We start from the raw sequence: 144179 nt of genomic DNA, 5'->3' as shown, positions 1-144179 counted from the left end.
TTTTTTTTTTTTTTTTTTTTTTTTTTTTTTTTTTTTTTTTTTTTTTTTTTTTTTTTTTTTTTTTTTTTTTTTTTTTTTTTTTTTTTTTTTTTTTTTTTTTTTTTTTTTTTTTTTTTTTTTTTTTTTTTTTTTTTTTTTTTTTTTTTTTTTTTTTTTTTTTTTTTTTTTTTTTTTTTTTTTTTTTTTTTTTTTTTTTTTTTTTTTTTTTTTTTTTTTTTTTTTTTTTTTTTTTTTTTTTTTTTTTTTTTTTTTTTTTTTTTTTTTTTTTTTTTTTTTTTTTTTTTTTTTTTTTTTTTTTTTTTTTTTTTTTTTTTTTTTTTTTTTTTTTTTTTTTTTTTTTTTTTTTTTTTTTTTTTTTTTTTTTTTTTTTTTTTTTTTTTTTTTTTTTTTTTTTTTTTTTTTTTTTTTTTTTTTTTTTTTTTTTTTTTTTTCGAATTGGCGTTGTAACACAATTGTATGTGTACTGCTATAGTGACTACAAACTGTGTTCAAAGTAGAACTGACATAATATAAAGAACCATAATTCTGGTAGATGCTCTTATCCAGAGCCACTTTTATTATCATATTATCTCATTTATATAAAGCAGGCGATGGTTAACGGCTTTGCTCAAGGGCCCAACAGTGGCACGCGGTGGTGCTGGGATTTGAACTCACGACCTTCTGATAAGAAGTACAACATCTTACCCAATGAAATATCATTACCACTTAACAACAATAATTATTCTAATAAAAACAATCATCACTATTGTGTTTACTTTCTACTAATAACTTTATGGAAAATGAACAAATGCTGGAGCTTTTTAAACTGTTACATTCCAATCAGTGCAGAAGCGTATATATGAAAATAAAATATAATCATTTTAATCTGGAAAACTAGATAATTCGTTAATAAAAAAATAAATACCACCCTTTAATACAAACTTTCCACAGATAACATGAAGGAAAGTCCAATTCATTTTGAGGCAGATGTATTTCTTTTATTAATACAAATGAACAACACACACAAACATTACTTGTAGCACATTTTAGTGGTCTCACACACCGAAATCATACCAGAAAGGCTTGGATTTTAAGACCAAATATAGATATATATATATATATATATATATATATATATATATATATATATATATATATATATATATATATATATATATATATATATATATATATATATATATATATATATATATATATATATATATATATATATATATATATATATATATATATATATATATATATATATATATATATATATATATATATATATATATATATATATATATATATATATATATATATATATATATATATATATATATATATATATATATATATATATATATATATATATATATATATATATATATATATATATATATATATATATATATATATATATATATATATATATATATATATATATATATATATATATATATATATATATATATATATATATATATATATATATATATATATATATATATATATATATATATATATATATATATATATATATATATATATATATATATATATATATATATATATATATATATATATATATATATATATATATATATATATATATATATATATATATATATATATATATATATATATATATATATATATATATATATATATATATATATATATATATATATATATATATATATATATATATATATATATATATATATATATATATATATATATATATATATATATATATATATATATATATATATATATATATATATATATATATATATATATATATATATATATATATATATATATATATATATATATATATATATATATATATATATATATATATATATATATATATATATATATATATATATATATATATATATATATATATATATATATATATATATATTTTTTTTTTTTATTTTTGATGACAGTAGTGGAGACGAACCCGTGATGACACTCAATCATCCGAAATATGACTCGTATTCAATTTCTGACGCCTCTGAAGCTTGTCATGCTTTATTCAAGCAGGAACACAAAACCCAGGACATGACTTTCCTATGACTTTCAAATATATATTATGGGTTTTTGTCCTTGAGGTATCCTTTTGAAAAACTCGGAGTGGCCTTTGTAGGAAATTTCTTTTAGGCAGCATTTTACATATCAACAATAGACAGAACGAATATACAGAACATATACAGAACAGTGAAATGCTTTCTTTTCATACCCCAGTGATGTTAGAAAGCTGGGGTCAAAGAGCAGAGTTAGCCATGATACAGCGCCAGTTGAGCACAGAGGGTTAAGGGCCTTGCTCAGGGGCCCCAAGGGTGGCAGCTTGGTGATACCAGTGCTTGAACACCTCACCTTCCAATCAGTAACTCAGAGCCTTAAATCACTGAGCTACCACCTTTCCACCTTCCTAGGAAGTAATAGATAGAGAAAAAGCGAGAGAGAAGGAAAAATGCCTGTGTGGGGAAGCTGAATCCACTTGGTAATGCTTTCCTGAACAGTCCCAATATCAATGAAGAGCTTTAACAAAACAAACAAACAAACAAAAAGCCAAAAGACTACGGTTCTGCCGATCAGAAATGATTGCCAAGTGGCCGAAGGTATGATAAACAAGCATAATTGACTTACAAAACTTAAATATATGTTAAGATAAATTTTGCCTCGATCTATTGTATCTACTCACACACAGGCAAAAGGGCCTAATGTTTGGTTGTTAACAGTGTCGGACTACAAATTACAAAGTATACATAATTCTTCATATTTCTGTAGACCCTTTTTGGGCTCTTATTGATCATTGGATTCTCCCCTATCCACCTTACATCCCCCCCACCCCACCTCCCCAAAACAAACACGTTGCCTTTTATTTTAACGTGCTCCGACGAAGGCCCCCTGTGCTGCCGAGGCGGTGGCGTTCACGGCCGCTTGGCGCACGGCTTCGTTAGAAAGCACTCCGGTGGTAAACTCTGCCTGGGCCTTCTGGAAGCTGGCACCGGTCTGCCTGTAGAGAGAGTGGACCTGGACGAGGGAGATAAAAACGATCTTAGTGATGGAATTACCATCTTATCTACAAGCAGAGAAGCAATGCAAATGAGCGGCCTTTCAATCTTGGCGTCCGACGATTAAAGCGGATAGGGAAACGAGACAAGCTTGCCGAATGTTACACTACTTTGCATGAATCAAGGCGGCATGCCTAATCGTTTGCTTGCTGCTTTTCCTAACTGGACATGACATCAGGGGCGCACAGCACGGCTCTGTTTCAGATGGGCTCGCGGCTCGTCGCACGCCGAGATTATACGCGCGTTACAACTCGCTGGATCTCAAATGTATCATTTTGTTTTTAAAATACATTTGTATATATAGAATATTTCATTAATTTTTTTATTGATATCCCACTTATATTTATTTTTGTTTCTTGCAGCAGTTGCTGGAAAAAGGAATTTCCTTCAGGATTAATAACGTGCTATTTTAGATATCCAGTTGCAAATATCGGGAATGAAACCTGAAAACGTGCTCGGTCATCTCATTTTTACATTTGATCGCGAACCAAATCATCTGGATCGCAATAAATTTGGACTTGCTGTTCCAATACTTTTGGAGAAGAGAGATTTTTTTTTATGCCTTTCACATGTCCTTGTCAAATTCTTACTTCGGACATGATACACTGCCCCTGGAGCAAAGAGGGTCCCCCAAAACTGGCAGCTTGGCAATACCAGGGCTCGAACCCCCGACCTGGCAATCAGTAACCCAGAGCCTTAACCACTGAGCTACCACTTCCCATAGCAGATATCAGGATATCAGATTTCCACTGGGTCAAAATTTGACATACATTAGTACATGCTGTTTTTTTTATTATATTCAATACTGATTGTATCCTTCCACAAGCTACATTGTACAAGTCAGGTTTGTAAATTTTACATTTCAGGCCACACATTTTCTATGGAATTCATATCAGGGCTTGAGATCCACTCAACACATTCTGTATGTACTATATCTGACCCTAGCAGCTCTGTGGTACCTTAAGTTATTCTGTAATAGTTTTTAATAAGGAACAGGATGAGTGAAAGTCCACAATTAGATTCCTGAGGTCTTGGCTAAATTCGAGGAATTTTCTAATGGTATCAGGAGGCAAAAATGTAGCGCTAAAGCTACGCCCTTAAAAACAGACACAAGTACATTCCCAATTAACTTCTATTTATACCACTGGCCAATCAATATCTTCTAAAAGGTCAGTTAGATCAATTTCTAGAATCTTCCAGACTGTTTAAGACAGTCAATTTGGTGTAGGTAAACTTTTGACCTTTAGTTCTGATGAAGTGAATTAAATCAGAAACAGAAATAAATCTCGAATTACTTCACCTGTTATTTAACAAAGATACCAGAACAGAGATCGAACAGGAAATGCACGTTAATGTGAAATGTGAAGTTTGGGGTCTACATACAGTATCTATAGCACAGGGGAAATAATAAATGTTTAGTCTCAATCATATAAGCGTTATTTTATGATAAACAGCCTGCTTCAAAAAACAAAAACAACAACAAAAAAAACACACACACACAAGCACACTCGCACGCACACTCGCACGCAGCTCTTGACTTTTTCCACATTTTTTATGTTACAGCCTTATTACTACAACGTGAAAGAAGTTTGTTTGAAATCTTTGCAAATGTATTAAAAATGAAAAACAATAAAAAAATCATGTTATTTAGTAAAAGCATGTACATAAGTAATCACAGCACTTTGTTGAAGCTCCTTTAGCACCAATTACAGCCTCAAGTCTTTTCGAGTTTGAGGCTACAAGCTTGACATCTATTTTTTAGGCAATTTCTCCCAGTCTTCTTTGCAGAACCTCTCAAACTCAATCAGGTTGGATGAGGAGCATCACTGCACAGCCATTTTCAGATCGATCCACCATGCTTCACTGTATGGATGGTACTGGCCAGGTGATGATCGGTGCCTCGTTTCCTCCAGACACGACGCTTGGTTGTTCTGCTTATCGTGGTCTGAGAGTCCTTCAGGTACCTTTTGGTAAACTTCAGGCAGGTTGTCATGTGCCTTTTTTTTTTAGCCTTTTTGGCTTCTGTCTGGCCACTCTACCATACAGGCCTGATAGGTGGAATGCTGCAAAAATTGTTGTTCATCTGGAAGGTTCTCCTCTCCACAGAGAAACGCTGGAGCTCTTTCAAAGAGGCCATCGGGTTCTTGTTCACCACCCTGACTAAAGCCCTTCTCCTTGGATCGCTTGGAAGCATCTTGGTGGTTCCATACTGCTTCAATTTACAGATGATAAGATCTGTGCCTTAGTACAATCCTGTCTCAGAAGTCTTTGGACTCGGTTTGTGCTCTGATATGCACTGTTAACTGTGGGACCTCATATAGACAGGTGTGTGCCTTTCCAAATCGTGTCCAATCAACAGAATTTACTACAGGTGAACTCCAATCAAGTTGTAGCAACATCTCAATAATGATCAGTGGAAAGTGCACCTGAGCTTAATTTCGAGTGTCAATAACAAAGTCTGTGAATACTTATGTACATTCCTTTCGTTTTTTATTTTTAATAAATTTGCAAATATATATATATATATATATATATATATATATATATATATATATATATATATATATATATATATATATATACACACACACACACACACACACTCTAGACTGCTTTATTAATGTATATTAGAAATGCTATTATAGTACTATATAGTCTTGATATGGTCACATCTTTTTTTTTTTTACCCAGCAGGCATCACAAACATCGTTTTCCCCCCCTCTATTCCTATAGCAAAGGTGTGTACGTTTATGTGCAAGATGTTTAAGAGTGAGAGATCATTTTCAGGTTACCTTCTTTAGCAGAACCACACCCATGGCAGCCTGAGCAGTGAAGACCACGGCATTCAAGAGCATGATAATCCCAACTCCACTATTTTTACTCAATGCAGCAAGTCCCACTATCCATCCACTACATAATCAGAGAATGAGACGAAGGCAGAGAAAACAGCAAGTGAGCAACAGAAGAGTGGCTGGTGCACAAACATTCAGGACTGTAATACGTTATTCGCGTCACCTGAAGCCCCAGCCGGGAATGCCGATAGTCATTAGGACGTACAGCACCACTTGGACGAAGAAGATGAAGAAGAACACAAAGTAATTGAAGGAACTATCGCTCCTGTTGAGACAGAGAGAGATTCAGCGTCCTGAATTAATTACAAGAAATATAGAGCAATTTCCGTGCATCAAATCAACTCTTTACAGTGGTTTGCACCAGAGCTAATTAAAATAAATGGGAAAAATCTTTGCACTATTGTTTTTTGTTAATAAATACAAAATTAGTATTTCTCACCAGATTTTTTAACACATTTGTACTGCAAACTATTGCACAAACCAGTGTTACATACCTGAAAGCTTTATACACAGGCCTGTACCAACAGACAAAGGAGCAGGGGGTGAAGAGCAGAAGCCAGAGGATCGCTAGGCCAAAGCCAACACCATTACTCGTGTCCACACAAAACAGTGCGAGGCAGGAGAGGAAGTTGAAGGCCAGAGTGCATGCTGAAACTTTATGTAGGAGCATGTAGAAAAAAACATTTAAATGACAACAGGAAAACACAGAAAAATCTGTTAATCAATATTAAGTAAAAACAAGACAAATTGTGTATTAACTATTAAAGCCAACTATGAATTTTGGACCTCTAGTGGTTGAAACAGAATACTGCAAGCTTGGACTTTAAAACCTCATAATGCATGTATTATTATTATTATTATTATTATTATTATTATTATTATTATTATTATTATAACTATTAGATAATATAAATATGCAATAGTATAAAATGTATAAATAAACTCCACGAAAAATTTAACAACTAACTGACTTGGTTCAATATTTAAATCCATATTCAATCAACTGATGCTAAAGACTCAGCAAATTAAAATAATGAAATAAGTTAACAGCAAAAATAAATAAATAAACGGCATAATTAAATACATTTGCATAATTATTCGAACTGTGTACCATCACACCAGATTTAACTCATTATCTCTTACTTTGTGAGAAAAAAATAATCACTAAAATGCATCTTACACATCCAGAAGTAGTACAGGGTGGTGACGATGCGCTGAAAGCCCTGGCTGATCTCCACGTTAATGTCGTGGTAGAAGCACGGACCCACCGGACAGAAAGACGGCAACGGAGGCCAATTCTTTTGAGAGGCTGAAACAAACACAGTTATGCCACTCAACCACATAACGCACGTACATTCCAAATGTGGACATACAGGAAGAGCTAAAAATAGTGTCAGAGCCGGTTCATTGGGAGGAAAAAAGGGTGCAGATGATTGTGATGAGATGTTCCAGTTTATTGCAAAGGTGTTCAGGGGAGGTTAGAAATCAGGGCTCTGTGCAGGACACTCGAGTTCTAAGAAATTCTGCGGGCTTTGGGTTTTCTTAGAAACTATTGTGTGCTTAAGACTTTGTGGGTACACGAAGAGAAGGCCACCTACTGTGGCAGATGCATTGTGAAATATGATGAACTGGAATATCTGATAAATAAAGCTAATAAATATTGAAGGTGGTAGCTTAGTGTTTAAGGCAGTGGAGTTTGGACGAAGGTCGTGAGGTTAAATCCCAGCCACACCAAACTGCCACTCTTGGGCCCCTGAGCAAGGCCCTTAGCTGCTCGACTGTATGAATGAGATAAACGTAAGTCACTCTGGATAAGGGTGGTAGCTCAGTCGTTAAGGCATTAGACTCTGATAGGAAGGTCATGAGTTCAAATCCCAGCACCACCAAGCTGAAACTGCTGGGCCTTGGAACAAGATCCTTAACTGTTTGGTTGTAAGTAGCTCTGGATAAAGGCATCTGCCAAATGCCATAAAAGTCGATCAGGGGGGCGTTTACTTTTGGCCAAAAAGCATAGTTATTAGTTAGCAAACCCATATCAAAACTAAAAGAATACTCAAATCTGAGAGCGCATTCCATCAAATGTCTGATCGATCAAAGAACACTCTTTCGAAATACGAAAAACAGTCTGATATACAAATCAAACCATCATCAAGACAAGGATTGTGCTTGAATCATGTACTCATCATTCATGACTCGTATACTCACACGCTCCACCGGTGCTACGGCTTTGGGAGTCCAGCTCTCTCTCCCTCCTCTCCAGCTCCCTTGCTTTCCTCTCCAACTCTTCCTGCTGTTTCAGCAGGTCAGCCGTCGTGTTGTTTACTGCAGACTGCTTTACAGAGAGAGAGCGAGATTAGAAAGGCCACTTTACTGATTGCAAAAAAAAAACAATACTGCTAAATACACCATCATATTACACTGTGTCCATGTAGTGCCAGAATGCGGTTTATCTCTTTTCCCTGATCATTTTGGAATCCAGGATGCTTCTATTAAAGATTGGTTGAGCTACTCAGGTTACACTTGAATTGAACTTTGGATCTGAAGGTTCCGAGTTCAAATCCCAGCCACACCAAACTACCACTCCTGGGTTCCTGAGCAAAGCCCTTAACCCTATAGCTGTTTAGATGTACGAATGAGATAAATGTGAGGGATAAGGCCGTTTGTCAAACGCCATAAATGTGTTTGGACAAAAGTATTGGGACACCTGACTTTTCCAAACATATGCGCTTCTTCTCCAAACCGATGGAGACACACAATGCTATAGGTTTTTTTTTTTTTTGGGTAGCAGTAGCATTGAATGTTCCCTTCACTTGAACTAATAGATCTGAACCTGTTCCAGCATGACACAAAGTGCACAAAGCCAGTTTCATGAAGCTCAAATAGAAGATTAGCTGCTATGAAGCTCTGATCTCAACCTTACTGAACACCTTTGGGTTGATTTGGAACACCGAGTGCACCCCAGGCCTCCTCAGTACCTGACTGTAGAAACACTCTTGTGGATGAATGAGCAGAAATCTCCACAAGCCCACTCCAAAATCTAATGGAGCATCTTCCCAGAAGAGTGGAGGCTATTATAGAGCACATAGGGGCTAAATGTGGAATGGGATGATTACAAAGCACACAAATCTTATGGGTAGGTGTCCACAAACTTTTGTCCATACAGTGTATATAAATAAATATAGATAGATTTTAGATTGGGGAAAATATTACGCTTTTAACCTTAGTAACCATGGTAACAAATCACTGATCAGGAAATTAAACAAATATTGGAGTAGCTTATTATGGGATAGCTTTTCCCCTTTTGGTTTGTTTGAATATGTCTGGTTTTTATGTAGAGGTTGAAGATACTACTGTATTCACTGTGCTGTGAGCGGCCATGTTGATTTAATTTTACTTTCTGAACTCGGGTTTGAAAAGACCATCCTGAGCTGAAGTGGCTCTACATTTGGTTTTTTTGGTTTTCTCAGCCAGAGGTTGAAAACGGAAAGTGAAAAGAAAGAAAAGCACCTGAGTGCTGTAGGATCCATAATTCCTGGGTTCCGTGGGAGTCGTCCTGCTAGGCAGGTTCTGAGACGGGATGGTCGGTGGTGCGGCTGGTGGATTGGCATCGTAAGGAGGTGGAGGCTAGAATATGGGGGAGAAGGACAAAATGCACTGAAGTAATCGAATCTAGACTTCTGCTTAACTCGGATAAGACGGAAGTATTTTTACTAGGACCGTATGCAGCTAGAAGTAAACTTTCTGAATAGGAAGCATCTCTGAATGGTGTTTATGTCTCAGTGTGTACAGCGGTCAAAGATCTTGGTGTGATTATTGACTGTAGCCTTTCCTTACCAGGATCGCCTTTTGTCACCTTAGAAATATTGCTAAAATTAGAAATACGATGTCGTTACAGGATGCAGAAAAACTAGTTCATGCTTTTGTTACAAAGAGATTAGACTACTGTGACGCTTTACTGTCTGCGTGTTCGAGTGCATAAATAAGCTTCAGTTAGTTCAGAATGCAGCAGCAAATGTCTTTACCAGATCTAGAAAATATGACCACATAACCCCTGTTTTAATCTACACTGGCTCCCAATCAAATCTTGCATTGATTATAAAATACTACTACTGACGTATAAAGCATTAAAAAGTCTCGTGCCGCAGTATCTGAGTGAACTTCTGTACCATTATGACCATGTACCATTATTTGTTGGTACCTCAAATAATGCAGACTACAGCAGGGGGCAGATCTTCTCTCTTAAACCTCTCAGTTATGGAACAACCTTCTAGTCAGTGTTCGGGACTCTGACACAGTCTCAGTGTTCAAGTTGAGGCTGAAAACATATTTATTTATTCAAGTCTTTTATCAGTAGATTTTTTCTTAGGTAAAGGCGCAGATCTGGAGTGATCATGGGTATAGAGTGTTTGGTGAACTGGTATATATGTATGCTGTCGTCCCCTCACTTTCACACGTTCACTCAGGTTCGTTGACGGTGGTGTGGTGGGTCGTCTCTTATCCCAGAGATCCCTCATGTCTGTGTTACCTTCTGGTTCTCCCTTTTAGCTATGCTGCCATAGCGAGACTTGCCGGAGTCCCACTTGCACAGTGATGTTAACTTTCATACAACAATAAGAACACATAATAATCCATAACCTTCTCTTCCTGTTACCCCTCCTCTCTCTCTCTCTAGTTAAACATGCTCCTGAGGTACCAGTGACCACTGTTCCTGCCGCTCTCCACTTCCCGGATCTGCCCGACTCGTCCCAGCCTGCCTCTGAATGGTGTTCTCTATGATTGGAGGCCACTCTGTGCAGCTGGGGATGGTTTCAATAAATTACGGAGTAAGAACAGGAGCTTTGAGGATGGATTTGGACATTAGTTAATGTCAACAGTCTGCTACACTACACTCAGGACTACAGTTTGCTTCTGATCACCATCACTGCACCCCGCAACATCGTTTAACTGTAATAATTGGACATTTGGTGCAACCCAGATGAGGATTGGTTCCCTCTTGAGTCTGGTTCCTCTCAATCTCCTCACCACCGGCTCGGCAAACTTACACTTTTAAAGAACATATTATTCATTCTTTATCACCAAATTATCTGTGTAAAGCTGCTTTGAGACAATGTCCATTATTAAAAGCGCTATACAATTCAAATAAATTGAATTGATTATTAGTGTAAATGACACTAAACCGCATCAATTATTAAAACATAGCTCTCTTTTAGATCAGTGCTATTGCTAGAGTGTGTATCCTGTCCCTCACCCTCGTCCACACTCACTATCCTTTTTATTAAGACACATCTCCCCTGATAGTCCAACCTATTCGTTGTGTAGTACAGAAGATCTTTTTTTTCCTGCACCGCTTTCCCAAGAGCAGAATATATTTTTCATACACATTCCTGTGATAATTAAAGATATTATCAGAAGTAATATTGTAGTATTGCACTGTCTCGGTCTATCAAACGGACAGATATTGCTTTTATGGCAATTCCGCAGTAATTACGTCCTATTCCTGAAGATTTCTCGTCACTGTTTATCTTGTGGGCTGCAAAGCATTTAGGCAGCATCATCGTTAATATGATGGGGTCACCATGGAGACTGACATGAAAATTGATCACATGTTTAGGATCAATGTAGTGTCCATGATGGTGTAGCTGCAGAGTTGCTTTTCAGGTGATAGACACTACTGTGGAAATGATCCATTAATGATGATAGATAGATCGATAGGTCGATAGATCAATCGATCCAGTGACTATAATAATAATAATAGTAATAATAATAATTGTGTGTCTAGGCCTGCATGTATATGATTATAATGAAAGATCCTGAATGCTGAATTGCTTATTAAGCCCTATATATACACCTATATGATGTATGAGAAGGTGAAGAAGAATAAGCAGTGATCTTTCTCCTTTACCCCAGCGGTCCTGTTGTCGAAGGGATTGTACAGATCCAGTGTGGGATAGTCTGTGCTGTTGCTGTGTTGTGTCACTGAAGGATCCTGTGAACATTTCACACAAATCACAAACACAAAATTAGTGGATCAACCTTATTTAAAAAAATATATATATAATAATAATAAAATAAATCCAGTAGATCATCCAAAATTCACCTGAAATGGATTTTGATCCTCGCTGGGAGCAGGGAAACTCGTGTACTTTGACATCTCTGCTGAAGTTGGAGAACACAATGATCTTATTTTCCTGCCAAACGCCTAGAAAGATCTCTGGATCATCATCTGTTCCGGGTTTTCTCTCAGAGCAGATCCTTGGGAAGGAGACTATTAAATCTTACAGATCTCCAAGTCTCGGCGATGGGATGAATCGTATGACGGTGTGCCGTTAAATTTGACGATCGCTACATTTGCTTTCTTGTGCCGTCACGCAAAAAGGAAAGGAATAAGGAAGTAAACTGTCATGTGACTGCAGCGATAAGAACACGTGAGCAGTGAGAACACAACTAGGCGTGTCCGAGCTTTTTGACGGCACGGCTGGAAGCTCGATTCTGATTGGTCAGGATGGTACAATCGCTCTGGCTCGGAAACTAGTTCCGGTTGTAATAGGTACAGGGTTAATATCAATGCGCTCGTTTAACGTTGAGGACGAGCAGAAAACTTAAAAGCGGGACTCATCCGCTGAAAATAAGGTCCTACACTGTGGGTCAGATGTCTGGTCTGGTGTTACTGACTTTCAATTCGTTTTGTTTCATAACATGTCGTTATTAATGCTGCTGCAAATTAATTTCACTGTTTAGAAAGGAACCCGTTTGTGGTGTGATGTTCAAGCATCCTCAAGTACTATGTAATTGATCACTTCTATTCTATTCTATTCTATTCTATTCTATTCTATTACTTCTGTAAAAATAGAAAATATGCTACTCTGTCCAAGTCAAAGAAAGGAAGTAAGAAAGAAAGAAAGAAAGAAAGAAAGAAAGGAAGGAAGAAAAGTTGCTTTACATTTGTACTTTACAAAACAGTGAAATTCTTATTCTGCTATGTTATGAAGCTAGGGTCAGCCATGAGGGTCTTGCACAATGGTGTCAAGAGCAGTAGCTTGGCAGTACTATGGCTTGATCCCCCAACCTGCCAATCAGTAACCCAGAGCTTTAACCGCTGAGCTACCACCAGGTTGTTACAAATATCTTGGAGAACTAACCAGAGATGTTCTGTGGATATGGGTTTCCTCAACTCCTCCTCCTGTCTCGTCATTAAATCCCAGGTGACCATCTTGATGACGAATCCTGATCTCAATGACGTTGAGATCAGGACACTGTGGGGCCCAAAATTATTACTTCCAGGAGGTTGTTCTTCTCTACCCTACATCAAGTGAAGGAAACAACTGGGGAGATTTCTGGAAGTACCAAAATTGAGTTAAGAACTGTTTAACGCATCAAAATATAGAAGTAAAGTGGTGAAGGACCATCTTCGAGGAAAAAAACGTGGTCTAAAAAAAATCTTGAATGATTGTGATGGGAGATCACTTAAACATTTAATAACCCAAATTATGAAGAAAAAAAACAACAGCAGAACTCAAGGCTATGTTTAATAGTGAAAGTAGGAACATGCTTAGAGAAGCTGTGTTGCCTTTAAAACGCTTATCAATGCGGCTAATTGGGAAAAAATGGCTTTGATTAGCTAGGGGGCATAAACATTGGAGCAATGGAAAAAAAATATTTGGTCTGATGAGTCCAGATTTACCCTGCTTCAAACTGATCTGCCTAGAACCTACTGTACAAGCCAGTGATCTGGCATTGCTTCAGTTGGTTCTGCTGCTTCATAAGTAAATGGACAAGCATCCTCACCTCCCATGTAAATGATCACTTCAGGAAATTATTAAGATGTTATTCTATAGCAGTGAACAGTTGATAACCTCAGCAACAATTGAAATATAATTAATAGATGATTGGTGTTACTCAGATGAGGATGAAATCCCTTTTAAATCTGGTTCCTCTCAAGGTTTCATCCACTTACCATCTTGAAAAGTTTTTTACTTGCCTCTGTTATCTTGGACAGGGTATGTAGGTCTTTAAAGAGCATGTTTTAAAAACTGACACTTATAGACACGGTTACCTAGAGGCAATGTTGCTAATACACCTACTAGCATGTTTTTATGAAGTTTGATTTACTTTTATATTGTGGAAAATGGTGTTTAACCTTTTTTTTAACATTAAACATTTGTTTTACTGATACGCCAAGTCTCAAATCCAGTACCAAAATCCTCCGTGATGCACATGTCCAGCAATTAAAACCGTCCGTGTGGAAACATAGCAAAAGTTCTGTTTGGTGTCTTGATGATTTACGCAATTTAAAACACCATAATTTAAAACATCTACAAGACTATTTTAATGAGCTGCCCTGTCACCTGAAAATGTGAACAGGCTTGTGTAAGTAAATTGCTCAGTGCAAAGAAAGAGAAGTGATGTAAACCTGGTATTTCTATATTCTTGTTTTCATGTCTCGAATAGAGATGAACAAGTTCTTTGAAAACTCTTCTATGACCTTTGAAACTTGTCTATTTTTCATGCTCTATGTTGAGTTTGGTTTCACTAATAACAAACATTAATTTGCATAAAGCATCCATATTTGTCCATGCCCATGTTGATTAGATTCTTAAAAAAACTTGAAAAGTATTAATTTAAGGTACATTTAGCACAAATAAAATTGTGTAATTAAATATTTTAATTAAATTAAAATTTATATTCTCCCAGGTGGTCTAGCGGTTAGGATGCGGCGCTCACCGCAAGTGCCTGGGTTCGATCCCCAGTCAGGAACCAACCCCAGCCACTCTTAGTGTCGGTCCCAAGCTCGGATAAATGGGTAGGGTTGCGTTAGGAAGGGCATCCAGCGTAAAACATGTGCCAAATCAAACATGTGGATAATCCGCTGTGGCGACCCCTAATGGGAGAAGCCCAAATATATAAATATAAAATATTTTTTACAAATATATTCAATACATTGATTATGTAATAACATGATGAATATCAGCTATAATATTTAATATATATTTTGCTATATTGGTCTATAAGATCTAGAAAAACAAGCATGATGGGAAAAAAGCCCTTGTAATTTTTTGCTTTACAGTGTTTTCGCCCTCAGGTCTTTAAAAAAAGAAAAAAAACATTCCTTAGCCAATTGAGCTGTACATGGCCCCATGACATCACCGTCTCAGGAATGAGGCCGAGTTGCTGTGGCAACAGGCAGTAGATGGAAGCATATTCCTGTCGGGTTGTGGGTTTTGTACCCTGTATCCAGTCTGTATGGTTTGGATTAGTGGGGGAAGAAAACAGGGCCTTAATCAAACCAAAACCAGCAGGAAAGGGCTTCCACAGAACGGAGTCAACGACCCGCTGTAATACAACACGATGATTAATGTCGCCCCTGTTGAATCGTCAGGGCAGTTAACACCAGAGCAGAACATTTTCCAAGGCAAAAGAATGTGTTTGTGTTTATTTAATGTTTCTTTTATTGTGATTTTGCCTTGTTTAATGCCCTTTTCATTTTTTTTTGCAAGAGTGTGTGTGTAGCCGTGTTTAGTTTACTGAAATAAAATTGGACTCGGATTTGTTTTGTCTCTCTCATACAATTCTTATGAGTCAGAAAGTATGTGAAGAGCTTGTTCGACTTGCAATCTGAATAGGATCCAATAAAGAGCTTTTTTTTTTTTTTCATTTGTCATGCTCCAGCTACAGAGAGAGAAGAAGAAAAAGAAAGCTTGCGATGTTCTCAAATGGGATGAACTGATGAGCAAATAAATTGGTCAGATATTCATAATAAAAAGGTCTATGATCATAACATTCCTTCACTGAATTACTTCCAAAAAAAATGTGTTCATGAGAATTTCATGAGTTTTTACACACGGTCCGACGTGAAAAACGATCACGGAATGAGGGGAAGCAAATGCTTAATGTGTTCCTTGGGATTAAAAAAGAAATCATCAGGAAAAAAGCTTGGAAAACTTGTCAAATCTTAATGTGAATTTTATCTTTTGTTCACTGAAATTCGAGATAAATAGATATAATTATTATTGTTTGGAAAATATCTGTATATGATTTTATCACAGGTTTTGCTTTATTATTATAAAATAGGTGTCCAACCATGGGTTTTGCTCACATTTAAACACTTAGCACACATCATGACCCTCTATAATGGCAGAAATTATTTTATTAATTATTAGACGATGCAGATTTTCTGTTAATAACTGGCCAAATTACAGATCTTAAAGTACACACACTCTCACACACGTTGAACACACATACTATCTCTCTCATGCACAGTGCTTTTTTTATATTTGTCACACTGAATGGCTTCAGGCTTCATAAATTGTAATACAAAACATGACATAACACAGTTACTTAAAGGGAAAATCTATTCACACCTACTGTACATCACCACATTTGAAAAGGTTATTGCCCACAGCCCCACATTTAATAACTGGTTGCCACATTTAGCAGTAACTATGGTTTAAATGTCAAAGAAATAGAATATATCAGCCTCAATAAAGGATTTTCAAGCTCAAAATTTTCATTTAAGGTCTCAAAGGAGGTTCAGGATTAAGCCAATTTGAAAGCCTTCATTTATGTCTCTTTTATGAGATTCAGAGAAGGACTTGCTCTTGTTTTGCTGCATAAGACAGTTCCATTTGAGCTTCAGATCTGATAAGAGGATATGTTTTATATGCAGATACGAAAATCCCTGCATAATCTCCCTTGCAGAGAGCAAAATGGTCCATGGTTCTGTCAATTGTAAGATAATGGCAAGTCCTCCAAAGTATACATCAAAGAATCCCCATGTGATCACACCACCACCACATTTTAGTGTTGGTTTTGATTATGGAATGCTGTGTTTTGTTTAAGCCAGATGTAACAGAAACCATTTCCATAAAGGTCATTTTAACATTAACATGAAAAACTTGGTTGTTTATTTATTTATTTATTTATTTATTTTTTCTCAGCCTTTATGTTCCTCTTGATTTCTTGTGGTTTTTCACTCTGTAACTCGCCCATGGATACCATTTTCATTAATAATAACCTTATTTTAAGAATGTGAGACCTATAGTTTTTTTTAGATATTTATCTGGGTTCTGATGTAACTTTTCTGATGAGACATTGATGTCCTGTCAGGAGAATTTGAATAGACCAGGCTCTTCTGGCAGTATTCAACAATGTTTTTGGAATCTTTAACACAGTTTCTGGGAAGCTTCAACACAGATTCTGGGAAGCTTCAAAACTGTTTCTGGACTCTTCAACACAGTTTCTGGGAAACTTTAACACAGGTTTTGGAATCTTTATCACAGTTTCTAGAATCTTTATCACAGTTTCTGGAATCTTCAACACAGTTTCTGGGCAGCTTTAACACGGTTTCTGGAATCTTCAGCACAGTTTCTGGAATCTTCAAAACGGTTTCTGGAATCTTCAACACAGTTTCTGGAATCTTCAACACAGTTTCTTGAAGCTTCAACACGGTTTCTGAAATCTACAGCACAGTTTCTGGAATCTTCAAAACGGTTTCTGAAATCTTCAACACAGTTTCTGGAATCTTTAGCACAGTTTCTGGAATCTTCAACACAGTTTCTGGAAAGCTTCAACAAGGTTTCTGGGAAGCTTCAAAACTGTTTTTAGAATCTTTAGCACAGTTTCTGGAATCTTCAACACCATTTCTGGAATCTTCAACACGGTTTCTGGAATCTTCAACACAGTTTCTGCAAGCTTCAAAATGGTTTCTGGAATCTTCAACACAGTTTCTGGAATCTTCAACACAGTTTCTTGGAAGCTTCAACACGGCTTCTGGAATCTTCAGCACAGTTTCTGGGAAGCTTCAACACAGTTTCTGGGATCTTTAGCACAGTTTCTGGGAAGCTTTAGCACAGTTTTTGGAATCTTCCACACCGTTTCTGGAATCTTCCACACCGTTTCTGGGAAGCTTCAACACAGTTTCTGGTAGTGACTCTGTAGTAAAATGGCCCTGTAACCCTTTCCCAGACTGATAAATTCCAATAACGTTCGTTCTCTTTGTCTGGCTCAACTTGTTAATTGAGACTTTTTAAAATGTACTTCATGTTTCATTTAAGTAACATATAGATTCCTTAGATTTTATTTAAATGAAAATACAAAAAAAATAAGTGAAACAAACATGCAAAGATAGAAAACATCTGGAAGGGGCAAATAGTTTTTCATGGTGCTGTACATACAGTAAAATAGGAGCATGTATCAAACGATTATCAGAGCAGTCAATAGTAGATAGCAAACTTTAAAGACAGACACTTGTACCACAGAATACATGATTAGAGGGTGGGTTGAAGGAGGCCAAAAACGTGAGAGCCCTCATTCTCGCTCATAGACACGAGTACAGACAACATCTCCAGCACTCATAGTCTGAAACGAAAAAAGCAATCAATCAGTATAGTATCAAATAATTGAACTACTGAGGTTTCAGTAAATAGGATATTGAATTCAGTATTCCAATGTAGACCTGCCTTCATGCACCAGATGTTGCTCTACTGTCTTTTAAAATGACCTAAACTGCACAATACGGCCAAACATATATGCACGTTTGACCATCACAACTGTATGTGATTCTTCCCCAAACAAAGTTGAAGCACACAACTGTATACAGTAAAACCCTATTGTACAAGCAAATAATAGTACAGTAAAATTTGACCCTATTTTGCAAGCAAATTTCTAAGGCACAAGCAAACCCATGCTGCCGGTTCACCGCTTTTGGCCGAGGGTAGCATTCGTCACTTAGTTGATGATGTGTCGTTTGGTCGCTCTCGTTGTTCAGTGCAGCAAAAACTTAATTTTTTTTTAGTGGTATATTTTTATTTCACTAGAAATCTTGAAAAATGTCTCCCAAGAAAATCAGTGATGGTGCTGGGAAAAAGAAAGTAAATAGAATTACCATTGAAACCAAGAAGGTTACGAGCGTGGTACGCGTCTCACACTACCACATGGGTAAGTGTTAAATTATGTTTACATTACGGTAATTTGTGGTGTATTTATTTGTTAAAATAGGCTACAAATACTTTTTAAGTGCAGAAATAAGCGATCGAATGAGATCTCGGAACGGATTAAATTGCTTTTACATTCATTCTTATGGGGAAAATTTGTTCGAACGTACGAGCAAATAGACCTACGAGCAATTTTCACAAACGAATTATGCTCGTCCAACAGGGTTTTACTGTAGAATGTCTGTGTATCCTGTAGCAATACAATTTCCTTTCACGGGAACTAGGATCAGTTCCTAAGAAGCCTGTCAGTGCAGTCAGTGTTCCAATTCACCCTAAAGGTGTTAAGTGCGGTTAAGGTCAATGTTCTCTAGCAGGCCACTACACCTCCACTACAACCCATTTAAATTATATCTTCATGGAGCTGGCATTGTGCACAGGGGCATTGTCATGCTGGCACATGTCTTAGTTTAAGTGAAGGAGAAATTTAATGCTACTGCTTCCAAAGACATCCTATACAATTGTGGGCCTCCAACACCTAATCATCTGAGTTAGAAACAGCACTGGAGAGAGCACATTAACATAAAAGCCTAAATAAAATCTTAATAGAACTAGCAGACCAGTAGAAGTAGTATTTATAAGTTTGTCCTAGTTACTCTGTATGTCTGTCCATTTTTTACAATAAATAAACCTGAAATATCACATGTACATAAATATTTAGACCCTTTAATCAGTACATTTAGTTGAAGCACCTTTGGCTTGTTATATGGGTTATAAAGGTTTCTGTCATGTACCTTCAACCAAGATTGAGGTTCTGAGTGCTGTGGAACAGGTTTGAATTTAATACATCTTTTTACTTAGCTCCATTCAGCTTTCTCTCAACACTGACCAGTTGCCCACCTGCTGCTGAAAAACACTTCCACCGCATGCTGCTGCAACCATCATGCTTCACTGTTGGGATGCTTTTGGGCAGAAAATGAGCGGTTCCTGATGTCCTCCAGACATTATATTTAAACAGTTCAATTTCATCAGACAAAAGAATCTTGTTCCAAAGAGTCTGAGAGTCCTTCACGTGACTGTTGGCGAACTCCAAACAGGCTTCCATGGGTTTTGCATTGAGGAGAGGCATCCATCTACCCACTCTGCCATAAAGCCCATATTGGTGGTGGGCTGCAGTGATGGTTGTCCACACAGGATCCATAGAACTCAATTAGAGTGACCTTCGGGTTCTCTTACTAAGGCCCTTCTCACCTGATTGCTCAGTTTAGGCAAGCGACTAGCTCCTGGAAGTGTCCTGGTTGTGCCACACTTCTAACATAATAAAAGATAAAACTTCTGAAAACAAAACTTCTGAAATAAAAAATAATGAAGGCCACTTTGCTCTTGGGAATCTTCAGTCCAGCAGCAATTTTTTTGTAGTACAAAAAAGATTTTTGTAGTCCAGATCTGTGCTTTACAACTATCCTGTCTCTGAGCTCTGCAGACAGTTCCATGGCTTGGCCTTTGCTCTGATATGTATTGTCAGTTGTAAGGCCTTCTATAGGGATGTTTGTTTTCAAATCATGTCCAAGCAATAAACTTTTTCACAGGTGGACCCTAATCAATGGGTAGAGACATCTCAGCAACACTTAAGAGAATTGGAAGGGGTCAGAATGAATTTGTTTGTTGCAAAGGTCTGAATATTTATATACATTTTTTTTAATTTACAGACATTTCTAGAATTCTGTTTGCATTTTGTCATTATGGAGCACTGAGTGTAGATTAATGGGGAAAAAGAATATGAATGATTGTAGTACCAGGCTGCAACATAAAAACTAAATTTAATGTCTCTCTCTCTCTCTCTCTCTCTCTCTCTCTCTCTCTCTCTCTTTCTCTAAATATATATATATATATATATATATATATATATATATATATATATATATATATATATATATATCTCACAATAGACCAAATAACTTATAGGGAATTGTTTTTATGGAGTTTTATATTGAGATAAAGTAATTAATTCATAGAAATATAACTATTAATCATGAAATGAAGTCAAATGTGGAGCGTAACCACCACAATAAACAGGGGATTACTAAATACAGTATATATAGTATCTCACAAAGGTTATTTAGAAAATAATGGCTGTATGTTGAATTATTTTTAGAGGACATGTAAATCTGTACTGCTATACAAGCTGCACATTGACTATTCTAAAATGTATCCAAGTTTTATTACTATAGTATTTTCCTTTGAGATGATATACTAAAATGGTTACTGAAATATGAGGGGTGTACTCAATTTTGTGAGATACTGTGTATAGCAACTGGTATCTTTATGGCAAATATAGCTATTGCCTTACAAGAATGAGTTCCCCATTGTCAGTCAGCTCACGAGTCCAGGATGTCTTTGGTCCCTCGCCTTTCAGCAGTGTCTGCTCACAGGTGATCTTTCTGTTTGTGTCCCATTTTGGAAAACTCTTAAGTGGAAAGACAAGCACAAGAAAAGGTGTGTTGTTATAGCTGAACATCTAACTGAATGCTCTCAATTAGTTTTGTCACTTGTAAATTACACATTCCAGTCAGCCAATGCAGTGGCAGCAGTACACTGTGTAAATTTAGGCCTCTGCAGCTCAGGAGCTTTAGTTAACAAAAAAACCTTTCTTTAACAAAAAAGTTATCTCAGCTCGGTGGCATGGCTGCTGGTGTCAGATTGGCAGGTTTGAGTATTTCAGAAACTCTGGATCTCTGGAGATTTTTTTTTACACAAAAACAACAAGAAAAAAAGCATCAATAGTGTGGGACAGTAAGACACCCAGTATACACCATTTTGGAGGGGTTTTTTTTGGTGGTGTTCTGGATTGTGTTATGATTTTTATATTAGTTTTATGTAGAAATGTGTATTTTTTATTTTTTGTAGAATGCAACATTCATGCTATTAAAGCACGGTTGAACTACACTGAACTGAAATGAGAAGTGATTCTGTGGGTGAAAACATAAAAAGAAGGAGAAAGGTAACAGTGACTCAAATAATACTTTAGTGTTAAGTGTACAGAAAAAACATATCATGATAAACTTTAAGATAGATGTGATACAACTGCATAAGATCAGGTTGGACTGAGTCTACAGTAGGCCAAAATGCCAAAGAACTACATTTACCGTGCAAGGTCGTCCATCTACTGTGGTCTCATTGAAGACCTGACCCACGGTGAAGGACACTTGAGTCGTGCGTACGCTGGTTGATGTCTGTATCGACAGAGTCTCTCCTTGCTGCTCGATCTCCACCAAGGGCCTGGACGCTGCTGCTACTGCGATTTTCCTCAAAAAGACATTTACGCCTGCAAACACGCACCGAATAAGGAATGAGAGCGTCGCTGGAGCAAAACACTGCTTCTTGTGGTTACCTGGTTTCCTGACTGAATGCATTAAATGGAATGGAATGCATTTCCTGTAAGTAATTAAAATCAGATACACCAAACCTTACTTCCCTCAGCTTGGCCAAGGAAAGAGTGAATCATGAATAAATTTTTATCCTTGTGTGGCGTATTCTGTTCAGAATGTTTTTTTTTCCACTTAATCTGAAAGCAATGGCAAAAGAATTTAATGTAAATAAGCAAGACCCTAGCAGAGCCCATGACAGTGTGTTTGGTCAGACACTCAATGTTCATTACTTATTTATGACAGTCAGAGTGTTTGTATGTCAAAAACATCACCATACAGAACGTGAATATATTGAACAAGCAGAAATCCAACAAAACATAGCAAAGAAAATAATCATTTGCAGATGTGGAAAAGACACAGAATATTTACTTAAGTATTAAATACAAATATTTGTTCAAATTGTACTTAATATAATTACAAGCAGAAGCATGGAGACAAAAATCTACTCAAGTAAAGTCAGTGTGTACATTTCTTTATTATGTAAAATATTGTCATCTGGCATCCTGTTCAAACATACAAATTGGTTTGCTGATGAACTAATGTTTAATTTTTATAATTTATATCTAATGCAAGAACAAATCTGATTGGCAAAGCATCTGGCCAAAAAGAAAACGAAATGAGCAGCATTACACTTTTTAGTATTTTGTACTAAAAGTACATTGATGGTTCAAATAAAAAAAGTACTAAGAACACAAATACAGATTGAATTGAGTACAAATGATAAACTTTTAAAAATCCTTAAGTGAAAATTGCTTGACAGAATAATACGACTTCATTGACGTGACATTCATGTATAAGGCGATGTGTTCATCATTAAAATGGAAAAAGGAGACCCCACCCTTGCAACCAGAAGAAAATTTAAAAAACACACACATACCTGGCCAATCAGGCTTATTTTTAGCAATGTTATACATTTCCGTTACTAATTTATTGGGTAATTCAATCATTTATAACACGGCTTGATTATTTTGAGAGCAGACAAAAAAATACAATAGGTAGAGCAGGGAAAAGTAAAGAGATATATGCCATGGATGCATGAAACAGCAAAATATAGTTGTGGTGTGTTTAAGAAACAGGGGAACTGGATGTAATGTAAATTTACTTAGTACCCTGAATTAAGATGTAGATGCATTCCAATGACCCATCATAACTTGAAAATATCACAAGTTGAGACATGGCCTAGTCTACCCAGGAGTCTTAAAGAATAGAGATCAGAATGGGGTAGTATCCTGTAATTTGCTAATAATTTAACCCAACTTTTTTTCATTCAATTTATAATCATTTCCTGACCCATGATTTGATATTAAAAACTTTCTTTCGGCTTCTCCCGTGAGGGGTCGCCACAGCGGATCCTCCGCACGTTTGATTTGGACATGTTTTACGCTGAATGCCCTTCCTAACGCAACCCTCCCCAATTTATCCGGGCTTGGGACCGGCACTAAGAGTTTTGATATTAAACCCATTAAAAGCTTAATATTTTCCCCAAAATAATATCTATCTATATTTATTTATATGCACTGTATGGACAAAGGTTTGTGGACACCTGATCATTAGGTTGTGCGTTTTGAACTTCCCATTCCACATTTAGACCCCATTATAATAACATCCACTCTTCTGGGAAGATGTTCCACTAGATTTACATTTTAAATTCAAATTCCATTTGTCACATACACATTCATACCTTCATATGCAGTGAAATACTTTTTACAACTGTCCAACATGTAAACATGAAAAATAGAAATAGAATATACAAACAAAAGAATCAATACAAAATATAAAAATTAAAACAAATAAAGTATAAAAGTATAAAAAGTATATTAAGTGTATAAGTATAACTATAATGTATAAAAAACGTTAAGAATAATATAATGATTTGTGATCATTCAGCCACAAGGGTGATAGCAAAATCAGGTACTGATGTAGGTGAGGAGGCCTGGGGTGCAGTCAGCATTCCAATTCATCCCAAAGGTGTTCAGTAGGGTTGAGGTCAAAGCTCTAGCAGGCCAACCAAGTTCCACTCCAGCCCATACATAATTAATTTTCATAGAACTCACGTTGTGTATTTTAGGTCATGCTGGTACAGATTTAAAGGAAAATTTCAGGCTAACGCATCCAAAGACATCCTATGCAAAGGTGTACCTACAAATTTGTGGGAACAGTTTGGGATAGAAGCAGATATGACTGGAAAAGGCAGATGTCCCAATACTTTTTTCCATAGTGTACTTATAAATCCAACAATTGTGTATCCACTAGCCATGTTCAATGAATATTTCCCATAAATACATAGACTTCATACATTTCCACTATCATTATCATAAGCAAGAAGCATCAATATTTTGTTACTTCATGTCAAAAAATTGGTTTAAAAAAATTGCCCTTCTTCTGCACAATGGAAATGGGAAAGGAACTTCCTTTTAGAACCCGTAGAGGTGATATTTATTCCCAAACCCGCCTGTATATGCTCCTTGAAACCGTTTAATGACTTGGTGAACTGTGTTATAAAGGTACAGTGAAAAGGATACAGCCGCATGCTGCTCACACAACACAATGACATCAATAATATCTCCAGTTCAGACCAATATTTACTCAAAAGTAGCATCCAGATCCTCTGCATTTATCATTTTCAAAGTACCAGAAGTAAAACTTTGCATTTTTTATTATGATTCTTTTTATGAAATCATCATTAAAATATATAATTATAATAATAAAAACTCACCCAGTGCTTTAAGCAGCTCCTCAAAGTTTTCTGAGCTTTTCATTCTCCAGGTTCCAGAGAAATTGGCCACTTGGTCTTCCATGTTCATTTATTCTCTCCAAACGGCTCCTTCATGCGAGTTCACCGCTAAAATTTCCAAGGTGCCCCCTCCACTCTCACTCTCTCTCTCTCTCTCTCTCTCTCTCTCCATCTCTCTCACTCTCTCTCCATCTCTCTCCCCCCTCTCTTTTCCCTTTTACCCTTTTCCTTTTTCCCTCTCCTCTCTCTCATTTCCCCCTTTCTCTCCATCTCTCTCTCCCCTCCTCCACTCTTACTTTTTTCTTCTTTCCCTCTCTATTTTTCCCCTTTCTATCTCTCCTCTCTTTGTCTTTAACTCTCTTAACCTCTCCACTTCTCCCTCTCTCTTGATATTATGATAAGATGATAAATAACCCTATAATAATGGGCAGAAATATATATAAGATATAAATCCAAGTTTACCTGTAGGTGTAAACACCATTTTCTTCTCTCTTTTTAAGAATTTTGTTTAAAAAAATGTTTTCCTTCCTTATCCTCAGTTAACACAATCTTGAGTTTTGTTAAGATCATTCAGAAATTCAGGTGAATTAACTAAAAAGAAATTCAGAGTCTAAATACTTATGTACATGTGATATTTCAAGAATTTTTTTCTTATTTTGTCATTATGGGCTCATATTGTAGATTCATGAGAAATAAACATCAATTTGAATGACTGCATCAGATTGTGAATCATAGCCACACCAAGATACCACTCCTGGGCCCCTGAGGAAGGCCCTCAACCCTATAGCTGCTCACTTGTATGAATGAGATAAGTGTAATACGCTCTGGATAAGGGCATCTGCCAAATGCCATGAATGTAAATGATTGTAGTATCAGGCTGCAACAGCTTATGTACTCATAAACAACGTAATATTACACTGTTACACAAGCAATGGAACACAGTAATGTCATTTCTCTTAATCAAGGCATGAGCCCAAGCATATATGAGCTATCAGAGCATCTGATATAACAAAAGATTTAGATTATATCTTTTTTAGTGATCTTGCAATAACAAAAGATTATTCTTTTTTTATCCTGAGATTACATGTTCTCCTTTCGAAGATCACAACGTAATTGTAAAAAGCATGATTATGCCTTTCCTTTAATTGGTGAATAACGAAAGGGGAACTATCTGTATGTGATGGATAAATTCATGTTATGGACACTAAGTCGGCCCTGAACAGTTGATTGGTTTCATTGGCAGCAGCATTGGATGTTGGGACATCTTCGTGGTCACTGTATAATGTTGGAAAGATGCTGCCAAATTGCGGCTTGCAAAAGAAATGGTGAAGAAAATATTTCGAAATGGATTGTAATTCCTGCAGAATTGCCTTAATGTTCAACTCAATTCAATTTCATTTGTGTTACGATTTGAACACTAGACACTGTCCCAAATTTTACAGTGATAAATAATCTGTAAATTCCATTGGCGACAGTGGGAAACTTTGGGAGGAACCAGACTCAGAAGAGAACCTGTTTACATCAGGTTGACATCGAATGTCCATTCATTATCGTTCCATCATTTTCGAGGTTATCAGCCAATCACTGAAAGACGATTGAACGCAAAACTATTCCTGGCAATATATGATAGTGTTTGATAGTCTTTGACTTCTGCTTACTTTATTTAATTCTCTTTTTTGCAAGGTTCATAACATATAAGCTTTTAAACATTTGCTAAATCCGTAAACAAATGATGGAAACCCATTATATCCACTGTGTACATAATTCAATTTTTCATATATACAGTAAAATTAGTAACTGTTCTATTGACAATGGAAAATGTTGTCTGGCTCAAGCCTCTGGAAGAGAGCTCCAGATCAGCATTCTGTAGGTAATGGAAAGAACATGTGGCCAGTCCTGTTAGATTTAACATCCTCCCGTGAGGCCTGAAAAAACTTTTGCGTGCTGAGCTATCAGAGCTTCAGCCAGAGAAAATAAGTTCTCATCAGCACTGTACACTAGGCAGCTCTGACTGTTTGATGAAAGAAGTCACTCCCGCTGCTTTCGCCACACTGCGATTGATGCACTGCACAAACGCGTGCTAATGAGGAAAGCGGAAGGAGATTCATTCAGCAGGACACTGAGAACTGGGGACAACAGACATTCCTAATTTGTTATCCTGCTTATCCCTATTGTCATCTGAGGCCTGTTCCCACATGCAATAAAAGAAACTACATAAAAAATAAAAATAAATAAATAAATAATATAGATATATTAGTATATGTTATGTAGTTTATTTTATTGCATTTATTCATTATATAATCAGTAGAATAAAATCATTTATTTATTTATATATATGCTTTTATATATATATATTTCATTTTTTTTTTTTTTTTACACCTAGTTTATAATTTTTCCAAAACAATGTGCAAATGTAACCTCTGCTTGATTCCAAACGATGCCTTTGTAGATTTGGCCATCGGGTTTAGCACTCGATCGTGACTCTAGCTGAGCTAAATAAACAATTTACCCTCAAACTTCTATTCATAAAATAAAAAACCACAAAAAATGCACATTTAACAGTTCATTTATCATCCAAACTTTCCAAAGCAGACGGATTGTTACCACTTAATCTGCTAGCGGATCTTCAGTCCGTGATTTTGCTAGAAATGGCAAGCATATTGCATGAAGCTTACTAATGTCAGCAATGAATTTTTCTAGTTTCAGATTCTTTTTTCCGCAGTGCTTTTCGCAGACTTTTTAATGTGTGAGAACGTATATGATGATATATGATAATTGGCTGGCAGATGGTTTATCTGTAGGTTTGGAGCAAAACCTGGACCAGAAACATTTATATGTGATGTGAGATGCTGATTGTGTTAAGGCAGAAAATAGATAACAGGTTACAGCCCCATCTATTCACATTACAGCAGACTAACTCCACCCACTCACATTACCACAGATTAGACCCACCTTTCACATTACTAATCTAGCTGCTAATCTATAGCTAGCTGTACAAACTTTTGTCTATCTTTAATGGATTCAAAACAAATTGTGAAAGGTACACCTCAGAAATGCGGTGTGTGCATGACAAAGGGTCAGACTTTCATTAAAAGGGAACAAAGAGGTCGAGAGAGAAAAGAAGCGAGTGAAGAGAGAGTGAGTAGATAAGCGAGGTCGTGTAAACCGAGACCAGATCCCCTCGCTCCAAACGTCCTGGGGTAATTACCAAGTTCTCCTTTTCCCACTCTTCCCATTCTCACCTCCCTTTCTCTTTCCAACATTCCCCCCTCCCTCAAGCCCATTTCAAAAGCTTTATTTCAGCATGTCTGCATAAACGATACCCCTGGAAAAAAAATGAACAGAGAGAAACAGAGACGGAGAGAGTGAATGAGGAGAATGGAAAGGGAAGATGGAAAAAAGTGGGGGCTGAATTTTTTAACTCCACATCAAGTCCGTGGCAGAAGTTCAGTCAGGGGTAGAACTCTTTCTCAATGCATTTCTCAATGCTTCATTAAAATGAAATTTACTGGCCTATGTTTTGGAACTGACAAAATCAATAGCAATCATTTGAACTGGAGAAACATAACATTCCAGCTCTTATAATTACTTAGCACTGGCTTGTTCTCCTGCAGATAAAGAAAGTATTTATAAAACAGTAGTGATGTTGAAATTTTTTGTTGAAACTGTTACCACTTTTCACTGGATCTGTACATGTACCTTGTACAATGACAATAAAGTTGAATCTTATCTAATCTAATCTAATCTAATCTAAAAGCAGCGGCCTGAACCCTAACAATTTAGACATAAATTAAGTGGAGAGTGTCATCACCAGAGCACTATAAAACTACCATGTTAGACTAAAGATAATGGGCTTTTAATGCATAGTTCATACTATTCCAATTTACAACATTTTTGGGTAGGGTGTGGTGGGTTGGAATTCATGCTACATCTACACTAATCCGGATAAATTTGACTTTCGTTTTTCAATTGTTTCCCAGAAGTTGCTCATCCATGCTGAAAAGTCTAAAAACGAATACGTCCCCGTACTAGACATGAGCAAAACATAACATGCTTAATTTCTGTTTGCTTTAATTTACTTTCTGTCTCTTTGAAATATTGTGCCAATGACTAAAAATCCACCGTTTTCCAAAAGGCTCCATTTTCACAGTCCACGCTTCAACACGAAAACAGCTTTTTTTAGATTCGTTGCCTGAAAATGCTGTTGCAGTGTGTTTGGAAGGCCAAACTGGAGAGAAAATATGTGTTTTCAATCAAAAACGTATTAGTGCTTACATGACCTCAGTGTGTGAACATTCGTAATAATGTTTGTGACCATTTTCAGACTTAGAGAAATCATTTCAATAGAAATTACCATGAAAATTATTATGTTTACCATTTGTTTTTCATGGTCCCTGCAGTGGACCTATTTCTTAACAGTAGGATGGCACCATGTCCTCCTTTCTTCTTTGCTCCCTCCCCAATCTCTCAACAATCATCCGAAATAAGTGCCCATATGGCCAAAATTATATATATATATATATATATATATATATATATATATATATATATATATATATATATATATATATATATATATATATATGTTCATTTTAATTATTAATTTTTAAAACTTCATTGCTCCACTCCCTAACCACCTTTGACTGTGTGCCTTTGAATAACTCCAAATTCATCACCAAGCAAGCAGATGATACCATGGAGGTAGGTCGCTTCCACCAACCGAGAGGAAATCCAAAGTCTAGCAGTATGGACTTCCATCTACAATCTTACCTTCAAAGCTGAGAAGACTTAGAAGGAAAAAGCTAACTGTGGATTTTTATGTGAATTTTATCTCCAGGTTAAACATTACTAGGTGTCCACATCTCTAAAGGATTCGTCCTGGCTCCTTAACACTTCAGCATCTTTATTTTATGAAGAGTGTATCAAGTGTATCTCTCTTCCCAGATGGATCAAAGCACCTTCAATTCTACTTGGCCATCATTGAGTCTGTCCTGTGTAGATCTATAAATGTCTGGTTTAGTTCAGCTAAAAAATCAGACATCAAGAGGCTACAGCGGAGAGTCAAGACTGCTGAGATGATTATTGGTGCCCCACTGCCCAATCTTCAAGATCTTTACTCATCCAGAGTGAAGAAAAGGGCTAAGAAAATCACCTTGGACCCCACACACCCAACCCACTCTCTCTTCGAACTGTTACCTTCTGGTCGGCACTACATAGCACCGTCCACCAGAACAGCCAGGCACAAAAACAGTTTTTTTTCCCGCAGGCTATACTCAGCATAAACAATTCAAATATTTATAACTTCACATTGTCCATCATAAATGACATGGAATCCATACAATCCAAATGGTCCATTTGTAAACTGAACACTTGTAAATAACATCTGTACTTTTATTTAAAATCATTTTTACTCTGTATACACTGGCGATCAAAATTAGAGAACAATTTATAAACAATTGAACAATTCTGAAATAATGTCATCTTCACTGCTCAACAGTTGAAGGAGTTTTTGTCCTGTCTATACCATGCTACCAGAACACCTTTTCCAAAAATAACTAAGGCATTTGAAAAAAAAACATTATTTTGCAGAAAACACACTGATCAAAATTAGAGAACACTTTCAGATACCTCACAGTTATTGGTGTTAATCTGGTACCTGGTGCTAATTTCCTTGATTATCTGTCAACCCCTATTTAACTGGCAGCCTAACTTCCAGTTTCACTGACTCTGCAAGATGGTGGGCCGTTCTAAAGTGACTGAAAGCCTCCGGCAGCAGGTTGTCCAGATGAAGGCCAAAGGGATGACCCTATCAGCCATAGCAAGACAAGTTGGTCGTTCCAAATCTGTGATTTCAAGAATATTGAATCTTTACAACATCACAAACTCATTCAAGTCCGCCAAGAAGGCTGGTCATCCACGGAAGACAAATACAAGAGAGGACAGGATACTGCGGAGGATCTCAATGGGCAATCGTTTCCACACTGCAGCTGGAATTGCTCACCAGTTCAGCACTGAACAGGGTAAGGATCTGTCTCGTCATACAGTGTCTCGACGTTTAAGAGCATTTGGACTGAAAGCCCACTCTGCAGTGACCAAAACTCTCATTACCAGAAAGAATCAAAAGGATAGACTAAGCTTTGCTGAGGAGCATGTTGTGTGGACAGAGGAGAACTGGTCCAAAGTTCACTTCAGTGATGAAAGCAAGTTTAATTTATTTGCGTCCGATGGGAAACATTATGTTCGGCGACAAGCTGGAGAAAGACTGAACCCAAAGTGTGTAAAGAAGTCAGTGAAAAGTGGAGGAGGAAGTGTCATGGTTTGGGGCATGTTTTCTGCAGGAGGAGTTGGGCCTCTTATACAGCTACATGGCAGAGTGAATGCAAATGTTTATCAGAACCTTCTTCAACAACATATGGTTACTTCCATGTGTTCATCACCCAATCAGCCCGCAGTGTTCATACAAGACAACGCTCCATGTCACACAGCAAAACGGGTAAAGCAGTTCCTTGAAACTGAAAACATTGAAATAATGACATGGCCTGCCCAGAGTCCTGATCTCAACCCAATAGAGAACCTCTGGAAAATCCTTGGCGACAAAGTTATGGCCAAGAAACCCACTACAGTCACCGAACTGTGAAGGAGACTGGAAGAAGAGTGCACCAAAATCACACCAGGGCAGTGTGAGAGACTAGTGCTGTCCTGTGGCCGCAGATGTGCTGAAGTCATTCAGAGCAGAGGCCTGTACACTTCCTACTAATTGCTGACTGTTGTAACCTTCAGAAATGTTTGTTGTAATCTTTTTCCATGCTACAGTCATTGTTGTTCTCTAATTTTGATCAGTGTGTTTTCTGCAAAATAATGTTTTATTTTTTTAAATGCCTTAGTTAATTTGTGGAAAAAGTGTTCTGGTAGCATGGTATAGACAGGACAAAAACTCCTTCAACTGTTGAGCAGTGAAGATGACATTATTTCAGAATTGTTTATAAATTGTTCTCTAATTTTGATTGCTAGTGTATATTGCATTATTTAACTGTCTGGTTTACTATTCTGTTACATTATGTCTGTACTTCTCCTGCACTGGAAGCTCCTGACACCAAGTCAAATTCCTTGTGTGTGTAAGCATACTTGGTAATAAAGCTATTTCTGATAAAGTTCTGATTTCTGATTCTGCACAGCTTCACTACTGCTTCGTGATCTACACACACTACTGGTAAGTGTAGCAGTGCTGACACCTAGTGGTTACTTTTAGTACTGGCAAATACGCATACAATCTATAACTACACTGTTTCCACATGATATTCCCCTTATACACAAACCATTAGACACAGTTTGACGAGTTTAATGTGAGGGAACTCCAGCGCCAGTAAAGAGCCCTGACCTTAACCTTAATAAACACCTTTGGGATTTAAAAAAAGGGGGATGTCGACTGTTACACAGGCCTTCTCTTTCAACCTGATCAATGTTCTTTAAAACGAATGAGCGCATATTTTTACACATATATATGCCTTGTATTCGGTTGTCTTCACAGTGTCGGCTATCTAAAGTCTGTTTCGCTAGCTTTGTATGACCTTCATATGACTTTTGCTCAAACGCACAGTAGGGGTGAATCGGAACGAAATGATACGCGCTCGTCGTTTCCGGCCGAGCAGCGTTAACTGGTGCACCAGCGCAAAATGGCGAACCACCTTCGCTTCGTTGCCCGAACAGTGATGGTTCAGGGGGGAAACGTGGATGCTGCATATAAAGCCCTTAATAGGTATTTTATAATTTTTTTATTATGTAAAGTTAATGTAGTCATAAGTGTTAATGCATGTGAAATGTTATATATCTCCAGTTAGCGTGTAGTCGGTGCTACGAGCTGCTGTGTAAAGAAAATGTCTTATATAAATATAAATAAAGATCTAATACTCTGCATAATACTTATTATATAACTATATACACTTAATGGCATGTGACATTTCTATTGTAGGGTTATATGTTTACATTATATTATTATATTGTAGGGTTATATGTTTACGTTATATTATATATTATATTGATGGCTTATATACAGGAATTTCCTCTTGAAAGCCATACAGAACTCCTCACTTCCATTTGTCTGGTGTCTGTTTCTGTCTGTTGGCAAAAAAGAAGCCAAAAGAACATTCAGTAATGCACTTTATCATCAGTTCTGGTAGAGAAAAACCGACACTTTATGGCCCAAACTATGTCTGACCATCAATCCCACCTATATTATATTTTATACTATATATACTATATTTTATTATCACTCTGTGCTTTTTTATAGCTCTTTTAACAATAGACATTTTTTCTTGATATCTAATTTCTTTCACAGGACTTTATTTCAGACATTTACTGTCTGATTCCTTTGGGTTTTTTTTTTTTGTTTGTTTTTTTTACTTTTTAACTAGTTTGTTGCATATAACAAAAGAAACATGCAGGTGTCTTAAAAAACATAAAAGACTAGGTATTTCTAAACTTTTGACAGACAATGTGTATAAATGTGTGTGTGTTAGAGTCTCACCTTTGGTTTGAGCAGTTTAAAGTGTTATTTGTCCTTTGATGGTAATAATGATACTTGTGTAATCAAACACTATTAGTACTTTAGGAAGATATATACACTGTTTATTCCAGTTTGCTCACTAGATAGCATTTTTATTGAGTTTTTCTAAAATAATTGAATAGTTATCAGGACGTATTGTTTAATTTATAAAGAAATATGTAATCTGTTAATTCCAGTAAACTCATGCTGAGAACATGTTATTCAGGCTTGTGCCCAAGGAAGTCAGCACTGTATAAGGACATGGTCATAGAATGTTGTATTTGAACATGTTTTAAAGTCTTAATAGGATGGACCAAAGTATTGCTTAAACAGTTGGCTTTGGTTTAATTAATAGTAGTTTTTGACTACTATAATTTGCATGAAGCTAATGAAGTTAAGCCCGGATGTTTCCATACCATACCATAATTTTTGGGACGATACCAGAATGTAATACCTCGGTATCGATACTAAATCAATACCATAAGTGACAAATAACCAGCCTCAAAAGATAAGTAAATTGAAAAGAATATAAAAAAAAATAGGTTCATAACTTAATACTTTTGTATCAAACTGTAACAAAAAACCTACAGAAAACATATAATTTTTTCCATCAAAATATATCACTGAAGTAATACAATATAAATATATTCAAATCTTATCTTTTCAGTGCAAACAAAATGTATCAAAATGTAACCAAAAACCTACCAAACAAAATGCAACTGAAGTAACAATTAATGCATGTGAATATCTTTTCACTCTTTTAACGATTTCTCACCAATTTGAGAAGCACTGCCGCCTACAGGTGAATTTTGGAATAGCAGCGTATGAAATACCGAATTCAGCAAAATTATGCTACCGTACTGTTTGAAATATGATCTATACGGGTATTTTTCCAGTACCGGTATACCGCACATCCTTAGTTATTTGGTTGTGTGAATGCAGGGTAATCCTGTTTCAAAAATAATTCACATTAAAAATAAAATGGTAAGTTCAGTAAACGGTTATGTTCCACAGATGCTGGATTACTTGGATTACTAGTATTAGGCCTGCACAGAGTATAATTCCTTAGCCATAATCTCTATGTTGACCTTAGTTATGAAGATTGCTGTGACTGTGAGCGATTACGGATGTTCAAGTTTCATGTAACTGTGTTTCCTTTCAGAGTCTTATCGCTGGATGGAGTCATAGAAACGGTAAAGCGTGGACGCTACTACGAGAAGCCATGCAGACGGAGACAGAGGGAGAACTATGAGAACTGCAAGAGGATCTACAACATGGAGATGGCGCGCAAGCTCTCGTTCGTCTCCAGGACCAATCGACAAGATCCGTGGTTGGGGTGTTGATCAGCACCAAAAATGAACAGCACATATATAGAGTGGACACGACCCGAAAATGTGTATGAAATGTTATTCCTTATCACAGTGTGGACTTTACTCACAATCTGGAAAGAATATATAACCTTCAAGCTTTTTCCATAGCTATTAAATGTCTCTGTGAATCGATGTTGCATTTGACTTGTTTTAAAAACAAAAATATGTAATTACTTCAGTTTTAACCATTATGTTTTTGAGCTACAAAAATATAAAAAAGTGTCATGGAACCTCTTCTTAAAAAAAAAAAAAAAAACATTGGGAGTCTTGATGTGGGAACGTAGGCTTTAATTAATGAAAAGACATGTGGACATGTGCATCGGGTCATTGTCTTGTTGTACAGTGAAGTCAGTTCTAATTAGCCGCAGTCCAGCTGGAATTGCATGGTGTTGAAGTATGGAATGGTGGCCATGCAATTCCATCTGAACTGCGGCTAATTAGAACTGATTTCAATGTACAACAAGACAATGACCCGATGCACATGTCCAAGCTCTGTAAGTGTTATTTAGAGAGCAGTCGCTGGAGTGTTCTCTTTAATGGTATGGCCTCTCCAGTCAGCGCACTGCACTGCATATGATCATCATGATTTAAGAATCAGCCTGTCAGATCTACACGTTGCTAAAGGTGTTCACTTGGTCCCAAACTGTATCCACTTGATTTACCATGTCATTGACAGAATGCAAAACATTATCATTAGAGATCAGCGGGGACCATTAGAGATTTTGTTAAAACCAGCAGGGAATGTCCTGTACTTGGAATCGACTTTAATAGCAAAAGCAAAAGTACAGCTCTATGAGAACTCTATATTCAACCTTTAAATGCATATATGTCCCACAATGCCATATATGAGAAGAAATGCAAAAAGTGGAGGTGGTTGGAGGAGGTGGGAGGTGGCAGCTTACTGGTTAAGGCATTGGATTTTGGATCCAAAAGTCATGATTTCAAATCCAAGCCATGCCAAGCTGCCACTTCTGGGACCATGAGCAAGGCCTTCACCACCACAGCTGATCAGCTGCATGAATAGGTTTAAATTAAACACACTCTGGAGGCCACATGCCATAAATCTAAAATAAAGGGGAAAAATGCCAATTTCTAATTTACCATAACGTTGTTTTTAAAACTTTAAAATTAGAAAACTTAAGAAATTAAAACGTATTACAACTTACAAGCAGATTACTGCTTTATTTTTGTGTGTATTTATTTATTCATAGAATAGCCTTTATTTGTCACATATACATTACAGCACAGTGTAATTCTTTCTTCACATATCCCAGCTTGCTCGGAAGCCCTGGAGCACAGAGAGTTAAGGGCCTCGCTCAAGGCCCCAAGGGTGGCACCTTGGCAATACCGGGACTTGAACCTTTGACTTTCCGATCAGTAACCCATCACCTTAATCAATGAAATACCACCTCCCCATTCATAAATATTATGTAATTATAAATGAGGGAAACAATGACAATTTTAACTGTGATTGTTGTTGTATGTAGGACCAGGGTTCAGGAGAAACATTGTTACATTTCACTGTGTAATGCGTCAGCTATATATGATTGAAATGTCAATAAAAGCTTCTTACTTGACTTTGACTTGACTAATATAATATACTTTGGTATACAGCAACATTTACTCTTGGCCCCTGGCCCTCAATCTTGCAAGAACTTACTCTTGTGGTCTTGAGGAACGTTTCATTTCACTGTGTACTGCATCAGCTATATATGGTTAAAATGACAATGAACTTCTTGAACTTGAACTAGTGATAGGTTCCTCTTTTTGACTGAAATGTAGTGAAGTAAAGAGAAATATTACAAATGGAAATTGTCAATTAAAAAATAATAAATAAAAATTATACTTTGATAATGCATTGATACTTATAAAATATTTTTATTTTTAAATGTTAAGGGTACTTCAGGTACTGGAACATGACTGTGTGTGATTTGCACTTCAGGTACTTGAAGCTAAATAAAAGGTAAAGTGAAAGGTACATCAGGTACCTGATACTGACTGTGTGCTTCAGCAACCTCAGACTGGAAACTGACTGCAGTGATGGAATTTTATTCAATTTTTAAATATATATATATATTTGAATGTAGTAAATAGAAGGTAAAATATTACACATTAAAATAAAGTGAAGTATTTTTTTTCCCCAAAATGAAAATACTCTGATAAATAAAGTTGCTTATTTAAAAAAAAAAATCTTTAATTTTCAGCGCTGATTAAAACCAATGAAATTCCCATTAAAAATATTATTGCATTATAGATCTTCTGAGGGTTTTTCCAGTTTTTTTCCATGTATTATCATGTGTTTCTATCGTGTATTCTTGTAATAGGCAGGCAAAATATATATTCAAAGCAAGTGAATGTGTGTTAGAATCAGCATATCTGAAGCACAAGTGAACACAATGTGCTTTATTTCTATTTTCTGAATGTGTGGTGTGTTAAAAGAATAGATCATCAGGGCTTAAGGTGTTTTCTATGATAGAGGGTCATGAACAGGCCAAAGCCTAGACCACGAATAGATCACGTTACCTTTTAAAAAATAGAGATGGATGGGTTCATCGTTATTTTATTAGAATACATTAGTGGCAGATCAGGTAAAAGTGCAGAAGAGGGTATGGAACTGCCTGACTTTATTTCTACTAAATAAAATCTTTTTTTAATTGATTTCTTCAGAAAGCTGAGGAAGATCCAGCTCCCACCACACATCCTCAGAACGTTCTACAGAGGGACCATTAAGAACATCCTGAGCAGCTGCATCACTGCTTGGTTTGGGAATTGCATTGTTTTAGATCGCAAGACCCCACATTGGATAATGAGGATGTCTGAGAAAATCATCAGGGTCTTTTTATTCTCCATCGTGGAGATTTGCAGTACATGGTGCATCTACACAGCCAGCAGCATAGTGGCCACACACACACACACACACACACACACACACACACTTTCACTCTCTCTTTCTCTCTCTCTCTCTTTATTCTATTGCTGTCTGGGAAAAGAAATCAAAGTATTCCTCACATCCATACTGTGTAAGAGTTTCTTTTCACAGACATATGAAAACTGACACACACACACACACACACACACACACTCTCTCTCTCTCTCTCTCTCTCTTTCTCTCTCTCTTTATTGTATTGCTGTCTGGGAAAAGAAATCAAAGTATTCCTTACATCCATACTGTGTAAGAGTTTCTTTTCACAGACATATGAAAACTGACACTATTTGCAGTGTTCCTTCGTCTTCCGTCTCACTGTCTTGTGTCTCACACACACATGCACTTTTTGTCATGTCCTGGGGAATTTTGTGTTACTTGTTCATTAATGTTGTCTTATGGATCATTGTGGTCCTGGGGGAATGTTTACATGGCTGGAATGACAGTGAATTGACTTAACTCTGGACTTGGACTTAGTCTGGTTCATTTGCTTGGTGTTTTAACTTTTGTTTCTTTCTTTCTTATTTACTTTTTTATATTATTTGGCCATGAAAGTATTAAATCCTGTTTCCCAGTGACCTGTTCCTTTAAGTGTTTCCTGCATGTCCCCTGCTCATGTTCAGGCTGTAGGATGGGAGTTAAAGCCCGGAGGCGGAAAGGAGATTCATTCTGACCCTCACACTCACACTGCTGCTGATACAAAATGGCGGCTGGTAGTGAAACTGTAAGCGGCAATAGCCGCGGGTCCGGCGCGGTCCTCGAGTCGTCTTTAGACCGGCGGTTTCAAGGCGTCTCGAACACAATGGAGTCCATTCAGGGATTATCCACCTGGTGCATCGAGAACAAGAAATATCACAGTGTCATCGTGCGCTCCTGGCTGAAGTGGCTGCGCAAATGTGAGTAGCGTTTGGGCTAACTATGCTAAAGCTAAGAGAGCTAGCTTAGGGATTAATGAACATGGAGGGAATGAGTTAGCAAGTAGCGTGTTAGCACGGCTACTTAATTACAGTAAGGTTTACAATAACATTAACCTAGCCGTGGTACAGTTCAGTGTAAAGCTAGTGTGTAGCGGGTGGTTTAATGGCGGTGAAGCTAACAGGCTAATACATTTCTTTTACTCTGCGCGTGCTTGCAACTTTAACCAGCTCACCGCTCAAGCTACATGTATGGAGTTAGGGTCAGGTACCAGAGGTACACTTCGGTGCTGTTAGTTTCAATAGCAAGTACCTTAAGTACTACTTTGCAGTTGCGGGTAACCAAGGTACCGTTTACTGTTGTTAGTTTCTGGTACCTGAAGTACCATTTTGCTCGGTCTGTTTCAAGTACCAGAAGTACCCTTTGCTTAGTCTCTCAGGTACCTGAACTACACCTTTTCTTGGTCACTCTCAGGTACATAAAGTTTACTTTAATTCAGTCAGGTGAGACTCGGGTATCTAAAGTACTCTTCATTGCAGTCGGTTGAGACTCTGGTACCTATAGTACCCTCCATCGTAGTCGGTTTAGAGACTCAGGTAACTATAGTACCCTCCATTGTATTTGGTTGAAACTCGGGTACCTATAGTACCCCTCATTGCAGTCGGTCTAGAGACTCAGGTACACTTCTCCACTGTTAGTTTAAGGTACCCAAGGAAACTTCTCAGGTACATGAAGTACTCTTTACTGCAGTCAGTCTCAGGTGCATAAAGTAAAATTTTCACAATTCTGCATATCAAGGAGTGAATGAATGAATGAAGGATGGAAGGAATGAAGACATTTGTTAAAGTAAACTCAGTTCTGTAATTAGAGAAGACTAAGCTTCCTATGAACGTGTCCTGCTGTCGTCTTGATTGTTGTCATGCGCTATAACTCTCAAATCGAGAACTCTGTCGTTGCTCTGTAAAGTTTTTACAAATCAAGAAAACTCAGAAGGCAAATACTTGAGTCGAGTTGAAACCGAGCTTTAAGTAGGTTTAAAGTCTGCGGATCGGAGTTTCTTAACGGAGTAGTGTGATGGTTTTAATGCTCAGTAACCATCTATAGGGTTAAAAAACTCAACCCTTGTTTCTTTGGTAGAGGAAAATGATTTTGTTTTACTTCAGGAACAATTAAAATAATTAGGATGCAGTCTTTACTTTTTCTGATTTGTAAAATAAATCAGTAAAAAAAAAAAACACTTACTCCATGATGCTATTTGTCAATCACATGAAACAATTAATTACTGTAGGCTTCTAAGTAGATTGTGAGATTTGCTAAAGAAACCGCAACGGCGATTTTCCTTAGCAATATGATCGTTTCGATTAATCACAAGATGTCTTGAGGGGGCGTGTCCAATAATGACATCACTATGTCGATTTTATTTATATAATACAATATATTTAAAAATCCTATATTCATATAAAAAAAAATACCCAGCGATCACGTTGCGTGCGGAATGTTGTGATGTTTTTAGTTATTTCGACTGCTAACATTAATAGAAACGTGTTAAAGCTAACATGTTAAAGATTATATCCGGACATATTTTTTGTGTAATAAAATATATATTCTTTATTTGTTTATTTTATATATATATATTATATTATATATATATATTTTTTTTTTCCCTCTATATATTTTTCTCTATTTATATTTGTAATATATATGTAAAAATTATATATAAAATATATTTTTTCTCTTTCAGCTGTAAAAGTTTTGGAATGTCATTCAACATACTGTAGAATGGTTTAAAAAAAAAAAAATTATAAAATATTTATATAATCACACACTTGTAAAAAGTTGTTCAAGTCAAAAATTAATTTATAGACTTTTCATGATTGACAGAAAATGAGACATGGGTGAGTCTCGGGTAACACTGCTTTCAGTTTGTACATCATTGGCGAGGCAATACATTTTTTCCCATTTTCTTTTAAAGCTGCAAAGCAATAGGAAGAGGAACTTTCTGCCACTCTGGGATAATTACCATATTATCTGGCCTGTTTATGAAAATATTTTTGATAACTCCTGATTAAAAATGAAGACTGAGTCATGTATAAGCCAGTTGTTCACTCTGCTGATCTCTATAACGAAAAATACTTGCGGTCTACAAAAGCTGCTGTTGGTCTCGCTACATGTGTAACTTCATTCTGAATCTGTATAAAAGAAGGGCCCAGGTGGTGTTCGAACAGCCCGCACACCAGAGAATATCGAGGCTGTTCAAACTGCCACGGTGAGGAGCCTTCGCCGTTGCGTTCCACAATGCACATCATCGCTGTGTTCAGCTGTTTCTTCGAAATTACGCATCCATGCTGTAATTGCATGCGCAGATGGAAGACAATCTTCACGTCTTAAATGTTAGACACCAAAAAACAATTAATGACTATATTAGCTGTAAAAATGCATTGTGACAGAAGCAAACGCCCGACTTTTGGCATACATTTTATAGAGCTTTCTCGACAATGGGTTTTCTTAATAATAAATCTTAAGAATTAATTTTGGTATTCTCTTCTGCTGGGTACCTGGATACTCAGGAATCTCTGGAATTGAGCAAGCAGACAATGCTGCCAAAAAAGCTCTATCTTCAGAACCTTTTACAGATCTGAGACCATTAGTAAATACGTACATCAAAAATAAATGGCAACTGGAACGGAATCAGTGCCTAAATAACAAACTACGTAAAATTAATCCTGATGTTGGGGGTGGGGACATATTTCTCATTAACAATCGCTGGGATGAAGTTATTTACACACGATGCCGAATAGGACACTCAAGATGAACACACATATTTTTACTAACGAGAGAAAATCCCCCGAAAATGCCAAACCGGTCGAATCCTGATGTCCATTAAGCATGTTTTGATGGACTCTAATACTTGAATTGTTCTACTCTGTTGACACTCTTTAAAGAAAAGGTTTTTAAGCAAATTAACCCAAACGAAGTATTAAATGTTTTTAGTGAAATTAATCTTAAACATTTTATCAAAACATTTCTATCGAATCGTATAACAAAACTAAGCTTTCGGCATGAGCAAAACCATAGAAGTTGACATGGCCCTAAGGAAAGAAAGAAAGAATGTAAAATTGCAGTAATCTGTGTTAATTATGTGATTGGAAGTTGAGGTTTTGAAAATGTACACATTCAGGACAGCGATTATTGACATGAAGGATTTATTTATTTATTTCCCCTAAAAACGTTTAGGATTTTCATGAACGTAAAAATAGCCTGTGCGTGACTCAGGCCTTGGTTCTCAAATGCCGTACCTTGACTCTGACTTCAACCCCACTGAACATCCTTTGTAATGAATAGAAACGCTGACTTGACCCCAGGCCTCCTCACCTTAACTGTCCACAAACATTTGTCCACATGGTGTAAATGTGAGGAGGAAAATGTATTTATAAGGGATGACTAACTCGTTAAGAGAGGAGTGAAGCATGTAATACGACTCGGAGGATCGAGTCTGAAAGTGGTTTGTAAAAATAGATGCGTCGGGTATTACATCAAACCTGATGAAACATTTGATTAAACTCTGATACACTGCTCTGCTTCCTTTGTGACGCTTTGTTTCCTTTTCCTGATTGAGAAGTTTCAGAAAGTTTGATGTATGATTGTTAAAGGAAAGTCATATAAAGTAATTGATTATGATAATTAGTATTACCTTGTTATATCTGAGCTCAGCAAAGCGATCATTCAGCTTACGAGAACGACATGGAACCCCTACAGGACGTGTAATGCTTCAGTAACACACTTTAACAAAGTGTCTGGTTTAGTAAATGTGAGCTCTTTCAAGGCCATGAATAAATAAATGAATACCCGAGTTTAGGTGAACATACGCCCTGGTCTGAATAAACAGGATTTATGAGTAAACTGATTTTACTTTTAAACAGTAAACATGAGCATGATGTACCGTAATAGTGGGTTAATGGAACCAAAAATATGATTCTTTGTGACAGTTCTACATTGTTTCATGACATATGCGGCTTCATCATGTTGAGTTCTGGTGTGGATGGAGTGTATCGGGGTGGGGGTTTGTATGTGGAGATAGCAGATTAGACCTTTTATAAAGTCTTGAAGCAAAGAACGGTTGCCTCTTTTGATACTTTGCTTCAAACTGAAATAAGAGCCAGAGTTTCCTCATGTTGTGATGGAGTGTGATCATATGATTTTCTTTTATTATTATTTTTTTTAAGAAAAATAGAAATACAGGTTGCTAGAAGCTGGTGCCCCCTGTAGGAATTGATCTGTTTTCTGTAGGCTGTGATGGACCTAATAACCTCTCAGCTTGTATTTCATAAACCCACTGCTAAATTCAAATGTTAATGATAAAATGGCCCAGCACTTTTTCTACATTCAGGTGGTTGATGTGAACCCAAACACAAATTACCCAAAGTTGCAGGTCCACATGCACTGCTGCCAAACGATTGGCCGATGAGGTGTGCAGATGTTCCACTGAATATATCTTTTACTTATAATTTTGGAGTACACATGAAGACATTCATAGTCATGTAAATGTTGTTCCGTTCAGGTGTTATTGTCTCCTATATGTTTGACAATCCTAACTTTCGAACCTTTGTGGTAAATTAAACTTCCCGTGGGTATGTGAAACCTGGCCCTCACCACGGAACAGTTCCCTAAAAGGTTTCATTTTGTTGTTTGTTTAACAACTTGATGTTAAGTATGTTTGGAGGAGTTTGTTTATAACGTTCAGTGCCAGATCCGATTACTTCTGTCAACGTCTAAGATCTGTGTACTGAGGACCACTACAGTGAAGTAGAAGCAGCAGCAGCTGCAAAAAAAAAACTAAAGCAAAACTAAACAATTTAGGTAAATACAGTAAAACCCCGTCGTACGAGCAACCTATAGTACGAGCAAACGGAGATACGAGCAAAATTTGACCCTGTTTCAAGAACAAATTATGCTCATAGAATGGGGTTTCACCGTACAACAGTTAATGTTTATGATTCTTTTATAGATCAGTAAACCTAATCATTGTGTGCGTCCCAAATTATTACATTACAAGACATATCTCCACATCTTGTGCCAGCCGGATTGAGTGTGTGAATGAAATTAAAGCCTCGTTCCCAGATTGTGGGAATGCGATAGTTTTGTTTAATATTTGATGCATAGCGTGACTCCTCCTGTACACCTTAAAAACGTGCCATTCTCTAGTTGATATTACAGAACTTAAACATGTCTTGAGTCCCAGACACATGGTGGCAACAAACCTTGCGTTTTAAGACTTTATGAAGGACACCTGTTTTTTTCCAGCCATACACCCCACAAAAAAAAAAAAGTTACCAAAAAATCTGGAGGCACACAATTCTATAGGATGTCTTTTGGATGTGATCGCATGAAATTTCTCCTACACTTGAACTAGGAAACCCAAACCTGTTCCAGAATGACCCTGTGCACAAAGTAAGCCCCATGAAGATATTGTTTCCAAGTTTTGGAAACCTTTGAACACTGTTGGGATGAATTGAAATGCTGACTGCACTCCAGGCCTCCTCACCTCAAATATGTCAGTACCTATTACTCCAAGATTCTGGTGAAACATCTTCCCAGAAGAGTGGAGGTTATTATAACAGCAAATGGGACTAAATGTGGAATGCTATGTTAAAAAAGGAGATGTGAATCTCATGCTCGGGTGTCCCACAAACTTTTAGCCTTAGGCCATCTTTCAGTCACAAATAATAACAGCCTTATTTTTATTTATTTATTATTTTCTGTGAATGTGTTTTTTGTCAGCGTTTCTTTTTAATTGTATTCTGCGGACTCCTATAAATAGCCATTGACTTTTGGTAATAAAAATAAAACCTCCCAAAAAAAAGACCAATTTTTGCTCTGAGAAGTTGCTGATGTGCATGAACTCCAGATTTTGGCTGCACTTTCTTTAGCCTGGTATTTATAGTTTGCATCCTGGCTCCTCACACAAGTCCACATTTGATTTCCAGGCAGACTGACTTCACGTCATCCTAATGAGCAAGTTTCCGTAGATAGCATCATCTACAGTACATGTGCTGCTTGTCACAGATCTGAAATGCGGTGAGGTGGTCATTTCCGAGTCTATTTAAAAAAAAAAAAAAAAAGATATTTAATTATTTCTGGTATGACCAATAGATGTGACAGATGTTAAAAACAGTTATATAACTTTATTTATGCTGTCCTTCCTCATATGCATCATTTATCTTCATCAATGACTGCAAATATGATTGTAATTTAACATTTCCATCAATATTGATATCATTTTCTAAAATTGGTATAGTTTTGTTTTTCTCCCAGTTCATTAAAATGTCTTTAACTCACAATGTATTTCAAAAGATAAACAAGTTGAATATTCTCTATAAAAGAGCTAGCTTATTAAGAGGAAATGTGGATCTGTGTTTTCAGAATGGGTGCAAGTCATACAGGCCAACCAAAAACAGGATGTTGGCCGAGTCTAGGTTTAATTCTAAACGTACGCTTTGATGCCCTAATAATAATAACCACAACCCTCTTATAATAACTCAAAACAACCAATAGATGCTGAAATGTTTGCGGTTTTGTTTATCGGTTCCATTGAAGTGATAGTCACGAGCAGTTCCTCAGTAGAGCCCTAAACGATGGAGTGGCATCGCCCACACACTCATACCTGCATAATTTATATTGAAATTTGAAATTGAAAAAAAACTGCGAAATTGACTAGACGACGCACCAGACCCAAAACAATACTGTACGTCAGGTTTTTGAATCTATGAACCCCGCTTTGTGCTGTGGTCGTGATTGTCCTCTCAGATTTATAACCGAACGTGGACAGCCTAAAGATCCACGAACCTACTGAGCAATTTAAGAACTATGATCAAGGAAATCGATATAAACAGTCTACTAAAGTAGACAAACGCTCAGGACAGTTGCGTGAACAGTATATTTAAGCACCACATCAACAATGATAAAAAGATTATGATCAGTGCCTCCTCTACAAGGTTCCCATTTTTAGTCTGGTTGCTCTCAACTTTCTCCCTCATACCAGCTCAGGGAGTTTTTCCTTACCACTGTCTCCACTGGCTCGCTCTTTAGGGAGAAACTTGCAGGCACAAAACTTCATATATCACAACTCTGCTACCTCTGTAAAGCTGCTTCAGGATAATGTCTATTGGTAAGCCTGATACAAATAAAAGTGAATTGAGTTGACCTTCCATTCCGAGATATTTACTACTGATATTTATCTTCAAGTTCCAGAAGACTGTTCTGGAGCATTCCCCAGCTTTATACACTACATGCGATGTTTTACATAAAGGTAATACAGAAACCGGTTGGTGTTATTAAATGATAGTGCTAAATAGTTGTGCTTTTTAAGACACAGCTTTTTATTGTGTTTAGTCACAGCAAAAAATGGTGCTATATTTTCCCATACTTTATATTGTGTAGACATCATTTCTCCAGAAGTTAGCGCTCCTGCTTTAGCATGTATAATTCAGTCTTGTTAGCAATGTGAGCCACCCAGATGAGGATGGGTTTCTTTTCGAGTCTGGTCTCTTTTAAAGTTTCTTCCTAATACAGTCACAGGGAGTTTTTCCCTGCCACAGTCTTGATCATTATGGACAAACTTATAAGAAAGAAACTAAGCACTAAACTTGTACATTCCAATTTCATAATCTCTTTGTCTCTGTAAAGCTGCTTCGGTGAAATGTCCATTGTAAAAAGCGCTATACAAATAAAACTGAATTGAATTAAAGCCTTTTACAGACTACGATTTCAGCAATCTTATTAAATTTACAGAACACACCGTGTCTCTAATAAACGTGGGTACATGTATGTAACCTGTAATACTAGGACATTTATTGAACCTTTGGCCATAACACACACAGTACAGAAGAAAAGTAATCAGCATGCAGTAGTGGTAAATAAATCAAGCAAGATGAATCGTGCTTTCACTATTTTGATTGTTTTTTAAAAAAAATAAAAAAAAGACAGAGGAGAAAATAGTCCTTGCCATGGCTATGGAAAAGAGGCTGATGTCAGTTTTGCCACAGGAGCTTAAAAGGGCACGTCGTACAAGCAAGACCTCTGTTGCCACCAAGAGTTTACAATAATTTTCTTATTAGAATCTCACATACTGGGATTACTTTTGTGCATCCATGTTATGAAGGTTTTAGAGCCGTGTCACGAGCGATACGCCATTTCATGTTGCATTTTTATTGGCTAGTCAGTAGCTGTAGGTCACGGCAGCAAACGCACTGAGATGGCCATCTTAAATTTCTGACACATTCGTTATAGTTCTCAACATTGTTTCACATCTTTAGTTGCAAGACCATGACAACAGACGTCTTTGAACCTCTGTTATGGAGCAGGTCTAGAGCAAAGAGCAGAACCATAGATCAGATCTATGGTTGTCAACCATTTACTGAATGATTTGTTGTTTATATGAGCAAGTCAAAATTTATTTGGCTTGATGCTTTATTTAGTCCATTTAACTACACATTGAGCACTGTGTTTCTCCTCGGACCATTATTACTGATGCACCACTCGCTAAACTCTGGAGCGCTCTGGACGGGTAAACGCAGAAGACGCTGCAGAATGGAAAATAAAGGAATGGGAAGGAGACCCGTCTTATTTTATCTTGATTACTCGAAGACTTGATCACTAAAATAATTGATAGCTGCAACACTTATTCTGACTGACAACTGTTTATTTTTGCTATTAATACTCTAATAATATATATACTGAAGTGACTCGAACAGGAGTGTCTCACATCTGTCCTTCATGCCTGCACATATACACAAGTACATCTTCTAAACTAGCTTTTTTCCCCTGTTTTTCAGCGGACGCTTCTCAAAGGCTCAATCTCTTCTACCTGGCCAATGATGTGATTCAGAATTGCAAGAGGAGAAATGCCATTGTTTATCGTACAACCTTCACTGATGTTTTGCCTGAGGCTATTAAGCTCATCAGGTGAGACCCTTCCCTCCCCTGTGCATTCCCAAACTTTAACCGAACCATTGATATGTTCCCGATTAAATCTGTCAATTTTCTGGCATTAGGCATTATTCTCTTTCTCATTGTACATCTCTCTCTCTCTCTCTCTCTCTCTCTCTCTCTCTCTCTCTCTCTCACACTCACTAGTAACGTGAAAGACTCCAAGGTGCGGAGGTCAGTGGACAGGATCCTGTCTATCTGGGAAGAGAGAAATGTTTACTCAGAAGAACTTATTAACCAGCTTAAAGGTGGCCTCGCCCAGCTAGAAGAACCACCAGGTACCACATGAATCGTGGCAAAAAAAATATTTTTATACCCTTTCTCAGCCCAAACAACAGGAAAATGCTATTTTGAAAAAGTGTTTATACAAAACCTTTGCCTCAGTGTGGACGAAGGCAAAAATAGAAAAAAAAAAAAGTAAGACATGCGATGCACTCTAGCGGCCCATTAAACTTAAAACTTGTCATATTTGGTGGTGGAACACTTAAATGAGATGGGGGGGGTGTTTATGTGTAGATTAGAGTGCTGTTTATCCTGACCATGTTTGCAGTTTTTCAGTTTTATCTATATTAATGTGGACGTTTTCTTAAATCCCAGCTGTACAAAGTCAGTCCTTTGACAGTTTACAATATAGTTTTAATCAATAATTGATTTTGGTAAATGGTTTATTAAAGCGAATGATGGCATTAGTGTGAATGTGAAACCAAAATGTCTACCTGCCCCTCCAAACACAGTGAGGAAAGTTTTTTTTTTTTTTTTTTTTTTTTTTTTGGTATTCGATGTTTAAAGTTGCTCATTGTACTGGTATTATAACCAGCAGATTAACATGAGTGAGTAAAGTGATTTGCGTTCGTTGTCTTATCTTCATTTCATTATAATTCATTGATCATTTGACCGTGGCAAACACTCAACATTGGTTTAAATGTTTAGCCAGTCACTCCTTTAAAACAAACACTTTTAGAAAAAGTGCTTGCTACCAACAGAATGGATGGTGTGAGAGGAGGCTCCAATGTTTTATCGAACCTTTTTACTGTGCAGGCTCGTGCTCCAATTTTCTCAACATGGAACCTCCAACTTTGACCAAAAAATATTCGAAACCACACCATGACAGTAGATGGCGCCACATTCTCCAATCATATACAGTCACTGATATAAACAGTATTTCAGAATGCTTTATGCTTTATTACAGTTAAACATGTTTATGTATCTGAATGTATTCAGCAGAATAATATATCTGAATTCACTTTCAGCTCCTGCCAACCCCAAAGCTGCGTTAAGATCCAAGATTGTTGCTGAGTTTTTGGTGAGACTCTATTAGAATGTCATCTTTGTGACTGAATAAAATAGTGATTAAATTGTTTCTGTAAGAAGTTCTCCTTGTGTGTTTACTTTTGTCTGATCTTTTTTTTGCCAGCCCTCAGCATTTATCGAGCATCTCACCAAGTACAGGAACTCGGTGGATGAGATTGAGTTGAAAGAGAAGCAGCTAGCTGCGATGAGAGTGGATGTCTGTAGCACAGTAGCCCTGAAGAAACTTAAAGGTCACTGCTAATAACAAATCTGTACTTAATCAATGCAGTCGTGTTAATTTGTGTTTATTTTGTAATTATCTTTTTGGACCAGCTTTATGCTCTGCAGTACATTTGTGGTACTTTATTTTGGGTCAGCATGCTTTTATGTGAAGGTAAATATTTATATTCCCTTTTTCTCCATTTTTCTAGATAAAGCCGGTGGCAAACGTTTTTCCAAAGATTTTGAAGATGGCAGTGCAAAACTGCAGGACTTTGTAGCCTTTTTGGATGGAGAGGTAAAAAAAGGACCTGCTCTGATTGAAGTTCTGGAAAATGCTGACATTTTCTATGAGATGCAGTACAAAGAAGTCAAGATTGTTACCAATGTAAGTCATGTTGTCTTTTGGGTGATTCTGGGGTGTCTTAAGTTTAAAGTTTAATTTAATTAAAATTTTTAAGCCCTGAAAAGTCTTAAATTAACTCTTCTATGTCTTAAATAATTTTAAACAGATATTTATTTATACTACTTCTAATGCTCATTAAAAAAACTGCGTTTCCTCAGGCCTATCAGACTTTTGCCAACCGAGTGTTGCATCTCAAGAAGAAACTGGATGCAATCAAAGAGTCTTTACCTGACCCTGATGACTCTCCAATCCCGTCCCCCTCTGAGGACGCTCCATCACCCACGGGCTCCGAGTCACCCTTCCATGGCTTAACACGAATTGCTACCCCAGACCCAGAGCTGGACGGTCAGGCATTGGAGGAGGACCTGATTGCAATAGGCGATGCTCCGAGTCCACTGTCTTCCCCAGGGGACAAAGATAATCGTGATGTCGAGGACATGGATCTCTCTGATGTTGAGGAGTTGGCGGAACCAGCAATTATAGGTAAGAGAATGTGTTGTATTGAATAGTGTGCATTCTGAGGATTTGCTAAACAAATGTGACAAGTAGAGACTGATAACCGATTAATCAACCAATAAACCGACAATCATAACACGAGCACTGCTTTCTTTAACCCGCTCGTGCTGAATTTCTGACCAGTACCGGCCGCTCATGTGATTTTTGTGTCCACTCCCAGATTGTGTAAAAATGTACACAAATATTAGGGCTATGATTAACTTGCAGAATAATAACAGACATTAACCATATAACTGATAGTAAGATAATAGTAAGATTTTTATTTTTTGTTTTGTTAAAGTTCAGTACTATTATACATAGAAATTAACTTTAACAAAAAAAAACAGTGCTGAATCATGAAAATGTGCTACATGAAATAAACATGAATATATTAACTCATAAAATTATATAAATAATGAATTGTAAATAATAAATATACAGTAATGTAGGGCCCACCGTACGCTCTCAATAAGTGATTCGCCCCTAGAGGCCGCTCTCGTAATGACAACGGACCGGAAGCCAGGAAAAACTATCGTTATGGATTTTGGCCAATAGTTCTGGCAATCAACTGCCAGTGCCGACTAATCGACTTCTAGTGACAAGCTTTCTCTTTTTTTTTCTTTTTTTTTTCTTTCTAACTTTACAGTAGAACAAAGAACAGAGCCGCCTGTCCCTGCCAGCGTGTCCAGCTTTAGTGCTAATGAACCATCTCAAACCAGTCAAGCTGCCCCAGAGTACGAAACCCCTGCAGCAACCACACCCCCAACAACGACATCCCTTCCCATGAACCTGGCTGGTGTTGATTTGGGCAAAATCAGCTCCATTATTAGCACCCTTACAAATGCAATGAAGAACACTGGTAAGCCCATTACAGATATAGAAGTGTGAAAAATAATGTCTATTTTAACAGTGACAACTCAAACCATGCTATTAAACAAGCAAGAGCTTTATCATCAGCTTTGCATTTTTATTTAATTTTTTTCTCCCCACTCCTCCCAGCTACAGGAGCAAACCCAGGATTTCGCTAACCGCTAGTACTTCAAGCACACTTTCATCCACAAGTTCAACATTGAAGAGCCCTACAGTCTCTTCCTCACCAGCTGTTCCTGCATCTAACTCACTGGCCAAAATACTCTCTAGGGTGGATATCAACCCTGGAACCCTTCTAAATGTCCTGTCTAAGACCCAAACACAAGGAATTGGCCTTCAAGGTAAAAAAAAAAAAAAATAAAGTATTTACCAAAGAGATCTATTTGAGGTGCAAATGAAAACTCCTTTGTGGTGATTGGTAGCGCTGTATTCCAAAACCTTCAAAACAAGGCCTACTTTTGCACAGTCAGTGCAAATTTATTTGATTTGAAAGTTGGGCTCATCTTATGAGGTACCCAAATCAGATTTGCCTGTCAGTTAAGCTGCTTTGACTTTATTTATTAATGCCCTTGTTTCTTTATCCTTTTCTCATTCAGGACTATCTTCTTTCCTGAACAGTCAGACCACAGTAAACTTAACTCCTTCAGCTTCACATTTGGAGCCATCCCCAGAGCCCACTCACAAAGCCCATGCCTCTCCTATTACCAATCCAGTGCCACCTGCTCCAACCGTGGTGAGCAATTCTACCCTCGAAAGTGCTGGGAATCTTCAGTCTTCTCAATCTTCCAACACTATTCAAAACAGGGATCTACAGAAGAAAGCTGAGGAAGACAATGTTAAACCAGTTATTTCTGTTAGCTCACTGGATTCCAAAATTGATGGTTTCCTTCAGGGGAATCCAGGTTTGAGAGGCTTGAATATGGGTTTCCCACCTGTTCTTCCTTGGACCAAAGCTGTTGATGTTCCTTCAACAAGCACAGAAAACCTAGGGGGAACTCCTGTCAGGGATGAGTCTGGTGCAACACCAACTCAGGATGAGGTTATGGATGAGCCTGTAGTGCAGCCATTCTCATATCAAGGAGGGCCTGTGCAAACCACTTCAACAACAGCTCCTTCTACACCCGCAGTGGTCAGTGGACTGCCCATGTCCACGTATTCTAAAGATTCCTGGCAAGAACAGAACAGACATGTTTTGCAGTATAGTTCTGGGTCACAGCATAGCGGAGATCACTACCAGAGGGACTTTCAAAGATCAGGGCTACCTCTTAATGAAACAGGGCATCATCAGCGTGTTGAATCTTTGTTGCCGTCATCGATGGCAGACACAAATCAGAACTCGAATAAAATCAATGATTCTTCAGAGCGAATTAGCCTGGCACCACGGTTCTCCAATACCGGAGCAGACACTGCTCGATCGGCAAATGATGGCTGGTATAGTGGACACGGTCAAGAACAGCGTACTAGTCTCAACTCTGATTCATACGAAGTAAAGCAGCACCAGTCTGAAGAACATCGACATGATCCGAAGCCTTTACATTTCTTTAACACCCCATTACCCCCCCTTCCACCAATCCCCAAGCTTCCACCACCTCCTCAAGACTTTGTCCCTCCAGTGGTTGGTGGAGTCAAAGATCCAACAGAGCTGACAAATATCTCAGACAGTGTACGTTCTGCTGGCAATGTCCCAGCGTATCTCTCAACCAATCCAGTTTCTCACGATGATTATGATGAGCGTCTCCATGCTAATCAGATCCCTGCCAAAGAGACTTTCCATCCCCGTCTTAACGCACCCGGGCCACGCCATTGTGCAGTCACGCCACATCCTGTTCGTCTGGGCCCACAAAACGGCCCCATGGACTTTAACCATCGTCCCAGAGTCCCAGTACACAATCAACACCCCACTGGAATGCCCCGTCTAGGTCCCCCATCTGCTGTACGAGGGTACCACGAGGCTAATCCCTCACTTGCTCTATCTGAAGATCCTTATTTGGATTCACACTGTGATGAGCCCCCTCACAGCCCTTCTCCCCCTCCGTACAATGTTGAGCACCCAGTCTCGCCTCAAACACGCCCTTTTTACCCCGACGGCAGAGCTGCCCCAAGGCACCACCTAGAGCCTAGGTTATGTCCTCGCCCCGAGCACAGACCTCCTCCTCCTCAACATCACTATCGTCCTCCACGGCCTGGGCACTTTCCACCACAGAGACCTCTCCGCCGTCCTCCTCCACCACACATACCTCACCCCAGTGAGCCACCATTCCAGAGAGGGAAGAGACACGGCCCTCCTTTTGGAGGCCCCCCAAGACCCGCGGGTCCATTTTACCCTCCGAAAAGACCTTTCCTGCCGCCACGGTACTGAACTGGTAGCACATCCGAATGCTAGAGTTGTAGGATTTACATACTGACAACCACGCAACGATGATCTTCTACTAGCCTTCATTAAATCACACCCTGAAAAATCAGTGTGAAAAATCAGTGGTCTCTTGCAGCTCGCTGAATCTGTGCCCTGTTTTGTAAATTACGGAACGAGCTTCAATCTCTATAACGGGCCGCAAAGGGGAGTGACTGTGTCGTCATGTAACGGGAACCAAGTCGGCAATAGAACGGGGGAGAAAAAAACGATGACTAAAGTAGAAGAATGAACGAGAATCACCACAGGAATCCTGGAGAGGAGACCGAACAAGCGAGCGGAGCAGCCATGAAATTGCAAGAGAAAGAGAAAATGAGGTGGTTATACTTTTTTATTTGATTGTTCTTTGCTATTTTATTTTTATTCACAGTTCTAAGGCAACTGTCAGAATGATTTGATTGTAGGCATCCTTCCTTACTTCCTCAAAGTGTGTGTGTGTGTGTGTGTGTGTGTGTGTGTGTGTGTGTGTGTGTGTGTGTGTGTGTGTGTGTGTGTGTGTGTGTGAGAGAGAAAGAGAGAATGTATTCCTGTCTTTGGGCCTGTGTTTGAACAGGTGTATTTGTCGGTATAAACCAGAGGTGCACAGCTTCAGGTCCTGGAGAGCAGGTTGCTCTTTTAACTACACTATTAAAGCCATCAGTTATTTACTGGGCACTAATTCACCAGATAAATTATATTAAACTGTACTTATTTTTCAGATCTCCAGGCTGGAAAACATGCACCGCTGGTTAAAACGAAAAAAAAAAAAGCGATTCCCTGGTCAAATTCGCTTTACTAGCTCGTTTATTTAAACCGGATCTACAGTTGCCTTAAGTAGATCCATTTTCTACTTGGGTACCAAGCGAACTGTAATTCAACGGGTCTTAAGCGAAACCTTTTCGTGATCTGACACGCGGTTTTCATCCGAGTGCATCGCTTTCGTTCATGTTTTGAGATCGCGTTTCATGTTCGGGAAAAACTAAGCAAGCCAGGAATGTATTAGTGTTTGTGTGTGTGTGTGTGTGTGTGTGTGTGTGTGTGTGTGTGTGTGTGTGTGTGTGTGTGCGGTGGGGGTAGAGTGGGTGTGGGATTCGTAAAAGGGAAGTTTGAAGGAATTCGCCAGTTTTCTTCACCGGATGAAGACGCAGAAGAAAAGAAAGTTATTCTGTCCTGGTGCCTGAACCAACATTTTCACCTCCCCAAATTCTCACCCCCACGTTCCTTGAGTCATCACTGTACTGGCTTAAATAAAAGTGTTTGGGGAAAAAAAAACCCTCCATGGGCGAGTGCACTGTTTCTCAACCATGGTGTGTCTGAGTCATTTCATCATCGCGCTACATCAGAGACTGCTTTCTCCGGTTTATTTACACTTTGGTACTGATTTCAGACTTGCTTTAGACCATAAAATTATACATTGTATGTGCATCTTTAAAAATGTAATGAAATAAATGTTAATTATGCAATTAAAATTAATAAAAATAATAACAAAAAAAAGGATAGATACATAAATACTTTGTTTATCCCAATGGGAAATGTACAACTTTCAGCACTACCCACAAACATAGACCATAAGGCATGCAATAAATATTAAAAAATTTAAATCTTTAATTTACATCCAAAAAACCTTAATATTTGGGAGCACAAGAGGCAAAGTTTAGAAAATTATTTAATTCAGGAGCTCTGTTTTTCTAGGTTTCAGCTTAGTTATTTTTCTTGCTTGGGCACTTTTCACGCCGATAATCTCAAGCTAATTCTAGAAGTTGAACGAATTGAAGAAAAAAATAAAATAAAATCATGTCTGTCAGTCTGCTCTTTTGTTCATTTATCACAGAAATAAATATCCACAATTTGAAGCAGAGTTATGCATAATTATAAAAAATAATAAAATTCAAAAACAGCTATTCCAATGAACTCCTAGAACAGTGATTATATTTAATGCAGTCCTGAGATCCACAGATGCGAACGTGTATAAATGGCAGCTTTATATTTGTTAAACAAAATGGTTGAGTACGTTATAAAATGTCATCGAGACTGACTAGCATAAACCAAGCACGTGCAAAGTCACGTCATTACGTAGCATCACTAAGTACAACTCGTTTAATTAAGACTTTTTTTTGTTTTGTTTTTTTGCAAACTTGGGAGTCTTAAAGGTTACTTTAGGGCTCAAATACTATATCAAGTAGTGAAACATAACTTACAGTTCGTTATCAGGGTATTTTGTACTGTGCATTTTCTAGGTTTACACATGGCTTTAAAATAAATCCCACTTTATGTACAGTTTTTGTAGCAGTTCTGATTAATTGTGAATGGTTTTAATCACATTTGAGCCGACTTTGAAATATGGCTAATAGCGAATAAATCATAAAGTACTCTTTATCAGCTGTGGACAGTAACTAAGTAAATGTAATTCATTACTGTATTTAAGTAGCTTTTTCGTGTATCTGAACTTTACAGTATTTCTGTTTGGGGAGACTTTAAACTTCTACATTTCAAGGTCAAATATCTTACTTTGAACATTTTGTGAAATCGGTAGTTCCTTTTATTTATGAGTGGATAAAAACTTAAACAAGCACCCAGCAGTCCACCAATCAGGTTCGAGCGTGTGCTCTGTTTTGAACTTATTTTGATCAGGGCTTGGTGGCATCTTTTTATCGCCAACATACAGTTCAGTGTCATTTCAACAGCAAGCTAAATATTTCGAGAGAAAAGAAACTCCAGACATGAACTCGCCACACAAAACCTGTGGTCTTGTTTGTTTTTTAGTAGTAGTAGTAGTTGAAAATGTTAATAATTTTTTGGATATCAGTGTTTGCCTTAGCGCACCAGTCTATTAATCTCAAGAGTAACAGTCTTTTTACATAAACTGAGGCGATCAAGCAAAAATGATAATAGGAACATTATAGCCATAAAACCTAGTACTTTGGATACTTCAGTTCATTTGAAGGAAAATACTTTTGTACTTCCACAACTGTATATTGTATATTATAAAATGCTGATAAATTCATGACTGTAAATATCATCATTAGAGATCCATTTCGAAGTTGATTTCTGAATTAGATGCTCTTTAATAACACCATCGCTTCACAGGCAATGGCTTCAAATCATGATTTCTTTGAAATTTTCGAAATAAAAATAACGTGACTTGGCAGTAAGAACGCAGGTGCGAAAATGCACATGTAGCACATGTTGTAAATTAAAAACGCAAAACTCTAAAAGGATCGAGGTTTTATTTTAAACTCGTTCGCTCGTACCCGTTGCTTTTTTAGGCGTCCTGTAGAAATAAAGGCGCCGAGAGGAAAAAAAACGTTCAACTTGCTTGGTCTGTTCAGCTTTCAGATTTTAAAATCCGTTACGAAATTCTTTATGAATTTATGTTGCTTCTCAATGACATCCAAATAGACTTTGCAGTTTATATGAACTCCTAAATTGAAGGCTACATTTACAAAGAAAAACCTTTTTGGTTAGTTATCTATTGGAATAAACGCAGACATTCCAAGGATCCGAGTCGCTCAGTTTACAAATGGAGCCATTAAAGAAATCTATTTCGATGGTGTTTATCGTTTGTGTATAAATATTACAAATATCACTCTTATTGAAAGGACAATTTAAAAAGGAGCATTTTAAAAGTGCATCTCTGAGTTATGTTACTACACACCGGGGCATACGTGCTGCTTATGTTTTATCTGTAATCCTCAGTTCATCAATAGTAGCAAACTCAATTTTACACAGTGATGCTAAAAAAGAGAAACAGAACCGCAGTTGATTTTTTGGGGGGTATTTGTTTCGAGTCTGTTTATTTTTAGGCCGAATATAGTCGACTTGTTTTTCAAGGGGATTTTTACTGTGTGCTTGGAGGGGTCATGTGTAGTTAGGACAGGTGAGAAAATGGTGCATCAATTTTAAAAGAAAAAAATGGTAATTGTGGTTTCTCTGACTATTCGGATTCCTCAATTTATTGGACGTGTGGAGAGCGGGACTGGTTTAGAATAATCTGGCGGTTATGTAAGGTGGTGTTTTTTTTTTGGGGGGATTGCACTGTTCAAGGGTTGAAAAGTAGGCAAACTGTGCCAATTATAACTTATTCTCCCGCAACAAGTTCCCTGAATCGATGCTAATTGCTAAACTGATGCTAATCGATCAGCTAATTTCTATTAGAAATGTTCTAGATTTGGGCTTTGAAAACTGCTCAGAGGTTATAGATGGGGTTTTTTTTTGGAGCTTAAATAATTATGGGCAGAACTACTTGTCAAAAACAATTATTCAAATAGTTGGTGCAATATATTTAGAAACCTTTGACTGAACAATATGTGCAATTTTGCTCTTTTTCGGATCGTTTTTAATTTTTGTTTCTCTTTTTATTTTTTAAATAATTCAATCCTTATCCGTTCCATTTTCCTCCCTGGCGTTCTAAATATACTCTTCCGTTGGCTTTATGTGAAACCAGACTTCCAGACACGTCAAGGTCATGTGCAATGACGTTTGCCCCCTAAAAATGAAACCACGAAATGAAACCCCAACAGCTTTGCTTGTAAAACTTGCGGAGGGTATTATGGGTCTTTCAACAGCTCCGAAAGAGTGACATCTGTGATACATTGTGGTTCAATTAGTTGACGAGCTACAAATACAATACAATTAACAGTGAAATAGAAGCGCATAGTACCTTAAAATGTGCTGTTTTCAATGTGTGTTAGAGCAGCTGTTGAAGGCCTGAGGACCAACGTGACACAATGCCGAGGTCAAAACTATGCGGCAGAATATTTTTGCGAACTTGTTCAATGGGACTAAACATTTCTTTTAGTAACAGTTGCTTTACTCCATTTTCATTCTACCCAAAGTGAGTGGGAAAACCTTGATAACTGTCGTCACTAAACGGTCCTCATACAAAGTACTGGGACATCTGACCATTCTAGATGTATGTGGTTCTTCTTTGAACGGTTGCCACAAATTAAAAGACACAATATAAATATATGGGTTGCAGTGAAAGATCTTGGGTGGTCTGCTATAAAGCTTTCACCTCAATCTTACTGAACACATTTTGAATGAATTGTAACGCTGACTGCACCCCAGGCCTCCTCACATCACCTACATTAGTACCTGATTTTACTAACGCTCGTATGGCAAACGCACACATCTCCACAAGCACGCTCTGATATCTAATGGCACATCTGCCCTGAAGAGTGGCGGTTATTCCAACAGCAAATGGGGCTTAAAGGTGTTGAGCAAGCGTATACAAATCGAAAGGTCGGGTGTCCACAAACTTTTGCTCATATAGTGTATTGTTTTACCGTTGCGTTAATTGATCTCTGATGCGTACACAGCAGTTTGACGTTTTTCATCAAACACTGTTCTTTATAACAGTGTTCTGACCTATGCAATAGATGGGAAGGGTGTTCTCGCATGTCAATCAAAGCAACACTTGTGAGTTCATGTATGTGGAAAAGGTGGATAGAGCTTTTTAGGCGTTGTTCCACCCTGTGATGCAGCAGGTTAATATACAAGAGACTTTAGTTAGTTTTTTTAACATTTCTAGTTGGTGGTTTTTGTGTGACAGAATAAGAGAGAAAAATGGGAAGAAATTATAATTTTTTTTTTTTTTTTTACGTTAAGCCCAAAGTTTAAATGAAATTTAGAAATTTCAAAATGGAAAATGTGGGATGTCCAGGATGGATTTATTTGTAAATGTCTATGTTAGAATAATTAAAATCATGATGAAACAGCAACAAAACACGGCGTGAATTGTATTCCAGTTATCATACATATATCAAGGTCCGTTGTTACAAGTAAATTCAATAAATTGAATATTTTTTTATGCCATTCGGCAGAGGCCCACATCCAGCACAGTTTGCAATTATCTAATTTATACAACAGAGCAGTTGAGGTATAAGGGCCTTTCTCAAGGGCCCTTAAGAGGTAACTTGCTGGTGCTGAGATTTGATCAGAAAATCAGCATCTTACACACTGAACTACCTTTTCAACTTGCACGTGTATAGTTACCTAAACTATATAACAGTCCTCTGTGCAAATGTGTATTGAAATTCTTTTGGATTGAAGCATGTGAATAAAAAAACAAATCTCTCTCTCTCTTTTTTTTTTTTTTTTTGGTCCAGGATCACCTGCTGCCCTTTGGAACGCATGACCCATTTGCACGCACACGGGTACACAGAATTGACCTGAGACACGAGCCGACTTCTGATTTCTTGCCACCTCTCGTAGCGATGAGTCTTCACATCCAGTCTAAGTGGTGTTGGGACATAAGCGGGTGAAGAAAAGTGCACACAAACAGCACTTTTTCCTACCACGCTGTGGAAAGAGGATGATGTAATGACGATGAGGGTTTCGTGTTGTAGCACCACCGAAAAACAAACACAATCAACGGGACGAGGCGTAGCGTAAATACAGAGACATTGGCTGAACCACCCTGTGTGTTAGATCTTACAGGTGATGGCATTTATTTTCTCTGTGTGTTGGAGTCTTTGCTGGAGTTTTTTGTTTTGAAGGATTACAAAACCTAGAAAATGTGAAAAAAGTGTGTGCTAAGTGTTACCTGTTTTTATACTGGTGTGGTAAATAAGATTTTTATATATTATTATTTGTACAAAATATGATGTATTTATTTTACATTTGTTTTGTAAATTATATCTCTATTAAATAAATTGTATTTAAACTTATTTCATGTGTTGCGTTATCGTCATTATTTCAAGCAACTGTAGGACAAAAGCATGGCTTCAGGAGTAATCAGTAATCATTAGGGGTGTAACGTACACACATTCATACCAAAACTTTTCAGTACAGGGCTTTCAGTTTGGTGCACATGTCTACCAAATGTGTACCGAGTTCCCAGATAGGCAGATATATGCCACATCTGCATATCAAGGGAGTGAACTGATGAATGAAGGATGGAAGGAATGAATTTGTTTATGAATAAATAAATTGAATGAATGAATAACTGTGTAGAGTTCTTTTCAGAGGACAGTAAATCTGCACATTGACTACTCTAAAATCGATCTAATTTTTATTTCTATAGTATTGTCCCTTCTGAAGTAATACTACAATGGTTGCTGAAATTTGAGGGGTGCACTCACTTTTGTGAGATGCTGTTTATTTAGAATATTGAATGTATAAAACACACAATTCCATACAAATCTGTCTAACCCAAATAGGGTCTAATTAATGTAAACAATTTTTCCATTTGTTACATTTGACTTAATAGAATTTTTGCTTGTTTAATACATTACTAAATTGAATCAATATGATAAAGTGTAAATGTGTTTGTAAATGTTAATAATAAACAAACACAAAAAAACCCATAAAGCAATTTTGCCTAATTTGAACTGAACCGTGACTAAAAACCCGAAGTACGTACTGAACCGTGAATTTTGTAATAATAATGCATTGGTAATAAGCCGGTTTGCTGTAACGATTGTTTATACTAGTAGCAGCTCGGACGTCAGAGATGTTTACACCACAGAGCTATCAAATTCTTGATTCTGATTGGTCAGAAGGTGTTGCCTGATTTTAGAGCTTAAAATAGACAGGCTGGAGAAGGAATGATTGTGTATACATTATATTGATGAAAGTATGATCACCTTATCATAATATTTGTATGTGTGTTTTAAGCATCCTATTTCACAGTCCGTATTAGCTTTTATAATAACCTCCACTCTTCTGGGAAGATGTTCAACTAGATTTTTGCTTTTGCCACAATGGTTCAATTCATCGCAATAGATTTGAGGTGTGAGCTCGAGAGCAGGCCACTGAAGATCTTTCCCTCAAAACCATTTAAATCATATCTTCATAAAGCTGACTTCTTGCACTTTGTCAGATAGATGTCTAGAACAGGGTTGTGTCTCGTAGCTCACATAAAAGAAAATTGAATGCTGCTGCCGCCAAAGACCTCCTTCCAACTTTGTAGTGACAAGTTGGGGAAGAACCACATATGGCTGGAAAAGTCAGGTGTCCCAATATTGTGTAATGACTGTTGTGTGTCGTGGACAATATCAATTTAAATAGTTGTGATTAAGAGTTTTATATGTTAATCAAATAACGATCCTCCCACCAATGTTTCACTGTGGTATAAGAGGAATAAAGCACTTTAGTAGTAGTGTAGGAAACAAATCCACATTTAAGTGGTAACCAAGCAACACACCATCACATAGTGGATTTGTTTTACTATAACGGTTCAAGGTTTTTTGGTTTATTTATATCAAGTGTGGATATTTTCATCGTTTAGTCGAAGATGGTTTGTAAGGTTCCCTGGTGGTCTAGTGGTTAGGATGCGGCGCTCTCACCGCTGTGGCCCGGGTTTGATCCCCGGGCAGGGAACAACCCCAGCCATTAGGGTTGCACAAGCCTTATTGCCGGTCCCAAGCCTGGATAAATGGGGAGGGTTGCGTTAGGAAGGGCATCCAGCGTAAAAACATGTGCCAAATCAAACATGCGGATGGTCCGCTGTGGCGACCCCTAATGGGAGAAGCCGAAAGAAAAGTCGAAGATGGTTTGTGTTTAAAAAAAATTTGAGCTCTTTGTTTTTTTCCCCCAGTTTTTTATCGTAACCTCGCCTTCCTATATTCAGCTGTGAGCGAGTTTAGATTTTTTGCACCCCACTCCAACAGATACAAAATATGGGCACACGTACACCGATAAGGCATAACTTTATGGTTACCTGCCCAATATTGTGTTGGTCCCCTTTTTTTTTTTGCAAAAACAGTTTTGTACATCATTAACGTCAGCAGTTTGAGCTACAGGAGCTCATCTGTTGGATCGGACCACACGGACCAGCCCCCCATGTGCATAAATAAGCCAGTGTCCCTGTCACGGTTCACCACTGTTCCTTCCTTGGACCACTTTTGATAGATCTGACCACTACAGACCAGGAAATCCCACAATAGCTGCAGTTTTGGAGATGATCTGACCCAGATGCCAGACATCACAATTTGACAAACTCGTTTAAATCCCATTTTTCCTGCTTTTAACACGTCAACTTTGAGGACAAAATGTTCACTTGCTGCCTAATAAATCCCACCCACTAACAGATGCCACAATATATATATATATATATATATATATATATATATATATATATATATATATATATATATATATATATATTCAATGTTACTCATAATGTTAGAATGTAATAATATATATATATATATATATATATATATATATATATTCAATGTTACTCATAATGTTAGAATGTAATAATGTTATGCCTGATCGTGTCATGCTATAGTATAGTATAATATAGTATAGTAAAGTCTTTGTATGCTAGAGCATTACAATTTCCCTTGACTGCAACCAAGACACCTGAAACTGTTCCAGCATGTCAATGCCCCATGCACAAAGTGACCTTTATGAAGACTCTGTGTGTTACGGTTGGAATAAAAAAAAATTTATATCTTACACAAAGCCTTGACCTTAACCCTATAAAACATCTTTAGGACGACCTTGAACACCGACTGCACCCCAAACCTAGTTTCCCTACATCAGCATATGATCTAAATAATGCTCTTGTTGCTGATTGCTCACAAATAGCCCCAGTCGCATTATAAAAGCCTTGAATTGTGGAGCATATTATAACAAAGCCTTGTATGGGGTATTTAACAAGGACATGAGTAGAGTAGGTGTCCACATACTTTTGGCACTGTGTATCTGATCAGGAGTAAGCATTTACTGTTGATGAATGAATAAACACTGCACAACGCACCTTACTTAATATTCTTTCAAGCTTTTTTTGTAGTCTGAGCTTCTTGGCATGAGAATGAAACCCACCCTGTGTGTGTGTGTGTGTGTGTGTGTGTGTGTGTGTGTGTGTGTGTGTGTGTGTGTGTGTGTGTGTGTATAGACACACATTTTGCTAAGATTCTCCCAACATGATTTATTCCTTTCCCACATTTTTTTAAATTAGCACCTGTGATTGGCCAGAGGAAGTCTGGGTTAAACCAATCACTGTCTAGGAGCCGTGCCTTCCCACTGATCATTGGATAGTATGCAAATCCTAAGAGCAGAGATGTTGCAGAGCAAAAGAATCAAATTTGATGAAATGGACAGATCAGTTTATGTTTTTAAGAATAGAACAGGATGTGTGACTGAAAAGAAAAAGGAAAAGGAAAAATCACAGTCCTTTCTTATGTTGTAATAAATATGTATTAAATATTGTGTAATAAACAGCGCAATACACTCATAATGGAACCTTTTTTTTCTCTCTAGGAATATTAGGGTTGCTTTGTTAATGCTTATTAAAAAATAAGTAGTTCATAATAGAGACTTAATCTCAAAGGGTTTTTTTTTATTTATGAAATACGCCCAATGTGTTCCAAATATTCAGTGATCTACGTAACTTATTTTTTTTCTCTCCTCTTATTCTTTTCTCTACCAATTCCAGCTGTGCCAATGGACGCTCCCTATGAAGAAGAACTCGGTCTGCCTGGCAACAGAGCAGCTTCCAGGCCACTCATTGTTCAGCTACTTGTAATGCAAGGTGACCTGTGCATTTACTAAATGGCCAGAGAAAAAGGGCCACGCCCAGGACAAAATATTAATCTTTTACTGCTTTTAACAACAAATCATTGATCTGGAAATGAGCCGGAATGAAATGGATTATTCATTTGTTATTTTGATGGCTTTTCCCTTTGAATTCATGAAATGTTTCAACTTTGCAGGTAAACATACAGAAAGAGGAGTCAGTGTTGCTCCATTCAATGCTGTTGAGCTTCACAAAGATGATGAATAGCTGAAGATTGTTGTGAACCCAGATGTGTACATCATTTGAATCAGTTTTACCTTTCCATGCAAGAACACGGAATTGAATTTCCTCGTTTCTAGCTTTTCCCCCCAAAAAACTATTTGCAACTAAAGAAAATGAGAGAGAATTATGATGTAGGACGTCCCTGGAGTGTATTAGTTCCATTCTTACGTACAGAATTTGGTAGCCGCCCTTATCTAAATCGACTTACAATTATCTCATAAATACAACTAAGCAGTTGAGGATTGAGGACCTTGCTCAAGGGCCCAGCACTGGCAGCTTAATGGTGGTGGGATTCGAACTCATGAATTTCTAATCAGAAGTCCAACATCTTAACCACTGAGCCACCACTTTGCTTTTCTTTTGTATTTGTCTGACCAATAATTTGTCCATTATAAACAATTCAAAATACATATTTTATGCTGGTCTTATTTTGCTTAGGTTTGTTAAATCTCTCTCTCTCTCTCTCTCTCTCTCTCTCTCTCTCTCTCTCTCTCTCTCTGTCATGTCCATTAGCCTGCATTGACACACCACCATCTAATCAAGTTTGTTTTTTATGAAGGATTAAAAAGTGGTTACTATTTGAATGTGGCTCTGGCGAGGAACAAAATGCAACAAGGACCTTCTATTACTCTATAAGGATAAAAGTATTGGGACACCTGAACTTTCCAGCCAGACCTTTCTCCCCAAACCCCTCCCTCAAATCTGGAGACACACAATTATATACAAAGTCTTTGGATGTGGCAGGATAAAACATTTTCTTCACTTGAACTAGGAGACCCAGACCTGTTCCAGCATGACAGTACCCCTGTGCACAAAGCCAGCTCCATAAAGATATAATTTGCATGGGTTGGAGTAGAAGATCTGCTCTAGAGCTCTGACCTTAACCCTTTGAACACCTTTGAGATGGATTGGAATGTAGGCCTCCTCACCTCACCTATATCAGTATCTGACTTTACCAACACCCTCGTGGATGAATTGACACAAATCTCCACAAGCTCACTCCAAAATCTAGTGGAACATCTACCCAGAATTAATGGAGATCATTCTTAACAGTAAATGAGGACTAAATGTGGATTGTGAAGTTCAAAATCTCAGGTGTCCACAAACTTTTGTCGATATAGTGTATATAACATATATTAACTTATTTTATTTGAAGGCATATATCTGATATATAGGAGATATAAAGAGACTCGGCTCTGTAGTTATTTGTAATTACCTGTTTGTGTGTGTGTGGTGTGTGTATGTTTTTACTACACATGGGTCAAATGTCTCTTCTCTGATCGGAAAACATGCAAATTTTTCAATGTCACGCAGTCATTTCAGTGGACCATTCAAAGAAACCGTGTTCATTTTGCTTAACCAACACGCTACCATTGTTTTTGCTTGTTAAACAATTGTCCATTTTGGTTTATTGGCATTAAAGAAATATTAAGGGTTAGGTGTTGGTGTTTCGAGGAATCCGAGAGTTTGAATGATGGATTTATTGTGTGTGTTACTGATACGCCATCTCGAAGTATCTAGATTTACACCATACACAAGTGCTTTTCAGTATGCTTTTACTGTATCAGTCTTCTCAACTCATTTGTCTTCATTTTATTCTGTTTTTTTTTCATTATTCTTTGTCTGTGACTTAAGTGGCCACTAGGTGTCGTTATTCATGACTCCAATTTATTTCCTGGGCCCAATAAAGCTTGCTTTCATTGTCTATTGACCGAATCCTGTGTTTTCTATCTATCTTTTTTCCTTTTTTTTGGATGTGTGAGGATTAAACGCTCAGCTCAGAAGGCGAGGAAGCTTCAGTATGCACACAGAGACATGTAGATGGTGTTTTAGGTGCATGAAGCAGATGGTCAGATGAATATATTCCTCTAAAACCACGGTGTTCATCTGTTTATTTTTATTTTTTTTGTCTAAGCAGGAGATGGAGAAGCTGATTGTCTGAGGTTCTTGATGATGATGTTCATTTAGAGTATTTGTAGACTGTTGTTTTTTTCCCCTTTTTTATAGCTGAAAAGCCAAAAGACTGAAAACACACCCACACACACACACGTCGCGGAAATCGTGATCGCGGCGGAGTTTCAGCACCGCGGCCAGATCCCTGCGAGAACAAAAGGCGGATTAACGTCCTGAAGTCAGGCACCGTCGCTCAATTACTTTCACTTTCAAAACGAACATTACCAGTGATCCTAATTTTTCTCTGAGAATGTCAGTTGAACTAGCACAAATAACTCATCTAGTCCAATATATTTGGGCAATGTCAACCTTAAACCTTAACTTCAACCATAATATTATACAATCTGGTCAATATTAACCTAAAACGTCTGAGTATACAAAAAAAAAAAATGGGAGTGAAAGTGTGTTTAACAAACTAGTATGCATATATAGCTAAGAAATTTCTTCTTTTTATTTCTTATATCACAGAAAAGATATAATTTGCTATCCGTGGTGTACTGCATTTAGCTTTCAGTGGTCTTAATGACCAATAATTGGAGAAAATAAGCAAGAACGAAATAAATGACATTTTGCTATTGGAGGCTTTTTTTTTTTTTTTTTTGGCTTGGCCTAGTGGTTAAAATCTTATTTCAGTCATTAACAGGGTTAATCTAAAATGCTAGTTGAATAAGACTATAGTTATATTTTTCTAGTTATGTTTTTAATACTACATGTATGAATTAGGTTCACGCTGCAGAATTTGATCTAGGAATTAGAAACGAATTAGAAACTGAATAAGCATGAATAAAATAGGTGTTATTTAATGTCTAGCAAATGTGGTCCCCAACTTTTTTTGCCACACAGACTAAGGGAATTATATGATGATAATATGACATATATAAATGAATAATTCGTTATTAATAATTAATAATGAAAATGTAACTGAACTTACCATAAAACAGAATCAGTGGGAGTTTTATATATTGATAAATAGAACAAAAAAACGTGGTTATACAACGTCAATAAAATGGAAATAAAAAGTTTATTTTAGTCTATTAATACTATTAATATATATATATATATATATATATATATATATATATATATATATATATATATATATATATATACTATTAATATATTATATAATATGGAGAGAGAGAGAGAGAGATAGATAGATAGATACATAGATTAATATATATATATATATATATATATATATATATATATATATATATATATATATATATATATATATATATATTACTTTTATAAAAATTATAGATATATATTTTACAAAAATAATTAAACAAATAAATAAAATATCTATCTATCTATCTATCTATCTATCTATCTATCTATCTATCTATCTATCTATCTATCTATCTATCTATCTATCTACACAAATATTTATATTTATATACATATTCAGAGTAAATGTCTGACACGACCCATGTTTTTTTGGCTTGTTGTTTTGCGGTTGATAAAATGTCGACGCTCCCTTGACAAGTCATCCAGCTTTTCTACACCCAGGGGGAGGTCTGGATGTGGACAGGGGGAGACACCGGCTTACGACGTCAAAGCAAAGGACTACACAGCTTCAGAGCCCAGACAGTGTGTAGCCTCCGATCTGTCCATATTCTTCTCCATTACGGGTTTGGATTTGCTTCGGGTTTTTTTTTATTTTTTTTTTTACATTTCTTAATTTTTTGAGTCTTAGGGATCAGGATATTGAGCATCACAGTGTGGGCGGATTATCATACTGAACAAAAAGCCTTCTCCAAGGACTGAAAGTGTAAAAAGACGCGATCAGGACGGACTAGAGGTGACTGATGCACAGATTTCTTTTTAACGTCTAGATTTTTCTTGTCTATGTGTCAATTTTGTATGCGCGTGCGAGTAAGGAAAAAAGGAAGGAAGCATGCATGCAAACAAAAACAAACAAACATTTGATCTGAGACAGAGAGAGAGATATACATATATAACGGTGCGTTTGTACTTTCTGTCCATCAAAACGATGAGCAATGAAGAGGACAGCAGGTTGTCCATCAGTGCACCACCTCCTAGAAGCTTGTTTTTGTGTGTGTGTTTTTTTTTTTTATAGGGACGTGTTGCGTTACTGTGTTTCAGGTCTGAACATTTGATGCGTGCTCTCGCGCTCATGACAAAGAACAACACACACACACACACACACACTTACACACACGCCTATATGCATGTATGGCGGATTAAACAAAGAAGCGTCTCAGAGGACAGCCCTTGCCCTACATTTCTCATCAATTTCCTGCACAATAATAAGCCATTACATCAGCAGAGCATTCTGATGAGGACATTTATATCCAGATTGTGACTGAGATCTTTTTTTTTTTCCTCTCTGACTTTGTATAACCCGTGTTCTTGTCTTATCTCGTTCATCCCCTTTCACAGGTTTTTCAGAGGGAGTCTCACAGTCGCCGCTGTCCCCAATGAAGGAGCCGGACGCCATCAAGCTCTTCATCGGCCAGATCCCTCGCAATCTGGAGGAGAAGGACCTGAAGCCCATCTTCGAGCAGTTCGGCAAGATCTACGAACTGACCGTGATCAAGGACAAGTACACGGGCATGCACAAAGGTAATTCAGTTTGACGGGACACCGGCGTATACAAGGGGGACACGGGACACATATAAGCGAGAGCTTCGGTTTAGGATGGAGTGATGTGTCCAGACAGTAGTTCTGAATTTGAATAACAGTCTTTTGTTTTAACAACCAATCAATTTACTGTTTGGAAATCAATCAGGTTTTGGGGGTTCACTGTTATTCTTTTTATTATTATTTACTTTTAGCACCAAATCAATATTTCTATGAATTATATATTTATATCCTCAATGAAGGAAGAAAATAGGTGTATGGTTTTATTATGTATTGAAAATCTGTATTTCACATATGTAAAGATCCTCTGATGTTCTTCAAGTCCCCGCTCTGTTTATCCTAGCATTTCACTTAATGGCCATAATGATGTGCAATCAATTCAGCTTTTTTTTTTCTCTCCCCTCTCCTTGCCCCCTGACAGGATGCGCGTTCTTGACGTACTGTGCCAGAGAGTCTGCCCTGAAAGCCCAAAATGCATTACATGAGCAGAAGACATTGCCAGGGGTGAGTATTCGCTCATAATGTGTGTCACAAGCCGGACAGTGAACTGCTTATACAGTCCTAAATCTGCTCAAGCTGTGTTTTTTTTATCAGTGGTTACATTATGAGTGCGCACCATTTGCAAGGATGGTGCTTTGTGCTGTGGGGCAAATTAAGAGATGTAGGAGGGGCGTAATCCTTGAGAAGCATCCACGATTATGGTCCTCTCTTTCTCTGAAGTTGTTGAATAGCTAACTTGCTCTAGCCATCTGCTCGATCCTGCGCGGTAACGAGCAAACTGCGAGCCTTCGAACTGGCTTTGCCCCCCTGAAGAATTCGATCTTCCCAGCCTTATGCTGTGTCTCACATCAATCCTTCCAGCTTCCTTCTCGTTTCGTACAACCGAGCGTAGACTTGCGACAGGAATAAGCTTTCCCATGCCGTTCAAATTCCATTAAAAAGGTCATCGAGGGTTCATCACATTTATAACAAGGCATTATTAGGCCCACAATCTCCTGTCTACCATCAGCCAGCCAATCTAGTGGGTTATAAGGCAGGCAGTAAAGATCAGGAGGCCTCGTCTCCTTCCTATCTAATTGGATTTGGGACAATGTAATTGTCACAAAAGGGGGACGCGGAGAACGTCCGGATGTCACGAGCGAGACATAAAGGAGGCACGACGTGCCGGCGATTCAGCTCCAGGACGCGATTTATACACTACTAGCAGATGCTTGGAGCCGAGTTTGATTCGGGGTGTGTGTGGTCAGGGAAGCAGAACAGAAAAAGGCTGCAGGGGGGATTACAGATGAAACCCGACTGTTGGGATGTAGGTCGTGATTCGTAGCTTCTTAATGAGGCTGCTCATGATTTGGATACAGTTCTAGGGCAGGAGAGGGTTTTTATTTATTTCCCGGATCAATTCGACACAATTTGATTGAACCAGGATTGAAATAAAGTGCATTCTACCTCTGGTTTTTGTTCTCAGGGATTATTTTTAGTGCATTGGATAATCAATATTATATATATATATATATATATATATATATATATATATATATATATATATATATATATAGGATGGGGGTTAGGCACGCACCCCTGTAGAGTCCTTTCCCAAATCCTGTTATTAGCATGACAGTAGCCTGACCTCTATGACCTTTCAAAGATGAGCCCAGGGGGTGCCCTTTTACCCCTCCTTTTAATTCCTCCCCTTCTACTCAATCCCTCCATCCTCATCACCTAAGCCTCCAAACCTGACCGCCCCACACACACACACACACACACTTCTTTTAGCAATACAATGAAAAGCACATTAAACAACAGCAGCCTCTCTATTTCTCTCTCTCTCTTTCCCCTCACATACACACACACACACACACACACACACACACACACACACACACACACACACAGACAGCACCTGCCTTGGGAGGAAAGCCACACCCCCTCTCTCCTCTGTCAGTCATATAGAATTGCCATTACAATGTGCCTTTATCAATGTGTGTGTGCGTGTGTGTGACTCAGATAAGGACAGAAAGGTGGATACAAAAAAAGGAGAGAGCATGAGTCATCTTTTTTAACCTCCAGCCATTTTTATCTTTTTTTTTCCTCTCTCTTTTTTCTATTAAACGTTTTGTGTTTGTCTTGGGTCTCGCATACATTGAACGGTTTAGCCGGGTGCCGAGGGACCGTTTAGTGAAGAGCCCTAGGAATGGTGGAAAGGGAGGAATGAGCGAACGTAAAAGAGGGAGGGAGTGAGGGAGGGAGAGTATAGGGAGGTATAGGGAAGCAAGGAAAGGTGGAGGGAGGGATAGAGGGAGGTAGGGGTATGGGCAGCACGGGGTGGAACAGATGGTATAGTCGCAGTGGCACCTGGCCCTATGTTTAATTTCAGGTGAGAGGCACACAGACTATGGAGCGAACGAGGTGATGGAACAGACAAAGAAAGAGGAAAGGGGTGTGTGTGTCTGTGTGTGTGTGTGTGTGTGTGTGTGTGTGTGTGTGTGTGTGTGTGTTTGTTGGGAATGAAGGGGGGCGGTGGTAGTCTGTCTTTTCTACCCAGACTCTCCTTTCGTCTTTTCATCTCCCCCACCTATCTCTCGCTATCTCTCGTTCCCTGTATCCAGTTGCCATCCCAACGCGTTGTTTGCTTAAACACGGCTCGTCACGCACTCGGGCACAACAAAGCTCCGGGCACACGCAGGCGCACACAAGCATAATGGCATCCTTATGTAAATCTGTCGTGGCTCTCAGACCCTGGGCTGGGGGCTCTTATCTATTGCTTATATATATATATTAGTGATTTAAAATGAAACCCATGACTCCATAAAGACATTAAAAGCATATTTATAATTATTTTCCATCTGATGAAATAGCATTGTGTGACAAATGACAAATGAGCATAAGGGCTGGTAATGGACAAGGCCTGGGAAATATGATCTATAATATAGTATCGATCTCACGATAGTGTCTTTTTAGTTCATCGGTGACATCTTTTTGAATTTGTATTAATTGTAATTAGAAACCAGACAGAGCTGACTGAAAACGTTTGATTTGTCATAACTGCTGTTACAATAAAAAAATAGTGTATTATATATAAAATAAAAAAAAGCCAAAAATTAAAGGCAAGTATTGACATATACGATTTCTTCTTAAAATACAACCAGGAAAATGAGGCTCTATTTTAGGAGCTCCTGTTCCTTCATTTCAATCTGGAAAATAGATATGAATGGATGTTTTTCAATGTGCACCAGTCTGTGATTAGGTATAGATGTTGTAGTTGTGCGTCCTGTGCCTGGGCTGAGCTCGTCTTGTTTCTGGCCTGAGAGAGACAACAAAAGCACGTCCATAAGCGGAGCCATTATGTTGCTGTGTTAAATTTGGCCTGGGATCTGTTACCGCTGCTGCGTTCTTATTTTGAGAGCATTTTCCCCGAGGCAGGACGGACGGAGCCCTGCTTCGTCTGTAGATGCGAATCTTATTTGTGTGCTCTGGTGGAGCCATGGTTCTCATCAGCGTGTGTAGAATTAACCCTGACTTAATTAACATTTAATGGCATTAGCATGCTTCGTGCTTGGTCTGCTCGAGGACAGCTCTGCTTGGAAAAATGGCAGGGAAGGTCATGTGGAGCAGTTGTATTTGTGTGTATGTGTGTGTGTGTGTGTGTGTGTGAGGGAGAAAGAGAGCACTAGGGTGTGTATGTGGTTTGGGGAGAATGTGATGTGCTGGTGTTGTGGGTGATGGGAGGGCAGGTGTTGTGGCTGAATGTGAGGGGGTTTGCTCTGAGTGTGTGTGTTGAGTGTGTGTGTGTGTGTGTGTGTGTTGGTAGGCCTAATCTCTTAGATTTGATATTTAAAACTAGGCAAATAAATCAATTTTTCACTTTATAGACACCAAAACCAAATTCACTCATTTTTAGAATGACGTACACGTGTTTTCAGTGAATGACTGCATACACGTGAACATTTTTTTTTATACTCCAATAATACGAAGGGCACGTTAGTGTCAGTTTCTGTACGTTAGCTGGAGATAAGATGGATTCATTGTGTAGATGAATGAGGGGGTGAAGGGCTGGAGTGATGGGAACAAGGAGCAAGGCAACGAGGTGAAAAGAGGGGTAATTAAAAAGAAATTGGAGGCATAAATGAAGGCGAGAGGGGGAAGGGGAGAAATGAATGAATGAAAATTTGACATAATGAGCTACGAGTGCTGAAGAGGGGGGGTGGAGTGTGTGTGTGTGTGTTGGGGGCAGTATCTATCAGCTTAAACTCAGACATCTGTTAGGGTTTGTGTGTGTGGCCTTTGGTGATTAAATCCAGATCTGATAGACGTGATCTGTTCCCACTGTATTAACACCAAGAAAAAAAGAAAAGAAAAAAAAAAGTCAGCGTTCACCCAAAACATTAAAATAACATGAAAATAACTATCAGATTATTTTCTTTCACATGAACTTCACAAAGCAAATTCTCATCTGTTACTGCCTCTGTTTTTTCCTCACGATGTTATGATGAGGTTTTTTCCTACATTTTTTTATCATATTGTATCTCGTATTTAAAGATGTACCTTGTTCTATATTCTTTTATGAATTTTTCAGAAATAAAGCACTAAACGGAATTACAGTAACATCAACGATGCCTTCTGTCAGGCGGATAAATGGCACGCGTTTCGGCACGTGATGAGGTTATAAATCACAGCCCTCTGGAGGTCGTGCGGTGCGTCCGTGCTGTTTGATTGATACTTCAGTCGGAGTATATTTATTTTCTCGAGCGGATCACCGGCGGCAACAATCCGTCCCGCTCTAATTCTTCACGCGAGGTGTGCTTCTGTTCATAATCGATGTCGTAATAACACGCAATATGGGGTGAATGATGAAGCGTCTGTACAGCGTTCGAAATTACGTTTAGAAAAAACAACAACAAAAAAGACCCCAATTGTTGTTTTTTTGTCCAGCTTTGAACAAAGACCCTGGGGATTGTACTTTGAAGTTTGTATTTTTATTTATTTGATTTTTTTTATTTTTTACTTTTACAAATAATTCCTGAAGAGTATGTAGACCATGAGAAAAAAAAAAAACATGAACGAATTTTATGGCATTTAAGAAAAAAATTAGATTTTTGGTCCCCGGATTCCCGATTCAGCTCTGCACAGCTTTTCTCCCCTGCTCTTTTTGCATCTGCCTTGGATCCTATAACCTGAACTTTCTGACAAATATATTGTAGATCCCAGAGGCGGATCATCGTGAACCATCATTCAAATGTGGAATCCACTCGCCTACCTGTCATTTTTGAAAAAAATATTTATCGCACTTTTGGAATTTGTGCATGAAGTGACGTCTTACTGTAGTAAATCAGAATCAAGAATCTTGAATGGGTGACGAATTCTGAAGGAATACGTCGTGCGGTCAAAAGTTTGAGATTCGTATGTGGACATCCTATTCCACATTTAGTTTCCATTTGCTCTTATAAGAACCTTCACTCTTCTGGGAAGATGTTCCTCTAGATTTTGTAGTGCGCTTGTGGAGATTTGTGTTGAGTCAGACACAAGGGTGTTGGTAAAGGCAGGTACTGATGTCGGTGATGTGATGAGGCCTGGGGGTGCATTCAGCGTTCACATTCATCCCAAAGGTGTTCAATAAGGTTGGGGGGGTCAGAGCTCTATACAGCAGACCACTCGAGATCTTTCAGTCTGATTCATGTAAACTATATTTTCATAGTGTTTGCTTTGTGCACAGGAACATTGCCATGCGGTTTCAAGAAGAACTACATATGGCGGGAAACGGCAGGTGCCCCAATAATTTTGTCTTCACAGAGTATATTTAATGAATTATGCAAAAGAATAGTAAATTTTCTACATTGATATATTATATATTTTGCGTATCGCTAGCAGCAGCTCTTTCCCGGCGGTTAACTCCCGGTCGAGTGAGCTGTGATGGGTAATTGGCGTTAACGGCGTGGACGTATCGGAGAGTAACCGCATGTTTTTGCTTTTCAAGCTATTGATTATCGGTGAAGCGCACCTTCTGAGAACAGTTAATTGATTCGTCGTTATCGATCGGTTCAAACAATGAAGGATTTGTGTCAGGGACAGCGAGGACATCAACCAGTGACGTCATCACACTATATTGTGTAATAGTTTCAACTTGTATATTTTTATATTTGTATATATTATATCGCTTTCGGTATATCATCACATGTGGGGTGTGTTTGTTCACGGCATGGTTCATAATAGTGTTTAATCTGGCATTATTGTGTAATTCCTTTGTGTGTGTGTGTGTGTGTGAGTGTGATTTTGGATGGCATAATATTCACTAGGCACAGATTGGACATTTCGTGCATCTGTTCATGGCTTTATGTGTGCGCGCGCGCGCGCGTGTTTTCACCATTTCATTTTCCAGTATTGTGTCGAGAATCAAAGAGAAATGAACGACGCTCCGTCAGAGTGTCAGGGTTTTTTTTTCCTTCTTCTCCCATCTTTGTTTGTGACACGGCAGGAGAACGAAGCACATGGGAAAAAACGGGGGGATTGGAGAAAAGGAGAAGGAGGAGGACGAGGACTAGTGTGTATCATTGGGGGTGGGGGAGCAGGTTGATTACGGTCGCAGGGCCTGTTGCTGGGAGACGGCTGGAACGAGGGATGCTGGGTTGCTAGGGAACGGGAGTGATGCGATGACCAGCGCTGCTTGTTGATTGGATGAAGGGGGAATTAGGCGTTTGTGTTGTGGCGCACACACAAGCACACACGCACTCACACATACACACTTATTCTTTGAGATTTACACACACAGGCCATGGAAACACGTATATTTGTGTGTGTGTGTGTGTGTGTGTGTGTGTGCTTTCTGAGTGATTGCTCTTTCGACTAGCTGAGTGCTCATGCTCACTGCATGCCCAAATTGAGAGGAATGAGATGCCAGGAAGTTTCCATTACATGGTGTGTGTGTGTGTGTGTGTGTGTGTGTGTGTGTGTGTGTGTGTGTGTGTGTGTGTGATTAATGGTGAGTTCTAGAAAGGTGTGGGTTTAGTCATTGAAGGGGCGTTGTGCAGTACATGTCCTTTCTGCGTGTCATGGAGTGTGTTTCACTTTTCAACGAGTGTGTGTGTGTGTGTGTGTGTGTGTGTGCGCAGATAAAGCTTAGGGACTAGGCAGAGTAATGCGATTTGATTGAATCGTCTATAGATTTATTATTCTAAATCCCAGTAAAATCTTTAGCCGCGGGACATAAGAGAGATTACATGGTCGTGTGTGTGTGTGTGTGTGTGTGTGTGTGTGTGTGTGTGTGTGTTTACGTTAACAGGTGTGTTCTAAGTTCTAGTTAGCTTCTTGTACTCAGGCAGTGAGATCAGAGCACATGCTACTCCATTTTCCCATATATTTGTTTTATTATTTGTTTCATTTCGTTGTCCTTATCTTTATCACTCGTTCCCTCTCTCCGTTCCTCCCTCTGTTGTCCACGCCAACCCTGTTTACCTGCTGCTGAGCCCAGGTCCCAGTTGTCATGGCGACAGCCTTTTGGTTGCCAGGCCGACCTGAAGTGGCAGTGCTATGACGCTCGTTTGCTCTCTCTCTCTCTCTCTCTCTCTCTCTCTCTCTCTCTCTCTCTCTCTCTCTCTCTCTCTCTCTCCCTCATCTTGTTGCTTCTCCCCCTCTCCATCTCATTCTCTCCTCATCAGATTTGTTTCGAAGAGGTTGGAGCTGAAATAAAACGACTCATATTTCATGTGTTTCCTCACAAACAAACATGGCGGCTGAATATTGGAATGAGGAACTGAAGCTTTAATTACTGATTGATTTTTCCACACAAATTTTTCACACGTGTCTCTTCACAGGTCTCTCTGTCTTTCATGTCTCTTTGTGTCTCTCTGGTGTCCCCCCCCCCCTCTCTCTCTTTCTCCATGTGTAAAAACAATTCATTCATAAATAGAGAAAAGATAAAAAAAAATAGAGCAACTGGTTATCACACAAATACATCTGGATGTTGTATTTTAATTTATTTCAGTCATTTCTTTACATTCATTATAGATCTTCTCTTCTCTTCTCTTCTCTTCTCTTCTTCTCTTCTCTTCTCTTCTCTTCTCTTCTCTTTTTTCATTTCTTCTCTTTTAATCTATTTCTTCTCTTCTCTTTTAATTTATTTCTTCTCGTCTCGTCTCGTCTCGTCTCTTCTCTTCTCTTCTCTTCTCGTCTCTTCTGTTCTCTTCTCTTCTTATCTTTTCTCTTTTATGTGTCTTCTATTTGTCTTTTTTCTCTATTTTCTCTTCTCTGTCATTTTTCTTCTTTTTCTTCTCTTCTTTTCTTCTCTTTTTCATTTTATCTTCTTTCTCTTCTTACATGTCTTCTTTTTGTCTGTTATGTTCTCTTTTTCCTATTTTTACTTCTCTTCTCTTCTCTTCTCTTCTCTTCTCTTCTCTTCTCTTTTTCATCTCTTCTCTTTTAATCTATTTCTTCTCTTTTCTTCTCTTCTCTTTCTTCTCTTCTCTTCTCTTCTCTTTTTCATCTCTTCTCTTTTAATCTATTTATTTTCTTTTCTTTTCTTCTCTTTTCTTCTCTTCTCTTCTCTTCTCTTCTCTTCTCTTCTCTTCTCTTCTCTTCTTTTCTTCTCTTCTCTTCTCTTTTAATCTATTTCTTCTCTTTTCTTCTCTTCTCTTTTCTTCTTTCTCTTCTCTTCTCTTTTTCATCTCTTCTCTTTTAATCTATTTATTTTCTTTTCTTTTCTTCTCTTTTCTTCTCTTCTCTTCTCTTCTCTTCTCTTCTCTTCTCTTCTCTTCTCTTCTTCTCTTCTCTTTTAATCAATTTCTTCTCTTCTCTTCTCTTCTCTTCTCTTCTCTTCTCTTCTCTTCTCTTCTCTTCTCTTCTCTTCTCTTCTAGCGAATTGAAAGCATTATAACCAGATTGGATGGAATGACCATGATTTCAGATCCTGTGCAGTTGTAATTCTGTGCAGTTGGCACAGGATATTTCTAAAAAAAAAAAAAAACTCCTATAGTCGACTAGTCCATGTGTGTATATGAAGGTTGCCGGTGTAGTTTTGTTTCATCATGTAATAAAATATCATCTGCTGGATCAAGTTTGTGCATGTGAAAGTGTGGAAGCCATTTTGTAAAATTCTGCCACATTTGAAGAAAAGATTTCATTTAGTACATATTCACATGTATACAGATTATATCACGATTTAGCCGATATGGACAAAAGTATTGGGACGCCTGACTTTTCCAGCCATATGTGTTTCTTCCTCAAACTGTTACCACAAAGTTGGAGGTACACAATTGTACAGGACGTCTTTGGATGCTGCAGCATTCAATTTTCCCTTCACTGGAACTAGGAGATGCAAACCTGTTCCAGCATGGCACAGAGTACACAAAGCCAGCTCCATGAAGATATGGTTTACATGGGCTGGAGTGGAAGATCTCCTGTTATAGAGCTCTGACCTCAACCCTATTGAACACCTTTGGGATGAACTTGAACGCTGACTGCACCCCAGACCTCCTCACTACACCTACATATCTTGAGGTTTAATGGGCACAAATACACACTCCAAAACCTAGTGGAACATCTGCCCTGAAGAATAAAGGTTGTTATAACAGCGAATAGGGACTAAATGTGAATTGTTCAAGAAGCACATAGGGATCTTATGGTCAGGTGTCCACAAAATTGTCTATATAGTGTATATACCTAAAACCCCCCCAAAAAAAACAACTAAGATGCTTAAGGTTTTAATTTGGGATTTTGTGTTGGTCTGTACAGAGACACGCTACAGAAATGAAGATGATGATGAAGTGAGATGATGATGATTATATTTAAATATATTGCCTTAGATTTCTATCCTGAGAATAGTTACAAGTGTACAGCTGTGTGTATTAAACACTGGGGATGGCGTCTGTGATTACAACAATGGAGCAGTGGTGTACGTGCATGTGTGTGCGTTCGTGTGTGTGTGTGTGTGTGTGTGTGTGTGTGTGTGTGTGTGTGTGTGTGTGTGTGTGTGTGATCAGAGCAGTTTGTGGTTGAGCGATCAAGTGACTGATTCAAAAATAGATCCAAGGTTCTGCAAGATCTGCTACGCCATTACATAATCTAATCTTCTCTTCTCTTCTCTTCTCTTCTCTTCTCTTCTCTTCTCTTCTCTTCTCTTCTCTTCTCTTCTCTTCTCCATCAGCTGTGATCTAAATCACTGCTCAGATGAAGGAGGTATAATAATGGGATGATTTGGAAACCTGTTTGCTCCCTGGACATTTTCACTACTCTTGTTTTTCTCACCACTAGTTTGGGTCTTCTTTCAATCCCTCTGCTTTCGTTTCCACTGCACTCCTCTCTCCAAATCCCTCAGCCTTTTAATCTGGCCTAGACTTAAATCCTGATTAGTGTATGAGTCTGCTTAATCTCAGCACTCTCCTAAATCTCCGGGGGTTGGAGGTGTGTGTGTGAAAGAGCGAGAGAGAGAGAAGGAGGAGGAGAGGAAAGCAAGTAGATAGAGGGGGACTAAAGAAGGAGGGAAGAGGAGGAATAAGGAGAGAGAAAATGAAAAAGAGAGAGAAGGAGAGAAGAATAGATAGAAGGAGAGAGAGAGGGAAAAAAGAGAGGGAGGAAGAAAAAAATGGAGAATAAGAGAGTGAGGTAAAGTAGGGAGAGAGAGAGAGAGAGAGAGAGAGAGAGAGAGAGAGAGAGAGAGAAACTTTCTTGTGATAGATCTGCCATTTTACTCAGTTTATCTTTTATGAATCGTGCCTTCATGTGGTTCTTCATTTAAATAGAAAACTTGTTTTTAATCTTTTTTATATATTTTATTTACTATTTATTTATTTACTATTTATTTATTTATTTATTTATTTATTTATTTATTTATTTATTTATTTATTTATTAATCTCCTGAAAATATTTGCATTTCTTGCCTTTGCAATTTGGCAGTGCAACTGTGCAATTATTTTTCATGCCAGTTAAAACGCATAAAAACGGAGTGATAAGGAAGGAGAGATCAAGAGAAAGAAGGAGAGAGAGATAAGAGAGAAAGGGAGACAGAGGGAGAGATGGAAAAGACAGGGAACCAGTGAGAGGTGGAGAGATAGGGGAAGGAGATAGATGGAGACAAAGAGAGAAAGCAGTAAAGAATGAGAGAGAGAGGAAGGAGAGAGATGGAGAGAAAGAGAGAAAGAGGAGAGATCGAAAGAGAGAGAGAAGCGGGAAGAGATAGAGAGAAAAGAGGGAAAATAGAGAGGACAGAGACGGAAGGAGGAAGAGATGGAGAGAGAGAGAGGAAAGAGGAGCGATGGAAAAGAGAGAAAATCAGGAAGAGATGGATAGAGAGAGAGAAGGAGTGAGAGATCAAGAGAGAGACAGAGGAGAGATAGAAAAGAAAAATAAGCAGGAAGTGTTGGAGAGAAGGAACAGGAGTGAAAGATCAAAGAGAGAGACAGTAGGAGAGATAAGAGAGAGGAGAAAAGGAGAGATGGAGGAAATATGGAGAAAGGTAGGGAGGAAGAAATGGAGAGAGAGAGAGAGAGAGGAGAGGGAGAGAGAGAGAGATGGAAGGAGGGAGAGATGAAGAGACAGTAAAGGAAGGAGTGTGATTAAGTGGGTGAGAAACAGATACGCATTTGGGTAAAAAGATTATTTTAAGCAAAGTGATGGAAAAACACACACACACACACACACACACACACACACACACACACACACACACACACACACACACACACACACACACACGTTTAAAATAAGGTTTTTGACGTGAAGTTTGTGTGTTTGTTTCAGATGAATCGACCCATTCAGGTGAAGCCAGCAGACAGCGAGGGCCGTGGAGGTGAGACACACACACACACACACACACACACACACACACACACACACACACACATACACACACCACACATTTTTTTCTTTTCTCTCTTTTGTTTCTCTCTTTTTGCAGTTAATTTATTCTTCTCTTCTCACTTCCTCTCCTTTCCTTCTCTTCTGTTATTTTCCTCCTTTCATTTTTATTTCCTTCTCTCTTTTTCCTCACATTTTTCTACATTACTCTTTTCTCTTTTCGTTTATGCGTCACTACTTTATTCTCTCTCTTTTATTTAATTGCTCCATTTATAATTTATATTATTTAATTATCTCATCTCTTTTCTCTCATCTCTTTTTCCTCTGGTATCTCATTTATTTTTTCCTTCTCTAATTTCCTTTTCTTTTCTCATCTTCTCTATCTTCTATCTCCCTCGTTTCTCTTTTCTCTTATCTCTTTTTCTTTTCTCTATCTAGTCAAATTTTTATCTTCTCTCCTTTTTATCTTCTATTTCATTTTTTCTTTTTATAATTTTCTTTATTGATCCTGTCTTTTATCTCTTCTGTGATTTCTTTACCTACAATCTATCTCATGTCTTTTTCTTTTAATCTCTTTTTCCTCTTCTATCTCATCTTTTCTCTCTCTCATTTATATTATTCTTTTCCTGTCCACATTAATTTCTCTACAGTACTCCTATCTCCTCTTGGTAATTCTTCCCTTCTTCACATTATTCTATTTTTTGCTTTTATTTATATACATCTTTGTTTTAATTCATCTCTTCTTCTCTCATCCCATTTTTAATTTTGTTTCTTCTGATGAATCCTCTCCTCCTCTCTCTCCTCTCCTCTCCTCTCCTCTCCTCTCCTCTCCTCTCTTCTCCTCTCCTCTCTCTCCTCTCTCCTCTCCTCTCCTCCTCTCTCCTCTCCTCTCACCATTCCTCTCCTCTTCTCTCCTCCCATCTCCATTTCTCTCCTCTCCTCTCTTTTCATCTCCTCTCCTCCTCCTCTCCTCTCCTCTCTCTCCTCTCTCCTCTCCTCTCCTCTCCTCTCCCTCTCCTCTCTTCTCCTCTCTCCTCTCTTTTCCTTTCTCTCCTCTCCTCTTCTCTCCTCTCCTCTCCTCTCTTTGCCTCTCCTCTCTTCTCCTCTCCTTCTGTTTGTTTTGAAACGATTTCCAGACAGAAAAGGTTGTATTCATTTAAATTGGTATTAAATGAATGAAAACAAGTCCAGCTGAATGTCACCCACAAGGTCAAGGATTCCTCTCGCTCTTAGGAACACGTGTATCCCTCTGAGATATCAAAACATGACCACACATACACTCATGTTCACACACGTACACAATTACACCACTGCCTTCACCCGAATATTTCATTTATTTTAGCATATGTGAGGATCCTGGATATAAGCTGTAAACGGATATAAAAAACAAACAAATCATGTTTACGTGAGATCTCAAGAAACAAGTCCCTGAGCAATCTCTAATTAATGCTGCTCTACTGACTGTCAGTGACATCACGGAAAACCATGTTTCCTCTTCCCCAGCAGAATCAGGGATGTTTCCATTTGCACATAAACACATAGACTGGCGTAGACAGCAGGCGCCCTCTTGTGGACGATATCAGCAGTTCAACTCATTCTTAATCATTTCAATTCAAATTAAATGAATTTTATTTTATTTTATTTTATATTTATTAAAAGTATATCCCTAACCTAATAATAAGAGGATTTACTATATAGCCAAATGTTTGTTTAGATTGGGATGTGTGTTTTGAACAACCATTCCATATTTAGTTATGTTTTAATAACCTCCACTATTCTGGGAAGATGTTCTACTAGATTTTTGTTGTGAAGATTTTTGTGCTCATTCAGCTAGCAAGGGTGTAAAGTCAGCGTTCTGATGCATCCCAAAGGTGTTCAGTAGGGTTGAGATCAGAGCTCTATAGAAGGCAACACAAGATCTTCTATTTCAAACCATATCTTTATAGAGCTTGCTTGTGCACTCTTTGTCATACTGGAACAGGTTTGGGTCTCCTAGTTCAAGTAAAGGGAAATTAATAAGCTATATTTAGAGAAGAACCATATATAGCTGGAAAAGTCAGGTGTCCCAATACTTGTGTGAATAAATTGCGTTTGTAATACTCATAATGACGTACCTCGGTGCTTCCAGACAGGAAGTTGTTTGTGGGAATGCTGGGGAAGCAGCAGTCCGACGCAGACGTGAGGAAGATGTTTGAGCCGTTCGGCAGTATAGAGGAGTGCACTGTGCTCCGAGGACCAGACGGAGCCAGCAAAGGTGAGCATCGTCATGCTCGTGTACATTTCAAAAATTCGAGAGATGCTACGTAGAAACATATACTTCACACTAAACAGCAAGCATGAATAAATAAACCAATTGAACTGAATACAGCCCAGATTGGACAACTGTAGGGCGTGGCCTAATATTCGAATGAGCTTAATTTGACATCTGTATTGTGTAATATGTTCCTCTTAGTGCACCAGTCTATGAATAGAATGATATTAATAAATCAAACACTGATTGATATCTATTTAAATTATCATGAGCTCAATACCTTCTTTTTCAACTAAAGAAAATGTTACCACGAGTGTTGTGGTGTGATTTCTTCCATCATTTATTCTCTCTAAATCTTCTGCTTGCTGTTGAACTGACGCTGAACTGTATGTTGGCGATCAGAAGATACACCAAGCTCCAATCAGAACAGAGAGCGCTCTTATGATTTCGAGATATTTGACTTTGAAATGTAGTGAAGTTCAAGTAAAAGTCTCCCCAAATGGAAACACTTCAGTAAAGTACAGATACACAAAAAAGCTACTTAAGTACAGTAACGGATTACATTTACTTCCTTACTGTCCACCGCTGAATATATCTGTCTGATTATTGATATGAAGCGAATCTCGTTTTCTGTTCGTGTTGGAATTTCGTGCCGATTTCCGTCACTTTCTGAACTCAGGGTCGAGTAGGCCGTCTCTGGTTTACAAGTAGCTGAAGGGGTGTTTCTCTTTCTTCTTTCCCCCTAATCAGAGGATTTAATTTACGAGTTACGATCTATAGACGAATGCGGCGTTAGAACAAAGACTTCTAAAACCCGGGAGTGATTTAGTGGTTGGTTAAACACCGGCATATATTGTGTGTATTGTTTGCTTTATTAGCCTTGTCAATCCAGTGCTAAGCTAAAATAAAAAAACCTGCACTTTTAATTGGTTCATTTTCATTGTCTGATCAATCCCCCTGACCTCTGACCCGGTTATACTCTTTGCTTCGTCTCAATTTACTGAATAGACTCTTGGGCTTAGCTTAGCTGTGCAGTATCCTGTTTTTGATTATTTATTTATTATTTATTTATAAGTGCTTAAAAGTGGCATGCTGTACGTTGAAATGAAATTTCAACTTTAAATGGTAAGAAAAACATTATTGCTATGCAAAATAATTGTGTATTGCAGAAGCCGTTATGTTGTGCAGCACTATATTTATATTAGGTGTATACGGTGAATATATTCGATTTATTTTTACCAGTAGATCCACTTCAGCATTAGAGCAGACATCAGTTGTACAATGACGTCCAGACGAGGTTGAATTGAGTTTTTTTCAAGTCTGAAAATAAATAAATAAATAAATAAATAAAATACATGAGTCACATTAACCAAATATATAAACCATTTATACAGTGGAGTAATTGAGGTTCTTGCTCAAAGGACCAGCAGCTTTGTAGTGATGGGATTTAAACTCACCACCTTCCAATCAGTCCAATCTCCTGACCTGCCACTTCCCTTAATAGACTTCTGAAAGACACTTCGAGGTCTATTTGTTGTCTTAAACTCGCGTGTTAAAAACAACCACTATATTATATAAGTAATATCTTCCATTGAGTGGATAATGACAAAATGCGCGCACTGTATTTGAACAAGTTCTGGATATTACAGGGGTTTTTACACATGCGATAACCAGGAAAAGAGGAAAATATAAGAATATTCAGGTTATGATGTCAGTAGCATGTAAGAATATCATTCCATTTCCTGTTCCAGTATTATAGAGTGTGTTTTTTTTTTTGCATCATACTAGAGGTTTTGTCTGGGGAGGTGGTAGTTTAGTGGTTTAGGCATTCGACTTCAGCTCCGAAGGTCATGAGTTTACACCGAGTTGCCACTTCAGGGCCCCTGAGCAAGGCCCTTAACCCCATATATGTTTCTTTGTATAAATGTGATAATTGTAAGTCGCTCTGAATAAGGTCATCTGCCAAATGCCGTAAATGTAAATGTCTGTTTGCAGGTTGCGCTTTTGTGAAATACCAGAGCAATGCCGAGGCTCAAGCGGCCATTAATGCTCTTCACGGCAGCCGCACTCTACCGGTCAGTGTCACCATCTTCCACTCTTTTTCTTTTTTTTTTCTTACTCTCTCACACACACACACACACACACACACACACACACACACACACACACACACACATACAGAGACAAACCTGGACACAGACAGCTATTAAATCTACTTTATTTAACTTTATAAATATAGAAACCAAAATGTTATACAGGCACATCTCAATAAATAAGTGGATTAATTTTAGTAATTTAATACAAAAAATGGAACTCGTATATTATATAGACTCATCACACACAGACTGATATATTTCAAGAGTTCATTAGATTTAGATGATTATGGGAGACTCGTGGTGTCACACTCTAATCTGTCTGACTTGTCAACTGTCATCTGTCAACTGTCTGACTTGACAGTTGTCCAGAATATGGTCGTTGACACCCTGCACATGGAGGGTAAGACACAAGAGTTCACAGATTGCTGTATTACATTAATAGAAAGTTGAATGAAGGAAAAAAATGTGGGAGAAAAAGGTGAAATTAAGCCCTTTTAAGCATTTGGGGAGATTCACAATAAGTGGATGCAGCTGGAATCAGTGTTTCAAGAGCCTCCACACACAGACGTATCCATGGGCTGCAACTGATGCTTTATTTGTGTCAAGCCACTCCTAAACCAGAGACAACGTCAGAGGTGTCTCACCTGGGCAAAGGACAAAAATCCATCCCACCTCAGCAGTGCCACAGACTGATCACCTCCATGCCACGCCGAATTGAGGCAGTAATTAAAGCAAAAGGAGCCTCTACAAAGTATTGAGTACAAATACAGTAAATGAACATACTTTCCAGAAGGCCAACAATTCACTAAAAATGTTTTTTTGATCGGTCTTATGAAGTATTCTAATTTTTTTGAGAATTTGTGGATTTTTGTATATTGTGAGCCAAAATCATCAAAATTTATTTTAACAAAAATAAAAGAAATAAACACTTGACATATATCAGTCTGTGTGTGACGAATCTATATAATATACAAGTTTCACTTTTTGTATTGAATTACTAAAGAAAATAAACTTTTGAATGATATTCTAATTTATTGAGATGCACCTGTACAAGGAAACACTTATTGGGGACAATAAAACAGAATAAAAACAAACAAAAAAAAAAAAGAAAGAGTAAAACAGGATGCCGTATACAATCATGTTGCAATTGTAAATATGACAAAAAACAGTGTTTCTTGTATAAGGTTTGTTAAATTGATGTCAAAGACACAGAGATGTTTGGTATGTTCAGGATTCCTCCCAGTGAAACCTACTGTTCCACCTCAACAAACTACAGAAGACCATTGTGAGAACAGGCTTTAAGACACTGTAGAATGAACTCATTGTTTTTGCTTCACACCCTTTCTATTTTCTTCTGAGCACAGCTGTCTCGATGCGCACACAAGTGTTTTTTTTGTATCGTTCATAACGCTTCATAATTCAATGCTTGGTGTACAATAAAAAAAAAATATTTATTTCGTAAATGAAATCGTACGAAAGCAGTTTGGGTATAAAGCGGAATATATTACAGTAATGGTTACGGGAATTGTGGAGCTGTGTCATATTTTATCATTTGTGTCTCGTGCATATAGACATCCTGTGTTCCTAAATTTACTGATGCAACTTCCTCTCGGAGCAGAACGTGCTGATGATTTCCTTTTCTATCTTTCTGTCTCTCCAGGGAGCCTCTTCCAGTCTGGTGGTGAAGTTTGCAGATACGGAGAAGGAGCGAGGAATCAGACGCATGCAGCAGGTTGCATCTCAGCTGGGCGTCATCAGCCCCATGAGCCTCCATCTGGGGGCTTACAACGCTTACACACAGGCAGTGAGTACTAACCTACTACTGCACTAAACCCTAAACCCTTACAATGTTAACACAGGCAGTGAGTACTAACCTACTAATGTTCTAAAACCTAAACCCTTACACTGCTCACACAGGCAGTGAGTACTAACCTACTACTGCACTAAACCCTAAACCCTTACACTGCTCACAAAGGCAGTGAGTACTAACCTACTACTGCACTAAACCCTAAACCCTTACTCTGCTCACACACAGGTAGTGAGTACTAACCTATTAATGTTCTAAAACCTAAACCCTTACAATGCTCACACAGGCAGTGAGTTCTAACCTACTACTGCACTAAACCCTAAACCTTACACTGCTCACACACAGGTAGTGAGTACTCAGATGACTGGAGTAATGAACCCATGTTTTAATTTCTTCAGCTGGTCCAGCAGCAGGCTTTGGTAGCTCAGTCTGCCTACCTGTCTCCTGTGGCAACGGTTGCTGCGGTGCAGATGCAACAGTTGGCTGCTCTTAATCCAAGCAGCATCATAGCGACACCCATTGCGTCAATCACCCCATCCTCAGGTGACTATACCTATTTAACACCTCAGAATCATGTCTACCAAAGCCCTGATGAGGATATCATCAGCATAAAAAGTGTGGGTTATTTTTATGATAAAGGTGCGAGCACTCCCCCAGCTATTGCTGCCACACCAGTGCCTACTCTGCCTCCACCAATTGCAGTCAACAGTTACTCGGCTTTGCCTGCCCCACCCAGCGGGCAATCAGCCTCTGAAGCACTGTACACCAACGGTGTCCATCAGTATCAAGGTGAAGCACCACTTACTGTCTCAGGCAGATCTTTGTTTTTGTTGCTATTCTGAGCTCTCCCTAAATCTCTCCTAATTCACTTTTTCCTTTTGGTTTCTTCTTGTTTTTGTTTTTTTGTATCTCTTGCAGCTCAGAGTCCTGCACTGGATCCTCTTCAGCAGGCTTACACTGGAATGCAGCATTACACTGGTAAGGCATCCTGGCTTTGTACACTTTCCTTCATTTTGTATGGTCTCAATTAGGGTTGAAAATTCTGGGAATTTTCAGGACTAGAAACTTTCCATAGGAATTAACAGGAATATATAGGAATAAACGGGAATATATGGGAATAAACTGGGAATTTACTAAATTGAAGGTTAGCCCATAATAAGGAGCTTAAATGTGGTTGAAATTCCTAAAACAACCAGATTTAATGGAATTTCAGTTAAATTTCTTCCCTGCAATTTCATCAGTCACACACACTTACTGCACGGCTACTGAGGCCACGCCCCCTACATGCACTGTGCATTCCTTCTTAACATAACACACATCAGGTCTTGAATCCTGCACACGAAATAATGTTTAAAAAAATGTCCATCTTGTATTCATCTTGAATTTGTGTAAATTGCATAAATATTACATGCATTTATGGTTAAAAGTTCCTTGTGCTGTGTGTAAGCTATTGTGTAACAAAATTATACTAAATCAAAAAGGTTGTTTTTAAAATCAGTATTAGTTTGCATGCATGTCAGCGTATGACCAAACAAAATGTTATATTTATATATGTGTATGATACGGTTTATATAAACTTCCCAACATTTCTAATACATTTTCATAAATTCCAAATAAGTTTCCAACTATTAAAAACATTCCCCAGATAAAGTTTCTGAAAAATTACAGTCAATTTTTCTCCCCTTCGCAACCCTTGTCTAAGTATGTTTTATATAAATCATGATAAAAGGCAAACCTTAAAAAGACGTATGATTCTGCCTGATGTTTCCAATTATGGCTCTGCCAACAATTATTTTCCTAAACGTTTCATGTATTCTTAGAATATTTTCACAGATCAGCCATAACATAAATACCACCTGTGAAATATTGTATTGGTCTTCATTATGCAACCAAAACAGCTATGATTCATTAAAACATGGACTCTACAAGAAAGTGTGCTGGAGGAGCTGGCATCAAGATGTTTGGAGCAGATCCTTTAAGTCTTTGAGATCTAGGAAATTTGGAATCTAAGTCAACAGCTTAAAACCCTTAAACACTCTTGTACCTGAAACTATTTTTACAGTGTAGCAGGGGGCATTAAAGTGCTGAAAGAGGCCACTGTCATTAGGGAGTACTGCTACCATTAATGCTTGAATTTGGTCTATAGTACGGTGTTAGTAGGTGTCAAAGTAACATCCACTTGAATGTCAGGACCATGGTTTTCCAGCAGAACATTGCCCAGAGCTTCTCTTTGCATCTGCCAGCTTGCCTTCTTCCTATAGTGGCTCTTGGTACTCACTATCCACATGATAGAAAATATGATTCATCAGACCACCTTCTTCCATTGCTCCATTCTCCAGTTTAATACTTGTGTTTTCATTGTAGCAGCTTCTGAAGGTATACAGGGGTCAGCAATGGCTTGCATTCGATTCCTATTCACATCAGTGAGCCATTGAAGCCCATTGCCCTTTTGGTGCTTTAGTGGCTGGTTGACGCTTTTTGGATGTTCTTTGGTAGGTACTAGATACTGCATACCAGGAAAACCCCATTAAACCTGCAGTTTTGGGGATGCTCTGACCCAGTCTTTCAGCCATCATTGTCAAAAATCACTCAAACTCTTACACTTGCCCATTTTTCCTGCTTTCCACACATCAACATTAAGATCCAACTGTTTGCTTGATGTATAATATATCCACCCACTTGGCAGGAACCAATATAATACAAAAATAGCATGTGAGTCACCTGTGAGTGGTTTGAATGTTATGGCTGATCAGTGTGTTCACCTTCAATTAGCTGGGATTTTGAAAGCCAATGTTTTCGACTCCACAATTACTCCATATTAATATCTAATGCTTCCTGTCCACAGCCACATATCCTGCTGCTTACAGTTTGGTTGGTCAGCCATTTCCCCATCAGCCAACGCTAGTTGCTCAGCAAACCCAACAGCCTCAGCAGCTGCAGCAGCGAGAAGGTAATAATTACTTTCTGTTCCATTATCCATCGAGACCACAAACCTTTTCTCACAGAAAGGAGCATTTTCTCATCCATGACATGGAATTGAAATTATATTTGGAGAACGTTCATGTTAATAATCACTTCAATATCAAATCTGTTCCTTTTTCCCCTTCGTGTTTTCCTCTTCAGGTCCAGAGGGATGTAATATCTTTATTTATCACCTGCCACAGGAGTTCACCGACTCCGAGATGCTGCAAATGTTTCTGCCGTTCGGCAACGTCATCTCAGCCAAGGTTTTCGTCGACCGAGCAACCAATCAGAGCAAATGCTTTGGTAGGTCGAGAGGAAAATAAAGAGGGAGTATCTTTAGAAGGAATAACAAACACTCTTCAAAACAGTGGGCGGTGCAGACATAATGGAGCTCCTGTGTGTTTAAGAGGATTGTATAGGATTTGTGTTCTCCGGCTCATGCCTTTTGTGCTGCACTTGTTTTGTTGGTTTCAGGTTTTGTAAGCTTCGACAACCCCGCCAGCGCCCAGACTGCCATCCAGGCCATGAATGGATTTCAAATTGGCATGAAAAGACTGAAAGTGCAGCTGAAAAGGCCCAAAGATGCCAACCGCCCATACTAACATGGCCAGGTGAGAGAAAGAGAGAGAAAAAAGAAAGGGAATAGAAAGAACAAAGGCAGTTAATATGATTATAGATCAGAAATAGTTTAACTTAATGAAAGAGTGGTACATTGAATATGCATACGGTGTAAAGCCGGCTCGTGGCCTAAATGATGAGTTAATTTCAACTTAAACGTATAACAATGAGGAACAGGTTCACAAAGCAGTCCTAGATTGATGATTAGATGATGATCTGTTTGAAGAATGTATTAAGAACTATATATAATGTGTTCTAGACATGTTTGAAGAAATGCTATGAAGTGAACAAGAGTCGAACGACAATAATCAGTTGATTAATTTTTACTTTTCATTTATTTTTTTTGTTTTTGTGCTGTGTCATCGCTCATTCTCCTGAAATCAATCAAACAATCAAACAAACAAAAAACCTCATCCCCACCCAAGGCTGCCCTGGCCAATCATAACTCGTGCGGAGACCACGTCGTTATGGCCGCGGTGGCCATAGCAAGCAATAAAGCTTCCCCCTTCCTGTCACAGCGTTTGTTGTAAGTTGATTGGCCTGTGTTGGTTGCTGTGGCGATATTCCTGCCTGTGATGGTTGCCGTTAGCAGTTTTGTTATTGTTTTATTTCCCCTCTCCTTTTCTTTTTTTTTTTTCATTTTCTTTACTTTTTTTTTCCTTTTTTTGGCCCTCTTGTCTTTTATCCTCCATGCTGAGAGTGCATGGCGGGTTACTGTGGTGAAAATGGAGTGTGTTTGGTGCGTTGTGCCTTTCTCTTTTATTCTTTTTTTTTTTTCCCTTACTTTCTCTCTCTTTTTTTTTTGTACATACTGATCAATGACACTACACTTTAGGTTAATGTCCTTTAAATGTAATAAGCAAATGCAGCAAATTCAAAGTCATTTAAGTACCTTTTTTGAGCCATTTTGAATTGCCCTAGTGTTTGGGTGGCTTTTGTTTTTGATCAGTCTCCTCTGTGTTTTGTTTGGTCATGATTATCTCTTTACAGCTCCTCCCATTATGTAGTCTGGTGGTGTTTTAGTTATGCTTTTTTTTGTGACCATGGGGGATATAGTGTGTATTCGATGACAGGAAAGTTTGTGCTAGTGGGTATGGTGTTTTTGTCCAATGAGCGAGAGAATGAATTAAGTGTGTGTGTTTTTGTGTGTGTGTGTGTGTGTGTGTGTGTGTGTGTGTGTGTGTGTGTTCAGAAAGAGAAAAAGAGAGAATGCTGGAACAATTCATTCACTATCTCTCAAACCTCTTGCGTGAGGCTTGAGGTGACAGCATTGTGCTGATTGATGAGCAGCGTTTCCCTGTAGGAATTCTGGGTTTTGTAGTAAACAGAATACATATTTTTATCGATTGAATGAACAATGAAATTTTATATATAAAATATTCATTTAAATTACAAAAGTATTGGGACACCTGAATTGTCCAGCCATTTGTGGTTCTTCTCCAGTCTGTTCCCAGAAAGTTGGAGGCACACAATTGTGTGGGATCTTTTGTGTAGGGTGCAGTAGCATGAAATTTTCCCTTGACTTGAACTAGGAGACCCAAACCTGTTCCAACATGACACAACATGCACAAAGCCAGCTTCATGAAGATATAGGGTACATGAGTTGGAGTGTAAGATCTTGTGTAGCCTGCTATGGAGATTTGACGTTAACTCAATTAAACACCATTTGGACAAATTGGAACATTGACTGCACCCCAGGCCTCCTAACCCTACTCCAGCACCCTTGTGGCTAAGCACAAATCTCCACAAACACACTCCAAATCTTCTCAGAAGAGTGGAGGTTATCATAACAGGAAATTGGGACTAAATGTGGAATGGGATGTTCAAAAATCATCTACCGACCTCATAGTCAGGTGTCCACACACTTTTGTCCATATAGTGTAACCTGGAAACATTAGCGAATTGTAATATATATATTTATGATAAAGCGCAGCCCAGAATTCCTATGGTGCATGTTGGAAATTTGTATGCCTGCCAGAAGCCTTTTCCACTGAGACACTAACACTTGAACACACATTTGACCATACACCCATTTAAATGGCTTACTATGTTAAATTGCATGGAAGTATGGTAAGCGTAAGATCACTGCTAAATGCTCCAGCACACGTCCCATGTGTCACCTGTGTCCTCAGATCCGGGAGTCATTTTGAGCGATCTAACTCTTTCATTTTTTTCTTTCACCCTCTTTCTATTCTAGGTCAAACAAAATAAAGAAGACTGAAGAACTTGGTTTTGGAGAAACAAACAAACAAACAAAACAAAACAAAAATGAAATGAAAATTTAAAAAAAACCATATTTTCCTCAGCTGTAAATTAATTATGGGACCAACTGATTCCTGAGACAGAAAATACCTGATACAAAGAACACTAAAAACAAAAATATATACATTTAACAGATTAACACTAACCCGCTGCACAAGACTTGGGTTAATAAATTATACATTTACAGCCTCGTCAGTATACAGCATATGACCAATAACTGTTTATAGGCACATTCTTGTACAGCTAATAACCAGCTCTACACTATCCCTGCAATGTCACTCTCATTTAATGCACACTATTTAAAAGTGTGCATGTGTGTGTGTGTGTGTGTGTGTGTGTGTGTGTGTGTGTGTGTGTGTGTGTGTGTGTGTGTTCAGAAAGAGAAAGAGAGAATGCTGGAACAATTCATTCACTATCTCTCAAACCTCTTGCGTGAGGCTTGAGGTGACAGCATTGTGCTGATTGATGAGCAGCGTTTCCCTGTAGGAATTCTGGGTTTTGTAGTAAACAGAATACATATTTTTATCGATTGAATGAACAATGAAATTTTATATATAAAATATTCATTTAAATTACAAAAGTATTGGGACACCTGAATTGTCCAGGCATTTGTGGTTCTTCTCCAGTCTGTTCCCAGAAAGTTGGAGGCACACAATTGTGTGGGATCTTTTGTGTAGGGTGCAGTAGCATGAAATTTTCCCTTGACTCGAACTAGGAGACCCAAACCTGTTCCAACATGACACAACATGCACAAAGCCAGCTTCATGAAGATATAGGGTACATGAGTTGGAGTGTAAGATCTTGTGTAGCCTGCTATGGAGATTTGACGTTAACTCAATTAAACACCATTTGGACAAATTGGAACATTGACTGCACCCCAGGCCTCCTAACCCTACTCCAGCACCCTTGTGGCTAAGCACAAATCCCCACAAACACACTCCAAATCTTCTCAGAAGAGTGGAGGTTATCATAACAGGAAATTGGGACTAAATGTGGAATGGGATGTTCAAAAATCATCTACCGACCTCATAGTCAGGTGTCCACACACTTTTGTCCATATAGTGTAACCTGGAAACATTAGCGAATTGTAATATATATATTTATGATAAAGCGCAGCCCAGAATTCCTATGGTGCATGTTGGAAATTTGTATGCCTGCCAGAAGCCTTTCCCACTGAGACACTAACACTTGAACACACATTTGACCATACACCCATTTAAATGGCTTACTATGTTAAATTGCATGGAAGTATGGTAAGCGTAAGATCACTGCTAAATGCTCCAGCACACGTCCCATGTGTCACCTGTGTCCTCAGATCCGGGAGTCATTTTGAACGATCTAACTCTTTCATTTTTTTTTTTTCTTTCACCCTCTTTCTATTCTAGGTCAAACAAAATAAAGAAGACTGAAGAACTTGGTTTTGGAGAAACAAACAAACAAACAAAACAAAACAAAAATGAAATGAAAATTTAAAAAAACCATATTTTCCTCAGCTGTAAATTAATTATGGGACCAACTGATTCCTGAGACAGAAAATACCTGATACAAAGAACACTAAAAACAAAAATATATACATTTAACAGATTAACACTAACCCGCTGCACAAGACTTGGGTTAATAAATTATACATTTACAGCCTCGTCAGTATACAGCATATGACCAATAACTGTTTATAGGCACATTCTTGTACAGCTAATAACCAGCTCTACACTATCCCTGCAATGTCACTCTCATTTAATGCACACTATTTAAAAGTGTGCGTGTGTGTGTGTGTTTGTGCGCGCGCGTGTGTGTGTGCGTGTGCGTTTGGGAGTTAGGAGGGAAATGCTTTCAAAGCTCCATCTGGCCTTGAACTGAATCTGCACATAAAATGGGACCAACATCATTGTGTAACAGCTGCACAGCAAGGCCTTTTGTTTTGTGGATTTGTTTTTTTTCGCACACTGGTTTGTGCTTACTGCACACTATGGGGATCTACTCAGCACCAGTTATGTGTATATAGAAATTTATTTGGGCTACGTGAAGGCATATCAGCGGGGAGGGATAGAGGGAGGGATGTGGTGGGGGTTCATTCGGGTGGGATTTTTTTTTCAGTTATTTAAGCTCAAAAGCGCAGAGCATCATGGGTATGTTAGCTAGGGAAAAAGGACCGAAAAATTGACTGAATATTGTCCATCATGGTCAAGCAGTAGTTAGATTTTACATTTCCAGATAGAATGATTTGATGGGGGAAAAAATGTAATAAGAAAAGTGGAAAGCATTTGGAAAAAAAAAAAAAAACAATTATTTGTATTTCACTGTATATATCATGGTTTGAAAAATTGAGGTTAAGATTATTATTATTATTATTATTATTATTATTATTATTGTTATTATTATTATTATTATTATCTCCTTATCTAGTTTTTTTCTAATCTTTTTTTTTCAGCATTTAATTAACTTATTGATTTCCTGATTTATTTTTTATTTTTATTATTGTTATTTATGAAGCTTTTATGGAGGTTTACTGGCACATGGTGTGTAGGAGTTAAATTATTTTTAGATCCTTTATTTACAGAATTACAATTGAGGAACAATCATTAATATTTATTTATTTTCTTCCGCCATTGTTTCCTAACCTGTCAATTACAAGAAAAAAAAAGAATAAAAGTTTTAAATAACTGGTTGTGTTTTGTTTTGTGTCATATTCTGTGTGTGTGTGTGTGTGTGTGTGTGTGTGTGTGTGTGTGTGTGTGTGTGTGTGTGTGTGTGTGTGTGTGTGTGCAAAAGTTTGATATTCCCCCCAGGGGATTATTGCATGAGCATATTTAATCATTGTTTGCATTTTTGTTACGCTTTGCCTTGCATTGACCTCGCTGTACTGTGTAGTTAAAGGAAGCGAAAAGATTGAATAACATGGTGAGATATGTGATGTAAAGGTTGGGATGGATTGTTGGCTTGTCCGTGATGGAGAGTGTGTGTCTTTGTATTGCTATAAATAATGATTTTACTGGTTAACAATAAGTCTTCGATTTAGATTTACATTTATGGCATTTGGAAGACGCCTAATCCAAAAAGAATTACAATTATCTTATTATTACAACTGAGCAGATGAGGGTTAAGGGCCTTGCTCAAGGGCCCAGCAGTGCCAGCTTGGTGGTGGGAGGATTTGGAATAATGACCAAATCCAATGCCTTAACCACTGAGGTACCACCTCCTTATTTTTGCAATGATTCTCCTTCTTCCAGCACATTTTCCCCTTTCTGTAATGGACTACTGAAGCTCTGTTAGAGTGCTCACTTCTCTGAATGAGGTTCTTGTTACTGAGTTTGTCTGGACAGCCATCCTCCATTTCACAGTGATGGAGCAACCTGTGTTCCTGGAAACAATGAAGTCTTCAGAAATAGCTCTTGACCCTGACACATTTGACTGTGAAGATCTACAAAATGGACTTGGACTTCATGGTTTGTTTTTTGGCAGGACATGCACATACACACAGGTGTGTACCTTATTTTATTCACAAATACATTTGCCCCAGGTGGACTTCTGGATACTGCAGGATATTTATTATACGTAACATTGTCATGTATAACTGGGAAAAAAATAGAATCTAGATTGGTAAATTAAGTGCCGACGCTTTTCACAAACAACGCATTCTTGCACAAGACTAACGTCTGGCTTAAGCCGTAATAGGCTGCATTGTCTGTGAAGGTAAATAATAATATCAAAACACTCAGGGCGATGAGGTCATCAAAACTCCAAGAAAAGACGGAATGTTTGTTTTTGTTTCTGTTTAAATGGCACAATGCATTACTATGCTGTATTCCGTGTATATATACTGGTTTGGGGTTCCTCAAGTAGTTCAAGAGGTAAAGACTGAATAACCAGGAGCCATGCGAGTTAAACAGGTTTCTGCGGCTTCTTTCAGTTGGGGAAACAAGCATAGGGAATATGTTGGGAAGTTTGGTTTTGTGTTACGTCTATCAAAAAATTGCTGAAGTTTTGTTTTATGTTATGTTTTCAGAAGAACTTAACAGTGTAATATCCTGAGATTTCTAGGGGTAATCCACTCATCTAAACGTCCTAAGGACCCTGTCCCTCAGGTAGACATCTCACTAGACGCTGAAAAAGCGTTCGGAAGGGTTGAACTAAATAAATATTTATTCTCTGTGCTGGAAAGATTCAACTTTGGAACACATTTTCTCTCACTGATTATTACTTTTCCCCTAAGGCATCGATTATTACAAATAAAGTAAGTTCCAAGTCTTTTCCCCTATCAAATGGTATAAGATACGGTTGCCCTCCTAGCCTCTTTCTTTTTACTTTAGCAATTGAACCCCTATACAATGCATTAAGGTGCTCGCAGCATTTTACTGCCATTAACAGTAGGTGGATAGAACATAGAGTATCTTTATATGCCGATAATATGTTTTTGTACCTTTCAGATCCGATCTTATGTACTCCATAAGTAGTTAAGATACTGAATTAATTTGGAACATTCTCAGGCTATAAATAAAAATTTTTGTTTCCCCATAAACAATAAGGGCCTCCATATTTCGAAGAACGATACCCTTTCAGTTGTCTGCATCAGGTTTTTAATATTTAGGGATAAATATCACACAGAGTTTCCCTAACCTTTACAAAGAGAACTTTACTTCTTTAATTGACAAGTTAAAACTAGATCTCAAAAAAGATCTGTATTTTTTATCTTGCATGAAGAATTGTGTAAAAATCAACATTTTACCAAGGCTCTTGTATTTGTTTAAATGCATCCCAATCTTTCTACTGTACCCAAATCTGTTTTTCGGAATCTAGACAGTCTGATCTCATGGGTTATATGAGGTAGAAAAACACCTAGGATTTACTTTATTGGCTTCAGATCCCCAAAGACGTCAGAAGCAAATTCTTGTACTTCTTCATCCCTCCCTGCTTTAGCTTTATTCAAATTGTCAATATAAACGCAATGCCCAGTCGTAGCAAAAGCCCTTGAGATTTGGTTACAATTCAGACAATGTTTTGGTTCCAAAGACTTCTCTTTATAGCCAGCCCTGTATGCAAGAACCACCTATTGCTTTCAGGTCAACTGGACCCAGTCTTCAGTAGCAACAGTCGGGTCTTGTCAAATTCAGTGATCTTTTTATTGATAATGTTTTTGCCTCATTTTCAACTCTCTTTCTTTAAAATACAATCTGCCAAGATCTCACTTGGTTAGAAATGTTCATGTTCGTCATCTAATCCAAAACCATTGTCTTATGCATCCATCCATTCCTCCTAGCACAGGAACGGATGCAGTTTCAAATATTACCTTACATTTGAATGGAGTAATTTCTAATGTATAATACACTTTAATGTCAGGAAAATATATCAATTTGAACAAAATTCATGCAGACTGGACAAAAAAATAATAATTTGGGAGTGGACATGTCAGAGGAAACCTTGAACAATGTATTACTTAGAGTGAATAGAACATCTGTATACTCGCTTTGGCTTAATTCTGTTCAAGGTCTCCCACAGACTTTTACAGAAAGGTTAAAAGAGGAAATTTGCCTCATATGTTTTGGGTTTGCCCCAGACCATTTGATTACCAGATGAATATATTTAAAATTCTGTCTGAGGCATATATTAAGCCTAGTTTTGAAATGGCAGTTTTTGGAGTACCTGAACAAGGCACAGTCATGTCTAGGAAATATCAAGAGTCAAGTCAAGTCAAGTTTATTTCTATAGCGCTTTTCACAACAGACAAGGTCTCAAAGCAGCTTTACAGAAATCAACTGTCAAGGTGAATGGTGTGCATTTATCCCTGATGAGCAGCCATGGCGACTGGGGCAAGGAAAAACTCCCTTAGATGTTATGAGGAAGAAACCTTGAGAGGAACCAGACTCAAAAGGGGAACCCATCCTCATTTGGGTGACATCAAGAGTTTGATCATAAATCTTTTAACAGTACAGAACACTGGAGAGAGAACTAACATGAGCACTGGAGTATAAGATTATAAGTAAATGTTCTTTCTACAGTCTTTGGTATAAAAGTAGGAGCTACTGAGCTCAACATTTGTGATCATCCAGCAACAGCTTCTCCATGCCAGAGCCTTTAAACACTCCAGGAGGTCCAATGTCAAACTCCACACATGTAGTGGGATCCAATTGGCACTGGTACGTCTCTAGATGGTTCAGGATGTTTGCGAATTCTGCATCTACTTCTTTAAAGTCCATAATCTTCACGAGGTGGGACGTGACTGGAGCTGGCCAAACCTCAGGATGCCTCGGGATGGGGAGAGAAAGAGAAGCAGTGGAGAGGAATTAGCGTAGCTGCTGTTCATGATATTAACAGCACAAGTTGATAATGTGCATGTGATCATATGTTCTGGAGCACAAGGTTATGATGTGACGTATGTTATGTGTAGGCTTGCTAAAAAGATATGTTTTTAATCTGCACTTAAACTGGGTGAGTGTGTCTGAACCCCGAACACTGTCAGGAAGACTATTCCAAAGTTTGGGAGCTAAATGTGAAAATGCTCTACCGCCTTTACTGGACTTTGCTATTCTAGGAACTACTAGAAGCCCAGAGTTTTGAGATCTCAGGGCACTAAGACACTTGTGCCTTTGCATGTTCTTTGACTCGGAGAAGAATACTACTTGAAGTAAACCACCCTTAGTTTCTCTCTGGCTTAGAGATCTGATGCTGTTTTTGAAATTGGAGAAAATTTAATATTCTCCACCAAAGGTTTTATTTAGTATGGACTTCAATGATCTCATATTTTGAAAAAGGCGCAAGTCTTCCCCCAAACAAAAATTAATAGTGTAATTAATAGGCCTGTGCAAATTGTAATGTGTAATGCAGTCATACACAATGGACCAACAATGTTGTTAGGTATTCCCTAATCGATTTTAATGTTGAAACTTTGAGATTTTGTGTGTTTTTGTGTGTTTGGAAAATTTTGATAAGCATTGTCAATTATTTTTGTATGTAATACTTCACTCTGTTCTTTCTTCAAAACATTCTAAAAACATTCTAAAAATCACTGTGTTAATCTTTTTTTCCAATTCATATGTTTCTTTTGTTTACACTTTTTCAAGCAGTGTACAGTATCTTAATGTTGTAGTTTTTATACAATGATATTTCAGCTATCACAGGTGAAAGGAATCTGTCTTCAGGGCTTCAGAATCGGCATATCATTAAAACTGTTGCTTTAATCGATTAGATTTTGATTTGGCGACACTGGGGGCATCTAGTAGGCGTACAATAATGTCGGCATCGTGTATTTTGATTGTATGGCCAAAGAGCCCACTAGTCAGAGCTCGCAAACTGCATCTGTAGCAACATGCACAAGTTATAATATATTCATGTAAACTTGATACTGTAGCTGTTTTATCATTGCACAATGGCTGACATAGGAAAAGACATTGATTTGCTAGCAAAAATATTTACAAGGCCATTTTTAAGATGGACTTTTTCAGTAAAGATGGACACCGTGAGAAAAGGTGAGCCAAAACAGTTGAAAACATTTGTTGAGCATTTTCAAGAACCATTTATAATTTTCTTGTCACTAGAATTTGCACAAAAACACACAATTTGCCCTCATTTCAAATCCACAGGAAACCCGTAAATAATTTTTCATGGCCAGATAACTCGAAAGGTACTCAAGGTTAATATCGATGCTTCTGCGAGAGATGATGTATGGCTGCAGTGAAAGGAGACTTGTGTATATTCGATCTCTTGTTTTAGTAATGCTATTCCTTCTCGCTTTATGAGATGTTTTGTCATGGAGCGCTCTGTTATGCTGCATTTCTGTATAACATTGACGGTTTTTATAGCCGTGGTGTCATAATGATGGCGGACTGATTGAAGGTGGAACACCACTGAAGGTTTAGGTGTGATGTTGGACCACCACTGCACTGTACTGTATATACAGAAAAATCTGCATCTCATACATCCTTATACGGACATGATAATGTTAAATTAAGGAAACGGATTAATGCAGTGATTTATTTAATTGTTATATTCGTTATTTTCAACCTGCAAAGTGGAGGCTAATCGTGATATTAATAATTATATATATAATAATTATTATTTTTATTATTATTGTTATTATTATTATTAGCCTCCACTTTGCAGGTCGAAAATAACAAATATCATAATAATAATAATAATAATAATAATACAATTTATATTATTATTATTATTATTATTATTATTATTATTGTTATTATTATTATTATCCTCCACTTTGCAGGTCGAAAAAAAAAAAAAAATAGCGCCATTTTAAGAAACGTCATCGCCGACGTTACCCCGCCCACTTGTGTTGAGCCCCGCCCCCTCTTTGATATTGTGAGGGAGTCTGCTGACGGGCTTCAGGCTCCACAAAGCGAATCAGCCGCGGGGATTTTCAGCCAAGAAACACGGTGGAAACCAGAACCCCAGCACCGACTAATAACCTCCGAAACGGCACCGAGGGTTGTTTTACTTCCTTAAGATTACTATTATCGGCGGTTTTTTTTTCCTTCCTCTTTTTTTAATAGAAGAAGAAGGAGGCCGGTCGCTTGGGGAACGCTGCCGAATGAAATTGAAGCAGCCTGAAGCCGACGTGGAGGAGCCGCATCTCCGGACATTATAAAAGTTTTCTACGGAAATTTCAGGAGTAAAAAAAATGACTGTGAATTACGGAGCACGGACTATGGTCCCAGACTGTCCTTAAACAACTCTGGACTTTTGGGTTTATTTTATATATAACTAGTTTTTTTTTTGGAAAGTGGGGAAGAGTTTTTGGTGGCGAGTTCACACCCTTTTTTTGCGCTTCGTACCTGCTTTGGGCGGAAGTGAGTACCGTTATGGCACACACACACACACACACACGGAGCAGCTGTCTCCTTTTCTGAACTACTTTACAACCTGCCTAAGGACGTGTTTTGCGCAACACACACGACAGCTACACAGATAGTAATTCTTGTTATTGCGCATGCGCACACGCGCGCTCTTGTTCAGGCCCTGCCTCAAAGCGGGACACTTCCGGTTCTGACTTGACTGTTGCCTTGACTCACCCCGGAGAGGGAAACACGTGGTATAACCCCTGATTTTGCATCATGTTGCCCAGCTGTTGGTGTGTGTGGGTGTGTGGGTGGGGGGTGGTTGTAAATGGGGCACTTTGAGTATGTGTTCAGGGATGTGGAAGAGGAACACCAGGCGTACACATCCTATTGGTCTCAGGGCACCAATCACACACCCAAATTACATGTTCATTTTGAATGATGTACTGGAAAGTAGGATAAAACCAGAGAATCTGGAGAAAACCTTCTGTTTGTGGTGTGAGCGTCCATACTGGTTTGAGGTCACTCGCTGAACTTGGGATTGAAACGATTGTCCTGGTGTACAGGTAGGAATTCTGAATGAAGGGTTACAAGGTTTTGGACGATTGCAGCATTAACAGTTGTGTATGTAGTGATGTTTGCGGTCAGTCTTGAAGAGTTTGGTGCACACTGAGCGATAGTCCTTTTCGATTGTTGCTTGTCAGACTCTACAAACATGTTAATCATCATACCAACATTGTTTTTCCCTCCATAACTCCATACGTCTTTCTTCGTGCCGTTGTGTGTCCATCAGACTCGTTTCCACATTTTCCCTCAGCTGGTTTGAAGTTGTCTCACTAATTAGGTCGTCTGGTTCGGCGCTCCTATCGGTTCTTGGTTTGTTTACGGGCATCTTAGGAGCAGTCACACTGTTTGAAACCTTCTAAACTGCCAGAATTTCGGTCAACATGTCAAAACCAGCGATCAAAGCCTACAGATTTTAGCCTCAGATTATAGGAATTGTTTAGGATTTTCAAAATGTGTTTGTGTCTAGGTTTACACAGTGAGCCTTGCTTGGACGGTTGGAGGAAAAGTAAAAAAACCTGGAGGAAACCTAATCAGGCTGAACATATGCACAGATATTGACCACCCAGAAGCTCAGGATGGAACCTGCAACTCCGGCACTGCGAGGCATCAACACTTCCTTCCACGAGTGGACTCTCTGACCAAGATCTCTACCTATGAGGTAGACCCTTGTGTCTGTTCCATCACTAATATCTAGCAAACAGCACCGGCTGTGACCGCTCCAACCCTGCGTTCGCTGGCTAGTTTGGAAAGACAGCAGTCTGAGATTTATTGCTCAGTCCTATGAAACTTGGGAATGCAAAGCCGTACCTTGAAGCATGTTGATTGACCTAAATCCAGGGGCATCTTCGGAAGAGGGCGAGAGTGCACGAGTTGGCGAATGGTTTCGACATTTCCGGGGGTTCGTTGAAGGTCTCCCTGATCTTCTGGTGAAGTTCTTCCGCTCTTGAATCACGCGTGCCGCTCAAAACACCCGAAACGACTCGTTACAGTATCGCCGTACGTCAAACGCACTTCACGTGCTAACTCCATGATGGAATCGCAGACGTGGTAAAGCACGTGGTCAGAATAGCACCAGTTTGTCTCAAATTTCTTCATACTTCATTTTAATTACCTGAACAAAAGATCACCAGGTTCTGAATCGAAGTGTGTGTGTGTGTGTGTGTGTGTGTGTGTGTGTGTGTGTGTACATACGTACATCGCCTATTTTAAAGGTGCAGCTGTTTACACTGTTGTGCTCTGAGTGGCCATATGAGTGGGGAAGTGGTTAAAATGTTTTTCTTCAGATAGGAAGGTTGTGAGTTCAAATTCCAGCACCGCCAAACTGACACTGATTGGCCCTTGAGCAATAACAGGTTGTTAAGTGGCTTTTTTTTTTTTTTTTTGGATCATCGAATGTGCAGTACACAGTGAAACTAAACAGCGAAATTCACCCGAGCAAACAGACCAATACCCGGTACTGCGAATTGTGCATGTGTGCAAACAGCGGAACACAATGAGACAACAAACAGACTTCACCCAGCATTAATGTGTGTATAAAGTAATGAAAAAACATTGGATCCAATTCAAAGGCTAGTTTTGCATTACAGAGCAGTTCAGGGTGCTAATCTTAACTCGCCACTTAAATACCAGTGTTGGGTGAAGAGTAACGTGAGCTCGCTGACGTTGTCGCTAAAGTAAAAAAAAAAGCTGTTTTTTTTGTGTCTGCACAGTAAAAGCTCTCTCTGTTTCCTGCTGAACCTGTGTATAGATATCATCATGACTGAGAATGCAGCGCTTACGTGATCTCCCGCTCACTAGCATGCGATGATGATGTAATGCATCAATTCAAGAAGGAGTGGACGAATACTGTATACTCTAAATAGGTAAAAGCGTTCGGACTTTTCCAACCATACGTGGTTCTTGCCCAAACTTTTCCCCTCACGTAGTTGAAGGCACACAACTGCTATAGGATGTCTTTAGACTCGGATCAAATCTATCGATCCCGTAAGAGGAAATTAGTGCGTCACAGCAGCGGCAGGTTACGCAAACTGTAGTAGTGGAGGAAAAAAAAAAATGAGCGGAATGTACTTCAATAAATGTGACGTATGAATAAATACAATATTGCAGACGATGCATAAAAAACGGTGCAATCTGGCAATTCGAAACGACAAAGAAATGAAAGGTGCAAATTTTCAGTGTGTGGAAGTTGCTATTATCATCTGTTACGTAAAGGTGAGTCATTGTACAGCGCAATGGCATATGGTAGGAATGATTTCCTGAACCGCTCCTTTGTGAATCAGTCTGTTGGAGAATGATCTCCGCTGCATCTCCATGGGCGAGTGCGATGGATTTTCCCCGATTTGATACGAGTTTGTTCAGTGACCTGTCGTCCCTCACGGGCTCCAATTTGTGTCCAATTATGTATTCAGCTTTGCTATCCATAGATGCAGCAGAATTTAATTTTCCCTTCACTTTCAACCAGGAGACTTGAACCTATTTCATGATGATGTTTCTGTGCACAACGAGAGCTCCATGAATATATAGTTTCAATGGAAGATCTCGAGTGGCCTGCTATAGAGCTCTGACCTCACAACTATTGAACACCTTTGGGACGAATGTGAACGTTGAACGCACCCCAGGACTCCTCACCTTCTCACCTACATCAGTACCTGACTTTACTAATATCTATCTATCTATCTATCTATCTATCTATCTATCTATCTATCTATCTATCTATCTATCTATCTATCTATCTATCTCTCTATCTATCTATCTCTCTCTCTCTCTCTCTCTCTCTCTCTCTCTCTCTCTCTCTCTCTATCTAGGAAAATAATTTATTTAGCTCATTGATTAGTTTGAACGCTTTCCAGCCAATCAGAATCGAGTATTGAGACTGACTACGGTATAATTATTAGCAAATGGCCAACATCTTCAGCGTTACTCTGTCACACATCCTTTAAATTGTCACATGTTGTAGCAGATATAAAGAGGAGTAAAAAATAACACACAGCAAGACAGAAAACATTGTTGCCGATGAAGCTCAAAGTGCAAAGTTCTCCCAGCTGATGACTTCCCTTATGTCAGAAATCTTAAAGGAACAGCTGATCGTTACGAAGCTTTAGAGAACCTTTCAGTCAATTTTGCAAAAGCACTCATCCGATGCAATAGGATTGAAGATCGAGAAATCGAAATCGTACACCTAAACCCATTTACTTTCTTGTGTAATTGACTTTTTGCCTTCCAAATGCCAGTTTATATGCTCCAATGATATTGATGACTTTTGTATTGGACTTTGGATCAGTGTGTGACCAGTTTTTTTGCTCGTATTGCAGCGAGCGATGAAAAGAACCGTCTAACATCATTTGATTGTAGGGATTTTCTTTCCTTCTATAACATCAGAACCTGAACAACAGTTTAATACTGGCTTTTGCATCAGAAGCTGTGTGTTTATGTGTAATAATGTGAAATGTAACAGAGGGGAAAAGGTATCGAACTCATGAAGAAAGGGAGGTGAAACAAGGGCATGGAAAGCCAAGACACCAGCTGAAATCAATCAGTAATTAGATAACAATCCTGCCCCTTGACAGTGCAAATGAATATTCAGTCCCAACTAATGGCCTGTATAAAGGTGTCCCATTACCAAGGTGTCACACAAGAAACATCTCATGATGGGTAAAAGCAAAGAGCGCTCTCAAGACCGTCGCAACCTTATTGTTGCAAAACATACGGATGCCATTGGTTACAGAAGGATTTCTAAACTTCTCAATGTTTCAGTGAGCACTGTTGGGTCCATAATCCAGAAGTGGAAAGAACATCATTACACCATAAACCGGCCACGACCAGAAGCTCCTCGCAAGATTTCTGACAGAAGAGTAAAAAGAATATCAAAGGAGTTGTCCAAGAGCCAAGGACCACATGTGGAGAGCTTCAGAAAGAGCTTGTATTAGTAGGTACAATTGTTTCAAAGAAAACAATAAGTAATGCACTCAACCAGCATGTGCATGCTCACCACGCAAGACTCCACTTCTGAAGAACATGCACGGTGAAACTCGCACAACATTTGGACAAGCCTCTGAAATATTGGGAGTATATAGTCTGGTCAGATGAGACCAAAATTGAACTCTTTGGATGCCATTATACACACCATGTTTGGAGGACAAATGGCACTGCGCATCACCTCAACACCACCATACCAACAGTGAAGTTTGGAGGTGGGAACATTATAATGTGGGACTGTTTTTCAGCATATGGTACTGGCAAACTTCATATAATTGAAGGAAGTATGAATGGAAAAATGTACCGAAACATTCCTGATAAAAATCTGCTGCCATCTACCAGGATGATGAAGATGAAACTAGAGTGAACATTTCAGCATGACAATGATCCCAAACACACAGCTCTTACTTGGTTTCAGAGAACGAAAATGAAGCTGCTTGAATGGTCCAGCCAATCACCTGACTTGAATCCCATTAAAAATCTATGGAAAGAACTAAAGATCAGAGTTCATAGAAGAGGCTACAGATCAGTTTTCGTAGAAGAATGGGCCAAAATCACACCTGAGCAATGCTAGAAAACTAGATTCTCCATACAGGAGGCGTCTTGAAGCTGTTATTACCGACAAAGGCTTTTGTACCAAGTATTAAATACATTGTGTTTAATACTTTTCCCCTGTCATTTCACATTATTACACATACCTTAATGTGTGGGTTGCATGGGTTGTTGCCAACATCTGGTACAAATTTCAAATCAGGAGCACCTTTAGAAATATATTTACTGAGAAAAACAGTGTTTAGTTTTTTTTTTTCTTTTCTTTTACAAGATTCAACTATCAGTTGACTATAGGCCAGACTTAATTTGACTATGTAAATACTTAGTCGAGGATCTATCTATCTGTCTATCTGTCTATCTGTCTATCTATCTATCTATCTATCTATCTATCTATCTATCTATCTATCTATCTATCTATCTATCTATCTATCTATCCCTATATTATCTAAGGATTTACACTGTCGTACAAAACTGCATGTCAAGTTGAAAGACAAATCTGACTTTTTATCTTTTTAAAGTAGAAATGAAAGTGGTATATGGTTAAACATTCCGTAAAAAAAAAAAACAACTAATCCTCACAACATTTTAAAGTCAGGACGCACAGAACGTCACGAGAAGATACAGACGGAAACGTATAAAAACGTTTTGTATGATCAAACAAATGCAAAGGCCGCGCCGCCGACGGGATTTGCATTTGACGTGCCTGCAAATCCATTTAAATCGCTTAAATTGCCGGTGCGAGCGGGCGCTCTCTCTCTAGGTACAGCGCAACATCGATGCGCCGATACACAATTAAACATTAATTTACGAGATTAAATCAGAACACAATATATACCTTTATAGAATCATTGTTCAAGTCGGTCACGGAAAATGAAAAATTGTCACAGGGGTGGTGGGATATGTTCATACATGTTAAAAATATTTATAAAAAAACATTTTTCACATTTTGATTTACCGCATTATCATACTGGGCTGTATAATAACTTATTGGGAGAAAACTGGTAGTCCTATGTGGAGTCAGACACTAAACACACACACACACACACACGTATATAACCAGAGTGAGTCTCGTAGTTCAACTGAAGGGAAAATGTAACGCTATCGAATTCAACGACATCCTATACAGTTGTGTGCATCAAAGTTTGTGGTTACAGTTTGTGGAAAAAGCACCTATTGGCTTGAAAAGAGAGATGGACAGATTACTGCCCCAGAGTTCCCCATGCTTAGGCTGGTTTCCATGGTTTCAAGCACACACTTGCCAAACGTTTGTTCGCTTATTTCCATTGCCGTATCACTGAACGACGAACAAAAGAGTGGAATGAGTGTGTATGCAGCCCTAAAAACCCAAACTGTTTATAAATAGGACAAAATGTTCACTACTCTGTCCAGTCATATTCTTTATAAACACCACTGATGTGTAAATTTGTTATTTTTCTTTCTTTGTCTTGCACCTGGACATTTTGCAGGCAGTCTTGTCCTTGCTGCAGGATCGATCACTGTCTAAAAGCGGATGCGGAGCTGAGTTAAAACATGATATCAGGCTGTCCTTCATCCCCACTTCTCCCAGCATCACACATGCATTTCGATTAAGACGGCGCTTGATTTAGAAAAAAAACTGTACAAAAAGTGAACCACATTTTACATCTCAGACTCACTTCGTATCATTTCGAGTGATGTGTCTGAGGTTGAGGAACCACCAAAGCCAGAATTAAACCCCCTAACGCCCACTCCCTACCCGGCAAAGTGTTTTCTCTGTATTTAATTGAAAATAAATCCCATGGTCGCTACGGCTCTAATTTCAGGTACGGCATCACATCCTTATTGTTAACATAAAGCGCACGTTTAAAGAGAAACAGGACAAAACTAAAACCGTCTTCCAAGTGGATGTTTCGTACAGAAACGCCTTACATTGTTAAATTGACTCTTAATTCACAAATTATTACATGAATTCAGTGGATTAAACCCTTTTAAATCCGACCTACACATGTAAAAAAAATATATATATATATATGCTACCCCATAATGTCTTTGCATTTTTACTGTATTTTCAGTACATGCATACATTTTTTTTTTAACATTTTTAAGATTTTAATGGTTTCATATATTGCATATAACGCCATATCAGGGCCATTATGGGATATGAGCAAAAACTTGAAACGTGTGTGTTTTAAAATTTAAAAAAATCTGTGGGGTTTTAATTTCTATCAAGGACGAAAGCCACATATACACTTTGCATCGTTGGGCAGACGTCACTTGTTTTGCATTACGCCTTGCATTTTCCCTTGAATTAAGGAAATGTCCTGAATCACCAGATCATCATACTGGAAATTTCCGCATTTAAAACTGGAATATTCAAATTTTTTTCATGTAAATTTCTGTTGTTTTCTTCCAATATTCTGAGTTTTAAACTTGAAAATTTTGACTTACAAACCTGAAAATTCTAAGCTGCAGTTCTTTTTTTCAATTCCCATATTGTCGTATGCCATCGTATGAATTTATTTTGGGTTTTGGACCTTTTTTTATTTAATTTTATTTAATGTGTTTTCCACATTTCTGCAGAATGACTTCAAGTTGCATAGACGGTAAAAAAGAGTCTATACAACGCAAGTGTATAGATCATCTTCGGGTTTTTTCCTCCTCTCATCATCCTGAAGTGAAATGTGTGACAAGACTGATTTCCCTTCAGGTCACTAATCTTTACCCTGAATGGACCGTTCCAAGCTGTTAATGCTTTGATTTGTGTTTGCGCTATTGTGCTAGAATGGTGAAAATGGTGTTTTTTTTTTTTTTTTTTATCAGGGACCTTCAGGTTTTGGACCAGAATAGAAGCTTGTTTTGTGGTTGCATTTTAACTGAAGAATATCAGAACTGTACCGCCACCACCGCGCTTCACCATGGGCTTATCTTTTGGTGAGGCGCAGTCAGACAGTCAGTTTTTATTTATTTGATAAAAGTTCTAGTACTTCCCAAGTGTTTCTGCCGCTCCAGTGAAGTTGCTGTTGGTCTCCTGGTAGCCTCTCTGACAAATGTTGTTCTTGTCTTTTCTTCAAGCTTCGGTCGTCAGATGAAACCAAACCGATGTCGAGAAAACCCTTCAGAAACTTCTGACCTGTATTTGGGGTTAACTCGAATCTATTCCCTGATTACGGTGTATGATCTTTACTTTCGAACAGGAGATTGAAGATAATAGGATCTAGCTGTTAGTCACATGACACTTTTATAAAATAGTGCAGAGGGTAAAGTAAGTTGTTTTTATTTATTTATTTATTTACTTTAAAACAGCTCAGTTTAGTCTTTTTTTAACGTTTTGTGCCATTTGAAGTCGCTCAATCAGCCTTCACATTAGCGAGTCATGCTGTATGTAAATCGACATGTCTTCTCAGGACTTATCTCCGGCGCTAATTGGATTTTCATGCATGTCTGATATCTTGTGTAAATACTTCCACGAAAAACGAACAACAATGTTCAGCATTATCAATTATTGCAATATCCTGATTAGCGTTATCTCTGAACACGATTGCGCTTCATGAACGCGAGCAGCCTTCAGTCTTTGTACCTCATAAACGCCTCTATAACCTCGCGCATGAAATAGTTCTGGAGATCTAGCCTGTTTCTTATCTGGTACCTGAATCTGGTGAGCTAGTTTGCACAAGCAAAAACATCTGTTTGAGCGATCAAAGTTCACTCAGGCTGCTCTGTGAAGGAGTCGGTCCGCTTATCTTTAGATATAAACAGAAGGAAGGTGTGTGTTTAGTGTCAGTACACGAGAGGAGTTTTGGGTCACATGTTTGCAGTCGTAGGATTCGGATTTTGACAAATAACTCGGAATTAGAATTTAGAACACGGCTGACCAGAATGAGCAGCTCATTAACCGGACCGCTGCGTCCGAGCAGGAACCGAATGTAATGTGTAAAGACCAAGGGGATAAAACTCACGTTTCACTGACCATCTTCTGTGTATTTGTTTGTCTCGGTGTCACAATCAGTGACACACACACTCGCACTCTCTCACACACACACACACACACACACTCTCTCTCTCTCTCTCTCTCTCTCTCACACACACCACATTTTCACTTTTTCTCTCTGTATGGGTGTCTGTGTCTCTCATTCACTGATTCTCTCTCTCTCCCCTTCCCACTGCCATTCTCTCTGCTTTACTGCCTCACTGCCCCTCTCTCTCTCTCTATCTCTCTCTCTCTCTCTCTCTCTCTCTCTCTGCCCTACTGCCTTACTCTCACTGCCTCTCTCTCTCTCCCCTCATGCAATGATTCTCTTTCTACCTGTGCCGCTCATTCACTGATTACCCCCCTGTGCCGGACTGGCTTTCTCTTTTTATCTCTCTATCTCTCTCTTTCCCTCATGCACTGTTTCTCATCCTACCTGTGCCTCTCTCATTAACTGATATTCTCTCTCTCTCTCTCTCTCTCTCTCTCTCTCTCTCTCTCTCTCTCTCGTCACTGCCACCGGTTGCAGGTAACAGTGGTGGTATTGTGCCGCAGTAGTCAGAGACAGTAGCCATGCTGTCATGGTGACTCACAGAATGACTCCATTGAGAGTTGAGGCGTGTAACAGTGCTGGTGTCCTGTTGACTCATTCTGTGCTGCTGCCAGTACGAGGACGACGGAAATCAAGCCGCCCTCTGGTGCACCTCGTAATCGTGGGCGGTCCCGAGACGAACATAACATCAGTGCTGTCTTTAAAAAGCATACCTCTGCTTTATCTTCACTCCCGCTGCTTCCTGTGGCGCGCTGGAAAGAAGTTTCTAAATGAAATTGCCACTGAAGTGCTATAAGCAGCACCACTTTAATGACCACTGGTAAACCCAGACAGCAGCTCTGTTCAGATTACTGAGACAATTAACACATTACACTTCCTTATGATGGAAAAGCAGGCGAGTAAAGCGCAGGGCTTTAAACAATAAAACAATATATAATTTCCTGATACTGATATGGTCAGTCATGTCACAATACACGTTATTGAGGATATTGCAATATATTTTAATATATTTACCTGGATTAAATCTTTTCAAATGGAATGTTTACCGATTTGCTTTTCCCATTACACATTTAGTCTCCATTTGCTGTTAATAACCTTCACTCTTCTGGGAAAATGCACCAATAAATCAGCAGTCCCTGATTCTGCAGACAGCGAAAGTCAATAAAATTGAGTTTTTATTCTTTTTGGTTCCAAATGATCTACAGCCCGGTTTATGTTTGCAGCCCAGTGGTTTCAGGCCCCTGAACTAGATTTTGGATTGTGCTTGTGGAGATTAGTGCTCATCCAGCCACTAGGGTGTTAGTAGATTCACATACTGATGTATGTCTACACTTATGTTTTAGTTTAAAAACGCTTAATTTTCTCTGTTTTTTAGCCTTTGAGACGGCGCTTTCAGTCAACGAAAACTTTGTGTTTGAAAACGCTCTCCAAAGTGGATACTTTTTTAAAACGGTTGTTTTGTGCCACTGGTTTCGTGCTGGAAGAAGAAAGAGAGACACAAAAGAGAGTTCATCAAACACAGCTTTTATTCTCCTTCTGTTTTCACCCATTCTTTTTCCGTTTCCGGGGCTCACGCACATGCTCGCGTCCGTCTTGCCACTCGTGGATCGGCTCGCTTTCCTCCGGCGTCCTCCTGTTTCACTCGTGGATCGGCACGCTTTCACTTTCTAGCGTCCGCACGAGTTTTCTCGCTTTTCTTAGCGTCCACCTAAGTGCATTTGCTGGCCGGCGCTCTCCGCCTGCACTTAGTGGCCGTTCGGTGATCATTCCGCTCTTCTCCACTTTGTGGCGCTCTCTGGGAGGCTGGTGTCTCTCTCCTCTTTACTGGCATCGCCAGACTATAACCGATTAGTCTCATTACCTGCAGGTGTTTCCGTCCGGCTCCACCCTCCACTCACGCACAAACGTTGTTTTCACGTCACGTGTGTGGACTGTGAAAACGGAGGCTTTCGAAAACAATAAATAAACGACAGTGATTAAACGGCGGGCGGAAATGCCGAAGGCTGGAGCGTTCAGGGACTTTTTCAGACGTTTTAGAGTGAACGAGCAACTTATAAGAAATTATTGAAAACGAACGTTTAAGAGCGTTTTAAGGGGAAAGCAGCGTTTTCAAATATATCCAGATTAGTGTAGATGTAGGCCATAGTGTGAGGACGATTTACAGTGCATACTTTCCTGCACCTGGGCAACTTGTATTCATTGAGTTGGCCATGAACTCTAATGATTACCAGAGTATCATATCGTCAAACATAAGGCCTTCTGTCTGACAGATAAAGCTTGGCTGAAATGTGGTCATGCAACAGGACAATGATCTCAAGCACACTCACAAATACAGAATGGCTGAAAAAGAACAGAATCAAGGTGTTGCAACGGCCCAGTCAAAGTCCACACCTCAATCCAACTGAAATGCTGTGGCAGGACCTCAGGAAAGCTGTGCATAAATCAATGTCCCCAAACCTCAATAAGCTGAAACAGCATTGTAAAGACTAGTGAGACAAAATTCTCCACAATGATAGAGACAGATTAGTACATAAAATTGAAAAAAGGTTCTACAAGCTTTTGCATTTCTTCCTCCTAACCGTACCAAAATTGATTTACCGTGAGTTTTGTGTACAGTTTTATATACAGTGCATCCGGAAAGTATTCACAGCGCTTCACTTTTTCCGCATTTTATTACAGCTTTATTCCAAAATGGATTCATTATTTTTCTCAAAATTCTAAAAACAGTACCCCATAATGCCAAAGTGAAAGAAGTTTGTTTGAAATCCATGCAAAAGTATTCACAGCCTTTGCCATAACACTCAAAATTTCATCCTGTTTCCATTCATAAGCCGTGAGATGTTCCTACAACTTGGAGTTCACCTGTGGTACATTCAGTTGATTGGACATGATTTGGAAAGGCACATGTCTGTCTATATGAGCTCCCACAGTTAACAGTGCATGTCCGAGCACAAACCGAGCCACGAAGCCAGAGGAATTGTCTGTAGACCTCAGAGACAGGATTGTACCAAGGCACAGATCTGGGGAAGGGAGCAGAAACATTTCTGCAGCATTGAATATCAAAATAAGCACAGATGGGGGCCATCGTCCGAAAATGAAAGAAGTTTGGAACCACCAGGACTTTTCCAAGAGGCTACATGGCCAAACTGAGCGATCAGGGAGAAGGGCCTTAGTCACGGAAGTGACCAAGAACCAGATGTTCACTCTGAAAGAGCTCCAGCGTTTCTCTGTGGAGAGAGCAACACTTTCCAGAACAACAACCATCTCTGTAGCACTCCAGCAATCAGTCCTGTTACTGGCCAGACAGAAGCACTTGACAACCTGCCTAGAGTTTGGCAAAAGTCACCTGAAGGACTCTCAGATCACAAGGAACAAAGATTTAAAACTTTGGCCTGAATGCCAAGCGTTATTTCTGGAGGAAACCAGGCACCTCTCATCACCTGGCCAGTACCATCCATACAGTGAAGCATGGTGGTGGCGGCATGATGCTGTGGGGATGTTTTTCAGAGACAGGAACTGGGAGACTAGTCAGGATTGAGGAAAAGATGAATGCAGCAATGTACGGAGACATCCTTGATGAAAACCTGCTCCAGAGCGCTCTGGACTTCAGACTGGGGCGAAGGTTAATCTTCCAACAGGACAACGACCCTAAGCACACAGTCAAGATAACAAAGGAGTGGCTACGGGACGACTCTATGAATGTCCTTGAGTGGCCCAGCCAGAGCCCTGATTTGAACCAGATTGAACATCTCTGGAGAGATCTGAAAATGGCTGTGCATTGATACTCTCCATCCAACTGATGGAGCTTGAGAGGTTCTGCATAGAAGAGTGGGAGAAACTGCCCAAAAATAGGTGTGCCAAGCTTATAGCATTACAATAAAAAAAAATAAAAAAACACTTGAGGCTGTAATTGGTGCTAAAGGAGCTTCAACAAAGTATTGAGCAAAAATTTTTGAATACTTATATACATGCAATTTTAATTTATCTTATTTTGTAATAAATTTGCACGTCGTTGTCATGGTGATGACGATTTTTTTTGTAATATTCTGAGGAAAAATTTGGAGAAAAAAGTTTGCTAGATTGGTTTAGGGTTCCAATGGTCTTGAAAATGCTTGCATTCATGTCTCCATTAGTGAATATCAGTTGTTAAACCCAACATTGATCCCAGAAGGACTGGTTTCCATTTGAGTCTGGGTCCTTTCAAGGTTTCTTCCTCATACTGTGTCAGGGACTGGATCATTATGGAGAAAACGTATAGGTGGATATATATATATATATATATATATATATATATATATATATATATATATATATATATATATATATATATATATATATACATATATATACATTTATAATATATAATTTATTTCATTCTGTAAAGCTGCCAAATTGCTTTTTATATGAAATTAAACTAAACTTTAATTAGTATTTACATTAATCTATACAAATACATTTTTAATGTTTTAGTTTTAATACTCAATTAGAAGAACTCAATTACAGTGACAGCATTTTGAAAGCGAGGGAATGAGCAATTAACCAGCGTGGACGCGGCAGTGTAGAATAATTTGGATAAATCAAAACGGATTATGTGTAACGTTGTGAAATATAGAAGTGTTGCATGTTTGTGCAACTATTAACCTTACACCTAAATATGCATTACTCACACTGTGGGTATAAACTTTAGCTCAAGCTGGTTTATCATCTTTTGCAAGTCATCTCTCTTTTTTTTTTTTCTTTTTTTCTTTTAACTTCCTGTTCCGTTTCTCACTTTTTGAGGAAACATCGGTATGCTCACAGATGTCGATCGCAGCCGTGTTTAAAAAGTTCATGTGATCTGCAGCGCAATATGAGCAAAGGTATTGGGACACCTGACTTTCAGCCGTATGTGGTTGTTTCCCCAGACAGTTCCCACAAAGCTGAAGGAGGTTCTGGGATGCAGTAACATGGAAAAAAGACATTTCTTCACTTGAACGTGGAGACCCAAACCTTCTCCAGCATAAGTGCACAAAGCCAGCTCCATGTAGCTGAGGGTTGGAGTGGAAGATCACCAGTGGAACACATTTGGGTTAAATGTGAACGCTGACTTTACACTCCAGGCTTCTTCACCTCTCTCACATCAGTACCTGACTTTACCAGCACCCTTGTGGCTGATTTAGTCTTCACAAGCACACTCTAAAATCTAGTGGAACATCTTCCCCCAAGAGTGGAAGTTATTAAAAGAGCAAATGGGCACTAATGTTGAATGGGATGTTCAAATAGCACCCTGCCAAGTATTCAGTCAGACCATAGTTAATTGGTAATACATTATGTCACATTGTACTTTTCTGAGATTGCGATAACCTGATTATCTTTTTTAATTTTTTTTTAATGAAAACATTACAGTGCCTCCACTTGGTGGCATTTGGGCTGCCTGTCCATTCATCCACTTTAGATTCTCCCTAGCTCAGTATCTCAAGAAGAAGTGTTTAAATGTTTGTTGGATCTACACTTTATTTCCAAAGTATTGGGCCACCTGACCTTTCCTGCTGGTTCTTTTTCACTCTGTTACCACAAAGCTGGAGGCACTCAATTGTGCAGGACATCTTTAGATGCGCTTTTATACAATTTTGCATTCACTTAAACTTGGAAACCCTAAACCTGTTCCAGCATTGCACAAAGTGGGCTCCTTGAAGATCTGGTTTACATGCTTGGAGAGGAAGATCTTGAGTGACCTGTTATAGAGCGCTGATCTCATCCCTACTGAACACTTTTGGGATGAATTGGAATGCTGACTGCACCCCAGGCCTTATCAATCATGGAGCATCTTCCCAGAATAGTGAAGGGAATTATAAGAGCAAATTGGGACTGAATGTGGAATGCAATGCTCAAAAATCACATACCGTACATATGACCAGGTGACCCAATACTTTTGGCAATATAGTGTATATGCAGAGTAGGTTCCCTGGTGGTCTAGTGGTTAGAATGCGGCGCTCTCAAAGCTGCGGCCCGGGTTCAATACCCGGTCAGGGAACCAACCCCAGCCATTAGGCTTGCACAAGCCTTAGTGCCGGTCCCAAGCCCGGATAAATGGGGAGGGTTGCGTTAGGAAGGGCATCCAGCATAAAAACGTGCCAAATCAAACATGCGGATGATCCGCTGTGGCGACCCCTAATGGGAGAAGCCAAAAGAAAGTTTAGTGTATATGCAGAATTATTATTATAACCAGTGAACAATGAAACTGATTAGTTTTTGGAATTGATCCAAACAGGGTCAAGGGTCATTCCGTCTTGAATAGTAGGATTTTGTCCTGTCCATGTGTCCATTTATGCATCAGTCTGTCTGAGTTTCTCGTTGGCACGATTTTGCAAGCGTGACAAAAATTTTTGTATGAAATTATCATTGTAACCAGCAGATGAACCGATTTGGTGTTTGGAATTGATCCGGACAGGCTGAAGGTTACAGCGAGCTTTTTGTTCAATAGCTTCTATCATGTTCAAGTTATTTCTGGCGTAGAAATTGGTAGGACGAAGAACTCGTTGGCATAGGAGCTGATTTGTACTTGCGGCACGTCGAAAAAGATTTTGAAAAGCACAGAGGGAGGAGCGAGACGGTGAGGCGACACCGAGGCCCGCTGTGAACTTGTTCGGCGTGTCGGATACGAAGGAGAACGGAATGAAATGGTTGAAGATCGTTTTGATGATTCAGCAAAAAACACCAATAAGCTTGATTTATACTTTTGTAGCCCAGCTAGGGTTACTCTAACACACTGTTTACAGGGGTGTTTATAATAATAAATAATAATAATAATAATAATTCATTTTATATAGCACCTTTAAAAGTAGCATCTCTAAGTGCTTTCTGAGCATAGAAGAAAAGATAAATTAAAAAACAATAGTAATAATAATAAAACTAATAAAATAAGTAATTCACAGAATACATCACACACACAAAAAAAACCCCAACACATAAAAGCTAAGTTTTAAGAGCAGATTTAAAAAAGTAGCAAAAAGACTCGACCTGTCTGATCTCAGCGGGGAGAGAATTCCACAGCTTCGGTGCATGCGAGGAAAAAGCCCGATCACCCATAGAGCGAAAACAAGAAGGAGCTACAACCAAAAGCCCGGAATCAGAGGAACGGCGATCACGCCTTGGAGTGTAGACAGTTAAAAGCCGTGTCAAATAATGAGGTGCCATTCTTAGACGTAGGGTCTTATAGGTCAGCGTTAACATTTTTAAATCAATCCGAAATCAGACTGGGAACCGATGGAATGACTCCAAACCTGGAGAAATATGCTCACCAGACCTGGTCTTAGTCAGAATCCTTAGTCAAAACACCAAGAAGCAAAGCATTACAGTAATCAATGCGTGAAAAAACAAAAAAGAATTGATCACTGAAAAAGATAACATGGGGTGGAGTGTTGCAATTTTCCTGAGAAGAAAAAATGAGGTTATAACTATACTCCAAACATGAGAGGGGAAAAAAAAAAGCTTTACCCCTCAAGTTTTTTTCTTTTTTCCTTTTTGCCTTTATAAGGATTTTGATGCAAACCGTATCATAACAGTGTCTGTGTGTCCAAATCCTATTCTGGTGTATTTCCCCTTTCAGAGTGCAATTATAAAGTTTGGTAGTAATGCGTTGGTTCATAACGTGTCTCTTCCTAGCGGATTTTGTTTTGGTGCTTGGCTGAAATTGTGCATGTTCCCGCCCCTGCGAGTGTATTGAGAAAGCTGATTGGAGAATTGGGATTTTTTGAGGCTACAAAAGGAGACCGTGCTAAAAGGGACACTTTTGAGCGCAGTAAGTGTTGTGACCACTTCAGTGTTCTGCATGTATGTAATACTCTGTACAAGAGTTGATTTGCGTTTGCTGTCTTCTGCGATGGCTGCTACACTTCATTCGTTGTCGTGACCGATAGCCAGAGAGTTCTTTTGGACGCTTTATCGGTCACTGCAGTTAAATTATTGGTGGACGTGGCTGAGCGGAGCCGGTACCAGACATGACTCTGCAAAACACGGGGCTTGGAGTATGGTCGGCTCGGAGAGAGAGGAATGTGATGGCGTTTGGCCGGGGACCAGGAGGTTTTAGCCGCTTCCTATGAGGAAATTGCGGATTTCAGCCGTTCTGAGGATTTTTGTGCTCACTCTCCCCAGCAACATTTCAAGACTGCAACAGGTAATGGTGTGACTGGTGTATGAGTGTAGGCTCACACTGGTATACTGGCTGTTGTATTAACTCCTATGAGTTCTATTGACCTTGATTGGTGCTTGATACTATTATTTGTGTTGTTAAAAGGACCTGAGGTAAATTTTGGGACCTGATGTATTTAGGTTGCTTCTGATTTGAGTTTTAGTGCCCAAGAAAGAATTAAACCCTGGACATTTGGGTCAGTTCATTCCTGTCTTTATTGATTTTTTTTTACATTTATTTAAACAATTCCTTTATAGCAGTTGATTTCGTTTGTTCTTTATAAATAAATCGAATTGTTATTTTGCGTAAACTCGCCTCGCTCAACTCTGCTAACCGTCACGTAACTACATTCAAAGGAGGGTAAAAATCCATATACTGGTGTTGGGGTAAAAAGAAAGTTCGAATTTGGTGCTCTGCCCAATTGAAGTTTGAGGGTAGGGGGCGCTACACTTACAAGGTTAATGAAAATTTAGGAACCGTAACCATTTTCACGGCCTACGAATTGTGCAGGTTTTCGCACCAGTCAGTGATCAGCATTTGTCAGGCTTTTTTTAATTTATGTTTAATAATTTGTTATTCTTACTTTAAGCTGCTTAGATTTATTCTGAGCCCAAACTGGTTTGTTTCAATTGAAGGAGTAAAGAAAAAACAGCTTTGCTTCAGATCCGTGTAAACAGCTGACAATTCTCCTTTTGTGGTGTACTCTTGGATTCCGAACAAGCCTATGATGGTAGTTCACCTTCATGAGAGTATATGGGCTACATGTACCCGGACGTTCTCAACCTCCTATCCAGTATTGTGCAACAGGATGAGGAAATTTACGTCACTTATTGAGCTTATGCCATCCAACAGTTAAATAATCAGCGTGTAGTAAAAGTGTGTCAGTTTGCTCATTAATTTCTCACAATACTCTCATCATTCCGACCGGCTGAAAGTGAAAAACTTGTCATTTTAGAATTTCTAAATAGCGTTACACCAATCTAGGTGTTGAAGCTTACAGTGGGATGTTACCTAAAACACACATTAATGGACTGCAATACATTTAAAAACAACTTTTCTATTTAAAGTAGTGGGTTGGAATCTTTCAAAATGTATTCAACAAACAGAAGGACTCCATATATCTACCGACCTCTGCCAAAACTTCTGCAAAAATGCCATAACGCCGCATCATACCCTCCTTGATCCTGCCATGGAAATAACAATCGATGTTGGCATGCCATTGAAAAGCAATAAACAAACATACCTTGTGGATGTTCTGGTTTCTTAGACCCATCATGACTTCACCCTGAAGTCAGCCAAATGCTTTTTCTTTTTTTTTCTTTCTTTTTTTTTAAACACATGTTGCCTCACAGGAAATTACAACATGTTCAGACTAAATCGCTATCTGCATATTAAAGGCTCGTGTCCTCCTTCCTATGTAGAGAGCACAGGCAGTTTTTCTTTCTTGTCTTATGGCCATTGAAGCATCGGGAAAGATAAAGCTAAATGTCTGGAAAAACTGTGAATTGAGCTTTAAAATAAATAAATAAATAAATAAAATAAAATATTAATCCCTACCTGGTCCTGTGCTAATCCTCGGGTTTTTTATTTTATTTTTTATGTTTTTACAGAACTATGTTGTCCAGCCTGAGCCAGTGGTTCTGGAATGAGCGCCTGTGGTTTCCAGCGGGTTTGGGATGGGCCGACCTGCAGGATCGCGACGGCCGCATCTACCCCAAAGGCTCTGACCTCTGGGTTACTCTTCCAATAGCCCTGGTCTTTCTGATCATACGGCAGATATTCGAGAGGTTTGTGAAGATCAACGTCTTTATACATCAGTAAAACATCAGTGTAGAAGTTTTTTTTTATTATTGATTTATGAATGTTTTTTATATTCCGTGTCTCACTCACTATTTTCTCATGAGCTTAAAAATAAAACCAGCCATTAAAACCAGCGTTATAAGAACGGAACATTTTCCGAAAGCCGAATGAAGAAACGCAGCACACAGTGCACCAGTGGAGCATGAACGATGTGTATGAAGCAGCCACCGATGTGTCGTGACACAATTCACCCCATAAAGATGCCATTTGATTCAACGCAATATGATGCAGTGAAAGAAATCTGATGCTATACAATTCAATATGGTAGAGATAGTCTGCTTTTATTTCTTTGGTTCAGATAGACAGCAGATCATAAATGCACTTAAAGGCCTTCTGATCTTCTAAAGCGTGGCCCGTTCGCAAACTTTTTACTGTTCAGTCTCCAGGAAGATGCAGCTCTACCTCTGCCATGTTAATCTTTATTCTATGTGATTCTCAGGACACGCCTCGGTCTCCGTAGTGTACATATCAAATTTTGGTCACAAATTATTGGTCACTTTCTACATAATAAAAGTATAGCACACCTACTCATGATTATATAAGTAAATAGTTTTTTACCAACACACACCTTTTCAAATCTACTCGTCACATCGGTACCGTTTATGCCGAAGCGCCGCCGCGAATCTAACCATCTCTAGTAGAAATCCATCAGTCCATCAGTCTCAAACTGGCGTAAAAGTCCACAGTGTGCGATTTCAGAAGAATTCGGCCAAATTGCAACTGTAGCATATGGAAATAGTTGCATGTTAGATGATGCAAGTGCTAAGCTTGTGCTGGTGATCTATTGTTTATAATGCTCAAAAGGCACAAAACTATCCCACTGTTATAATCAGGATGCAGCTGCGTGGGCGAAGCAATACTCCTTAAAATTTACACACTTCTGAGAAAACATCTCGTTGTGACCAGAAGTCAAAAAATCTATCGGGATGATTTTTGGCATTTTTTTTTTTATAAACAGCATCACCCAATTGTGCTGCAATGACGCCGGTTACTAGGGCATAACAGGGCGTGACCCGGTGATGTCCTCCTCTGCCTGCTAACTTTTCAAAAATAACTACCTGGTAACTTCCTAAGACTTAAGGTGGGGAACACATGAAACCAATTTCAAAGGAGTAGCTCTGAGGAATGTGGCGTCTCCTCAAAAAAAAAAAAAAGTGGCACTAGAACACCGGCCAGACTACAGCCGTCTGCCAAGTAGTTTGTGTGGGAACAGGGAAACCTGAAGAACTTGAACTGTGACTATATAAAGTCGGGCAATTATATCGGACAAAATCGCGCAGACATATCAGACAAAAAAAATCGCCATCATATACTTTTAATCGCCCCGATTTCTAAACATCGGCCTCGGGCAGAGAAAATCTCATTATCGGTCGCAGCGTAGCGGTCTTTCCGATCTGAAAAAATTTCTCTGTGAAAGGAATTATGTAATTCTGCTTTCTACATGAGAGTCCTTGTATAACCTTGGAAAAAAGCAAGAGATGGACTTTTGTAGTAATTGTAGTCACCTTGTAGGACTGTGGCACTTCGACTGGCCTCGGTGATGGGAGTGAAGGAGAAGGTGAGAGTCCGGGCAGATCCCAATCCTACACTGGAGTCGTTCTTCTGCACCTCGAGCAAACATCCAGGACAGGTATAAATGATTCCATTGTGCATCATATAGCAATGTGGTGTGCATGTTTTTTATAAATAAAATAGAAGAAAGCTAATTAATTCAATACTCTTATGTTAATTAAATTTAGTAACTAATGAAATTGGCACATTAAATAAATGTTTTTTTATTTTTATTAAATAGTTTGCATTTGTTAGACTTTATTTGGGTAATAAAGGTGTGTGTGTGTGTGTGTGTGTGTGTGTGTGTGTGTGTGTGTGTGTGTGTGTGTGTGTGTGTGTGTGTAACACTAAATATTACATTTTCTAATATAATCTATTTAACTGTTAATTCTTCCATCCTTTACTTGTTCACTCTCTCGATATGTGGAATCAGGATTTTCTCCTTTTAAGGGAAATTCTTGAACCCGGACATAAAAACGCTAAAGAATCCACTGCGCTAACTCTAGTTTCTGTTTTATACCATCTTGGCATTGTTGTGTATGTTTTCAAGTGTGATAATAAATTTAAAAAATGCACTTAAAGTGCAAGGCAGAGACTGAACAAACTTGAGGTCCGCCACTTAATACGTTCCCGCAGGAACTCTGATTAGAACCATGTTCTACACGTTTAAAAAGGTTTATGTTGCAACCGAATGCGCGTTACATGTATGTTACACCCCCTACATCTAACATGGTTTGCCGTGGCATATGTAAGGAATAATCCACAGCGAGGTGCCTATTACACGATGTTCATGCAGGGTGAATAGCTACCTGATGGACCGCATCAAAATCATGTAACGCAGACCTGTTGATTATCCCGCTTATGACCTGGACATTAGTCCGCATTGACAAGTTACTGACGCTGTTATTGATGCTCGCGGTGCAAATGTTTGTGGACACCTGTCCAATAGATTAGTATGTGCTTTTTTATTTTTATATCCCATTTCACAATGAGTCCCTATTTGCTGTTAGAATAACCTCCATGCTTCTCAAATGTTCCACTCAATTTTGGAGTGTGCTTGTAGAGATTTGTGTTATGTACTGATGTAGGTGAGGTGATGAGGCCTGGGGGGGGTGCAACCAGCGTTCACATTCATCTTAAAGGTGTTTCATAGGGTGGAGGTCGGAGCTCCAAGATCATCCAGACTCCTGGCTTTGTGCCAGGTTTTTTTTAATTGCCATTCAGAAACAGGTCTTTGGGTCTTCAAGTTTAAGTGAAGGAAAAATGTCATTCAATCGCATCCAAAGACAAAATATAATTGTCTGGCTTTCAAACTGTTACCACAAAGTCAAAGAATCTCATATTCCTGGGAAATTCAGGTGTCCCAATACTTTTGTCCATGCAGTGTCTGTCTAAAACTGTTTCTGCTCTAAATCATACAGTACACAGAGATAAAGTATTACAGTACATTTTTGGAAAGACGTTACGAAAGACCTTTCAGCCAATCAGAATCCAGTATTGAAAACAGCATAAGCGGAATAAAGCATCATATTAACGCATCGTTAATTAGTTTCCCTTTTCTTGTTTAATTCCTCAAAAAGCAAAAGCCCAGGTTAGATTTAGAATTGTTGAACTTGTAGTAGTGGATGCTTTTGCCCATATTGAAGCATTTGTTTTTAAAAAGAAGTGGCTGCTTATGAAGTAAGAGAACTGTGAACTCAGCAACCACGTCTATAAATAGGTGTAATAGTCTGGTGTGTGGTTTTATTGAGGATATTTTCATGTGTTTGTTTGTTTTCCCCCCCATTCTCCGTTTCTCTCGTGTCTCTGTACAGAGTGTGGTGGAGAGTTTAAGTAAACAGACAGGCTTTTCCCAGCAACAGGTGCAGAGGTGGTTTCGCAGACGGCGCAACCAAGAGCGTCCGAACCAGCTCAAAAAGTTCAGGGAAGCAAGGTACATGCAAAACAGGCAAATCCCTAGCGTGGTATTTGCATACAGGTGGTAAAAGTGGCCATTAAACCAATAAGAACACTGTTGCCAACGTACATATCAAACGCTATTTACAAATAAAGTTGTAGGGGGAAAAATGGATTGTGTAATAGCAACCGAGATGACTGAATAGTGAGAACTGTAGTTACTGGTATTGATTAGTTCGTATTCTAAATTAAGGTTTAGAATAGAATCTCTTTTATTTTGAACATACTTCCATCAACTATAGGCCATTTTAAAACTATATGTTTAATAGGTTTTTGAAATTATAGCTAAATGAAATGTAGGAATCTGTTTGCATTTGGTATGACGTGATCAGTTAATTGTCTTTTTTTCTATTTTGCTTTTTTAAATTTTATATAAAGTGACAAATAAAGTTTGATTTGAACATTTCTCTCTGTTTCCGCAGTTGGAGATTTACATTTTACCTTCTTGCATTTTTGCTGGTCTGGCTGTTCTCGTTGACGTGAGTACATCAGAACTTGGGTGAAAATATTAGAAACCTGTGTGTGTGTGTGTGTGTGTGTGTGTGTGTGTGTGTGTGTGTGTGTGTGTGTGTGTGTGTGTGTGTGTCAGTCTATCTATCTATCTATCTATCTATCTATCTATCTATCTATCTATCTATCTATCTATCTATATATCTATATATATATGTATATGTATGAGTATATGAAACTGTGGATCTGTGTGTACAGAAACCCTGGTTCTACACAATGGAAGAGATGTGGAATGGCTTCCCAACATTGGTAATATTATATTAATTATATACTCTAATATTGTATACTGTTCATGTATTTGATTCACAGGGTGTTCATGCATGATTTCAAAGCATTGTAAGTTATTTCTTTAGGATTTCTAATTTAAGTGTGTGTGTGTCAATTGCTCGAACAGTAGTGTCATGGGCAGCTAGATGTGTTTGGGGAAAATTGTCTGCCAAAGCATTTAATAATAATAATACTAATTATAGGCGCCTTACACGACACTCAAGGACACCTTACATACAGTTAAATTACATAAAACAATTAACAAACAATCTAAAATAATACAACACAATACAACCAATAAGAAGTATGCATACAATATTAAACACAAATAAGGAGCAGCGTAGCTAAAAGCCAGAGATCCCATGGAAACATACTAGGAAGAACTACGGAGAATGTGGGCATCGATCTAGAAGTTCGAGGAGGAGTATATGTTAGGAAAATGTGTATATAGACATGAGTTAATTTATCGCTATGTCAGGAGAGAGGAATGTCATCTATCTCAGCCAGAGCAGAACCTGCTGTGCTGTTCTTTAGTCTTGGATGCAGGGATTCGTTTTCAAAATCTCCCAACGATGGGGTTAAGGCTTAAGCTACGAGTTATAAGTAGCAGTTCTGGAAGGCTAAAGTCCAGCACAGTTTGTTGATTACATCGCTCAAAGGTTTAAAGGGTCGGCTAGAGCAGGGAAAATAACCCTCGTCTTCAGGAGCAATCGATTATTGCAGCAGGTGAAGGACACCTAGTTAAAGCTGTCCCTTTCAAGTTTCTAAGTATTTCTGAGTTGTGGTACCTTCGAAACAGTGAGGCGAGACAAGAGTTTAGCAGGCTACATAGTTGCCTGTTATGTTGCTATAAACATAAGTACCACAAAGTTGGAGGCCCACAATTGTACAGAATTGTATTGGATGTGGCAGCACAGAAATTTTCTCTTCACTTGAACTAGGAAACCTGTTCCAGCATGAGCACAAAGCCTAAGTGAACATTAGGTTTTCATTGGTTGGTTCATTATCAGACTTTTCTCTCTGTTCACCATTTAGAAAGTGTGAAATATGGGGTTTGGGGTCAAGATCATCAATAAAATGTTGTTCTCCGAATTATTGCCGCACAGGTTTTAGTCACACAATTGTATAGCATGTATACATAGCATTCTTGGATGCTGTAGCATTGCATTTTCCCCTTCACTGGACTCCCAAACCTGATTCCAACATAGTAATGCACAAAGCCATCTTCATGAAGATATGGTGTTTGGAGTGGAAAAAACCTGTTTTGCACAGAAGCCTGATCTCAAACCCACACTGAACACCTTTGGGATGATCACACAGACTGCACCTCAGACCTTCTCATTCACCATCAATACCTTGGCTTTTTGAAAACAAAATTACCATTCAAAACCAGTCTATTCCTTTTAGTTGGTGTTTTAACAATGTGTAGAATCCAGGGTTCTGATGGCAAAGAATCAGACTTTATTTCAGCAGAAACAAAGTCAGGCAGTTCCATGGAAGTACCCAAAATCACAATTCAAAATTCAATTCAAGATCACAATTTTTTATTTTTTAACAATTTAGGTAACACCCTTATTCTTTTACCCCGTCTGTCACTATTATCTATAAATAACTAGATACTTTCCAGTTGAATGACATTATGGTGGCTGTTGTAATAATGCATATTTTATTATCCTTTTTCTTTTTCTTTTTCTTTTTCTTTTTTTTTTCTTTTTTTTTTTTTTTAAAGTACCGTAATTTCCGGACTATTAAGCGCACCCCAATATAAGCTGCACCCACTGAATTTGACCAAAATTTTTATTTTGAACATAAATACGCTGCACCTGTCTATAAGCCGGAGGTGTCTACACTGAAACTAATGAACTTGACACAGGCTTTAATGAAAGATAGTGTCTGTTACACGGCTTGTATCTAAACAGTAGCCTACCAAGAAAATCATTGTTCACTGTCTTTCTCCTTCCTTTCACAACAATTTCTCTCAGGAGTTTTCTTTTGTCATCGTCATGCGTTTAAAAATCACCATCGGTGAAGCTTTTCTCCCGATGCCGTGCAGCTCAGAACACAGGTGAAGTGCGGTTTTTCATGCCCGATTGTTTTCAGCGTGACGAATCATTCGCATTTCCTGTAGACAGTCCGAGTGAGCAGCAGGTCAAACGTCAGAGAAACATCATCCATATTTATGATGTGGTGCGGCCCGATTCAGTGGGAGCGCATCTGATTTAATATAAAGAGTTTCATTGGTTCACCTGAACCCGTTCGGCAATTTCATTGGTCTAATGTTATGGGGCTCAGTTTTTTGACTTGAAGTTTGTGAAACCGGGAAAAACCCAGGAAAAATCCATAAATTAGCCGCTTTCTTGTTTAAGCCGATGGCAAAGATTCAGTCAGTGCAAACAATCAAAAGTCTCATAAACTCACTAATGCCCTTGAAGCCAAATGAGCATAAATCCTCATTGCCATGCTCTAAAATCTATTGGCAAGCCTTCCCAGAAGAAAGAAAACAGCTAAGGGAGACTAAATCTGGAATGGGATGTTCAATAAGCACATTGGTTTGATGGCCATTTGTACACAAACTTCTGTCATAAAGTGTAGCAATGAACAAAACAAAAACTAGGGCTGAAACGAGTCCTCGAGTAATACGAGTAATTTGCCTCTATGCTTTATTTAGTCCATTTAATTACACATGGAGCATCGTGTTTCCCCACGGACCATTTTTACTGACGCACAACCAGCTAAACTCTGGAGAGCTATAGACAGGTAAACACAGAAGGCTCTGCAAAATAAAAAGAAATGCCGGAACAGGGAGAAAACAGCGAGGGCCGAGGAGTAGATTCATATGGAAGCCCATTTCCACCACATTATAAATTCAGACTTTTTTTCCCTCTCAATTCTGAGTTTTCAAACTTCAGGCTAAAAACATGGTTACCGGTGGATGCACCAGAAATGTTGGATGTTAATGAGAAATAAAGTCAGAATTGCGAGAAATACATTCGGTGGGAAAAAAGTCGAATTAGGTAAACTTTTTTTTTTATGTGGAGGAAACGTGCTTCCATAAGATTCTGGCCAATAAAAAAAAAAAACGGCAAAAAGTTTAAATAATCTTTAATCTAAAATAATGGATAGCTGTAGCCCTACAACAAACAACAAGAAACTAACAGGGTTTATCTAAATTGTATTAAATCAAGTGGTGAAAAAGAAAGAAATCGTATTCCTTGGAATGGTGAGAAATCATCACCATGACTGGTTTGTATAGAAATAAAATCCCAGAGCAGCTCCGGGTCCTCGTGCAAATCCAGTCCAAATCTTTATTATAATTATTTTTATTTAACAAACTCAAAGACTTAAACTGTGGGTTAAATGTCTGCCTTTTCTCTATTCCTCAGGTTCTCTTGCCTTCTCAGTACTGGTATTATATGATCGAACTGGGTTTTTACCTTTCACTCCTCTTCAGCGTGGCGTCAGATGTGAAACGAAAAGTAAGTATCCAGATGTGTACAGCTTCTACAGAATGTCATTTCTAGGGCTGCTTCCTGTAGTGTTGTGTAAAGCCCAAGCAGGGATCATACAGGTTGGTATAATGTTCTTTGTGATCATCATTAGAAATGAATACTACAGTTTTTATGATTGTATATTTGCATCAAGTTAAAAAAAAAAAACTACATTATTATATTAGAGGTATACTGTAGTTGAATTGCACAACAATAGTTTTTTTTTGTTTGTTTTGCCACAATATTATAATATAAGATTAATAATATAAAAACTTAGGATAATCTCTTAGAATTTACTTGATCTCAAGCAGGCAATGCAATATTAAAGATGCACTATATGGACAGAAGTATTGAGACAAGTACGGATGTCCCCGATGGTTCGACTTACGATTTTTCGATCTTACGATGACGATACGATAAAACGCAATTTCACGCAACAGGCAGCAGCGCACGATGCGCCACAGCTGGAATGAGCGCATCTCTCGCCCTGTGAGATGCTCCACTCTCGCTAGATTGGTCAAACAGCAATTGTAGTGATTAAAGCATGTCTTCCAAGCGCCTAAGTATATCTCCTGCTTTTAGTGAAAAAAGATGTCTCCATCGTAAGTAGGAATAAAGTACCAGTATTTCGCTCTCTCACAAACTGTTACAACAAAAATGGAGGCACACAGTTGTTTAGGATGTCTTTGTATGTGAGAGCATTCAGTATCCCTTCACAAACCCCTTCACCTGTTCCAGCACGATAATGCTCCTGTGCATAAAACCAAATTTTGGAAAATCTGTTTTGCATGGGTTGCCATATTGAACACTTTGGAATGAATGTGAACGCTGACTGCACTTCAGGCCCCATCATTGAACCCACATCAGTACGTGACTTTAACACTCTTGTGAATAAATCGGCACAAAGCTTTACACTGAAATCTAATGAAACATCTTCAGAATAGTGGAGGATATTATTATGGGATATGGGGACTAAATGTGTTATGTAATGTGTAAAAAAAAAAAAAAAAAGCAGATTTGAATCTTATGATCAGGTGTTTAGAGCTTTAAATGGTTTTCTGTGAAGTCGTTGATGGAGCTCGGTATTGAGCAAAATTCCATGCTTAAACAGGGTTTCCGTGGAGTCTTAAAACGTCTAACTTTAAAAATCTGTATTTTAGGCTGTAAAAAGTCTTAAATTCACTGTTCTTAAATAAATTGAAACAGGTCTTTAATTTTCTTAATTGAAATACTCCAGTTCTTTTGTTTGTTTCTCTGTGTTGTCGTTCTTTCTTTCGCTAGTCCAAATCAAATTCATTGCATCTACAAACAAGACCAACACGTGACAGCCAATCAGCTTTTACATACGTGTTTACTTATTTCTCAGCTATGGGGAAATACAAGTTTAGTGATACTTGGTTTGAAAAAAACAAACAAAAAGAATTTAGGGCTGGTTAAGGCCAGTTACGAACAACATATTTGCGTGGGTGTTTTCGACATTCTGTACGTCTTAGATTTAATTGTTAATGGTCTTGACTTGGTGAAAGGACAACTGAGTCACTACTGACTGCTCTGTTCCAGAATCAATACTTTATTGATCCCAAAGGGAAATTATTAGGTTGCAGCTGCTCACTGTAAAATTATAGTAAAGAATAAAGGAAAAGTAACATGTAAGAATACAAGTTATGTTATTTACAAGTATAGATGGTGTACAATCAATGAATTTCCAATCTAATTGAAAATATACTACATTAAATGGGGGCAAAAAGTCACACTACAATGATGGTTATACAAGTTATTGCTCAAGTAACACATTAATTATTGTTGTTGTTAATATTATTATTGCAGTGAAATTATTGCACATAATTGCCCAAGATATTAAAATTATATGTGTGGCATAAAAATCTATAACAGTATTTATGTTGTCTATATCTATGTCATGGAGCAGCTGTTTAACACTCGGAGGGAGGAGTTATACAGTTTGATGGCCACAGACAGAGATGATCTCCTGTAGAGCTCTGCGATGCGTCGTGTTTGTATGATTCCGTCACTGAACGTACTCCTCAGACTGACCAGTGTTTTTTACGTGATGGGTGGGAGGAGAAATAAACTCTCAAGTGCAGATGTGAACCCTGATTACCACGTAATGTCTGGAAAAACTGTTCCTCGTGTAATCTTATCCACAAAATCTTTTGGCACTCCGACTCATCACTGTCACAGTCTGAAATCTTCCTAGTTTAGCCTTTGCCTCGAAACTACTAAACTAGAAGTTTCTTCTTTTCATGAAAATGGTGCAGCTGGACAGGAAAGTCTTGTTTATGTTGCATTTGGAAATGCAATACAAGCAGTTCAGTCCTGTGGCATTTTTTTTTTTGTGTTTTAATCGGCTCACAGATGCTGGCGAAGGGGTGAAGCAGGGAAACGTCGCCAGCTACAGTGCAGCAAAGGCGTATTTGAATATGAGAACAAGGTTATGAAAATGGATGCGGTAACACAACAAACGCAAAAGGGAAGCTTGGGTAAATGCCATACTCATGACCCAGGAGGTTCAACATGCACTAATTAACTACTTTGTTTGGATTCAAATCCAGCAGGAAAATGACCATTTATACATTTTATTACAATAGTAAAGTTCAGATAACAGCGATAGTGTGCGAGTACAAATGATATAGAAATTGGTTTGCGTTTCTATTGTACTCCCATGGAGCGTAAAAAGCCGAACACTACACAGTGGATCATTTGGTAGATCTTTAACCTCAATTGACCCTTTTCTTCTTTCTCTCTCCTTCTCTCCTTCTTGTTCTGTCCATTTCTTGCAGGACTTCAAGGAGCAGATTGTTCACCATGTTGCCACCATTCTCTTGATCAGTTTCTCCTGGTGTGAACTACATTCGAGCAGGAACTCTGATAATGCTGGTGCACGATGCTGCAGATTATCTGCTCGAGGTACAACCATCTTGGACTTTATTCAGGAATATGACCATTTATTGCAGGTCAACATTCAGTGATCAATTTTGCACAGGAAAACCAACCAGCAGGTGGGAGGAAGATGGAAAATCTGTCAAACCCAACATACACACATACACGACAGACATCATGCAAAACACAGACAGTAACCTGAGCCCACGAGCTGTGAGAGTGCAGCACAACCTGCTGAGCCTCAGGCATTGATCTAGAAATATCTCCTGCGTATTCTGAGCATTGTGGCGTAATTTTACGGTTCATATGCAACGACTAATGTGAGTAGTTGTATTATAAATCTGTTTATTAACCAAATATGAAATTTTGAACACGTTTTGAAAAGGCAGCAGCTCACGAGTAAACTTGATATACCGCGTTACATATCACGTGCCGTAGAAATACCTTGAAGGATTGCGAGAAATTTGTAAATAAGAATCCTAGCAAGAAAGATTTTTCAGGGTATCTGCGAACAAACCGCTGTGTAGTGGGCAATGTTCCTCTCTAACCGAACGGTAGACGGGAATAGTCTTACTAATACAAATGAGCATATCAGGTTATTGGGTTTTGTGTCAGTAACTTAAAAAATTGGCAGGTCTGGAAAATGTACCGAATTCTAAAAGCAATAATAATAATAAGGAGATGAGTAAGTTGTTGTTATGGGCGTAAGTACTGTAATGCACATGAGGTAAATTTGAAATCCCATTCATAGTGGTCCAATATTTAAACCGTGACTTGCACAATGGACATTTGAATTTTTTCTATTCACCCTTTCATAATGGACTTTCAGTGGATCACAGATTTTTCTTTTAAATCTGGTTTCTTTCAAGATTTCTTCCTCATACCATCTCAGGGAGTTTTTTCTCGTCACTGTCACCACTGGCTCGCTCATTAGGGAGAAACGTATCAGAAACATTCCAACTTTATAACCTCTTTATCTCTGTAAAACCGCTTTGGGACAATTTCCACTGTCATACATGCTATACACATAAAGTTTAATTTAACTGAATTTGCAACGTTTGTTATTTCAGCTCTAATGTGATAAGAGCATTGTATTAGATCATTTTTTTTATGCGGAAAAAATAAGATGCAAGCATTCTCAAACTTGGATGTCCATTTCACCAGTTTTTAGATTTTTCTGGACCAGTTTTGAACTTAATATCCACTGCATATCAGGAACTAGACTTATCTAAACCAGTTGTCTAACCATACCAATTGTTCCATTTCAATATTGCCTGTTTTTCCTGTTTCCAACACGTCATTATTTTTTATTTATTTTTTTTTTTATTCCACATATTTTTTCACATCAAATATATTTTCACAATATTCCTGTTTCCAACTGTGAAAGCTGACTGAAAAGTGGTTGAACCACAAAAAGGATGGTGTTCATCTGTAGCTAAATGATTCTTCATTCTAGTTCTTGCAATACAAAATAAAAATGCAGTTTAATCAAAACCGCTTTCACACTGCCACCTGGTGGAAGCTCAAAGACATGACGCCGGAGCTAACCGTCTCTGTCTCTCTTCTGTTTTGCTTTAGTCAGCCAAAATGTTTAACTACGCCGGCTGGAGAAAGACGTGCAACTATATCTTCATCCTCTTCGCCGCTGTCTTCTTCATCACAAGACTTGTCATCCTCCCGTTCTGGTGAGAGATTCCCATTGATCAGATGGATTATGTGACCTGATCTTGTGATGTGTTTTTGGGGGGTCTATTTGTTGTTTTCTGTGCTGTTTTTCTTATTTAGGTCCAAACCAGATTAAGTTGATTTCATTTTTATTTATATTTATTGTTTCAGGATCATGCACTGTACATGGGTCTATCCAGTGACCCTCTATGCTCCCTTCTTTGGTTATTACTTTTTCAACGGACTTCTGCTGGTGCTCCAGTGCCTGCACATCTTCTGGTTTTTGCTCATTCTGCGCATGGCGATCAAATTTCTTCCCGGCAATGTGAGTCTTTATTACCCCCCCCCTTTACTTATTTTATTTTTTATTTTTATTGAATGTCTGTACTCTTACTTTTTTCCTCTACAGAGAATCATTCTGTAGTGCTTTTATGCATAATCTGCTCATCATAATTAGAAATGCACGCGATATGGAAAAATCAAAGCTGGCATTAGAACGCAGCATAGCGACACACGAACAGTTCAGCCTTAGCTCTCTGGTGTGCAGGGTTGCCAGGTCTCAGCAAAATTTTTATATTTACTTTGTGTTTTAATTCATTACGTTTTTCCTCCCACAACTTTGCTTCAAAACCCTTTTTATTAACCCTGGCAACCCTGCCAGTGTGACTGTCCCAAGGGTGTATTTGTGGAGCAAATCAGCTCTCGGTAGCTTAAATAAATTTTTAATCCAATAGCTGCGCTTATTTACTCTGTGCAAAAGTATTGGCGCAGACAAAATTATATCTCGATATTTTGCAGAGTGTGTTATTGTGCTGGTACATTAAGGACTGCAGTGGACAGCTGACTCCAAAACTTTTTTATATTCTTCTGCTCCTATGTGGTGGTCAGTTCACAGCAGTGACAGAGATTCATCGTTTCCAATAAGTTTAAATGGATTTTCTTATGGCATTTTTAACCTTTTATAAAGCCTTATATAATGTGAATCATCTTTAGAGTGAAATCAGTTTTTTATATTAATTAAATGTAATATTAATATAACATATACATATTATAACATCCTGTATTTTTGTAGCTGATTTTTTTGAGGGGAGAAAAAAGGGCACTTTTTTTGTGATACTGATTAACTATATGAAATGATATAAATGTACACATTTTCTGCTCCCATATCTTGAATTTTGTGATCATTCCAAATGCATTATAATAGACTGAATCATGCAGTGAAATAACTCACTATAAAAGAGCACGTGCACTAGTCTAATCTACCAGACGTCATCACGTAATGTAGGTGTGTATAAAATATATAGTATCTGTCAATCGATGAATATATGTAATCGTGATTATAAAGTATTCTATTTTAATATAATTATAGTGTTTCAAGCTACGTAAATCATCAGGACACCAAACTGAACTTTTGCCGTGTTTCCACACGGACGGTTTTAATTGCCGGATGTGTGCACCATGCATTTTGTTTTTTAGTCTTAACAGTTCCTGATAAAAGTGGGCTACATACACATACACATTTAAATATCTCGAAAAAGAAGACACTTTAAGCTTTCCTGTCCATAATCAAAGTCAATATTACTTAAAAAGATTATAAGTTATAGAAAGTTATAAATGATGAAGTACCGTGAATATAAATTTCCTGAATTGAAAAATGTTTTTTTTCTCCATATATAAATAAGAAATCAGTAATCTAGCAATCCAGAAAATGGGTAATGGGTTAAAACCATTTATATATTAAATGGAATGAAGATGAGATTCCTACAAACATTTATCTGAGACTATGTCTGGTTTGCCCCTTCCCTCCCCACCCCTCCCCGCCCCAGCCCAGCCCAAATTCCCTCCTGATTTGTGAAAATGAAGAATTTTGGCAAGATAAATTTACCAGAGGAGGGATTCGATTCTAATTGTTGCGTACACCTCATGGAATATCAGTGGTACATATGAGGTGTATCCCCCTGGTTTAAATACATTTTCTCACTGCATCTGCATAAATGTTCAGTTAAAATACAGAATTTTTTTATCCTCAATTATTTATTTATTCAAAAATGCATCACTAAATCTTTGGTTCTGCAGCACATTGTGGAAGATGAGCGTAGTGACAAAGAGGAGACTGACGACTCCGAGGATGAGGACGAGGACGAGGTGCAGGAGAGACGCCCCAAGACGAAAAACGGACCTCTCCAGAACGGCCACTCCGCCTCCAATAACAACCACCACCGCAAGATGGAGTGATTGGGTACGGAGAAGAGGAGATGAGCAGAAGTATTGTTCTCTCCTGTTCTCTGCCACACTTATACACACATCCAGACTAATAGATTGAGGCTGCTGGTTTGAAAGATCGGCTTACACACATACAGTCAGACGAACACCTCTGACCGAGTATAAGGTTCACATTTAAACACTAATTCCCCCCGCAAAAAAAATAATGTCAAATCATTGTAACGGTCAGTTTTTTGTTTTAGTAAAAAAAAAAAAAATGCACTGAATCCTGCAGCAGAAATCTCTATTCAGTGACTCTTCCTCAACCTGCTTTAGTAAATGACCTGCCTATCGCCTGGTTAATGTGAAGCCCTCACTCGTCCCCCGTCTTTCTTTCTAGCCTTACTGCTGTCGTCTCTCATCACACGCAAACACTGTAAATGCGTCATTCCGTACCTGAAGCCAAACTCGGATCTTGAGTGCGGAGTCGATTTCACCAAGCGGCCTTTAGCTAGGTCTCCAAAACACATTCCTTGTGTGTGTGTGTGTGTGTGTGTGAGACACACACTTGCACTGCCATCAGCTCTCATGTGTACTGCCTATGTTTCAGTTGCACTATACCTTAATGTTGCTACACGCTATCACTGCACTAGAGATGATCCCCTGAGCGTAGAGGACCACTGATCAACATTACCACTTAAACACACTCAGATTATAACCTGATACGTCGATTTTAAAACTGTACAGCCCGGTACAGAACAACCTACAAATCTCTCTTAGCTCGAATGAAGACACCTACATTGTCCAGACTCACCATCCTGAAGCTGAATGTCGAATTATTCTGCCTTCAGTGCCTTAAATTTGCCCGGGAAAATTCATCACCACTCGAACATCTCGAATCGACGTTATTAATGAACTCAGCGTCCAAAATTAAAGATTTGCTCCAAGTCGAACAAGGAAAAAATTATTATTTTATTTCGTCTAAAAACGATTGCTCACATTATGATTTTACTGTTTTTTTTTTTTTCTTCTATAGTTTTTTTTTTTTTTTTTTTATGATTTATTTTTATTTTTTTATGTTCGTGTTCATTTCGTCTTTTTACACGCGGTCCACGTTTCTTCGCGAAGATTCCAAGACATTTCAGTTTTGAACATTTTTGATGGAATGCCATTTATGTAAAAAAAAATAAATAAAAATGTTGTTTAATATTGATAGTTTAATATGTATAATAGTTGAAAAAATGGGTTGAGTTTCTGGAGTCAGCTGTTTTGGGGGAGGGGGTAATGAAAGGGCATTTCCATAAGAAAATGTCATTTCTATACAAACGTGTTCAGAATGGCCAGGTGAGAGGGAGGGGGTGTTTTACCAAATAAAGGTAGTAGTTCAATCATAAGCCACTGTTGTAGTATTAATAAGATAAAGAGTCAGTATTTATCTTCATTAGGCCTTCAGGTGCACTTTATAAAGCTTCGCTGCAATGAAATAAAGCCCAGAGTACGAGTGTAGGTCGGAGCGCTTTATAGCCGAGTCACTTTGTAACACTATGCATCTGTAAAACTCGTAAAGCTTCAACAAGGCTGAAACACTGAAACAGACACGAGACGTTTATGGGCTGAAGAAGGAAACATGCCCGTGTGTAGAATCATTGGTGGAAATTTTTTATCGTCCAGCAAACTTCTCGACTTTTCAGCCAGAGTAAGAATTAATAGCGAGAAAACACCTAAGATTAAGGATAGGAATATGATTGCGTATAATGTTTACATGTTGTGGTCTTGTTTATTTCCTGAATCCTGTTAAGGCTTTCGCTGAATCACTGATTCAGCCGCCTGAGCGTTTTCACTTTTCTCAAGCGCTCTCGTTCCTGTTACCTCCGCTCTCCAAAGCGCGTTCGTCATTATTTCGGTACAATCCATTCATGCCACTGAGCTTTGACTTCACCTTAAATACCCCGAAAGCGGCCTTGATTTCGTTTTACTACATGGTACCTGGAAAAAAAAAAAACGTATGCAGACGATGTCGCCTCAAATCTAAAAAGCAATCCGTACTGAAGCAGATATGATAGGATTAAACTTCCAGATAATTCCTGTAATTACTCTCTTCAGTCTCTTCCAACCTTTTCATTTATATTCCTCTCTTTTCTGTTTTCCCCCTCTCCTTATCGAAGTGAGTCCCCTGACAACCGAATGCCAAAACCAATTCAACCAAATTAAATCTCATCATCCATTGTCTACATCCCTGATACACACAAAAACCTGATCGGTGGCACGACTGCCAGTGTTTTTATGTTGTATTTTGTATCATCATTATGCAATTTAAGATAAAAGACTGTGGATAACCAAACTTTTGGACTTTGTGTATTTGTTTTTTGCTTGGGCTGCGGTTTTGGGAAGAGGGAGGTGTTATACAGCGAGCAGCATTTTCGTGTTTAGTGTCTGTATCCTATTATCTGACATATGCGAATATGTTTAGTAGCATAAATATAATGGAATATAAAAGAAACACTAATTTGACCTCCGTCCATGGCCATAATGATCGCTCTGAGGGTTTAATATGATGAGTATTATTTATGGCAGTTTATTTCTCATGGATCTGACATCACTATTACACTCATTCTACAAATGTCCTTGTTGTGCAGAGTGGTTCGAAGCGTCACGTGTGTACGTCTTGATAGTTTTGGGATTTCGCATGTTTTGGGTGTCATATTCGCATAACGCAATTCTACTTATTCTAATGAGCGTTGCTAGGGCACGTTATAGTTTTGCAATTCACTTATTTAGAGCTTTAATATGCATAATCACAAAGTTACAATTCTCCTAAATGAGCTGCTTTGATATACAGCGATTACGCATAACATTACGACCACCTGCCTAATATTGTGTCAGCCCCCTCTTGTGCTGCCAAAACTGTCCTGACGCGTTGGGCATCAACAGCAGTGACGTCTTCAGCAAATCCAGCTACAGGAGCTTGTCTGTAGGAACGGGGCCCAGTGAGCCGCCCGTGACCACTGTACTTGTGATACTGTACTTAAGATTGATTTTTTCTGGTATCAGTACTTTTACTTTATTTCTTTTTGGGCAACATTTTACACAAATATCTGTGCTTTCTACTTCATGTTTAAACCAAACTCGGTACTTAGTTTTAATCTATTTGGTGACGGGATCAATCAATCTACCACTGGTGTATCATTTCCTGGCTTTCTCACACCACAGACGTATTCTAGCCTATGAGGATAACAACAAGCAGGGCAGAAGGCAACAGAAGTCTGGGGTATAAATTGAATGACTGAGAACAGAGACATTCCTGATCACCTGATCATCATCGTTTCTCTGCTTGTGTTCTATATGGTGGATGTTCAGCCTGGAAACATTCATTAGATAATAACATTTGAAATACTTTTGTATTAATATATTAATATGATGTGAGGTCCAATTACCAGTGTCACACTAAAACAGGTAGTAGTAATGACTACTTTTTACTTAAGTACATGTCAGAGCCCAAACTTCTTTACTTTAACTTGATTGAAAAAGTGTAGTCAGAACTTCAACTTTTACCAGAGTCTTTTAAAACCTACTTGAGTGAAGGATGTACTTTTGCCGTCACTGTCGCCGGTTCACCACTGTTCCTTTCTTGGACCACTTTCGATAGATACTGACCTCTGCAGAACAGGAACATCCCACAAGAGCCGCAGATTTGGAGATGCTCTGACCCAGTCGTCTAGACGTCACAATTTGGCCCTATTTAAACTCGCTCAAATCCTTACGCTTGCCCATTTTTCCTGCTTCGAACACGTCAACTTTGAAGACAAAATGTTCACTTGCTGCCTAATAAATCCCACCCACTAACAGGTGCCATGATGAAGAGATATTCAGTGTTATACTCTTCACCCCTCATAATGTTATAATGTCAGTGTTATGCCTGGTTGGTTTATGTATGTTACAAACACTGCTATTCTTTACACACATTGGTTAGCATAACATAAATTACAAGGCAGACATGTTAGTTTTGGAGAGAAATTGAGAAAGGTAGACTGATCGAAAGACATATGGAGAGAGAGTGTATGTGCTACAGGTACAGCACTGATGTACATTTACATACTGTCATGGTCAAAATAAAGCACACCCACCACCCATCTATTATATATATATATATATATATATATATATATATATATATATATATATATATATATATATATATATATAATCAGGACCTATGAATTGTCATTTCCCTTCAAATGTAAAGAAACACTCGAGTGAAACAAGAAGACAGTTCCTATTTTTACAATCATTCAGAGATTCATTAGCAGTTAAGTGATACTAATGAAATGTGGAAGATTAGTTAATCATTAAGAACGTTTGGTACTTCTGGACCACTCAGGTGTGTGTCTACATCATGCCAAGCAAGGGTAAAAGACATCAGCTCTCATCTTAGACAAGCAATAGTAGCTGCTCATCAGTCTTTCAAGGGTTATAAGGCCATCTCCAAAAATTCACTTACTCCGGTGTGAAGGATTGTTTACAATCAGAGTGTCTTCAAGACAGTCGCCAATCTTCCCCAAGCATCATAGCAAATTCAGTCCGAGGACAGAGCAAACCTAAGAGCTGTCATGTGACCTGCTGGACTGGATGTTTATTTTGGCAGAAAGACTGAACATGTTTGGCTTTATTGAAAAGAGCGTAGACTGTACAGCTGATTTGTGTTCACTGGTTTACAAAAAAACCTCATTAAAATAAATAGCTGAAAAGACAAAATTCTTACTATATGGTACAAAATGCCTCCTAAAGGAAGTGTTTGCTAATGTTACATTTGACTAGAAGTTATTCTTCCTGATCTCCGACCAGAAAATGGAGAGGAAAAAAAAGAAAAACACCCTCAGAATTCCAGTTTAGGAGCTTAGATCTTCTACCCAAATTTCTGTAAGTGACATCAAATCAAATTGACATTGCAGGAGGTAAATATTCACTTCAACATTTTGTAGAGGTGTGGAGGTGGCAAACAAACAGCTCCCACTTTTGGGTTAGATGAACACAGCATAGGATTTGAGATATTTGTTCTGTTTTCATGTGCATCATGAAACAGCTGGATGTGTTGTTTTTTTTTTTTTTAAATAAGTGTAATAAACCTTTTACAGCCATCTGTGTGATGTGAAGGTTTTTTAAGTTCGCATTATGTTGAGTCTTAGGATATGAACAACACTTGTTTTATATACACTATTACCAAAAGTATTGGGTCACCTAGTCATAAGTATTGGGTCCTTTTTTTGAGCATCACATTCTACATTTAGTCCTGATCTTATAATTCCCTCCACTCTTCTTGGAAGATGTTCCTCTAAATTTCGGAGTGTGCTAATGAAGATTTTTGTTGATACAGACACAAAGGTGTTAGTAAAATCAAGTACTGATGTAGGTGACGTGAGGAGGTCCTAGGGTGCAACCAGCGTTCCAGTTCATCCCAAAGGTGTTCAATCAGGTTTAGATCAAAGCTTTCAAGCACTAGATCTCCCACTTCAACCCATGCAGAGCATATCTTCATGGAGTATGCTTTGTGCACTGTCATGCTGGAATAGGTTTAGGTCTCCTAGTTCTAGTGGAGGGAATATTTCATGCTACTGCATCCAAAGACATCCTTTACCACTGTATGCTTTCAGATTTGGGATTACAGTTTGGAAAAGAACCACATATGGTTTGGAAAGTCAGTTATACTTTAGGCAATATAGTGTACTATGCCACTGTTATGGCAGAGGCTGATTCAGTAAAATACTTTCAACTCGATGTGCATGACTGAACCAAATTAGAAATTACTGAGGTAATGTTATTTAGAAGGTCATGGCATAGTCGCACATGGAGGTGTAAGCTTTTACTTTAATAGGCCTTGGACGGCTTTTGGCTACTGCAACAATGCCCTCAGATCAGTTACTATCAATGTATTCTTCAACTTCCTGCAGTAATAATTACGGCCAACGTGCACTGAGAGTTTCAGTCGTCTATGTTCATTCTCAGCCAAAAGGACTCCATGGCACATTGTGCATTATATAAGCCCCTAGGCGCTCGCTCTCTCTCTCTCTCTCTCTCTCTCTCTCTCTCGTGTAAACAGAGTACGTCTCATTGAAAGCCTCATTGAAAGAATAGAAGCAGATTGTGATGGGATGTGTGTGAGACACAGGTGAGTTAGCATTAAGGCTGCTTAAACCCAGTACAACTTCAAATCATTTGCTTAGGAGGATTTCTAAAGACAGCACGGACGCATTTTTTTTTCAATGCTCTCAAAAGGATTTTGCTTTTGGTTATTTAAATTTTCAGGACTGGGTGAGTAGTTAGGAGTGTTTCCAGGCTTGTGCTCGTGTCTCTTTCACAGGTAACCTTGTGAAGAGTGGAATTGAAAATCAAATCCGCATGTGATTAATACTTTTATTCCTCGTCTTGTGAAATTCAGTTTCTGAATTCCTCACAATATTCACATCATTCATGTGTACGTGTAATCTCTTGATGTTGAATCTCTCTTCAGATTACAGACGTGTTCCTGGATTTCGCTTTAGGAAAATACCCATCGGTATCTTTTTACTATAAAACACGATGGATTAAAAAGAAGCATAGTTATGACTGGGATATTTAATCATAGAGACCTTCAAGCTATTTTTCATAGAAGATGGGAGACACTGTAGTCTTGCTTTTTAGGTGATAAGGATCCATTACACACTGGCACTAAGCCCATATTTCTGCAAGAAGTTGTTGAGTTGTTTTCATTAGACACCGAATGCATATTTTATTCCTCAGAATACCCCAGTTTAAATCAAATTATAGCATTTATTTAATATAAATGACAAGTTTTCGACTTCTTTTATGCAACAGAGAGGTCATTGTTGCAGTAATCGTCTCCAAATACATTGGTCTGGAAACAGATTGCATCTGAACATTTCAATCCAGACATGATTTTGCAGACTTTGCATTTGAAAACAATGTCTGTAAAAGTAACTGTAAAAAAAAAAATCACATGAATTTACAAACGAAAGACTGTTCGTTAGAAATGCCTAAAATTGAGCCATGGAATGAAATCCCATGTTGGATGATTACTATAAAAAAAAAAAAAAAAAAACTTTCCTCATGATGTGCCCATAAAATACCTGATACTGGCTTTGAAATGAACACTCTTAACATATTCTATCATTTCCTCCTCCCACTGCTACCATTTTCATTGGTGCTCCTAATTGAACTGCAGATCAGTAGACATTTCAGCTAATTACAGAAGAGCCGGATCACATTCCTGCATCACCTCCCCTCCGCTCCCCTCACACCCTCCACCAGCCTCTAATTTTACATCTGTCCTCCAAACAGGAGCAACGTTTAATCTGGACTGATAGACTACCCTTTTTCTTTCAGACTTTTGATGAGCAAGTTCATTTCCTCTGAGGCTCACATTTCTTAATCCCATCCGGTGGTTCCCTACACTGCTGCACAACGTGTCCCTCCCCCTTGAGGTGTTGAGGGTGTTAGTTGACTTGGTGAACTGGGTGTTTGCCCTGCCTGAGAACAAAAGGCTCCCGAGTTTTGGAGCCAATCTGCTCATCACTATCCAACCTCCTGTTAAACTATTGATAAGAACTTAAGTGCCACAAGGAGGTCGACCAGCTCGAGCTATTATAGTGATGAGAATGAAAGACTAGTAGTGTGTTGTGGAGTGTTGTGAATATGGATTAAGCGAACCATGAGGAGGAGACGATGAGGTTCTCAGTTCAAGTTTTAAAATGGATGTTCAGGTGTGTTTAAAGTGCATATACTCAGGAAAGAAATGCTATTTCTCCATGACTATTGGTGCTATACCTAATTTTACCCAAGACTACAAACAGTGCAGGAAAATAAAAAAACACAGGACATCTGGACTCTGAGCATTGGAAGCAGGACATGACAGAAAAGATGGTAAAAAACAGTTGGTGAGTTGGTAAAAAGCGGTTTTGACACACAAGATTAAAAATAGTTGGTTGTAGAAGAGCTTGTTATCCATGGCCGGCGGCAGTAGTGGTCAGGGGTGGGCTTAGCCCTCCCAGATTTGTGTTTTGCCCACCAAATCAAAGTTTGATTGTATTTTTTTTTTTTTTAGCCAAAGGAAAAAATTAACACAGAAAATACCAGCATGATTTCTACTTTCTGATTGGGTGAGCAGCAGCCTACAGCTAATGAACAATGCTTAGTCTGCACCACTCTGACACAAAGCCCCGCCTCAGCAGCACAGAATAGATTTTCGACACTCGTCTTACACTAATTTCCATTCAACACACTTACAAGCTTTAGCTCCATACTGCCTGGAGACCTGGGTTTTGGTGTGTCTTTTGCATAATGTGAGAGTAAGAGTAAGAAAAAAGTAAGAGAAATTTAGAGATCTTGGCCCATGAGAAATCTTTAACAGATACTTTAGTCATGGATGAATTTGTTAGGATTTTTGCAGAGGAAAACAGGGGACTGATGCGATGGATGGATGGATGGATGGATGGATGGATGGATGAAAGGATGGATGAATGGATGTATGGATGGATGGATGGATGGATGGGCAGAATAATGGCTAAACAGTAAAAAGAAATATATAATTGATACACAATACAAATACAGTTATCAGGCTGCTGTTGGCTGTAAAGTGATAAAAAATGGCAAAAAAAAGTGGTTATATAATTTTCCTGATGCTGCTTTTGGTTAAGTAATAAATTGAAAGAAAAAAAAGTTTAAAAATAGGCTTGATAAATTGATTTAGGATAAAAAAAATTTTAAAGAGCAAATCTGATCCAATCAAAAATAAGATTAAATAAGATATACCGTTATAGGTTTTACGTTTTCAAAGTTGTTTTTTATTATTAAAATTGAGTTTTAGTTTGAATTAGATTTATTTTCCTAATTTTGTAAATATTAGTTATGAGGAGAACTAGATTAGGTATTGAAGCCACTACCACTGATTGCCTTCCAATATTTGTACCAGCCCACCATAATATTATTGGCAAGAACCAGCCCTGATGTTATCTGTCCATCCAATAATCCAGCATGTAGTTTCCACTCCACAAGAGCATCCTGTTTGCCATCACATACCTGTTTTATGCTTAGTACATGTAATAAAAGCGATTGTTCCTTTTTCTGCAGGAAATCATAGCCGACGTGCATTTCTTCACCATCAGTAACTTACAAGTCATTTTATACTGAAGCCATTGGTATGTTTTCACAACTTTGGCTCTGTCTTTGATGCACTGGTATCT

General features: G+C 38.4%; 7 protein-coding genes across 12 annotated transcripts in view; 5 read left to right on the top strand and 2 right to left on the bottom strand.

The window, feature by feature from the left end:
- Positions 1 to 1991: 1991 nt before the first annotated feature.
- On the bottom strand, positions 1992 to 12340 carry scamp3 (secretory carrier membrane protein 3). Of its 2 annotated transcripts, none has more exons than XM_046844132.1 (9): positions 12021 to 12340; positions 11826 to 11909; positions 9431 to 9547; positions 8129 to 8255; positions 7104 to 7232; positions 6418 to 6577; positions 6087 to 6188; positions 5864 to 5981; positions 1992 to 3030 (listed from the first exon to the last, which is right to left on the bottom strand). In XM_046844132.1, exons 1-9 carry the CDS (start codon positions 12072 to 12074, stop codon positions 2881 to 2883), a joined length of 1041 nt encoding a protein of 346 aa, XP_046700088.1. In that variant the 5' UTR covers positions 12075 to 12340; the 3' UTR covers positions 1992 to 2880. The 2 variants fall into 2 exon arrangements, with proteins under 2 accessions (XP_046700088.1, XP_046700089.1); XM_046844133.1 differs by having other exon boundaries at positions 8129 to 8252; positions 12021 to 12338.
- A 3715-nt stretch (positions 12341 to 16055) lies between these two features.
- crabp2b (cellular retinoic acid binding protein 2, b) lies at positions 16056 to 25165 on the bottom strand. The gene is made up of 4 exons (XM_046843697.1): positions 24994 to 25165; positions 21996 to 22174; positions 21200 to 21316; positions 16056 to 18277 (listed from the first exon to the last, which is right to left on the bottom strand). The coding sequence occupies exons 1-4, from the start codon at positions 25079 to 25081 to the stop codon at positions 18227 to 18229; spliced, it is 435 nt and encodes a 144-aa protein (XP_046699653.1). The 5' UTR covers positions 25082 to 25165; the 3' UTR covers positions 16056 to 18226.
- A 7444-nt stretch (positions 25166 to 32609) lies between these two features.
- mrps21 (mitochondrial ribosomal protein S21) lies at positions 32610 to 35192 on the top strand. The gene is made up of 2 exons (XM_046843671.1): positions 32610 to 32767; positions 34716 to 35192. The coding sequence occupies exons 1-2, from the start codon at positions 32685 to 32687 to the stop codon at positions 34894 to 34896; spliced, it is 264 nt and encodes an 87-aa protein (XP_046699627.1). The 5' UTR covers positions 32610 to 32684; the 3' UTR covers positions 34897 to 35192.
- A 3293-nt stretch (positions 35193 to 38485) lies between these two features.
- On the top strand, positions 38486 to 53588 carry rprd2a (regulation of nuclear pre-mRNA domain containing 2a). Its single transcript, XM_046844110.1, has 10 exons — positions 38486 to 38742; positions 47593 to 47722; positions 47894 to 48024; positions 48997 to 49049; positions 49161 to 49287; positions 49468 to 49643; positions 49820 to 50144; positions 50803 to 51040; positions 51192 to 51367; positions 51623 to 53588. The coding sequence occupies exons 1-10, from the start codon at positions 38550 to 38552 to the stop codon at positions 53383 to 53385; spliced, it is 3312 nt and encodes a 1103-aa protein (XP_046700066.1). The 5' UTR covers positions 38486 to 38549; the 3' UTR covers positions 53386 to 53588.
- Positions 53589 to 67647: 14059 nt separating this feature from the next.
- Positions 67648 to 92863, top strand: celf3a (cugbp, Elav-like family member 3a). 5 transcript variants are annotated; one of them, XR_006924985.1, is made up of 14 exons: positions 67648 to 67922; positions 68525 to 68707; positions 69147 to 69229; positions 80450 to 80498; positions 82635 to 82760; positions 84753 to 84832; positions 86514 to 86657; positions 87059 to 87449; positions 87579 to 87638; positions 89506 to 89610; positions 89784 to 89927; positions 90099 to 90235; positions 90668 to 90768; positions 92440 to 92863. XR_006924985.1 is itself a non-coding variant. In XM_046844295.1 (13 exons), exons 2-12 carry the CDS (start codon positions 68563 to 68565, stop codon positions 90224 to 90226), a joined length of 1455 nt encoding a protein of 484 aa, XP_046700251.1. In that variant the 5' UTR covers positions 67648 to 67922; positions 68525 to 68562; the 3' UTR covers positions 90227 to 90235; positions 92440 to 92861. The 5 variants fall into 5 exon arrangements, 4 of the variants coding, with proteins under 4 accessions (XP_046700251.1, XP_046700252.1, XP_046700250.1 ...); XM_046844295.1 differs by lacking the exon at positions 90668 to 90768 and having other exon boundaries at positions 92440 to 92861; XM_046844296.1 differs by lacking the exon at positions 92440 to 92863 and having other exon boundaries at positions 90668 to 91689.
- A 7901-nt stretch (positions 92864 to 100764) lies between these two features.
- Positions 100765 to 137287, top strand: cers2a (ceramide synthase 2a). Its single transcript, XM_046843888.1, is given in 14 exon segments — positions 100765 to 101299; positions 102321 to 102512; positions 120160 to 120336; positions 121922 to 122039; positions 123775 to 123893; positions 124339 to 124367; positions 124370 to 124395; positions 124625 to 124675; positions 128077 to 128169; positions 130980 to 131038; positions 131040 to 131106; positions 132658 to 132764; positions 132916 to 133069; positions 134821 to 137287. Coding segments are annotated over 13 exon segments (1164 nt in total). The 5' UTR covers positions 100765 to 101299; positions 102321 to 102507; the 3' UTR covers positions 134980 to 137287.
- Positions 137288 to 144069: 6782 nt separating this feature from the next.
- The window catches only part of LOC124381930 (cortexin domain-containing 1-like), a 777-nt gene continuing 667 nt past the window's right edge, over positions 144070 to 144179 (top strand). Inside the window, exon 1 of the mRNA XM_046843890.1 lies at positions 144070 to 144179. This exon is cut by the window's right edge and continues 667 nt beyond it. The gene's annotated coding sequence lies outside the window, so the exon portion shown is untranslated.

This window comes from Silurus meridionalis, chromosome 29 (genome assembly GCF_014805685.1).
Source record: "Silurus meridionalis isolate SWU-2019-XX chromosome 29, ASM1480568v1, whole genome shotgun sequence".
Lineage (NCBI taxonomy): Eukaryota > Metazoa > Chordata > Actinopteri > Siluriformes > Siluridae > Silurus > Silurus meridionalis.
The sequence above is the reverse complement of the archived record's forward strand: the minus strand, read 5'-3'. Positions and strand labels throughout refer to the sequence as shown.

Coding starts and splice junctions, on each gene's coding strand:
- scamp3 (XM_046844132.1), bottom strand. CDS start 12,074: ATGTCAAAGTACACGAGTTTCCCTGCTCCCAGCGAGGATCAAAATCCA. Junction 11,910..12,020: donor AGGATCAAAATCCATTTCAG/GTGAATTTTGGA, acceptor AAATGTTCACAG/GATCCTTCAGTGACACAACA. Junction 7,233..8,128: donor CCGTAGCACCGGTGGAGCGT/GTGAGTATACGA, acceptor TGTTTGTTTCAG/CCTCTCAAAAGAATTGGCCT.
- crabp2b (XM_046843697.1), bottom strand. CDS start 25,081: ATGAACATGGAAGACCAAGTGGCCAATTTCTCTGGAACCTGGAGAATG. Junction 22,175..24,993: donor GGAGCTGCTTAAAGCACTGG/GTGAGTTTTTAT, acceptor GCGTGTTTGCAG/GCGTAAATGTCTTTTTGAGG. Junction 21,317..21,995: donor TAGATGGACGACCTTGCACG/GTAAATGTAGTT, acceptor TTTCCACTTAAG/AGTTTTCCAAAATGGGACAC.
- mrps21 (XM_046843671.1), top strand. CDS start 32,685: ATGGCGAACCACCTTCGCTTCGTTGCCCGAACAGTGATGGTTCAGGGG. Junction 32,768..34,715: donor GCATATAAAGCCCTTAATAG/GTATTTTATAAT, acceptor GTTTCCTTTCAG/AGTCTTATCGCTGGATGGAG.
- rprd2a (XM_046844110.1), top strand. CDS start 38,550: ATGGCGGCTGGTAGTGAAACTGTAAGCGGCAATAGCCGCGGGTCCGGC. Junction 51,041..51,191: donor CCCATTACAGATATAGAAGT/GTGAAAAATAAT, acceptor GCTAACCGCTAG/TACTTCAAGCACACTTTCAT. Junction 51,368..51,622: donor ACAAGGAATTGGCCTTCAAG/GTAAAAAAAAAA, acceptor TTTCTCATTCAG/GACTATCTTCTTTCCTGAAC.
- celf3a (XM_046844295.1), top strand. CDS start 68,563: ATGAAGGAGCCGGACGCCATCAAGCTCTTCATCGGCCAGATCCCTCGC. Junction 84,833..86,513: donor ACGGCAGCCGCACTCTACCG/GTCAGTGTCACC, acceptor CTGTCTCTCCAG/GGAGCCTCTTCCAGTCTGGT. Junction 86,658..87,058: donor ACAACGCTTACACACAGGCA/GTGAGTACTAAC, acceptor TAATTTCTTCAG/CTGGTCCAGCAGCAGGCTTT.